The sequence below is a fragment of the Chlorocebus sabaeus genome, chromosome 8, assembly GCF_047675955.1.
Source record: "Chlorocebus sabaeus isolate Y175 chromosome 8, mChlSab1.0.hap1, whole genome shotgun sequence".
Lineage (NCBI taxonomy): Eukaryota > Metazoa > Chordata > Mammalia > Primates > Cercopithecidae > Chlorocebus > Chlorocebus sabaeus.
Window position 1 is genome coordinate 41,011,111 of NC_132911.1, and position 144,179 is coordinate 41,155,289.

Sequence of the window (144,179 nt, forward strand, 5' to 3'; positions counted from 1 at the left end):
TGGAACCAACCCAAGTGTCCATCAATGATAGAATGGATTAAGAAAATGTGGCACATACATACCATGGAATACTACACAGCCATAAAAAAGGATGAGTTCATGTCCTTGCAGGGACGTGGATGAAGCTGGAAACCATCATTCTCAGCAAACTATCACAAGGACAGAAAACCAAACACCACATGTTCTCACTCATAGGTGAGAATTGAACAATGAGATCACTTGAACACAGGATGGGGAACATCACACACCAGGGCATGTTGGGGGTGGGGGGCTGGGGGAGGGATAACATTAGGAGAAATACCTAATATAAATGATGAGTTGATAGGTGCAGCAAGCCAACATGGCACATGTATACCTATGTATCAAACCTGCACGTTGTGCACATGTACCCTAGAACTTGAAGTATAATAAAGAAAAAAAAAAGATATGACAGGCTGGGAGGAAAGGCAGGTGGGGAATTATTGATTAATGGGCACAAAGCTTTTGTGTAGAATCATGACAAGTTTCTGGAAGTAGATAATGGCATGGTTATACAACATTGTGAATGTATTTACTGCAACTGAATTTTACAATTAAAATGGTTAAAATAGTAAAAAAACAAAAAAAGTTTGAAGAAGAGAACTGTTATCACCTAAAATCTCTCTTCTCCCCAAGATAACCATGCTAACATTTTGGTGTATTCTGTGTAGACATATAAAAATAAACTGCATTTTTAAATAAAATTGAGTCACATGGTACAAGTGTTTTACTACTCTGCTTTGTTCTCTTAACATTTTATGATAAATATTTTATTGCCATTAAGAATGCTTCCAAAACACAATATTTAGCTGAACAATATTTTTTGGACATTCGGGCTATTTATAATTTTTCACTTTGATATATGGTGCTGGGATGAACAGCCTTAAACAGAAGTCTTTGATCACATTTCTGATTACTTCCTTTAGAAGATACTTAAAAGTGGAATTACTGGGACAAATGATATAAATATTTTAATGAAAATTTTTATTGCCAAATAATTTCCAGAAATTGACCAGTTTACAGTTCTATCTACATCTGTCAGTGCAGACATATTGCAAAAACAAGTCAGTATTTTTAAATGCTTTTCAAAGTAGCAGGAGGAAATGGTGTTTCATTTTTTTTTTTACTCCTATTTTTTTGATTAATGGTTCTATTGACCAATTCTTTGTTTGTTGACCATTTGGATTTCTTCTTTTAAGAATTGTTTGTTCGTTTCCTTTGCTAATTTTTAAGTTGGTATGTTAGTATTTTTTATTGACTTGATATAATTAGGAGCTGCTTATTTGTCATGCTCGTTGCAAATATTTTTGCTTGTTTTCATTTTACTTTTTACAATTTTTTATTTTTAAAAGTCAGTCAACTTTAGCAGTGGGGGTCATTTTACTTTTAACTTGTATTATACAGGGATTTTGTAAATATAGCTGGTTTGGGGGCTTTTCTTTGTTTTACGTGGTTAAATCTAACAAGTTACCTTTGTGATTCCTTCCATGATCTCATGCTTGTAAAGCTCTCTCCATCCCAATATCAGTTACACATGCTCTTATTTTCTTCCAGATAATTAAGAAAAGATATAAAATCACAACACATTAGTATTGCAAGAGTTGGCAAAGTCCTTCATTTCATAGATGATGAAACTCAGGCTTAAGGGGTAAAGTAACTCAGATCACGCAGCCAGTAAGTGGCAAAGCTAAGATTTTCCTTTTGCTTGAGGTATAATTAGCACACAATAAGATGCACACCATCTCAAGTCATCAATTTGATGGGTTTTGATAATTGCAGACACTCTTGTAATCACCACCCAAATTAAGATACAGAATATTTCCACCACCATCAGCAACCACTATCTGAGATCTTTTGCTATAGGGTATATTGCCTAGATTTGGATTTTATAAAAACGGAATCATGAAGTACTTTTTAGTGAATGTCTTCATTCACTTAGCATAATATGTTTGAGATTCAACCATGCTGTTGTGTCTATCAGCAGCTCATTCGTTTTTTATTCCTGTATAGGATTTGTGTGAATCTACTATACTACGAATGTACTATATATATGAATATAATATAATATGTTTATCCATCCTCCTGTTTAGGAACACTTGGGTTGTTTCCAATTTGGGGCTATTATGAGAAAGGCAGATATGAATAAGTATTTGTTTGGACATGTGATTTCATTTCACTTGGGAGTGAAATTGCTGGGGCCCTGAATGGATGCACGTTTAACTTGATAACAAAGTAGGGCTAAGGTTTACTATCTGACCCTAGAGACCATGCCCTAAGCCACTGGACACACTGTCCCTCACAGACCCAAGCACTGAGAGATCAAGTTTAAATCCCAGCTATTCCCTTTCCTTGCTGTGAAAACTTTGGCAAGTTCCTTAACCTCCCAGTGCCTGGTTTCCTCATCGGCACAACCGCCCCACTCCATCTCCTAGGGGTTGTTGTGAAAATTAAGAGTTAATACAAATAAAGCCCTCAGAATGAGATCTTGCACGTGGTTGATTTATTATTATTGTGTAAGAATGTCTCTACATTTAGTTTGTCAGATACTGGACTCAGAGAATGGTTCTCTTGAAAGTAGACAGGAAAGGCCTCCCTGTGATGGTGGGGCCACCCTTGAAGGCTGCTTGCGGCAGAATGCTGTCCCTTCCCACAAAGTCAGCTGGACCTGCCGTGACTGTCCCAGTGCTCCAGTGTGCTGCCTCAAATGCCCCTCCTGCCTCTGCAGTGCTCATTCTCCAGGTCTTGTACTTGTCCTTGTGGAGTTCAGCACATGCAGCTCTCCTGATCAGAAGGTGGCCCTAGCCAGTCCCTGAGGACTCAATGCTTTTAAATACCCCTTAGCACCTGATCAGGATCCCATACCCTGCTGTACCTCTCCTCCTTGGGGGGCCAACCAAGTTGCACAAGACTCCATTGGCTGTGGCTAATCCCTGATGACCTAGCCTGCAGTCCATCTGGAGGCAGGTCTTCGGAGAGAACGCATTCGCACCCTGGTGTAGTGCTGCTGGGACTGGATGGCAGAACACCTTTTCCAATCCTGAGTGCAGTTGTACCTCAGAATCCTTGGGGGATTGCTTCCAGATGCTCAAGCCTCAAGTTTCAGATATCAAATTGTCTATAACCTAGGCACATCCTCCTGTAAACTATAAAAATACCTAGTACAAAGCCTACACAAATGCGCATGAAATCAATGTAGTTGTCAACACGCAACGTAAATTCAAGTTTTGCTCTTTGCAACTGTGAAATGTTCTTTCCCAAATATTTCAGTCCTCAGTTGGTTGAATCCATGGATGCAAAAGCCATGAATATGGAGGGTTGACAGTACTTCCTAATTCATTCCAAAATATCAGCTACTTCTGCCCTTCCTCCATGCCAATCTTTCCCTCTGGATGAGAAGCTCCATAAGGTCAGAGTCTAAGACAATTTAGTGCATGGGGCCCAGGCACACCATTATTCAGGCATTCAGTAAGCACTGTTGATGGATAAGGCAAAAATACATTTATGTATAAGTATTCAATGCCTATCCTCTCCTCTCACCCTCGAAGGAGATTTCTGCCTTCCCTCATATTTCAGCTTCTGGACTTTTATTGAAAAGATCAGAAGAGGGTTGAAAAGAAGAACAGAGCTCAGAGATGCTTTTTAGATTTCTTTGGAAAATAGAAGCAAACTATTAATCTACCAACAGGAGTACTTATAATTCATAATTATGGCTATGCATATAATAAAGTATATAGTGAAAATGCAAAATCTAGCACACACTTTATCCATGGACTCTATCCATGCACTTATCAACATGCATAAATCATGCAAAGTTCAGTTCTTAAAATTTGGAGAATGATACATGCATACATATATATGTGATACCATTTAAATAAAATTTGAAAAATGCAAAATGTTGCTATTATTACTATGATACCTAGTTATGAATACATACTATGTAGAAATAGTACAAAAACATGTATATAAAATAGCATGAGAGTGATAAACACCAAATTCAGGAGGAAGGTTATCTAAGTTGGGACCAAACTGTGTAGATAAATTATTTGTGAAGAATAACTGAAAGTTTTGGAGCCACAACTGACTTGATCAGAGTTGCAGTTTAGGACGGTAAATCTTACAAGAGAAGTGGAGGAAAAGTTGGTTAATTCAATATTTATCAAGAGTCCATTATCAGCCAGGTGCAGTGACTCACACCTGTAATCCCAATGCTTTGGGAGGCTAAGGCAGGAAGATCAATTGAGCCCAGGAGATTGAGACCAGCCTGGACAACATGGTGAGACTTCAACTCAACAAAAAAAAATTAAAAATTAGCCAGGCATGCTAGCATGCACCTGTCGTCCTAGCCACTCAGGAAGCTGAAAGAAGAGGATTGCTTGAGCCCAAGAGTTCAAGGCTGCAGTGAGCGATGATCATGTCACTGCATACTGCACTCCAGCCTGGGCAACAGAGTGAGGCACTATCTCAAAAAAAAAACCCAGAAAAATCCGTAATGTGTCAAACACTGTTACAGGCACCTGTGAACCGACAGAAACCCCTGCCCTCAGTTGCATTCTTGCTGCTTTCTAACCTTAAGGCAAAAGAGTCTGTTTCACATCTGATCTAGTGAGAGCCTAGAGCCTCAGGATTGGAAATGAGGAGGATGGATTACCCAGGTAGAAGGCACAGCCTGCTCAAATGTGCAAGGCACTGCATCAGGTATGAAAATGAGGTGTGGCATCTCGGTGGCCTGAAGGATGGGTGTCCCTGGGTGAAACCAGGAACATGGAAGTGAGAAAGAATGAGCACTTGTTATGTGCCCAGCCCTGCAGCAGGGCCCAAGCTCTGCCGAGGTGGATGTCATGTTCTCTGCCCCCAAGCAGCTCAAATTACTTCTGACAACCATTCACTCAGCAGTTCATTCAGCAAATACTTTCTGAATAAGTGTGCAGAAATCTGTACTGGGTAACTGTCATCCTAGCAACCTAGCAAGAATGTGATCTACGGCCCCACAGCAGAATGTGGCTGTGGTTTGGGGGGGTCTGGTGCAAAGGTGAGAGGTTCCCTGACTCCAGGCAGGAAGGAGAGTGGGAGAGTTACGATGTGCACTTGTCTCTCACCCCGTTCAAGAACCTGCTCCTCTCCTCCTTAAACACTGTTCATTCCCAGGTCCTGGTCCCTCACGGGCTCAGCCTCCAGACCCACAGGCCACAGCCATAACTCTCCAAACTCAAAACATCCACTCAGGGAAGATAAATCTCTGCTTCTGGAAGGACCCTCTCTGGGAAGGAGGGTTAGAAAGGCCGCCTGAGGCAGCTGACTACTCCTGTGGGCTGAATGTCAGTCTGGCGAAGCAGAAAGCGTCTGTCAGTGAGTCAGAGACCTGGGTTTCAGTCTCAGCTCTGCACTAAAAGCTGGGGGACCTTGTGCAACGCTTCCCTTCTGTGGGCCTCCGCTTCTTCATTGGTGTGAAGGTACACTTAGATCTCTTGGGGCCACTCCTGCTATAACCATTGTGTTTCGTTTTTGAGGGCTGCTGTAACAAAGTACCACGAGCCAGGTCGCGTAGAGCAAGAAATACGTTTTGTATAATCACTCTGGAAGTGAATAGTCTAAGAGCAAGATGACAGCAAGGCTAATTCTTTCTGAGGATTGTGTGGGAGGATCTGTTTCATGTCTCTCTCCTGGCTTCTCCTGGTTTGCTGGCATACTTTGGTGTTTCTTGGCTTAGGGACACATCACCTGGATTTCCGTCTTGATGTTCACATCATGTTCTCCCTGTATGTGTGTGTGCTGTATGTGTGTGGAAGGTGGGGGTGGTGTCTCTAACTTTTTTTTTTTTTGAGACAGTCTTGCTCTGTCACCCAGGCTGGAGTTCAGTAGCATGATCTTGGCTCACTGCAACCTCCACCTCCCAGGTCCAAGCGATTCTCCCACCTCAGCCTCCTGAGTAGCTGGGACCACAGGTGTACACCACAATGCCCAGCTAATTTTTATATGTTTAGTAGAGATGGGGTTTCAACATGTTGCCCAGGCCAGTCCCCGACTCCTAGCCTCGAGTGATTCACCTGCCTTGACCTCCCAAATTGCTGGGATTACAAGAGTGAGCCACCACACCCAGCCTGGCATTCTTCTTATAGGACATCAGTCATATTGGATCAGGGCCCACCCTACCTACTCCAGTATGACCTAATCCTAACTCATTATACCTACACCTATTTCCAAATAAGGTCATATTCTGAGGTATTGTGGGTTAGGAGTTCAACACACAGATTTTGTAGCAAGGACACAATTTAACTCATAATGACCATCCTGATCTTTTAATTCCTCCTCCCAGGGACCTATAGGGTGACTATAACATTTGTCATTCAAACAAGGGATTTTAAGAATGAAAAGGGGAACTATTAACAATTGTGGCAAATGACAGGTGTCACTGGGGACTGGCCCAGGTAAGCGGGGATGCTTGTCCCCTCAGAGGCCTGGAGGATCCACCGGGACCAAACACGAGGCTGCTTGCAGGGCCAGGGGCTGCTTCCACCTCCCACAAGGTCATGGTGTGACCCAGAGGAAAACTACATCATCTCTCAAAACGAGAATGGACGGAGTGAGGGGAGAGACAGGAACGGGATAAACCACTGCCTGGAGACGTGCGGAGGGACAGGAAGAGGCTGGTGCTGGCATGTGGCACCTGGAGTTTAGTTGGAGGAAAGTCACCATTTTCAAGCAGTAGCACTTCCTGATGTGTGAGTATGGCCGCAAGTCGGGTGGGACATGCACAGTGTATGTGGGACTATAGGATGCATGGAGAAGCTCTGCATCTATCTACACCGAGTGTTTAATCCATCCTGGGGGACACTGATTCACGTGAATGATTAGATGGCATCCTTATGCTCAGTGGAGAAGAACTGGGCTCCTTAGTGCAATCAAAGTTCAGAAAAGAAGGCATTCGGCCGGGTGCAGTGGCTCATGCCTGTAATCTCAGCACTTTGGGAGGCCAAGGTGGGTGGATCACACGGTCAGGAGTTTGAGATCAGCCTGGCCAACATGGTGAAACCCCATCTCTACTAAAAATACAAAAATTAGCTGGGTTTGGTGGTGTGCACCTGTAATCCCATCTACTTGGGAGGCTGAGGCAAGAGAATTGCTTGAACCTGGGAGGCAGATGTTGCAGAGAGCCGAGATCACGCCACTGCACTCCAGCCTGGGCGGCAGAGCAAGACTCCGCCCCCCAAAAACAAAGAAAAGAAAAAAGAAAAAGAGGCATTTGAGTGCTGTAAAGTAACTGGGAGATTTGTGCTCACAAAGATCACTTGAGAGCAGAGGAACGAAAGTCCAGTCACATACGGGACAGACTAGAGTAGCCTGAGTAAACATGGCCTCGAAAGATGAACTGAGAAATGCTCTTCCCATCTCCATTTCCTATATTCTCGTGGGATCAGCATAATTTCTTCCTTAAATGTCTGATAGTACTCTTCAGTGAAGCCAACTGGGCCTGCAGTACTCTTTGTGGGAAAGTTTTAGATTATTAATTCAATCTCTTTCACTGATGTGAGTCAATTGCATATTTTTACTTCTTCTTGAGTCAGTTTTGGTAAGCGGATTGCTTTAGTGGACCTGTCTTTTTCATCTAGGGTATCAAATTTATTGGCATAGAATTTTTCAAAATAGTATTTTATTAATGCCTTTGGGATTCTTATGATGTCCTAGATACAGTAAACATATGGCACAGTCATGTACCACATAACATTTTAGCCAACAATGGACTGAATATGCAATGATGATCCCATTAGAGTAAAATGGAGCTGAAGAATTCTGGTCACCTAGTGAAGTCATAACCATCATAACATTGTAATGCAATTACTTTGTTTTTTAATAAATTTAGTGTAGCCTAGGTTTACAGTATTTATAAAATCTATGGAAGTGTACAGTAATGTCCTCAGCCTTCTGAATAGTCCATTCTCACACTGCTATAAAGAAATACCTGAGACTTCATAATTTATAAATAAAAGAGGTAGGATTGGCTCACAGTTCCACAGGCTGCAGAGGAAGGATAGCAGCTTTTGCTTCTGGGGAGTCCTCAGGAAACTTACAATCATGGCGGAAGGGGAAACACCCATCTCACATGGCAGACGCAGGAGGAAAACAGAGGTGGGGGCAGGTGCCACACATTTTTAAACAACCAGGCCTCTTAATAATTCTGTCATGAGAACAGCACCGGGGGATTGTGCTAAACCATTAGAAACCGCCCCCATGATCCAATCACCTCCCACCAGGTCCCACCTCCAGTACTGGCAATTGGACATAAAATTTGTGTGCAGACACAAATCCAAACCATGCCACCTTCACATTCACTCACCACTTACTCGCTGACTCACCAAAACAACTTTCCATTTCACAAGCTCCATTCACAGTAAGTGTCCTGTACAGGTCTACCACTTTTGATCTTTTACACTATAGTTTTACTTTATCCTTTCTATGTTTAGATACACAAAAACTACTGTTTTACAGTAGGCTCTACCATATAGCCTAATTGTGTGGTAGGCTGTACCATCTAGGTTTGTGTATGTGCACTCTGTGATGTTTGCACAGTGATAAAATCACCTAATGACACATCTCTCAGAATGTAACCTGCTGTTAAGTGATGCCTGACCACTGTCATACATGTGATCTGTCACTGACTAAAATGTTATTTGGTATGTGATGATGTTATAAATCTCGCAAAGTATTATTACAAAGGAGTCAACAATCTTTTAAAGAAATTCAGAAAGGAAGGAGAGTATCTTTTATATTTAATCAAATATTTTCTGTTTCTGGCGCTTTTCATTCCTTTGTGTATCTAATGTCTCTCTATCTGGTATCATCTTAATTCTGCATTAAGAACTTCATTTAGCATTTCTAGTAGGGTAGACCTCTTGGATAAAAATTCTCTCAGCTTTTGTTTGTCTAAAAAGTCTTCACTTCACCTTTTCTTAGTTTTGGAAGACAGTTTTGCTTGGAATAGAACTTTTGGTCGACAAGTTTCTTTCCTTCCCTCCCTGCTCTTCAAAGACACCACTTCATTGTGTCTGACTTGTGTAGTTTCCAACACGAAAACAGCCTTAAATTTTATATTTGCTCTCCAATACATAACGTGTCTCTCTTTTTTTGTTGTTGGCTGGGTTGCTTTTTTAAAATTTTCATTTGATCACATTTGCAGCAATTTACTTATGATGTGTCCTCAGGTGCTTTTCTTTGTATTTTCCTACTTGAAGTTCTCAGAGCTTTTTGAATCAGTGCCTTTCCAGTTTTTATAGATTTGAGCATTTTTTAGCCATCATTTCTTCAAATATTTATTCTGCCCCCTTTTCTGGGACTCTAATTACATGTATATTGACCAATTGATACTGTTCAATGTGTCACAAAATTCTGTTCATTTTCTCCTAGCAATTCATCTTTTTTGTTTTGTTTTGTTTTGTTTTGTTTTGTTTTGTTTCGAGACAATGTCTTGCTCTTTTGCCCAGGCTGCAGTGTAGTGGTACAGTCTGAGCTCACTGCAACCCCCACCTCCTGGGTTCAAGTGATTCTCCTGCCTCAGCCTCTCTAGTAGCCGGGATTACAGGCACCCACCACCATGCCCAGCTAATTTTTGTATATTTAGTAGAGAGGGAGTTTCACCATGTTGGTCAGGCTGGTCTCGAACCCCTGACCTCAGGTGATCTGCCCATCTTGGCCTCCAAAAGTGCTGGGATTACAGGCGTGAGCCACCTGTAATGTAATTCACTGCTCCTGGTGAATTTTTTATTTTAATTGAGCATTTCTATGTTTCTATCTTCATTTCTTTATTGGCATATCAGTTATACTTCTCCTACCTTTTTTCAGTCATTGCCCTAGAATTTGCAATATACATTTAAAACTAAGCCAAGCCTACTTTCAAATAACAATATACTGCCTCATGGGTAGTGTGAGTACATTATAATAACAAAATAACCCAAAATCCTCTTATTATTCCTTGTGTCATTGCTGTCATTCATTTCATTTATATGTAAGCATACATAAGTGTGTATATATAAGTATAGTTGTCACAAGCATATATTAATATGTATGTATTCAGTTATAAATCTTATGTATATATCTTATGTACGTAATTGAAGGTACAGGTGCTGTTATTATTTTGAACAAACTGTTATGTGTTAGATCAATTAAGAATAAGAAAAATAGGCCAGGTATGGCGGCTCACACCTGTACTCCTAATACTTTGGGAGGCTGAGACAGGAGAATCGCTTGAGCCCAGGAGTTAGAGACCAGCCTGGGCAACACAGTGAGAACCCACCTCTATTTTCAGAATAATAATAATCTAAAAAAGAAAAAAAATTAAGAAGAAGAAAAATAAACTTTTTTATGTTGATGTTCTTCCTTTCTTTATGTAGATCTAAATTTCTGACCTATACTATTTTCCTTCTCTCTAAAGAACTTCTTTTAACATTTCTTACAAGGCAGATCTACTGGCAAATAAATTCCCTACGTTTTTGTTTGACTGAGAATGCCTTTATTTTTTCTTCACTTTTGAGGATAATTTCACAGGGTACAGCATTCTAGGCTGGCGGGGTTTTTCTCCCAAACCTTTAACTATTTCACTACATTCTCATCTTGCTTGCATGGTTTCTGAGGAGAAGTTGGATGCAATTCTTAGCTTTGCACCTCTCTAGCTAAGCTGGTTTTTCCTTTTGGCTTCTTTCAGGATATTTTTCTTTATGTTTGGTTTTCTGTAGTTTGAAAATGACACGTCTAGGTGTAGTTGTTTTGGCATTTATCCCGCTTAGTGTTCTCTGAGCTTCCCGGACCTGTGGTTTGGTGTTTGACATTAATTTTGGAAAATTATTGGTCATTATTATTTTAAATATTTCTTCTGTTCCCTTTCTCTTTTTATTCTCCTTCCGGTATTCCCATTACATGTATGTTACACCTTTTGTAAGTGTCTCACAGTTCTGTTTCTTTTTTTCAGTCTCTGTTCTCTTTGTTTTTCAGTTTTAGAGGTTTCTATTGATCTATCCACAAGCTCAGAGATTCTTTCCTCAGCTATGTCCAGTCTACTAAGAAATCCATCAAAGGACTTGTCCATTCTTCCTTTCTCTCACAGTATTATTGACCTATGGCATTTCCTTTTGGTTTTTCCCCTTAGGATTTCCATCTCTCTGCTTATATTACCTATCTGTTCCTGCATGCTGTCTACTCTATCCATTATGACCCTTAACATATTAATAGGAGTTGTTTTAAGTCTCCTGTCCTAATTCCAATATCCCTACCACGTCTGGTTCTAATGCTTGCTCTGTCTCTTCAAACAATGTCTTTTGTTCTTTAGTATTCCTTGTAATTTTTTCTTTACAGCTAGACATGATGTAGTGGGTTAAAGGAAATGCAGTAAATAGACCCTTAGTAATGTGGCGGTAAGGTGTATGTGTAGAGGGGGAATAAGCATTCTATATTTCTATGATGAGGTTTCTGTCTCTTAGTGAGTCTGTGCCTCTGGACTGTGAACTCCACAATTTTTCTCCACCTTAGGTTGGACAGGATGACTAGAGTAGCTGAAGTTGTGTTATTTCCCCTCTCCTACATAGAAGGGTAGGACTGGCTGGATTTGGGCATTTCCTCCTTCCCTCCCAGGTCATTAGGCTCTGATAAAATTCCAGCAGGTTAGACTCTAGTTAACTAATTTCTCCCAACAGCAGACCTTGTTAAGACAGTGTTCTGGCATATTTCAAAATGGCTCCTTTCTCTCTCCCATCCTGCTGAAAGCGTGATGAGATTTTTCTCCAGTATTTACTTTGAGAACCTTGTTGATATCCTGAAGACAAAACTCACATAAGTGTGGGGGGTCTCCTAAGACTGGGTCTCCCTAGAGCTTTTAAGTCTCAGATTTGTCCATACCAGACTCCAGCAGCTTGTCAATTACAGTTCTGGTTTTCCCAGGCAGCAGTGGTTCCTGCAGAGGTTGCTGCTCTAATGTACTGTGATTCTCTGTATTTTTTTGTCTGTCTCTTTAATTTAGGTAGGAGTAGTTTGCCCTATGACCTCATTTCTCTTATGCATCTAAGAAGAATGGTTGATTTTTCAGTTTGTTCAGCTCTTATTGTTAGGACAGAGTGGCAACTTCTAATTTCCTTATATGGAGAACAGAAAACCAGGAGTTGCATTTTTCATTTCAGATATTATATTTTTCCACTCTAGAATTTGTTTTTTTTTTATATCTTCTATTTCTCTCTCCATTATCTTCATATTTTCCACTAGATTTTTAAGCATATTTATAATGGGTTTTTTAAAATAAATTTTTATTTTAGAATAATTTTAGATTTGTAGGAAAGTTGTAAAGGTAATATAAAGTTACTGTACACCATTCCCTAGATTCCCTTAATGTTAACATCTTGCATGACTATGGCACATCTGTTAAAAGTACGTGTTTTAGCCGAGCACAGTGGCTCACGCCTGTAATCCCAGCACTTTGGGAGGCCAAGGCCGGCAGATCACTTGAGGTCGGGAGTTCGAGATCAGCCTGGCCAACATCATGAAACCCCATCTTTATTAAAAATACAAAACTTAGCTGGACGTGGTGGCACACATCTATAATTCCAGCAACTTGGGAGGCTGAGGTGGGAGAATTGCTTGAACCCAGGAGGTAGAGGTTGCAGTGACTCGCCACTGCAGTCTAGCCTGGGCGATACAGTGAGACCCTATCTAGAAAAACAAAACAAAACAAAAGTATGTGTTGTGAGTTAAACTGAATTCCCCAAAAAAGATATTGAAGTCCTAACCCCTGGTACCTGTGAATGTGACCTTATTTGCAAATAGGGTTTTTGTAGATGTCATTAGTTAGGTTAAGGTGAGGTCATACATACTAGAGTACAGTGGACCCTAACTCCAGTATGACTGGAATCCTTATAAGAAGAGACACACAACAAGAAGGCTGTGTTATGAAGGAGGCATAGACTGGAGTGATGCATACACAAGCCAAGGAATCCCAGGGTTCGCCAGTGACTACCAGAAGGCAGAGAGAGGCCGGAATGATTTCTCCCTAAAGCCCTTCAGAAAAAGCACCATCCTGCCAACATCTTCCTAACAGACTCAAGGCTCCAGAACTGTGAGAAATACATTTCTATTATTTTAAGCCACTCTGTTTCTAATACTTTGTTACACAGTCCTAGAAAATTAATACAAGGAAGATACTAACATTGGTACATTACTATACAGCAAATTCCAGACTTTGTTCAGTTTTCACCACTTTTCCCCTTAATGTCCTTTTTCTGTTCTAGAATCCAGTCCAGGAGACTGTGTTTGCATTCAGACACTGCATTTATCCTGTCTCCTCTGGACTGGGACACTTTCCAAACTTTGCTTTCCATGATCTTAAAAGTACTGGTCAGCATTTTGTACGTGCTTCTCAGTTAGAGTTTCTTTGATATTTTTCCTCGTGTTAGGCTAGAGATATATGGGGTTGGGTTTTTTTAAAAAAAAATACCAGAGAGGTGAAGTGCCCTCTTATAACATCATATAGGGGATAAATGATATTAACCAGATATATCAGCAGGTATATAAACCTTGATCAACTGGTGAAGATCATATCTGTCAGATCTCTGGCTGTGAAGTTACCATTTTCCCCTTCCATCCTCTATTCCTTGCGAGTCACTAAGTCCAGTCACACTCAAGCAGATGGAAATAGAGAAAATTAAATTTCTTTTCTGCTAATTCCACATGTCTGTCATTTCTAGGTTTCTTTTGACTACTTTTTTCTCTCCTGGCTATGGATCACATTTTTCCTGCTTCTTTGCAAATCTAGTGATTTCGTGAATGTTACATTCTTGAATGTCAGATTTTGTTGCATTTCTTTCAAGAGTGTTGGACTTTATTCTGGCTTTCAGGTAAGTTATTCACACATCAGTTGAATAGTTTGGGCTTTAAAAAAAAGAAAACCTTTTTATCAGGTAGGAGGTCTAGAGAAGTGTTACTCTAGATTAGTTAAGTACCACTCCCAAGATGTATACCTTCTGCGGCTGTTCTAGTATTAAACTAGGCTTCTCCAAGCTACCTGGTGGAATTGAATGAGTCCCAGTCCTATGTAAGCTCTGGAGATCTCTTGGCCAGCAGCCTCTCAGCCATTGTTCTTTCCCTAGTGGTTGTTCTTTGCTCAATCTCAAGGATGCCATCCTGCTCAGCCCCAGACTCAAGAGGACCCCTCTGCACATTTCTGGAGTCACTTTCTGAGTAGTTTATTCACCTCTATTCTCTGCCTCAAAAGTCCCAGCTCCCTCAGCCTCCAGAACTCCAATCTCTGCCTCAACAAGACCACTGGGGATTCACTCTCCCTGCACCCTCATTCAGAAATCCCCCACAAGCAAAGAGTCAGGGAAGTTATAGGGCTTACTTGCTTCATTTTCCTTCTCCCAGCAATGACAGTCTCAGGCTACCCACTAGCCAGTGTCTGACAATTGTCATTGCACATGTCTTTCTTGTCCAGTTTTTCAGCTGTGCATGACAGGGAGACAACTGCAGATGCTGTTACCACTCATGGCAGGGGTGCTTCTAAGTCTTTCTTTCTTTCTTTCTTTCTTTCTTTCTTTCTTTCTTTCTTTCTTTCTTTCTTTCTTTCTCTCTTTCTTTCTTTTTTCTTTTTTTCTTTCTTTCTTTTTTTTTTTTTTTTGGCAGAGTTTCACTCTTGTTGCCCAGGCTGGAGTGTGCAATGGTGCAATCTTGGCTCACTGCAACCTCCGCCTGCTGGGTTCAAGCAATTCTTCTACCTCAGCCTCCCGAGTAACTGAAGTTTTCATAGTTCTCTGCCCTCCAGTCCCTGAGAGGAGTAACCGCTTGCTATAGTCCCTGCCTTGTGATACCTTAGGAGTCGGTTGAGCCTTTTCAGTTTTCCAATACAACTAGAGAGCTGTGTCACTAACAGGGATTTACACTGTGCTCTCTTCACAGTAGTAATGTGTGTTTCCATCTCCCATGAGGACTGCCCACCTTCCTTCAGTGTAAAAGAGAGAGTTGGAGCGGAGGGCTGGTGGCTTGGTAACAGGTAATATGGATGTTCACCTTTTTCTGCCAAAAGCAAAGGGGCCTACAACTAGAGGGGAGGCCCAGGAAGAGTTCCCAGGGGAGCCCACAAGGTGCTCCCTGGAGTTGAGAGGCCCCAGGTCAGGTGTTCAACCTTTACAGGAGAGCCAGATGGCCAAAGCATGGGTTGCTATGTGGAAGGGCCAGCGATGAGAGGGTTGTCCTGGAGTGCCTGCCAGGGACTGGCAGGGTCACAGAGCCAGGTGCTTCCTCTGGGTAAGCCATGCTAGCCAGGCACGGTGGCTCATGCCTGCAATCCCAGCACTTTGGGAGGCCAAGTCAGGAGGAGCAATTGAGGGCAGGAGTTTGAGACCAGCCGGGGCCACATAGCAAGACCCTGTCTCTACAAGATATAAAAATAAATTAGCTGGGCCTAATGGGCTTAATGGTGCCTGCCTGTGGTCCCAGCTACTCAGGAGGCTGAGGCAGAAGGATCACTTGAACCAGGGAGATCAAGGCTGCAGTGAACCATGACCTCAGCACTGCACTCTAGCCTGGGTGACAGAGTGAGACCCTGTTTCAAAAATAAAATAAAATAAAATGAAAAAAAAAGGCCGTGTTCACAAGAGCACCCTCCAGGACCAGATAGCCCCAGCAGACAGGTACAGGCCGGGCCTCCAGGAGCAGGAACTGAGGGAACAGTGTCACATGGAAGATGGGAGGTCCCCAAGGGGAGGGGAGAGAGTGTCCAATAATTCCTAGAAGTCCCCAGAGAGAAAGCATCGCCTTGGGCACCAACCGGCCCAGTTAGAAGGCACCTACTCAGTTCCTATCGCCAGCCAGGGATGACCACTTCACCCCTTTATGGCTCCCCACCTCCCTCTCACTCACCTCCCAACAAGCAGGAGAGCCAGCAGCGGCTGTTGAACTAAGTCTGGTCTGAAATTGCCTCTTTGACTATTTTAAGTTTGGCCTCAAGTTCTTTCCGTGCATAGTGAGCTATAAGCTACCTGGAGGCTAAACAGACTGCAGCCTACTCTTGTGCCAATCACCAAGTTTCTGGTAATTGAAGGCGGCCAACTGTTCAGACTCTGTTCACCTAAGGCAAGTGCCCAGCTGCAATCACCCTGCTGTTTCTGCACCTCACTTCTGTGTTCTGTTCCTCACTTTCCCTTCTTTGTCCATAAACTTCCTTCCACCACATGGCTATGTTGGAGCTTCTCGGAACCTATTCTGCTCCCGGGTCGGCCCAATGTGTGAATCATTCTTTGTTCAATTAAAGTCTGTTAAATTTAATGTTTTTTTAAAAAATTTAATGTTGTTCAAATTTACAAGAAAAAACCAAACAACCCCATCAAAAAGTGGGAAAGGATATGAACAGACATTTCTCAAAAGAAGACATGCATAGAGCCAACAGGCACATGAAAAAATGCTCGTCATCACTGGCCATCAGAGAAATGCAAATCAAAACCATAATGAGATACCATCTCACACCAGTTAGAATGGCAATCATTAAAAAGTCAGGAAACAACAGGTGCTGGAGAGGATGTGGAGAAATAGGAACACTTTTACACTGTTAGTGGGATTGTAAACAAGTTCAACCATTGTGGAAAACAGTATGGCGATTCCTCAAGGATCTAGAAATACCATATGACCCAGCCATCCCATTACTGGGTATATACCCAAAGGATTATAAATCATGCTACTATAAAGACACATGCACACGTATGTTTATTGCGGCACTATTCACAATAGCAAAGACTTGGAATCAACCCAAAAGTCCATCAGTGACCGACTGGATTAAGAAAAAGTGGCACATATACACCATGGAATACTATGCAGTCGTAAAAAAGGATGAGTTTGTGTCCTTTGTAGGGACATGGATGCAGCTGGAAACCATCATTCTCAGCAAACTATCACAAGAATAGAAAACCAAACACCACACGTTCTCATTTATAGGTGGGAATTGAACAATGAGATCACTTGGACTCTGGAAGGGGAACATCACACACCGGGGCCTATTATGGGGAGGGGAGGAAGGGAGATGGATGGCATTGGGAGTTATACCTGATGTAAATGACGAGTTGATTGGTGCTGATGAGTTGATAGGTGCAGCACACCAACATGGCACAAGTATACATATGTAACAAACCTGCACGTTGTGCACATGTACCCTAGAACTTAAAGTATAATAAAAAAAATTTAATGTTGTTTAAGGTTTTTCTTTTATCACGGAGGAGGAAGAGGCATGGAGAGGGAAAAGACATACCCCTTCCTCTACTGTAGGTTTAGGAGGCTGTGGGGCAGGGGGAGTGGAAAGTTTAACTTCAATAAGAACGTTAAGGCCCGGTGCGGTGGCTCGCGCCTGGAATCCTAGCACTTTGGGAGGCTGGGGCGTGCAGATCACTTGAGGCCAGAAGTTGAAGACCAGCCATGACCAACATGGTAAAACTCTGTCTCTACTAAAAATACAAAAATAAACCAGGCATGGTGGTGCACACCTGTGGTCCCAGCTACTCAGGAGGCTGAGGCAGGAGAATCACTTGAAACTGGGAGGAGGAAGTTGCAGTAAGCCAAGATGGCGCCACTGTACTCCAGCCTGGGTAACAGAGTGAGACTCTGTCTCAAACAAAAACTAAAATAAAATAAAATAAAAACATTTAAAAACTCCCTTAGATTAGTCTGGACTATTTGGCACAGGAAGACGAGACAGTGTCTTAGTACCTGCAAAGGACCAGAAAGCAATGGAATCTAAATGAGGCCTCCAGGACAAGGATCCAATGGAGCAGGCGGGAAAGGCAATCAGGTGGAAAATAGAAAACTATTTCATTATTTCAACCCCAGCCTAACTCCTTCAGTAAACCAGTTACAAATATTAGACGCATAAAAATCTTCATAGGAAAAGAGATGGAAGCCCAGAGTCCTGGACAAAGAGCAGGTTGCTGCTCTAACTTCCCTCAGTGCCCCGCCACCCCGTGGCTTCCCCTCCCAGCCACCCTTAGTTCCCCTGCACCCCACCCCATGGCTTCCCCTGCAGGCTGCTCTGTCTTTCCTGAGTCCCCCACCCTGGCCTCACCTGCAGGCTGGTGGCAGTCCTCAGCTCTAGACCTTCCCCATGACCCAAGGGTACTCTCAGGGTGGAGCCAGAAACACAAACCCTAGCTCCCACACATACCTGAAGACCTGTGTCCCTGCCTAACCATGTGGGATCCTAGCACAGGTATGTAGATATGACACGCACCTGCACTCCAGCTGGAGAGAAGAAATAGATCAGGTGTCAGTCAGCAGCCCTCAGCAAAGCATATGAGGCTAGAGCATGCGTCACCCTAGGAAAATTCTCAAACCACCTGTCAGGAAAAACCAGTTGTTTTTTCTGTCCAATCTGTCACACATCTATATTTTGTAAAGTGCAATACAAATGAGTTATTAGGAGAAATTGAATAAAAACAAAGCACACAAAATGCAAGCTGAAAATGTGTATTATTAGATTGGATGGACATAAAATTACTCCATCAAATAACAATTTCTGTACTTATTTCTTCATGGACCAGGCACAGCCAGTTCACGGACCACACTGTGAGCAGCCCCAGCCCAGCCAGGGACTGTTCATGGCAGCCAGCCCTGGCCACTGCACTGCCCAGGAGGCCGGTCATGAAAACTTGCAGGCCATTTGGCAGACCTAGGCCATGCCTTTCGTGTCTCCCTGCTGGCCTCTCCAGCCTCCTTAAAGCCACTTCTGATTAGAGCAGTGCCCCTGGCATCAGCCGTCAGCAGACCGCCCAGCATGGATCCACGTCCTCCTTCTCTGACTGCTGTGCCCTCTTCCTGACCTCGCGTATCCAGTCCTGATCACTCTCAGGCTCCACTTCACTGCCCCACCTCGTGAGTCCTCCCGATACCATCACTCTGAGGATTTTCGGGGGAGTTCATCCACACTTCTCTTATTTCTCATTTCACTTCCTACACAGCACTGGGGTTCTTACACCAACCTCTTACCTTCCCTGTGAGATTGTAAAATCCCTGGAGGTAGAATTCATTTCTGACTTATCTTTGCATCCTTCATAAGAGTTGGTACAGTGGCTACTGTCAAACCACTGACTTTTATTAATGATTGAAAACAGTAAGGCCAGTGGCAGTGGCTCACGCCTGTGATCTCAATACTTCGGGAGGCCAAGGTGGGAGGTCAGGCATTTGAGAACAGCCTGGCCAACACGGTGAAACCCCATCTCTACCAAAAAATACAACAATTAGCCAGATGTGGTGGCGTGCGCCTGTAGTCCCAGCTACTCTGGAGGCTGAGGCAGGAGAATCACTTGAACCCACGAGGCAGAGGCTGCAGTGAGCTGAGATCACACCACTGCACTCCAGCCTGGGTGACAGAGTGAGACCCTGTCTCAAATTTAAAAAAAAAAAATATATATATATATATACACACACACACATATATATATATATATAACTCTCCCTGAGTCTGGATGGAGTCATTTGGACAGAGATAAGCAGCTGTTTGTCTGTTCTTCCTACCTCGAGTGCCAGAAAGGCCCAGACCCTGAAGGCCCCCAGCCCGGGAAGTTCCCTCAGCACTGGGGAAAAGGGTCGGTTGCTAACTGGACACTTTGACTTGCTCTGTGCCTCTCTGAGCCCTTCAGAAAATGAGGACACCAGCTGTCCCCTGTCTCAGTTGAGCAGGACGTCTCCTTTCATTTCTCCTGGGCCTCTTACTCCCTAGCAGGGTGTCAGAGCCCACTGCCAGTTGTCCCAGGATGGGGAAGCGGCCCCGACAGATGGAAGATAGCTCAGTGCTGTGTGAAGGGAAACGGCTTTTGTTTCAGCCCCCGGTGTGTGTGGCAGGCACGAGGCATGATGACAGGGTGATGAGCTGTGGAAGGAATGCACCACAAGGCTGGAACACAATCGTGCTTTGTTTGTGTTCCTGCATCTGAGAATGCCCCTGGACTGATGGCAGCGACCAGGCCCAATGTGCCACATTTCATCCTACAGGCGCCAATCCACACCCCCCGCCCCCACAGCAGAGAGGGGGCTCTTCCTGCAATCCAGCCGTGATGCGCCTGCTGTAAATCAGCGTGGCTCCCCCCAAGTCAAAGGCCGTCTGAACAAGGTGACAGAGAAATGCAAGGAGGACGGACAGCGTCATCTGGCTCTGGCTTGGAGGAGGAGACAGCCTGGCCTCCCACAGCCGGGACAGGTTCCCTGTGTGCAGCGCCGCCTGCGAGAGGGTCCCCAGCGTGAACTCCTGCTGCATCACCCCTCAAAACCGGAGTCCTGTGCCAAGGATGGTATCTTTAGCTATGAAGGGGAGTCAAGAAAGAGAGAAAAATGAGGAGAAAGCAAGAAAAACAGAAAGAATGAGGACAGGGGGATAGAAGGAGGCAGAAGGGGAGAAATGAAGGAAGAAGATTTTTAAAAATTAAAAAAAAAAAGAATGGACACAGCAAACCACCATGGCACATGTATACCTATGTAACAAACCTGCACGTTCTGAACATGTATCCCAGAACTTAAAGTAAAATTAAAAAAAAAAAAAAGAGTGTGCGCAGGGTGCCTCCTCTTTACAAAACCATCAGAAAAAAAAAAAAGGTATGGACAAGAAAGAAAAGACGGGAAAAAGTAAGGACGTTTTTAAAAGGGGAAGAATAGACAGCAAATAAGAAATGATGTTGGCAATAACGGCTTTTGAGAGCCTCACTGATTGATAGAAAATATTTCTTAGATAGGTTTCCCCTCCAGGAGAGGACTCTTGGTCCTAGCTCCCTCCTCTCATGCTGGCCAGGAGCAGGGCTGCAGAGGAAGCTGTGGGTTTCTCAGAGAAACTTCTCCTTCTAGGCAGCCAAAGTCCTAGGAGAACCAAGAAAGCGAATTCCAAGTTCCACTCTATCCCACAGGGAGGCTGCAAAGTGGTGTCATCTCTCAGAGGAAGTCAGCTGAGCTGGCTGGAAACTGTGTGTGTGTGTGTGTGTGTGTGTGTGTGTGTGTGTGTGTGTGTGTGTGTGTATGTATGTGTGTGTGTACGCACGTGCTTGCAGCTTGTCTGCCAGAGTTGGAAACTCAGAGGTCTGATCACTTTTGACTCTGGTGTAGGTGTTTTCCTCTTGTAATCCTCAGGGCAGTGAGCAGAAGGTGGTTGAAAACACACTCCGTGAAGTTTTTTTTCCATTAGGAGGTCACTAAACTGCATAACTCAGAAATAAGGTTCTGCTGCACACATAGCTTTCAACTTACATATTCCTGGACTTTGGACATCTTTTGTCCCAGAAATGAGAGAAGAAACAACATTTTAAAATTATTTTTAATTTTTAATTGTGGTAAAATACATATAACATAAAATTTACCATCTTAACCACTTTAAGTGTACGGTTCTGTGGCATTAAGTACATTCACGTTATTGTGCAACCATCACCACTGTCCCTCCACAAAACTCTTGCAAAACTGACACTCTCTACCCATTAAACAATAACTCCTCATTTCTCCTTCCCCCAGCCCCTGGCAACCTTCAACCTATTTTCTGTCTCTTTGACTTTGACTAACGCAGATACCTCACGTAAGTGTAATTATATAGTATTTGTCTTTTTGAGACTGGCTTATTTCACTTAACATCATGTCCTCAAGGTGCATCCACATTGTAGCATGTCAGAATTTCCTTCATTCTTGGAAAAAGCAAATACTATTGTGTAGCACGTACAGAGCACATTTTGTTTTCCCATTCATCTACCTTTTGGCTATTATGATTAATGCTGCTATGAACATAGATGTACAAATAACTCTTTGAGTCCCTGATTTCAGTTATTTTAGGTATACACTCAGAAGTGGAAACTGTTTTCCACAGTAACTGCAGTGTTTTACATTCCCACCAACAGTGCACAAGGGTTCCAATCCATTTCTCCACATCCTTGCCAACACTTGTTTTTTTCTGTTGTTTATTTTAAGAGATTGGGTCTTGCTATGTTGCCCAGGCTGGCCTCGAATTTCAGGGCTCAAGTGATCCTCCTCCCTTGGCCTCCTTAGTAGCTGGGATTATAGGCACATGCCACCACTCCCAGCTAACTTCTGTTTTTGATAGTAGCCATGTGAATGGGAAGGAAGTAATATCCCATTGTGGTTTTGGTTTGCATTTCTCTACTGATTAGTAATGTTGAACATCTTTTACTTTATCTGCCACTTGTATATCTTCTTTAGAGAATTGTCTATTCAGGTCCTTTGTGAATTGTTTAATCAGGTCATTTGGTTTTTGTTGTTGTAGAGTTGTAGGAGTTCTTTATGTAGTCTGGGTATTAATCCCTTATGAAATGTATGATTTTCAAATATTTTCTCCCATGCTGTGGGTTGCCTTTTCACTCTGTTGATTGTGTCCTTTGATGCAAAGAAGCAGTACTTTAAGTCAACTGCACTTCTCAAGATGCCACTATATGTGAGAAAGAGGCCAGGCGTGGTGGCTCATGCCTGTAATCCCAGCATTTTGGGAGGCCGAGGCAGGTGGATCACAAGGTCAAGAGACCAAGATCATCCTGGCCAACATGGTGAAATCCCATCTCTACTAAAAATACAAAAATTAGCTGGACATGGTGGTGTGTGCCTGTTGTCCCAGCTACTCGGGAGGCTGAGGCGGGAGAATCACTTGAACTCAGGAGGCGGAGGTTGCAGTGAGCCGAGATCGTGCCACTGCACTCCAGCCTGGCAACAGAGTGAGACTCTGTCTCAAACAAACAAACAAACAAACAAATTGAGAAACAACAAGATAAAACCATGCCCTGATGACTGTAAAGTGTGTACACCCCCATCCACCAGTATTTCAGCCTAGCCTCACCAGAGCTCATTGACCAAGTTAGGACAAAATCCACCTCTTCTGTTACCTTCCCTATCAGAGTCTGTATGTGAGGTTCCCAGAAATTCCTCCTTTGCAGATCTATGGCTTTTTTGTTGTTACGTTGTCTGGTTGGGTTTTGTTTTGATGTTGGTGGTGTTTTGGTTTGTATCTCTGCCTTCTGACTATGGTTTTTCAAGTCCTGCAGCAAGGAATCTTGCAGAATTAACTTCACATAAAAGATTCAAATGAACAACTTATTCAGAAGAAAACATCCCAGGTTTGCTGGCCGGCTCAGCTCTCCACACTTTGCACTGGCAGGGATCATTCTAAAAAGTGATCCCAAGGGGAGTGAGCCAGATGCAGACATTTAACTGTTCTGCAAGATAAGGACTTGAAAGCATCTTATAAGTGAGCGCTCAGCATTCAAGGTCCTGGCTCTAAGTTTTATGAGCCCTAATTCTGATCCAGTGTCAGCCGCTGGATTCTCAGCCAAAGAAATACTGGAAAACCAGCTTTTCTTCAATTTCATTGGTATGTCAGCCGCTGATAGACATCGTCTGTGAAGCCAGACCAACCTTTAAAACATCCAAATATACTGGAATGAGTGCATCATTTTCCTTTCGTAATGGAAAAGCAAAGCTAGTTTAATGGAAGACGACGTCAACCCAATAGTGCCAACAGGGGGTGGGGGAGAGGCTCCCAGGCAGGGACAGGAAAGGTCCTGGAGTGCTGCCCAACTCTCCCCACTTTAAAGTCACTTGCCTTTCCCCAGGGAGCCCCACCAGGCCATGCTCTGCCACACTCTGAAGTCCAATTGGTTCAATTCATTCCTCTTCTTTCTTAACCACCCCGTACAAGTTTCTTGAATTTAAGGCAAGTGCAAGGCACTGTACTAAGGTCAATGGCAGTGGGGAGGGAGACACAGAGCTCATATTACACATGGCAGCCGCCCTCATGGTGCTGACAGACAAGTGGAAGCGATGAAGGGACGTTCAAGAAAAAGAGTGATCAATACAAGCCGGGCGGGGGGTGGTTTACATCTGTAATCCCAGCACTTTGGGAGGCCGAGGCAGGCCTCACCTGAGGTCAGGAGTTCGAGATCAGCCTGGGCAACATGGTGAAAACCCTTCTCTACTAAAAATACAAAAAATTAGACGGGTGTGGTGGCGGGCTCCTGTAATCCCAGCTACTCTCAGGAGGTTGAGGCAGGAGAATCGCTTGAACCTGGGAGGCGGAGGTTGCAGTGAGCCGAGATCATGCCACTGCACTCCAGCCTGGGCAACAGAGTGAGACTCCGTCTCAAAAAAAAAAAAAAAAAAAAGGTGATCAATACCAAGCAGACTTGGTATCACAGTTTAACATTCCACTCGACCCCAAGTATGGTAGGGGCTTCCAGCAGAGGGGCCAGTGAGGAGGGGCAGTCCCAGTGGTCTGGCATTGGAGCCACATTATACACACAGACACCAACGTAAACACAAGCACACATCGCAATGCCAGCACCCACACACGTTGACACTGATATGCACCCACACGCATAAACACGCACCCTAAAACAGAGATGTGCTTTTTCACACCAGTGCAGGGATACATTTTTTTTTTAACATTCCTCTCCTAAAAGAAATGATAAATGGGTTGGGCATAGTGGCTCGTAACTGAAATTCCAGTGCTTTGGGAGGCCAAGGCAGGAAGATTGCTTGAGTTGGAGACCAGCCTGGGCAACATAGCAAGATGCCATCTCTACAAAAAATACAAAAATTAGCCAGGCATGGTGATGCACTCCTGTAGCTTCAGCTATTCAGGAGGCTGAGCTGGGAGGACTGCTTGAGCCCAGGAGTTTGAGGCTGCAGTGAGCTATGATCATGCCACTGCACTCCAGCCCGGGGCAACAGGGCAAGACCTGTATCTAAAATAAGTAAATAAATACATAAGAAATGATAAATGGGCAAAAGCCCTGGGCTTCCTAAAGCAGTTTGGAGGCCCAAGAAGACAGCACGGCTGAATTTATAACATATCACTGTCTTTTGCCCCATTCTAGACAGGTTTCATATGCACCTTATAAAAAGTACACCGCAAGTTCCTGGAAGGGGTGGGGTTTTTAAAGGAGTAGATTAATGTTCATGGGAGGTAGCTGCTAGAATTCCAGGTGAGGAAGAGAAGCACCAAGCTCAGAGTGTTTTTTGCAGAATTCCAAGTCCTCTCTGCAGATGTTCATTTATTCTTGTAAATGGATGCTGGGCTTTTGTTTTATGTACCCTGGCTCAATTTCAGCGCAGGTCAAGTTCAAATGCTTCATGCAGCGTGGACAGTGATGAGCCTTGAGGAAGTCCAGGTGGTTCTGATTAGGTCTGGAAGCACATAACTCGTCCAGTAGAGAACCCAATCAATTGCAAAGGTCTGGGTCCCTGTTCCTGCCTGCTGGGTCCAAGTTTCGTTCCTGTTGGAATGTAACTTCCCGATCAAAGACAAAATCTTTGATTCCTTCTTCCCACCTACCCTCCCGACAAAAAGTCACCAAGAAAAAAAAAAAAAAAAAAGCTGGCTTGGAATTGAGGCTCCAGAGGTTTATTTGGACACCACCCACCCTTTGTAAATCAACATTTTAACGAGTTAAGTGCACATGAATCAGAAACACAGGGTCACATTTCCTCTGAAATACTTGGGGGTGGGGGTGCAAAATGCACTCCGAATTTGGCCTCATCCAGAATCAAGAGGCAGGCCAGGCCCTTGTCAAGATTCTCTTATCCCAGCGTTTGGCCCAGCTGCTGGCACCAGTACACCCAGCCGTCCTCAGCTGGGTCAGGACTGAGCAGAATGGTGCTTACATGCCCTGCCAGCCGCACCACTAGGATAATCCATGCCAACCCCACAGAATGGGAGGCAAGCGATACTGAGAACAATGAAGGGGTCTGACATGGAAATTTCAGTAGGAAACAAGCAATTACATGAGAACAAACATTCCCAGTGCCACTTACAACAATTGGAACACAACAGTGATTATAAAAATGAGAGCAACAAATTGAAAGCTGGGGCAGCTTGCACCTTAAAACAAATTGTCCTCCTGGGGCAGAGCTGCGACCCTCTCCCTGGGCAACTGTGTGACTCTATGTGTGTGTGTGTGTGTGTGTGTGTGTGTGTGTGTCTAACACATGAATTTTATTTGCCTTGACTTAGAGACTAGACCTTTTATCCCTGCATTAGAAACCACTTCTCCTGAGCAAACTGGTTTCCATCCACCAGGCAGGGAGGAAACAGTGAGAAAACTAGAGAGGATTTTCTCACTGTGGGAAAACATGCACAGCAGGGGAAAAGGCCTATCTTCTCCAACTCAGGGTAGAGGTAGGTTTTCAATGAAGAGGGCCTAGGAAAGAAATATTTTGCGTGGAGCCAAATGTACCAGGACACATCAGCTTTCCTTGTTTTCTTCATCAAGATCCACAGAACAGTCAAGCTAGTTCCTAGGGTTCAAAAGGTAAATTATTTTCTTCCATCGGTTGAGTGAAAATTGGTGCAAGTCTCTGGGTCCTCGTACACATCTACTCAGTCTCCATTATGGGATGCCTTCCTTATCCAGCTCCAGCCTGTGTTTCTCATTCGCAGCTGTTGGTTCTGGCACTGCAGGGAGGAGGCGTCTGAAAATAAGGCAGCAGCCTGGGATAGTCTGGAGAGAACGCAGGGAGTTTCTGCGTGGCAGTGGCTGGCAAGGGGTGGGCAGAGCTAGCAAGGCTTCACACTGACATACATTACAATTTACAGGCTGGTGCTTATTTTTTTCTCTAGGCAACTACTGGCTGCCTCCTGCTCCTCTTCTTCTGTAGGGCCCTTGGGCCTCCCTCAAGCCTGGCCCAGTTCAGGGCCTGATTTGTACAGCTAGAAATCGTTGAGCAACCTGTCAAGACTAGCAGCCAAGTTTGGATTCCCATGGCCTTAACTGCTGGCCTTGGGAGGGAGCACTGACCCCAGAGGAATCCAGCTAAATCTGTGGAACCCACCCTGGTTGTCCTTGGGCCACACTGTGAAACAGGCACTTGAGTTGTGGGTTGGGTTGTGGCATGTGATCTCTTTATTCCTTCAGATGACGGGCCTACTCATCTAGGTGATGGGACAAGATTACCCAGATTTGCATAAGCCCCCCCAGAGAACTAGGCAGCCAAAATGGAAACTGAGGCCCCTAAACCACCCTTCCACCCTCAATCCATTCCCAGGTGCAAACAATAACAGCAGATGCTAGTGTAAATCATTAAGAGGTGCAATAGATGGCCGAGCACGGTGGCTCATGCCTGTAATCCCAATACTTTGGGAGGTGGAGGCAGGAGGATTGCTTGCATCCAGGATTTCAAGACCAGCCTGAGCAACATAGTGAGACTTGTCTCTACAAAAAATTTTGAAAATTAGCGCGGCTTGGTGGCTTATGCCTGTAGTACCAGTTAATCAGAAGGCTAAAGTGGAAGGATTGTCTGAGCCTGGAAGGTTAAGGCTGCAGTAAGCCAAGATCACACCACTGAACTCCAGCCTGGGCGACAGAGCAAAACCCTGTCTCAAAATAAAAAAATAAAACTAAAATAAAATAAAAAGTGCAATAGAGATGGGGATCATGTGCAAAGCATTTTAGCAGAATCTCCTGTTTTCTTTCTAATTCTCTTCCTTATAACGAAATTTACTGTGCAGTTCTGGGTTTTTTTCTTCTATTTCAATAAATTTAGGGGTACAGATTGTTTTTTGTTACATGGATGAATTTTATAGTGAAGTCTGGGCTTTTAGTGTAACCATCACCTAAACAGTGTACCTGTCCCAATAGGTAATTTCTCATTCCTCACCCCACTCCCACCGTCTGCTGTTCTGTGTCTCCAATATCCATTATACCACTCTGGTGCCCCTGTATACCCACAGCATAGCTTCCACTTATAAGTGAGAATATGCCAATATTTGGTTTTCCATTCCTGAGTAACTTCACTTAGGATAGTGGCCACTAGCTCCATGCAAGTTGCTGCAAAAGACATTATTTCATTTTCTATGGCTGAGTAGTATTCCATGGTGTGTGTATACCATGTTTCCAATATTCACCCATTGGTTGATGGGCACTTAGGTTGATTCCCTATCTTTGCCACTGTGAATTGTGCTGTAACAAACATACAAGTGTAGGTGTTTTTTGATATAATGACTTTTCTTCCTTTAGGTAGATACCCAGCAGTAAGATTGCTAGAGCTAATGGTAGCTCTATTTTTAGTTATTTGAGAAATCTCCATACTGTTTTCCACAGAGGTTATACTAACATTCCCATCAACAGTGTATAAGCATTCCCTTTTCACTGCATCCGTGCCAACAAGCTCTGGGTTCTGATTGCTTTATTTATATTTAAGCCTGACACCCAGGGGTCTCAGAGAAGCTGGATCCCTGGATCCCACCTGACCAGCCAATAGGCAGGCTTCCTGAGGGTTCACAGCTGTAGGACTGTGGACTCAAGCACTCCAGGGAAGCAGGAGATAAGAACTTCTCCTTAGTGCTTACAATTGCCACATCAGAACTTAGCTGAAATCCCAGGGATCGGATCCTGAATCCTTCCTCACCAGCCCCCATCCACCAGTCCCCTTATTCAGGTGATAGGAAGATCATCCTGATGATAACCACGTGGTAGGTTTCAGCTGTGGAAAATTCCTGGCCCCTTTCTCCTTCTTCCCACCTCCTCCTTCTCCCCTTAAGCACACACACATGCAGCTTTCCCTTCCTTTATTTAAGCAAACAACTCTCCATGATTAGGGACAGCCCCTTCTTATCTAAATAGTCTGCAGATATATGAAGACACAGGTGCTTTCTGTTCCTATTCGGAGCTTGTTTTGGTGCCGGTCTTCTCCAAATCTACAAGAGGCCTCCCTTAGACCTTGCTGACAGCAATTCCTACCGCCTGCTCCCCTAATAAGTCAGCCCAGGAGGCAGGCTGTCCTCAATATATCAGGGGTGGGATTTTCCCTCCAAAGACTTCAATTTCCCCCCTCTTTATTGGCTCCTCCCATAACCTGAGGTTGAAACTGCCTAGACATGATCAAATGGAACAAGAAAAGTCCCAATTCTGTTGTCAAATTCCTATATAACTTTAGCTGTCCAGGTAAATACCACCAGTTGGTTAACTCCACCAATCCCTGGTGGGTCTGGGGATGGGGGTTGGGGACTGGGAAGTTTGGTAAAGGGCACAGTCCAGAATACTAATAGGTGGGGGAAATAGGAAGGGACCTGTGAGTTTCCATAATGAGCCGAGTCTGAAGGAAAAGAATTAACCCTTAAGGTCTGAGACAAGAATGAAATCTAATGAGTGGGTTGAGAAGATCAGCCCCAGCTTTGGGTTTATAGGCGTGACTCTCTGGTTTGATTTTCTTCCCATTCCAAAGCGTGGTCAATATTTTGAGTCCCTAGGAGATGGGCTGTGCTGATTATAGAGATGGTGATACTGTAACAGGGGGTGAGGACGCGCCTGAAACCATCAACCTGTTAGAGCTTCCCTACGCAAAGTACACTCTGCACACTGACAGCTTCACAGCTTCAGCCTCACCCGGGTACTCAAGGAAACATGGTACATATACACTATGGAATACTACACAGCCATAGAAAATAACAAAATCATGTCCTTTGCAGTCACATCCGAATGCCACATGTTCTTACTTATAAGAGGGAGCTAAACAATGGGTCCACATGGACATTAGGATAGAGAGAATCAACTCTGGGGACTCCAAAAGGAGGAAGGGCGGGGGTAAGAATTGGGAAATTTCCTGTTGGGTACTATGTCCACTATCTGAGTAATAGAGTCAATAGAAGCCCAAACCTCAGCATCAGGCAATTTACCCTCGTAACAACGCTGCACATGTGCCTCCAAATCCAAAATTTGTATTTAAATTTTTTAAAGATTATTCAAATGTTAATATGGCCAACTAGTAGTTTGCAAAAAAAAAAGAATAATTATATAACATAATCTTTGGATTAAGAAAAATAACCTCTTTTGATATTAAAAGCATTACGAGTCATGTGTGCTTTAGGTACTTATGGATTATTTGACAAAGCTCCATTGGCTAGGCCGTGTATGTCTTTATACAAATAAAACTGGGAAAAAATTAGGAAAAAAAGAAAAGAAAAGAAATGCAGAATTCAAGCCTGCCTCAGACCTACCCTTCAGAATTGGCATTTTAACACTGGTGCTCAAGTGACTCACATACATAATAAAATATGAGAAACACTCCTTGGACAGCCAAATGTACCCAGCTTTAAGGAAAGAGGGCTCATTTCCCCTTGCAATTAACTTGCCTCTAATAGCTGATGCCAGGTAAGATGAACTCACAGAGCTTCAGAAGGGACTGCAGCAATATGAAGTGTGGATGTGGGGAGAGGGAGATGACAAAATAATCTCCTGCCTCTCATCCCCAGGCCACGCAGGTCCTATGAGAATGTTTTGCAAAGATCTCGTGGACTGCTGCCATTAGAGAAACCTAGCACCTTGGTTCTAGAGCCCCTTTGCCAACCTTCCCAAACTTTCCCAATCAGAATGTCTGGGGGTAGGAGCCAAGACCCGCATATTAGCAAGCTCTCCTTGATGATACTCACATAGGCTGAAATTTAAGAACAATTCTCCCTCTGCCCTTCAATTGCTATTGGATGATTAGTACAATGTCCCTCCATCAGGAGCAAAAGTGAATTGCTAGCATTTCTGGACCCAAGGTGAGGAGACAGCTTTTGAAGTTAAGACAAGCCTACTTCTGTGTCCCTTGGTCTTTTATACCTCCTGCCTAGGGGAGTGCCGAAATTGTTCATTAAAGAGGTGCAGCTGCCATGCAGCTTGAGGACAAGCCTGTGGTTCCAAGTGTTGCCAGCATCTCTGAGGCACAAGCCTCAAGCAGTCCTGACCCTTGGGTACCCCAAACTCCACCACAGTGACTCCAGCAGCTGGAGCTGAGATACCTTTGCACACACTTCATCATCCTTTTGCAGATTTAAAAAAAATGGAAATGGTGGGTCATGGTGGTGACCTTCAGGGTGCAGGGGGCGGGGAGGCTGGCAATGACATCTTCACCCAGCCTGAATAAATTTTCTTTCTTATTAACCACAGGGGAACTAAAAGGAAATATGGACATTTTCCATAGCTGGGCTAGTATCTCACTATTTCACCAGTCGGATACATTAGTATGTGAGAGTCTTTCTGGACTAGAGCATGACTTTGATAGAATGTTTACAAGTCCTCATACCACATCTTTAAAAAAGTTGTGTCTCTGTGCTTGGGTGTGGATTTGGGTAACTTGGGAATATTTTATCACTTCTGGGTAAAACTGCCCATTGTCTGCGGTTTGGAGGTGACTTATTGATCAGGGAACTACGTCCATTGAAGTTGCCACTGTAATTGCTTGCAGAATTAGAAGTCACATGGAAGAATTACTTAGTCAAGAAGCACATAACCTAACATGAAACAGCTTGGTCTGGGTGTGGTGCAGCACTCTGAGTCCAAAGGGAAGCTCGGCAGGGAGCGCAGACATCACGCCTACGCAAGTGGGATGCAGGAGCCCTGGGTTATAATTCCAACCAGGCGAGTGACCTCGGAGTCCCAAACTAGTTGGGAAATCCCAGCTATAACCCCGTCTTATGTTAAAAGGGTGCATATGTTCCTCTCCAAGGCCTCCTATGTGTCTAAGACCCCAGATACGAACAAGTTTTCCAATTCTAGTTGGTAATTCTAACATTGAGTTGAGCCGGAGGGGAAACAGCATGTTTCCATGAGAAACATGGAAAAGAAATTCAGGCAGGGCCGAAAGCTACATTCTTGTAGAGCAAGCATTTAACCTTCTCTCTGATCTGAAACACACACAGCCAGGAGAAACACTTCTGGAAGTTATTTCTAGGAGCAGATGGTAAATGGGAGGGGGGGGTCATGGGTAGCCTGTGGTGCCTCCTAAGTTCTCCTTCAGCCCACCCACACCCAGTTACCATTTGCAAGCTGTTGAACTGGGACCAGAAAGCATCACTGAAGAAACTCAAGAGGAGAAAGATACATGTGCTTCACTGGAGAGGGTGAGAAGTGTATGGCTGAGTGGGGAAAAAAAAAAGTCACAGCTCACAGTATCATTGATTAATTGAGTGATTTTAGTCAAGTGAATATTGATACATGGCTGAAAAAGCATGAAAATAAAATGAACACGTACGGGAATTACTATTAACATAAGCGATAACATCAAAACATCTGGTAAAATGCAGTTAAAAAAACAACACAAATGAAATGGAATGTAAAACATTTTCACAGTATTCAAAGCTTTTGTAGAGACTTAGGCTCTAAAAGAGGAGTACTACAGGAAGAAACTAGAGGAAACAGGAATTTCATCCATGTCCCGTGTATCTGCTGGTGACAGGTCAGAACGGCCAGTATGTTATTCCCTGCAGGTTGCCTAGGGTGCTCTCCTGAAACAGATCGCCTGAGCCTCCTGCAGCTATGAAGTTACGACACAGCAACCGGCTACTCGGAGTCTGATGAGAAAAACAGATTTTAGGTTTGGGAAATGGGATTGCTGTAATTCACACATCCAAATGCAAACTGGAGCTCTGATTGAATTCTGCCCTGGGGAGAACTTGGTGCTAACCCACAGGCACCAAGAGCCAAGTGTTACAGAGGATATTTTAAAAATAAAATGTTTTTGGAATCCTCACCCTCCATGCTATCTTCTAAGATAACTACAAATATTCTTCAAAGATTTAACTGAGTTCTGCCAAGGACCTCCCAGGACTCCATCCAGAACGATTATTGTAAAGCTTTACAAATCCCACCTTGGCCCTAGTGATAATTAGCAAATCACATGCAGACCTCCTCTCTCGGAAACCAATGACCGGGCCAATCAGTCTGCACATTGGTTGTGTTAGACACTTTGTGGAGAAAAACAAAGGTTCGTGAGAGTGCAGCTCTGGGCCTACAGATAGCCTCCCTTTGGGTTCTGAAATTGCTGATGTGATAGAGACAAAGCTGCTATGGGTCTAAAATCTTCAATAAAGTGACTAACGACACTCAAGGTCCTGGGACTCTGAGGTGGTGGTAAAACCTGCAGCTGCAATTCACATTTCCCATTCATTTTGAGCTATTTCTGAAGCTGTTGCTTCCTACCTGAGAATTCCCATTTAGAGAGCTGCACAGCACAGTCACCTGCTCTTCTGTATTCTGTGGTAACTGCTAATGTTCCAGGTAAACCCCTCCACTAAGGACTCTGCCGCAGAGAGAGGGCCTGGTTGCATGAGGCACTTTGTCAAAATGAGCAGATACATATGAGCACTGAACTCTTGAGTGAATCAAACAGAACTATCCATGCACTCAGGAACTTGCTCTGAATTTCAGTTTGACAACAGAAAAGTAGAATATTTCTAATTAGCTAATATATATATACACATTGTTTAATCATCCAAAATTTCAGGCAAATCACTTAAGGTCCCCAACACTTTATGACAAAAGGTCAGAGAGAACCCCACAAAAAAAGGTGTTAAAAGAATAGGATCACTAAGTGTGACAGGTTAATTATATCAGGATAACTCTCAGGTAGGTAACTAGGCGGGCATGCTGATTTTCATACTGGAATCTTCAAGAGTTAACAGAATCTACTATCCTTTCCTCTGGGTCAGGCTAGGGCCGCAGGGGGCCACTTTACAGCCTCACTGCAGCATCCTCACTGGGTATAAGCATCGGCCCAGAGGGACAATCATAAAAGTCCTCAAAGTATTGCAGAGAATTGAGAATCCGGCTTTGGGGGAAGAAATTAATATGCATTTTTTAGAACTACTTTCTGTACATTGGACAAGAGAGGTAAGTTGTCTATGTGAACTGGCTTATATACATCACTGATTAAACATAAGGGCTTTGAGAAACATCTCAGGGCACTTGTGAAAAACTGCAGAGATATTTTGCTTTTGAAACCCTCTCATTGGATGGGGACACCCCACCCATGTCAACTTTCTGTCTGCAGAAATGAAAAAAATATATGTAAAAAGTGCAGGGCGACAGACAGGCAGACTGTTCTGAATTTCCTTGATCTATAGGCAATCAAGTTCAAAGGAACTGTTTCTTTACAGGAAAGAAAAGAACGGAAAGCTCTGTGAGTTTTGCTAGGGGGTGTTAGGTTCTAGGGCAACCAAGGACTCTTCAGGAAGGAGAGCCACACGGCTACACTACCAGGGAAATCCACCCCCCTTAGCAAATGCCTGGGGCGAGCTGCTCCTCTGGGAAGCAGCCTCGGACGGATCAGGAGACCTTGTTCTAGCACACCTTCTAAATGCTCAATGTAGACTGTTTTAAACCCTTGAAAAATAAGTGTGTGTTTTTCATTGTTCTTTTAAAAATGCGAAAAGGAAAAAACATGAGATTAGAATCCTAAGCTCTTCACCCAATTTCACAATTCACCCTGACTAGCAATTTGCTGGACTGTTCTAAAAATTTTTTTCATTTGTTTCTTTTTTAACTATGTGTTTTGAAAACTACAGCCTTCTCAGCCCGAAAATCGTCATCTCTCTCAGGCTCACTGTGGTTTCCTTTTTCTGACACGAAGGCAGGTACAGGCTGCCCCTCCACATGTCTTAGGGATAAGATCATACCCTGGGCTCATAGGAACCGAAACTTTGGGGCATCTGAGACTGGCTGATTCAGATCCAAAGACAATCACATGGAAAGACTGTGGGCAAAGCCGGAGATGTCTCTCCCCCGGTCCCTTTGCTGTCACTATTACATAACGGACTTGCACTTTTCCTCCCTGCACTTACCACTTTCTGGGCTTGACTTTAATTGTAAGTGTGGTATGGGTCTGTTTCCATTTAAAGCAGACAGAAAGAAACTACTCAGGACCTGAAAGCAACGTGACTTGCCAATTATTAGAATTTTCTAGTTGAAAGGCATAGATCAGCCAGTAGATCCACACCAACAAGTTGCAAAATGCAGTTTTTGCTGCTGGCTCTCACTTTCTGCCCAATCCCCCTTTTTGTATTTTAGTGACTACATCGCTGGTGGAAATGGTTTGTCACCTCCTCCTGTGCAGTGGCTGCTGCTCCATACTGTGGATCTTAAAAACCTTCCTAATCTAAATGACCCTTGCCTTACCTGGCCATGGCTACCCTGGGGTTTGGAGCGTGGCTATGGAGGGAAGGGAGCGGGAATGCTGCAAGAACAAGCCGACTGGATTACAATGTCCACTACCGACAGGCGCAGTGCATGTGTGTGGCCCACAGGATTCCCGGGGCACTGTCCCCCTGCCCCCACCCCACCCGAGGCTCCCTCCCCGCCCCGCCCCCATGAGAATCACTTAAACACGGACTGAAAGGTGGGGCACTCGTGGTTTTTCATTTTCTTCATGAAGTTTTTGAACTCTTTGTTTTTCTTGTCCCACTTGTGGATGGCTGTCAGCAAGTACTGGCTCTTCACCTTGCGGCCCATGATGAGGAAGTGGTGGCTGAGGTTGTCCAGCTGGTGGCAGGGACAGTCGGCCCCATTCTTCAGGTACAGCACGAGCTTCTTCAGATCCTTCTTCTTGATGGGCCCCAACTTCAGAGGCTTCTTCTTCTTGGGGACAATCTTCTTGTCACCATTTTCTTTTTTCACTTCTTTTATTTTCATCCTCAGTGCTAGAGATGGAGAGGACAGAAGAAAAGAGGGGAAGAGAAAGCATTTAGAACACAGCTTTTCTTTTTTTGATCCTCCAAGTGATTGCATTTTATCATTTTATTTTATTTTTTGCTTATACTTTCTTCTTTCAAATATATATATATTTAATTTTAGATTCAGGGGCACATGCGCAGAGTTGGTTTCATGGGGATATCGCATGATGCTGAGGTTTGGGCTTCTAATAATCCCATCACCCAAGCAGCAATTACAGTGTCAGTCATCCTCCCTCACGTCTTTTGGACTCTCCAGTGTTTACTGTAGAACAAAGCTTTTCATCTAGAACAATAACCCAAGTGTGCAGCTGAGGTGGAGGAGAAAATGAAAGGCAAGAAACAAGTCAAGAAACCGGCAGTTTTATCCATAAAAACCAAGGTCTGTAATCCCAGCACTTTGGGAGGCCAAAGCGGGTGTATCACCTGAGGTCAGGAGTTCAAGACCAGCCTGGCCAGCATGATGAAACCCCATCTCTACTAAACATACAAAAATTAGCCAGGCACGGTGGCAGGTGTCCATAATCCCAGCTACTAAGGAGGCTGAAGCAGTTGAATTGTTTGAACCCGGGGGGCGGAGGTTGCAGTGAGCCAAGATTGCGCCACCGCACTCTAGCCTAAGGGACAAAGCAAAATTCCATCTCAAAAATAAAAATAAAAATAAAGGTCTCAGTTACCCATTCTGCCACCGCCTCCGCCCTGTATTCTGTGATATCCAGTGGTATCTCTCTGTAATGGCCATTGGTACCAGGAGATCCTCAAATAAATTTCAAAACTAAATCACATTGCTCTTTTTAAAAATACAGTGACTCAGAATATCATGCAGTGCTTTAAGAGAAAAAAGGGTCCTATAACCCAATTTAATCCACACGATCTGATGCTATTGATCTCAGCATTCAAAATCAAAAAACCCTGAGTGTTTTTGCTTTTTATTGTTCTCTTTGTGGAGACAGGGTCTCACTCTATTGCCCAGGCTGGAGTGCAGTGTCTCGATCTCAGCTCACTGCAGCCCCAAATTCCCGGGCTCAAGCAATTCTTCCACCTCAGCCTCCCAAGTAGCTGAGATTACAGGCATGCACCATCATGTCTGGCTGATTTTTCTTTTTTTTTTTTGAGACGGGTCTCACTATGTTGCCCAGAACTTCTGGACTCAAGAAATCCTCCCTCTTCAGCCTCCCAAAGTGTTGGGATTACAGGTATGAGCCACCATGCCTGACCAGGAGGGTTTCTTTTTGTTTGGTTTTGTTTTAAAGAGCAAGTTACTGGTTTAGTATTTTAACATTGAAAGACCTATAATTCCTTGAAAATTGAGTCCTATAAAATGACAGGCAGAACTTGCACTCAGCAAGGGAAAGTTAAAGATTGCTTCAAATGGTCATGCTTCCTGCATTAAACATCAACGTCCAACCACAGCATGGGAGAAATCAGTTTCTACTACTGGGTCTCTATGGCGGTAAGATAGCAGGTACTGCTAGTATCAGTCAATCGCTAATCAACCACTAATCCCCACTGACAGGCAGTACTGATCTTCTGCCAACTGAGAAGACCTACACAAAATCCAAATCTACTTTGACCTCCTGGCAGATTAGAGCAAGTCCTGGTGAAGTTCTAATTGATAAATGCAGGTGATGAGCTTTCTTCAAATCCAATATGGTACCAGGGCTGCTTCTGTTCTCAACTCCCAGGAGGATGGGAAACTGGTCCATTCACCAGCTCTGCTTTCTCTTTTCTCTGTCCCAATGGACATTGAATTAACAGTGTTAACCTGTGAGCTACATCCTGTAGCAATGGCTCCACAGGGGCTACTGATGAAGATAAATAAGCGTGGACGCGCTCTATAAACAAAGCAGTGAACACACAGTGTCGCTGGTACAATCAACTCCCCTTTAAGACTGGCCAACCCCAGATATTCCCAAAGGAGTTGGAAATCACTTTCTAGGTGCCAGTCACCAGGTAATTTGCATATCCTCTGAATTCTTTTTAATAGAAAATTTCCAAGGCCCCTCTTTTTAATGACGCAAGGCTTCCACCCACACACCCTGTGGAAAGTCTTGAACCTGAACTAAATCACAATGGCTAACAATTACGAAAGCATGTGACCTGCCAGAACACAAGCTAAGTATTTTCCGTGCATTTCCTCAAGTTAATTCTAACAACTCCAGGAGGAAGGCATAATTATTTTCCCATCTAATAGATGAGAAAACTGAGGCATAGGGGGTTAAGTTGACTTGCCTAAAGTCACTAATCCTAAGTTGAAACCCATGTCTAAATGTGCACTTTTAATCTGGATGTTGTCCATGCTGACTCTATGGTTCCAAAATTCTTTAGAATGAACGGCAAACTTAGAGTACAGATTAAATGGACCAAGAAGATCATGGAGAGGAGTTCAGACCCTCTTCCCAGTTTCACCTACATTTCAAAATGACTTCACTTATGAAATGGCAAAAGAGTGCCTCCTGGTTGAAAGAGACTTCTCTGGCAAAGGAGAAACTGCATTTGTGAAAGCTTTATTATTTAATATTTTAATTTATTTTATTTATTAGAGATGGGAGAAATCAATACACACTCCAGCTGACAAGGCAGGTGCCCTCTTTTCTGCAGAGAAGTGAGCCATCATAATACAGTACCCACCATGTGCTGGGCTCTGAAGATGAGAATGGGATATGTCTATCTATGACTCCTTGTTTAATACTCCCAGCAACCACGTTAAGAAGGCATCAATAGTACTTTATTACAATCAAGGAGAAGGACTCAGGTTAAGTAAAACAGCATGAGGCCACAGTTTGTAAGAGACAGAATCAGGATCAGAAGCCACACCTAACCCCAAAACCACTCTCTCCTGCCATACATACCACAACCTGGTTAGAAATGATATTGCTTCAGTGGAAACTATTTCACTCTTCTGATCGTGTTGCTTTCAATCACACTTCAAATCAAAAATTAATGTTCCTTTGCCATGACCGAGTAAAGGAATGTAGTTTATACAGGTGGGGGAGCAGCAAGGGAGGAGAAATCAGAGTATGGGAATGTGTTACACATTAGACTTTACTTCTTGTCTTGCCACTTGGCTCCTTTCTTTTTTGAGGTGGGGAGAGCAGGGAAGAAGGCACATATGGCCAGAAATTACTAACATCTTTCCATCTTTCAAGGGTTTGTTTTAGGGGTGCAGATTACCAACAATGTTGAAAAGATCATGAGCCGTCCCGGCTGGATTTTTCCTCGTGGGTGTGTGTGCAGACTCCCACCATGCTGCATCCCACGGCTGCTGGGGCGAGGGCAGGTGCTGGCCCAGGAGCAGCCCGGAACTGATCACCACCACCCCATCCCAGGGCCCCAGTGATGTTGCCCATGGGCTGAATTTGCAATGTACATGGTGGTGGTGGACAAACAGAAGCCCAGAAGGTAGCAGCTGGGGCAACCACTGGATATAGTCCCAGGTCCTGGGTTCTTCTTTGAGTCTCAGTTCTCTGTCTGTAAAGTGCAGGGCACCATACGACTGCAGGCTTGGTGGATCAACCATCCGAGGAGCCCCTGCTGGGTACTTCCAGGAAATGGCAAGGCTTATTTCCAGCACTATGCCCACCCTGTGCTCCCTCCATGCTTCCCTCATTGGGCACCCTGCTGTGCCTGGAGGATAGGGCTAAGACTAAACTACCACCTTGGGCCCTGGATCTCAGCTTCCTGTAACAGCTAGACCCTGATCTAAAACCAAACAACAAAATTTAAAAATTATGTGTTTTTTTTCTTAAGCAACAATTTCAACATCCTCCAAGGGTAAGACATGACTCCCACCTAGGCATTGGTGCCAGCAAGAATTCAGAGACCCAGAAACTTTGAAAACTCAAAATTTGAGGCTGCAACCAGGGCCTGTCTGGGTCTTTCTCGGGAAATCTTAAAATAATCCATTACATTTGAGTAGGCCATTATGCTTTCATTCCACCTGCAGTCACCCAAACCATTTTTGCTCACAACTCATACTTCCTTGGTAGGCTCCCCTAAGAAGCCTGGCCCTATTTGGGAAGCTGAAATGAGAATAAGGAAGTCATCACACACCATCCCAAACCCTCACATTCTTCAAAGCCGTCTCTTCCTCCTGACTCCCTGCTTCTACGAATGGTGCCTCCAACCCTCCCAAGCCTGAGACATCCTACCCATGACTTTGAACATAAGGCAACCATTGGCCCAAAGCCAGTCATTTCATAACCAGTCCTGTGGAATGGCTGTAGGAATCCAGGAAGGGTCTGTGGGGAAAGGTGGCATGAGGTTGCGTTAGGAATCAACCTATAACTCATCTGAGTGCAGATGATAGTAGCAATGAAGGGTAAAGTACAGAGAGAAAGAGGGACACCAGGGAGCACCTTCGTCGGGTGAAAGGAAGAAGAGTTACTGTAAATGCCATGAGAGGCCCCGCTGGGAAACCAGGCAGCCCAGTGTCATGAAAACCACAGGGTCCATTTAAATGGAGGAAACATCTGTCAACCCTAAGGGCCAAAGAGCTTAAGAATGAGTCTGAAACTAGACCACTTAACTGGGGCCATGGCAGCCCACAGGAGGCCAGGATCCAGAGTGGTGAGGGCAAATTCCAGAGAGCAAAAATCCAATGGAAAGGGAAAACAGAAGGGAAAAGAAGACAGAAGCCATCCCACCAAGCTTCCAGACTGAGTGTGAAGGAGCATTCCCAGGCACACTAGGATTAGACTGAGCACACGCAATCGTTCCCACTCTTCTTGAACTCAGTTTAAAATTATAGTCAAAAAAACAAGTTACAAACACATGCAAGAAAGTGGTAAAGGAAACATGATCGTATCAACATTTTGTATGATAGGAAGTAAATGGATGGTAGAATCTAGCTTAAAAGGGAGAAGAAAAGCTAAATGCAGACAGGGATGCCAGTAAAGTACAGAGAAAAGAAGAAAAAGAGGGACAGACAGGGACACCAGTAAGAAACAAGCCTATCAGCAGAGCAGGTCCCACAAATGCTCCTGAACTGGGGCCCCCGGACACTCCTGAACTCCATCACAGAGGCTGTCAATGTTGGGATTGGCAGCAAGTTCACATAGGGACACTCGGACCCACTCCCCTGGGCCTTGAGTCCAGGTGGCTGCCCTCACCAACTCCAGCAATAGCCACGGGCTTCATTCCATACAGAAGGCCTGTAGTCCCAGCTACTCGGGAGGCTGAGGTAGGAGAATCGCTTGAACCCAGGAGGTGGAGGTTGCAGTGAGCTGAGATTGCACCACTGCACTCCAGCCTGGGTGACAAAGCAAGACTCCATCTCAAAAAAAAAAAAAAAAAGGAAAGGAAAAAAAAAGAAGGCCTAAACCTGCAGACAGCCTGCGGCTGGGGTATACTAGACACAGAAGAGGACAGGACAGGGTGCTGCTGTGTGAACACCAAAGGGTTACATGAACGTCTGCAAATTGAAGAATGAGACACTCGCATCTTAGAACACTACATTTATATGCCTGTGTCAGAAGATTGGGTGGTTTTTCTCTAAAGAAATTATTAGGCTGTTGCAAAAGTAGTCGTGGTCTTTGCCATTACTTTCAGTTGCAAAAACCATAGTTACTTCTGCATCAACCTAAGAGTAGTTCAAAAGAAAAGACCTATGGGCCCTCCACAAAATTCTCCAGTGAGGCCCAACAAATCACAGGCCCTGCATGTACACAAAGAGCTTCCAACTTCTTGTCTCACTGTTAAATTCAAATGGACAGTCAAGGACTGGCAGGTATTTAAGGAAAGCCTCCAAATGTGAATGGCAAAGACCGAACATTCAAAACAGAAAAGGAAGAAAAGGAATTCAGAGATAACAGAGACAATGCAGGGAGTATTTAAAAAAAAAAAAAAAAAAAAAAATTCGCTTTTTGCCTTGTTGCACTCCTAAAAGCAAGATGGGTCACCAGTGGCTCTCCTGGAGTCACCCAAAAAAATTAGGCCAGGGTTCTCGCTCTTGTCATTACGGCCTCAACATGTGCTGCCAGTGTTTCCATCAGTATGCAGAGAAGGTAGGCTTCATTAAGTTACACTAAATGAGCTTCCTTGAATGGATTATCCAGCACATCCACCAAATGAAAGAAACCATGGTAGCTCTCTGTACATAAAATAAAATTAAAAAAAAAAAAAACTTTAAAAATTGATAATATGGCCAGGCATGGTGGCCCACACCTGTAATCTCAGCACTTAGGGAGGCTGAGGCAAGCAGATCACTTGAACCTAAGAGTTAGAGACCAGCCTGGGCAACATAGTGAGACCCCGTCTCTACCAAAAAAAAAAAAAAAAAAAATTAGCCAGGCACGGTGGTGCATGCCTGTAGTCCCAGCTACTTAGGAAGCCGAGGTGAGAAGATCACCTGAGTCTGGGGAGATTGAGGCTGCAGTGAGCTATAATTGCACCCCTGCACTCCAGCCTAGGTGAGAGAGTGAGACCCTCCCTCAAAAAAATTGTTTTAAATGATAATAAATTAGATAAGACTTTTGTATTCCTAAAACAAGAACAGAAAGCTATTAAAAGGAATGTTCAGAGACTAGGAAAGATTACTTGGAAATTTAAAATATAAGAAGAAATGTATAATTCAAGATAAGTAAAAAGATGTAAAAGAAAGAAAATAAATATGCAGTATACTACATGGCTCAGCTGCAAATAATATTTACACAATTCTAATAAATTAAACATTCAATATTAACCAAAAGTGTGATATAACTATATTGGAAAGATAGTATAAAAGAGATAAATCTTTAACTTCAATAACAGAAAATCAATAAATAATGGTTTTAAGATAAGGTTGAAGAGGCCAGGCATAGTGGCTCACGCCTGTAATCCCAGCACTTTGGGAGGCCAAGGCAGGTCGATCACTTGGAGCCAAGAGTTCAAGACCAGGCCAGCCCAGCCAACATGGCAAAACCCCACCACTACTGAAAATACAAAAATTAGCCTGTGTAGTGGCATGTGCCTAAAATTCCTGCTAATTGGGAGGCTGAGGTAGGAGAATCACTTGAACTCAGGAGGCAGACGTTGCAGTGAGCTGAGATCACACCACTGCACTCCAGGCTAGGTCACAGAGCCCAACTGTCTAAAAAAAATTTTTTTCAAGAATATTTTTTAAACTTTTTTTAAAAGATAAGGTTGAAGAAATTTCCTGAAAAGATGAACAAAATGACAAAGAAATGGGAAATAGAGGAAAGAAAAAGACAGAGAATCAATCCAAGAGTTTCAACATCTGAGAAAAGGGTATTATATAGCAAGAGAGAACCAAGAAAACAAATGGGAGAAAATACCAAAGAAATAATGCAAGAAAACTTTCCAGAAATGAAGAACATGAGTCCTCAGGTTAAACAACACCCAGCTCAAAGAATCATGATATTTAGAAATATGAAGGACAAAAAGAACTCTTGAAATCTTCAAGAGAAAAGAGTAGACATCTAACACAAAGGATCAGTATCCCAGTTGCACTGGATTTATCAATACAGACACTAGAAGCTGGAGGATAATGAATCAATGCCTTTAAAATTTCCAAAGTTTATACTGGGGCAAGCTATCAATCAGCATGCGAGAGTAGAATAAAAACATCTTCAGGCATTAAAAGGTTTTAAAACATCATCTTCCATGTGTCATGTCTTAGGAAACTACTCAATGATGTGCTCTACAAAAACGCAGAATTTTTTAATTTATAAAATATATTATTAACCAGGCACAGTGGCTCACACCTGTAATCCTAGCACTTTGGGAGGCCGAGGCAGGCAGATTGCCTGAGTTCAAAAGTTCGAGACCAGCCTGGGCAACATGGCAAAACTCTGTCTCTACTAAAAATACAAAAACTTAGCCAGGCATGGTGGTGCGCACCTGTAGGCCCATCTACTCGGGAGGCTGAGGCAGAGAATTGCTTAAACTAGGGAGGCAGAGGCTGCAGTGAGCTGAGATCATGCCACTCCAGCCTAGGCAACAGAGTAAGACTCTGTCTCAAAAAAAAAAAAAAAAAAAAAAAAAGCATTATTAATGTTACTTTTGATTGAAAAGCAATAATTGTATACACTTATGGGTTACAATGTGATGTTTTATATATGAGAAGGAATGATTAAATCAAGCTAATTAGCATGTCCATCATCTCACTTACCTATTTTTAAAAATGCAGAATTAAACAAGACACAGGATTCAGGAAACCAAAGGTCTAACCTAAGAAAGGAAAAGGAAGGCTTAGGATGGTTTTTCCAGAACAACTGTGTGGCAGGCTGTGATGTGCTTGGATTGAGGGATGCTGAGAAGGCTGCAGATGTGTGTGTGTCTCAGAGGGTGTTTCAGATGAGACTGACACGTGAGTCAGTGGGCTGGGAGAATAAGATTCAGACCTCAATGTGGGCTGGCACCACCCAATCAGCTGTGAGGGCAGTCAGAAGAAGATGGGTATTCAGCTTGTGGAGTTTCCGCTCTCCCTCCCTTCCCAATAATGGCTGTTTCTCTCCTCCTGCCCTTGCACATCAGACTCCATGTTTTTCGGCTCTGGGACTTTGGAGCTTGCACCAGTGGCCTCCTGGGGGCTCTCAGGCTTTCAGCCTCAGACTGGGGGCTGCATTGTTCTGAGGCTTCTCTGGTTCTCCAGCTTGCAGACAGCCTATCATGAGACTCTTCCGATCCTGTGAACCAATGCCCCTAATTAACTCCCTCTCTCATTTCCTGTTTATTCTGTTTCTCTGAAGAATCCTGTCTAACAAACAGGCATAAAGCTCCATCAGCCCAAACCAATGGCAGGAAAGAGAACTCAGGCCGATTTCCTCATGCATATCTGCCAGAAAGCTTTCACGATGTAAAAGAAAGGAAATAAATATGCAGTACACTACACGGCTCAGCTGCAAATAATATTTACATAATTATAATAAATTAAACACTGAATATTAACCAAAAATGTGATATAACTATACTGGAAAGACAGTGTAAGAGAGATAAATCTTTAACTTCAATAACAGAAAATCAATAAAGAATGTTTAAATATTAAAAATAAGAAATCAAATTATAAACATGTTATTTATTTGCTCCAGTTTGCTGAATATGAAGAAATCACTAAAATCCTTGAAAATTATTACTTCTAGGTCATAGGAACTAGAGGTAGGAAGGGAACTGCAGCTTTTGTTAAAAACCTTTGGTTCCAATTTAACTTTTTAAACTATATTTATTTTGAATCAAAAATTTTAAATTTAAAAAACTTACTGTCTAATAAAGAATGTCAGTATATACAAAATGTAAATGAACCACAAAATGTCAGATCACGAAGGAAATACAGAGATTTTACATCTCCAGACCCTTCACCCTCCATTCAGCTGGAGCAACTTGGCTATAGTTAGGACTTCTTAAGGGTTTTGAGTAAGAATTCTGCTTTCTCAACCAGCTTTTTGTTTCCTTTTTTTTTTCTTTTTTGAGAAGGAGGAGGGAGGCAGTCCACTGATTTAGTCAATCCCCATCATTTTTCACATAACAAAATCAAGGGGTTAGAATGTGAATTATTTACTTAGAACTGGAAGATACATTAAATCTGGTTCAACCGATGCTCAAAAGTGAAGTCATTTGTCAGTATTTGCCTGGAACCTGCTCCCTGCCTCTCTGCCCAGAGCTTTGTGTTTTACACAGCAGTTCCTCCAGTAGGAGAGCAAGAGGGGATGAATGGGGGCCTAGCCATCTGGGACGACGGGGCAAGCAGTTGGATCAATTTTTTCCAAAAGGTGCTGATAATAAAAAATCACCCAGAGGCAGATACCAGACCACACACTCTGATTCCTAAGAGACTTGCTTTTTCCCTAAATTGCTTTCTCTTTCAGAGGGGCCTAAAGTTCCCAAAGAGACAGATGACCTGAGAAGTAGAGGGCAAGCTAGTCACAGTGAGACTGGCAAACTCTTTTTTTTTTTTTTAGACAGAGTTTTGCTCTTTCGCCCAGGCTGGAGTGTGGTGGCGGAATTTCGGCTCACTGCAACCTCCGTCTCCTGGGTTCAAGCAATTCTCCTGCCTCGGCCTCCCGAGGAACTGGGACGACAGGTGCACACTGCCATGCCCGGCTAATTTTTTGTATTTTTAGTAGAGATGGGGTTTCACCATGTTAGCTAGGATGGTCTTGATCTCCTGACCTCGTGATCCAAGATGCAAACTCTTTAAGAGACAGGATCTCGCTCTGTCGCCTAGGCTGGAGTGCAGTGGCGCCATCACAGCTCACTGCCGCCTTAATCTTCTGGGCTCAAGTGATCTTTCAACATCAGCCTCCTGAGTAGCTGTGACTACAAGCATCCAGCACCACACCTGGCTAATTTTTTAATTTTTGTGTAGAAACAGATTCTTGCCATCTTTCCCAGGGTGATCTCGAACTCCTGAGCTCAAATGATCCTCCCACCTCAGCCTCTCAAAGTGCTCTCAAAGATATGAGCTACCATACCATTCTGTAAACTCTACAAAGTGGCTTAGCCCAGCTTGCTTGATTGGGAAAGGCCCATAGACAGGCACCCCAGTGCACCAGTCCCGTGGGACTGCTCCACCCCTCCTACCCCACAGAGCCTCCAGGTGGAAAAGTCTGTTCATATACCAAAGCCTCACTAAACTGTGAAGACAGAGCACCAGTTTCTGCCTCCCAGCCCCAGATCACACACGTCTTGGGTAAGTAACCCTGAGGCCTGAGGCAGAAAGCACCCTCCCCAAGTCCAATTGTGCAAATGAGATTCAGTAACAGCGTTTGGCTGAAAGCAACCACAACCTCCTTCCAACACTCAGCAGAGGTCTGGGCACCATGGCGAGCTGGCTTTGCGGCGCTAGGGCCCAGATAAGTCCTACTGACAATGGCCTTGCAATGGCAGCTTAACAGACCCCTCTGTTCCCAGCAGGAGCCGATGTCTGGCATCATTAATTCGTTTAGCAGAGAAAGGGGCTTGTGCTTTGTCACAATAACTCAGCGTCTTTCCCCTGACCACAAGCCACATGCTGCATACTTAGATGCATTTGCTGACTACAATACATATGTTACACACAAGAAAAGAAAAAAGCTAAACTAAAAGAACAAGATCCAAAGCAGATTTCTTTTTCTCTCATCTCCAACAAACAAACAAACAAACAAAAAATAGCAGATGTGGAAAATGCTCCTGAGTGGCTCATTTGGGACAAATTATTTAATTGAAGTTGCCCTGTTTTCTGGACTCCAGACACCTTGGGAAGATGGCCAGGCAGGAGAGTAGAGATTGCAACTTTGCAGAGCCCTTTCCCCAATACTCACATATGAACACACACACGCAAGCTCGTGTACAGATGCGCACACACACGCCGGCATCATCAATGCATACACACCAGCAGAATCAGTGTCAGCCATCCAGAATCCTGCTGCTAACTGCTTGATTTCCTGGATTGTGTTAAATCCCCACTGAGTTCAGCTAATGGTGCAAAATGAAAACCCCATTCTGAGAGCAAAATGTTGCCTGATGTGGTTTCATCTGGGAAGCCACGCATCTTGGGGAGCAAGGGCTTGGGCCTCAGAGTGGATCAGAGAAGAACTGGGGCCCCTCCCCTTCCCAGTGTGCACCTTAGCCTCTTCCACCCCCAGCCGCCCCCACCCCCCCACCACCGCCACCACCCTGCGCTGGAGGGAGAGAGAAAAGAATAGGAGAATCACTTAAATAAAGTCAATCACTAGGATTGATAGAATCTTGGCTCTGAGTCCAGGCAAACCTGCCAAGGCAAACAGCTTTTCCTACCATGGGGTCACTGGTTTTCATTCCTCTCCAATCTACCCCCTGGTGTTTGCCCAAACTGCAAGTTGAAATGTGGGATGGTCTCCTGGGAGGGAAAAGATAGGGAGTGGGCTTCAGAAAAGCCACAAACTATCCCTCGCTCTGAGAGATGCTGGAGTGAGCATCATCAGAATCACCTGGAGGATTGTTAAAAATGCAGACCGCTGGGCTCCACCCCTGGAGCTCCTGAGTCAGCAGCCATGAGATGGGGCCCAGGAATCTGCATTGCTTTTTGTTTTTAGAGACCAAGTCTCACTCTATCGCCCAGGTCAGAGTACAGTGGTGCGATCACAGCTCACTGCAGCCTTGAGCTCCAGGGCTCAAGGGATCCTCCTGAGTAACTGGGACTACAGGCATGAGCCACCACACCACCTAATTTAAAAAAAAAAAAAAAAACTTTAGTTTTGTACAGATGGTGTCTCACTATGTTTCCAAGGCTGGTCTCAAACTTCTGGCCTCAAGAGATCCACCCACCTTGGCCTCTCAAAGTGCTGGAATCACAGGCATGAGCCACTGTGCCTGGCCAGGAATGTGCATTTCTTATTTTATTTTTTATTTTTTTATTTTTTGAGACGGAGTCTTGCTCTGTGCCCCAGGCTGGAGTGCAGTGGCGCGATCTCGGCTCACTGCAAGCTCCGCCTCCCGGGTTTACGCCATTCTCCTGCCTCAGCCTCCCGAGTAGCTGGGACCACAGGCGCCTGCCACCACGCCCGGCTAATTTTCTTGTATTTTTAGTAGAGACGGGGTTTCACTGTGTTAGCCAGGATGGTCTCGATCTCCTGACCTCGTGATCCGCCCGTCTCGGCCTCCCAAAGTGCTGGGATTACAGGCTTGAGCCACCGTGCCCGGCCGGAATGTGCATTTCTAACAAGTCCCTAAGTGATGTTAATGCTGCTGGTCTGGGGATCACACTTGAGAACCACTGGTTTAAAGAGTCTAAGGGTTGGGACAGGGTGGGTTGTTTGATTTGTCACTTTGGTTATTCACAGTGGTACCTTTTAAGGACTCTTTCTTGGATGATATCTAAATATCCTAGAGGCCCAGGACAGCCCCCCAAACCCACTGGAGCTCAGGTGGAAGCCAGCAAAATTGGCACAGGCCTGTCCAAGACACAGCGGAGCTAGGGCAAGGTGGTCAGCACTACTTACAGAATTGCTGAGGTCTATTCCAGAGCTGTGGTTGCTTGCAAAGTCAAGAAAACAAGAGCTTGGATAGCAAGAAGCAGGACATTTAGAGGAAAGGACCCCAAGTGGAGAGTCAGCAGACCCCAGCTGACCAACCCCACCACCCACGTTTTAGTGGATTAGACTCCACCATTAACCTTTAGCATAAACTTGGGTAAAATCATTTTTCTTCTCTGGCTCCCAGCGTAGCCATTTGCAAAATGAATATGTTCATTCATTGAGATGGACCCATTCATCTCAGTCTCCCTGCCTGCAATGGCGAGCTACAGCTGCATCTTCCTATTTCCTTTCCCTGTCTTTGAAATCCAGTAGAGAATCCCAGACCACACAATGGGAACATCCCACATCTCAGATGGTAACAATGCCCAAGCCACTCCACCCCCAGAGGCCTTGCTTGTATGTGCCCGAGGCCAGCCCTGCAGGGCAGATAGCAGCACAAGAGCACCATCTTGGTCACAAAGTTCTCTAAACTCAAAGACAGCTCCCAAAAAACACCTGACACACTCCACACAAAATAATCAGCAGGTCTTGGTGCCATCCCATGTGACAGATGGGGAGCAGAGGCCTAGGGGGCTGCTGACCCCTTCACTGACAGACCCCTGACAAAGTTAGTCCAATGCCTCTGCAAAATGGCAGCAGGTGCACCTCACTCTTCTCCCTTTATCATGTTATCGGTTTGTTCCCTCTGAAGCAAGGGGGTGCAGGTCACCTGTGCTTCAGGCTAAGCTACAGACCATCTTCTCCCTGATGCCTCCCCAGCCCAGTCTAGCCTTGGCCTTCCTGGGTCTCCTTTCCTCAACATTGATGCAGCAGAGCTCTGCAGGAGAACGACCCAGGAATGTTCCCACCTCTCCTCCTCCCCTCTGCGACCTCATGTAGGACATGGCCCACAACTCATCCACTCTCTGTTCAATGACTAGTGCAATGCCCGATGCATCAGGCGGCTCAGCTAAACACTCAAGGGGCACACAAATGAACAGAGAAATGGAAAGAGCTCAGCCACTGCCTGGATGTTCACAGACTCACTCGTGAGACTGGAACTCTCTGCACAGACCTCCACTTCAGCACTAACAACAGCAGCAAGAGCCAGTGGTCACTGAGTGCTCGCCCAGGCCGGGGTCTGGTCTATGCACCTATCAGTAGACGCACTCCAGGACACCTCTAACCTCCTAGAAGGCAGATAGTCCAATAATGACATCCAGTTTCTAGATGAAGACACCGGGACAAAAAGGTTCAAGTCCCACAACTAGTCCATGGCAGAGCTGGACTTTGATCCCAGAAGCCTGGCTCACAACACACCCTGGCTGAGCACGATCAGTAACCTGAGGAGCTGCGTGCTGTGTGCAGGGGAAACCCCCACAGCCTACGGGGTGATGAATTTCATATACATGGCCAACTGGGAAAGGCACAGTCTCAAAATCTAGGATCCCCTTCCATCCTTGCTGACCGCTCTCTGGTGTTCTCACCTACCCTGACCATGATTTGCCCAGAGCACCTCTGGCAAATGCGTATGTCGTGCCTCATGGTCAACAAATAAACAGCTTCCAAAGGGTCCTCATTTGTATGTAGAGCTTGAAATTAGCTGCAAAGACAATTCACAAGACTGCTGGAGACCTTCAGAGCATTCAGGGCCAGGGACGCAAGAGGTGGCCCCTCCATTCCTCTCATCACCCTATAGGACTGGGTTGCTAAGGGCCTTTTGGGTAGCTGGTTGGTTGCCTCCCACATCTGCCTCTCACTGTCCCTGGTTTGCCTGCATGGCAAAGGGACTGTCACCCAAAGTGTTCAGATGTGTGCACCCTGTAACTCTGTGTTTTGTAATGTTAAAAATTAGGTTTTGGCCACGCAGGGACTCAGGCCTATAATCCCAACACTCTGGGAGGCCAAGGTAGGGGGATGGCTTGAGCCCAGGCGTTTGAGACCAGCCTGGGCAACATAGCAAGACTCAGTCTCTATATATTTTTTTTAACTAGTCAGGTTTGGTCGTGTGGGTCTGTAGTCCCAGCTACTCAGAAGGCTGGGAGGTGGGAGGACTGCTTGAGCCCAGGGGGTCAGGCTATGATTGTGCCACTGCACTCCAATCTGGGAGGGAGAGCAAGACCCTGCCTCCAAAAACACAAAAGAAAAAAAATGCTTGTTTGGAAATCTGAAATAGAAATAAATTAATAAATTTTAAAATAAAATAAAAATAAACTCAAGCATGGGAAAGCATTTTGAACATGGCAACATGTTCCTCTTACTTTTAATTCTGCATTATTTGGACATTTTTTATTTTATACAATGTGAATACATTGCCTTTTTGAAACTAAATATTCAAAAATAAATTATATACACAAATATATGTACAGAGTTATATACATGTTTATCTATACTTTATTCATCCATTCATTTATTATTTTCCTGGCTTTCTGTCCAATTTTAAAGTACTGCCCTGCTTTCAGGAAAAGCCAGAGACATGCAAATAAAGGTTTTTTACACTGATCGGGCCAAAATAACTCCAGCTTTAAAAATTTTGATTCATTTCCCTATGTTCTTTCAAGAAGCTCTCTGTGGCGATCTACAATCTCATTCTTCTTCATTCCACTCCAAAAGAATGAAGATTTCAACGTATCTCACAGATAAGAGCATTGCTGAATTTAGATTCTTGCTTTTATTACATGACCTTGGATGACATGACTCTCCATCCTGTTTCTTCCTTTCTTTCTAGATGTAGATTTCAATATCTTTCTTTATGAAGTTTCAAGTCAGTCATGTCTTTGTTTTTCCTTCCCTTTGCTACAGTAAAAAGTACTTTTCCCTGACAAGTGTCAGAATTAGACCACCAGGTAGGTGTCACATCTATCTCCGCCTCCGAGTCCCTTCAGAGTGTGTGTGCCTCCCACAGAATGGGAGTAGGGTGATCTTCAGGCCTTGTCCCGCGGATAGGTCACGCTCTCTGCATTAGACAGACCTGGTGGCCAGATAAGAAACCCCATAAGACCATCTAGACAGAAAACGTGCAGGCCCCTGATTGCTGTTTCAGCCATGCTCAAGATTTACTTAAAGACAATCCAATGAAGTGATCAGAAGATCAGGCCAAAGTCAGCAGCTAAACTTGTAAAAATCATTCAGATCAACGCTATTTTTACAGAAACTAAAAAGAAAAAAACTTAAACTCCTCCAACTTTCTTTTCTTTTTTTTTTTTTTTTCTGAGACAGAGTTTCACTCTGTCACCCAGGCTGGAGTGCAGTCGCACAAAATCGGCTCACTGTAACCTCTGCCTCCCGGGTTCAAGTGATTCTCCTGCCTCAGCCTCCTGAGAGTAGCTGGGATTACAGGTACCCACCACCACATCTGCCTAATTTTTGTATTTTTAGTAGAGACAGGGTTTCGCCATGTTGGTCAGGCTGGTCTCTAACTCCTGACCTCAGGTGATCCACCTGCCTCGGCCTCCCTAAGTGCTGGGATTACAGGTGTGAGCCACCATGCCTGGCCAAACTCCTCCAATTTTCTTGTATCTATTGATGAGTTGGGCTAACACAAAGAGTTCATTAGAGCTTGTTACTTTGCTCAGTCTGACTGTTCCATCCAACCTACTGCTGTACACAAGGTGTCCTAGCTGGGTCAGGGGACCCTCTGGGGGACTGCCTACAGCCCCACCAGCATTACCTGTTTGCCATGGCAAACTTAAAGACTGTCAGCAAGTAGGATCCAAACCTAGGCAGGCACATCTAGAGTGGCTGACCGGAGCCTCATCACTGAGTGAGGATGGGAAGCTAGATAATCCAAGAATAGTAAGAAAGAATCTGGTTCATTAGCCCAGACTCAAATAGAAGAGGAGGAGGAGAACAGCAGCTCCAGGTGCAGCACAGTGGCTATTATGGAAACCAGCCACAACTGTGGGAAGAAAGTGCTGGGTAAACACACTGAAGAGCTCTTTCACTAGAGGCTGGGACACACCAGGGCCCGGAGAACATTGCCGGAGGGCCCCTCCCACAGCGAACCCCACTCATGCGCTGGGCACAGTGCTCTGGCGGCACTGTGATGGCTGAAAGCGCCACAGGGACCCTCAGGCTGGCAATGGAGCTACCACTCAGGAGATGCTGGGCTGCAAATACCCAGGGACCTCCAGCATGGCTGACAGCAGCCAGGACAGCTGCTCAGGGCAGCAGCAAATGAAGTGACCTGCAGGGACTGCACCTGCTCACTCCACAGAGCCCAGCCTGCAGGACCACACCTGCTCAGTCTACAGAGCCCAGGGAGGGTGGCATAGGGGGAGGGGTCTCCCTTGCCTCCTCTGAAGAGCATTCTGGGGTGAGGCAGAGGCAAAGCCTCTGGGAGCAGCTAGAAAGTGCAGGCAAGCGCAGGCCGGCAGGCTGACATGGCCTGCCATCATGCGTACCCCCAGGCTGTGAGGCCAGGGCCAATGCTCCAGTTCAGGGAGAAAGTACAGATTCAGTGTCTCATTGAGTTCACTCTGCCCTTCTTCCCTGAGGTCAGACACTCACTCTTCCCTGTGTCCCACAGATGCACCCCAAGAGTAAGTGTAGGCCAAGCCAGCCTGACACTTAGTCCCCTCTGCTTCCAACCTGGTGGCCTATGCTGCCTGGTTTTCCACAATGGAGTTCCAGGTGAGATTTCCTCTGAAGAAAAATTGTGCTTTGTGGCACATGAGTGTTTAAGGAACACGAACTTCACATATAACTGCACAGAATATTAAAGCACAATGGGATTTAAGAGACCACCTAACCAAAGTCTCATTTTACCGATCAGAAAACTAAGGCCCAGAGAGAAAATGAGGTCCCCAGTCCCTCAGCCGTCACCATCTGAGCTTGCACCAGAACCAGGACTCCCGACTACCTGGAGCCACTGCTGTCCCCTGCCCCTCGTTCCCCACACACTATTCCCTTCAGGCACACATTTCCGGAAGGGTGACGTCCCAGCCCCTCAGGTTCCAGCCCCACAGGCTCAATCAGCCTCCCTCCTTTCTTCCACAAATGCAAGCAAGTCGCTCCCCACTTCCCTGCCAGAACAAAATGCCAAAAACCAGAGAACTAAGCCCCACTATAGGCTGAAGAAGTGCAGCCCCAGCTTACTATTAGATAAGTCATTTCCTGACAGAAATGTAGCTGCAGTGAGGCAGGAAAGCCGGGAGCCAGGGACCCTGAGGTCAGCCCGCCTGGCCGCACTCATCCCAGGACCATAGTCAGATACAACAGCCGGGCTGTGGCCCAGCCCTCCAGCCCTTCCAAATCAGGAAGCACTGAACCCCTGCGAGTGCCAGGGAGTGCCCCTGCCCTGCCTCCTCTGAAGAGCATACTGGGGTGAGGCAGGGACCTAGGACAGACAGGCATGCTCAGTTAGCTCAAGCAGAATGGAGGCTCCACCGGATGGGATGGCCAGGTCCAGGCTGGGGTCAGGAGTGCCAATGATCCCTCCCAGCTGCCTTGGAAGTGGCCACCCTTTGGTGTTCTGTGTGGAGTTTTGGGGTGTGAGTCCCCAGAAACTCTCAGGCTGAGGGCTCCAGAGGAGGCACAGGCAACGTTTCCACTCCAACTCAGGGTCCTCATTCTATGGAACCAGGCAGGGGGAGGGCGTGGGTGGGTAAGGCAGAAGCGCAGAGTTTCCAGCTGGCCCAGACCTGATTCCTGGCACCACCCCACTCCCAAACAGCATCGGGAATGGGGGGACAGGGATGGGGACGATGAACCCAAGAGAGAGAAACACTCTGTGTTCCTCCCTGGGCTTGCCTGTTCCCGACTTCGAGTAATCATCCAAAACAAGGAAACCTGCCAGGAGATACATTAAGTCTGTAAGCGAAGAAGGCTCCGGGCAAAGAGCTGTCAGTCACAGGGGAAACCCAACACAATACATGGATTCTACTCCTGTTCCGAGGCAGGGGCGGTTCCCACTCAACCTTCCCACCGCCTCCCCCGCTGCACACACACGCGGACACAACTGTGAAGGCAAAAAAGGATTTGTTTTCCAAAGTCACCAGGAAAATCGACACCAAAGGAGGCAGAGGGAGTATGGGGCCGGTGGCTCCTCCTTGGACAAAAGAAGCAGGGGCAGGGGGATGGGTTCAGCCCCAGGCCTGGACTTCATTCCACGTCCACGGGGCCTCCTTGCTGGCAACGGGAGGTCCGTTCCCAAAGAGTCACGGCCACTAGAATGCTCCAGGCCATCTGGCCTTCCTCTCCAAGACACGCAACATGGAATGACTCCAGGATTCCGTCTTTACATACCCGGGCGTCATCCCTTTCTTCGCTGAAGAGTGGGTCCACACACGAGGTCAGGGGCAGCTAGGAACTAATTTCAAGGGTGGGATTCGTACACTGCTGGTGACCTAAAGAGATGAGGTCCCTTCACCTTCCTGAGTTGGCTCCTCCACCCTCCTCAGGAAGATCATCTTACACTCCACCAGAAGAAAGGTTCACCCACCAACACAGCCAACTTCTGGGGAGAAGTCACAAGCCAGAAAGCACACAGTGAGTGCCCTAAGCGTGGCATCTGAGGGGCTGAAAAAGAGTCCTGTGGGTCATGCCTCTGGCTTCCTGTCCAGTGCAGGCCTCCAGGTATCACAGCTAAAAGGCCGCCAGGTCTCTGAATAACTTCCACAGTGGGACCCTACCACGGAACAAGGCAGTCCGCCCCTCTACTGAACAAAGTTTCATTTCCTCAAGCCCAGTTCTGCCGGTGCCACACAGGAGTGTTCCCTTTGCTGGACTGCACAACCTTGGCCCTCACATCTGTTTTCCTCCTGACACCTGCAGTCCTAGGAGGTGGACATCCTGAAACACATGGGCTTGTCCATCTGAAGGGGGAATATGGGGAAGAGAATGGCCAGGCCCCGAGAAAGTGGGAAATGTCTAGGAATGACAGGCGTGCCAGCTCGTTTTCTCTCAGCTCACAGTTCCTCTTACACAAAATCTCTGCCATCGGCCGCCATGGCCGAAGCGATGCTGAGTGCTCATTCTAAATGCTGGTATCGGCTCAGAGGAACAGCATGGAGGGTGGGTTAGAGCACCAGGTCACGTGCCACTGCAGGCTGGTGGCCCCGATGCATCCATCCCACCTGTACCAGGGCCTGCTGTGGGCTCTGTTCCCTCTTTGGGGGTGAGCCTGACTCTACATCTCAAGCCTGGATTTTTCAAGCATCCTCTCTGATTTAATGCTTTCAATCTCAGGGTCTTCAGCTAATATTTGCTCTCCCTGTGAGTCCACAGAGAAGGTGAGCGGATAGATCGGTGTGTATTATTATAACCTCTGAAGTTCTTTTTAAACTTCTCTGAGAAATACATTACCTTTACTATCCTGGCTTCAATTTGGTATATCTATGAAATGCATTCACCTGCTATGGTTTAAGGAGACTGCAGCATGTGTCACAAATGCTTTAAGGGAAGGGACCACAGGGCGTCCTGACAGCCTTCACATAAACAGGAAGCCCTTCCAGGGATGCCACACGGAGCTGTGAGAGGGCAGCTGGGACTGGCCGCCACGGGGTGAATGACGAGTTAGAGGAGAACCGCACTTTGTACACTGGACATGATAGCTCATGCCTATAGGCAGGAGGATAACTTGAGGCCAGGAGTTCAAGACCAGCCTAGGCAACATAACGAGACCCCGTTTCGATTTTTAAAAAATTAAAAATTTGGCAGGGCACAGAGGCTCATGCCTGTAATCTCAGCACTTTGGGAGGCTGAGGCAGGTGGATCACCTGCGGTCAGGAGTTCAAGACCAGCCTGGTCAACATGGTGAAATCCTGTCTCTACGAAAAATACAAAAATTAGCCAGGTGTGGTGGTGGGCGCCTGTAATCCCAGCTACTCAGGAGGCTGAGGCAGGAGAATCACTTGAACCCGGGAGGCAGAGGTTGTAGTGAGCTGAGATCACACCATCACACTCCAGCCTGGATGATAGAGTGAGACTCTGTCTCCAAAAAAAATAAAATAAAAATAAAAATTAGCCACGTGTTGTGGTATGCACCTGTAGTCCCTGTACTTGGGAGGCAGAGGCAGAAAGATCGCTTGAGCCCAGGAGTTCGAGGCTGCACTGAGCTATGATTGTGCCACTGCAGTCCAGCCTGGGCAACAGAGACCCTGTCCAATAAATAAAAACTACATTGCACTTTGTAGTTTCCAAGACTCTTCCATGGGGTCTACACTTATGGGGTCTACACACCAGCTCTGTGGGGGATGCATGATGGCCATCATTTGGCAAATGAGAAAACTGTGGTTCCAAGCACTGCCTTTGGCCAAAGCCATGTGACTAGTAAATTATGGGCAGGAATGAAAACTCAGTTCTGAGTTTTAGAAAGTAACTGCTTCCAAACTGCTTCCCCAAAGGAGGCTCTCTCCTACCCTATGCAGTGGAAGGGGCTCCTACGACGTCCGTCGCTGGGTTTCTGAGAACACAGGAAGCAGCAGCAGCACAGAGACACATTCAGGAGAGAGGCTGCAAATGCGGGGACCAGCCCAAGAAGATGGCGCTGGGACCACGATGTCCAGCAGCTCCCAGCCCTGGTCAGAGACCACTGATCCACAGTTTATACAATGCACTACCCTTTGCAGTGGTCCTACGCCCTCCACTGCACCCCCAACTCTACCCTTCAATGAATGCGTCCAACTCAGTTTCCATCTGCTCCACCCTCTCAGGCACATAGAGGCTCCTCTTCCCCATGCACTCAAGGTGAAGGCCAGTGTTCCCAGGGGCCTTGCCTGGGGAGCAGGAGGTGCCAACCAAGATTTTACACCTAGAGAGCAAGTCACAGAGTTTTTGCCACAGAACAAAACCACCCAACTGCAGAGCTGGAGGAGATCACAGATCACCTATGGTGACCCCTTCAACGCGCCTAAGGAAACAGGCTCGGAGAGTTGAGCTGACTGGCCAAAGTTACAAACAGTTCAGTAGCAGTGCAGAAACTAGGTGCCAGGACTCCAGAACTTGTGTTATTTTTTTTCTTACTCCATATTTTATCTTCTAACGCAAGTCTTTGTTTTTGTTTTTTAACAAGTGGGTAAACTGAGCCACCGAGTGCTTTGGTGACTTGCGGGCACTGACACAGTAGGTGGTAGAACCAGGCACTGGGCTCACACCTGTACAGCTCCTAAGGCTACAAGTGTTCTTTCCAATGCACTCTTTAAATCCTAGGCATTACAGCACAGCCTTTATGCTAATCCCTGCTAACCGCTGGAATCAGCTAAGGAAGTGACTCCTGCCCAGAGAACCAGCAGTTCTAAATGGACTTGCTGCAAACACAGAAACTTAAACAAAAAAAGGTCTATTTGGCACTCAAAGTAATAAACAAAATACCAAGACCGTAGGAGTGTTCCCCAAACTTACAAAGATGGCACTCAGTTTGTATAATGGCATCACTGCAGAGAAATCCCTCCTGGGCTTCTCAGAAACTCTTCTGGAGGATGGTGGATTAGCAGCATGTTCTAGACAGTGTCTCTCTCAAGTGCTGGGGGACGAAGTGAGCCTTGGGCCGCACCAGTGGAGACCAAGTCCCTGGGAAGGTCAGATCAGCTGGAAAAGGCAGCTGCCTGGCACAGCCAGGCTCACCAGGCAGATGTGCTATGCACACACAGACAGACGCGCAGGAGGGCACATGTACACAGCCCATCACACCACACACTACCCACATCTGTCTACACCCACACTTCACAGACTGACCCATACACACGCAAAGACAGACACAAACACACATGTGTGCACAGCAGGTGATCCCTTGTGTCCCCCGGCTATACACAGGCATCAACAGACACCCACATCTCGCAGACATAGCCCCATGTGCACAGAGGCATAAACACACACATACCACACACGCACCTCCCCTTGTCCCTTATTGTCGCTGCAGCCTCTCCTGCCTCCCTCTTTCAGGGAAGCTCCAGACACCTGGGCTAACCCAGCCCCACAGGCCCTCATGAATGCCATTTCCAGTGCAATGCTTTAGGGCTGGCTCTGGAGGCACTGTGCCTCCTGCTCCTGATCAATAACAAGGTCTGGAAAGAAAAGTCAGGGCCATTTATGGGTCCTAATGACAACTGCTCTTGGTAATGGCCAGTTCTGCAGTGACCCAAGTCTGAGTTGATTACAGGTTCTGGCTCCCACGCTGCACACGCAGAACGCAGGTGTCCCGGGGCACTGACCGCTGCAGATGGCCCCTTCCCTGACGGCCAGGGCAGCTGTGCTGACCTCATCAGCCACCTCCCGAGGGCTCCTTCAAGTGGGTGGCCCTGAGCAGGCCCAGACCCAACAGGCACCACCCTGAGCCCTCTCCTCAGGGACATGGCTCCAGGGCTCCTCTCTCCCTCCCACCCTCACTCAGAGGCTCCCTGTCCAAAATGTCTCACCACTGGTGTCTGCAGTTCTGCCATTAGGACTTCATTATTTGATTAATGAGGTCCTCCTCTTCCTCCTCCTTTTCTCTTTTTTTTTTTTTTTTTTTTTTTTTTGAGGTCTTTTTTAAAGATATAAGATAGTCATGTTTTAAAATAGGTTCCCAGTGTCTCTGTGTTGCCAACAAGGCCAAATCTCCATTCTGTAAGAAAGCAGTCAGATAGCTGCACAAGCTGTCTTTTGCCTGTTTTGTCATCATTTCTAGACACTCGCCACCACAGCCTGATAAGCTAACCACAAAGAGATTCACCACTCCCCAGTGCAGCGTCGCAGCACCTAGTCTGATCTCCGCTGGGATTATCTTCCTAGGCCCACCTTTGCTGCCTGATAAATGCCTACCAGGTCCATGGAGGACAAATGCCTACCAGGTCCATGGAGGACAAATGCCTACCAGGTCCATGGAGGACAAATGCCTACCAGGTCCATGGAGGACAGCACAGGGTCTCTCATCTCTGCAGCTCCCTTTTCTCATTTCCCTTGAAGATCAGCTCCCTGCTCTATGCTCCTGTGGCTCCCAGCTCTTCTCTATCACAGGCATCTCTGCATCTCCTGATCTCCTCTAGATGGTAAGTCCTGGCAGAGCAGAACTACTTCCCAGTCACACCCCATGGCCATTTTCTGGACATTCACCAGCGTGGAGCCCAGCACGCATACCATGCAATTAGCCTTGACTGGGTCTGTGACACTAACATGAGATTAGGTTAATCCAGGCGTTTCCTCCCTGAGGCAGGAAACACCATGAGGAGCAGCACAAAGGCACTGTGAGCCAGGGCTGGAGCATGGACAGAGGCACCTTGGCGAAGCCTGTGACAAACCCAAAGCTTCTGCCTCAAACAGGCCCCAGGAGTGCGGACAGCAAGGTACCCCAGTGTGGCCAGGGGCCCCTAAATACAGACACCCTCAACCTCTCCTCCAAAACTCACTAGCCCCTGTCTGGCCAGCCCGCGGCTCACTGCAGGGCTTCACACTCATAACACACTTCAAAGGCAACACACCCCAGGCAGAATTACACCATTAAAAACCTCCGCTCCTGGACTCAGGTGTGGGCTTAACTTGGGTTCAGAGCACTTGGAGGGAGGAGACGGCTGCAGAATTCTTTGCAGCAAGGACCCCATAGCAGCCCCTTTTGGCTTTGATTATTGATATGGTTAGGATTTGTGTCCCCACCCAAATCTCTTCTTGAACTATAATCCCCAGGTGTTGAGGGAGAGACTTGGTGGGAGGTGACTGGATCACAGGGACAGTTTCCCCCATGCTGTTCTCATGATAGTGAGTGAGTTCTCACAAGAGCTGATGGTTTTATAAGGGGTTCTTCCCCCTTCACTTCCTTCACACACTCTCACCTGCCGCCATGTAGAACGTGCCTGCTCCCCCTTATGCCATGGCTGTAAGTTTCCTGAGGTCTCCCCAGCCATGTGGACCTGTGAGTCAATTAAGCCTCTTTTCTTTATAAAGTATCCAGAATGGTGTAGTATCTTTATAGCCGTGTGAGAACAAACTAATACAATTATGGAGACTTCCCTCTTCCCAAGCCCTGGGAAGAAATGATATCAACACTTCTGTCTACACAGCTAAAATCTTTTTGGATGTGGATTCTAGTCAACAGATGTGGTATAGACTAAGCAGGACTCAGTAAAAGCCCAACGATTGTTGAATTATCTCTGCAAGAGTGCACACCTTCTGCAGGTGGTTAAATTTTCAAAAGAAAACACATGCACAAACACACATCATGAGCCTGTTTTTAAATGAATGTGTGTTAAGAGTAAAGACCCTGTGACCGGAGAGTTTGGGTGCCAGCTGGCATTTGGCACTGTGCGGACATCTTGGCTTTAGTGCCTCTACATCTCAGAACAAAGGTCGGGACTCTTTCCAGCCAGCCCTGCATCCTGTAAGTGGAAGCAGTGGCTGCGGGTTACGTGGAGATGAGAGGCCGCTCTCAAGGCTCAAATCTTGCCTGTGCACTTCTCAGCACCTTGCCCAGGGCTGACAACAAGTACTTACCTGACTGAACTCCTTCCCCTTGCAGCTATGCACTCCCTGGGTGTCATCTCTGACTTGGGCCCATGGCCACAACCACGAGGGAACCCTGAAACACATGGGCCATTCATTCCAACTGCTGCACCACAGGAGCAGGTGCAGCCTTGCCGGGACCTCGTCACCCTTTGAGCTGGGTACACAGACAGCTGCAAATCGGAAGAAGCAACTCCCCCTCCCATACCTTGATCCAGCCTTTGAGTCCCCACGCTGTGGGCCAGGGCTAACCAGAACACAGAATGGGGAGTGAGTTGTTATAACTGACAAATGACAAACCAACATTCTCCTCTGTATTTATTTACTAGCTTAGGTTTCATCAATTGAAGAATTACTACTTGCTTTGAGTCTTAACTCCCTTTCCCTGTCCTCGTCTCCTGACACCAGGAATGCCCTCCTTTACTTTCTCCATTAATCTTCAGCCTGACAGTTAGATCCTCATCTCCTCCAAGAAACTTCCCTGAATTTCTCCAGGCCCCACCGAACACCCCTCCCTCCTTCAGGCCTGAGAGCTAGAACTATACACAAAGGCATCTGAAGATACCAAAGAACAGAGACAAACAAGCATGGCAAAGGCCTGCCTCACCCACCAGATTCTTGGGGGTTTTGTGGGGGGGTATGTTTTTGTTTCTGTTTTGAGACAAGGTCTCGCCCTGTTTCAGACCCAGGCTGGAGTGCAGTGTCCTGAACACAGCTCACTGCAACTTTGACCTTGCAGGCTCAAACGCACATCCCACCAAGTAGCTGGGACCACAATGTGCCACCACATCTGGCTATTTTTTTTAATTTTTGTAGAGACAGGGTCTTGAACTCCTGGGCTCAATCTTCCTGCCTCAGCCTCCCAAAGCACTGGGATTACGGGCGTGAGCCACCACACTTGGCCTCCAGATTCTTAAATATGTCGAGGGCAAGAACAGGGTCCTCCATATGGTGCTGAGACCAAAGGAAAAGTGGAGGGTGCCCAGGCTGTCTATGAGCCTGAGAGGCAAGCACAGCGGGCTGGCACGGCCACCCTATGGAGTACTGCAGGAGGGAATGCGCTCTCCAGGCAGCAGCTGTTCTCAGGGTTTAAAGTGCTTATCCAGGCTTGTTTCTAGCTCTGGTGCCACCGACATACAGTTGGGGATTTCCTTCAGCCGTAAGCCATTCCCCAAAGCTGAATGCATCCGTTGCGGAAGACACCAGTGTGAAATAATTTTCAAAGAGCTCACAAAGAGAAGAGAACACATCTGAGGTAGTCCCAAAAGGAAATGTCCTGCGGAGAAAGCTGATGGAAGGGCTAGAGAAAACAAGAGAGAGAAAATCCCCCTCATAATCCTGCCTGAATGAGAAAGAACATCATTTAGGGAAGCTGGTTTCTCGTTTTCTCCCCACTGCCAAAGTACTATTTTGGCATCTCTTTACAACTCACAGACATCCTTTCAGAATTTGCAAATGATTTCCCTTAATTCCTGCCCTACAGAAAATACCTCTTTTATGCCTTCAAATATATGCAAGTCAGTAAGCATCTATTACCTGCACATCAGTCCCTAAGAACTGTCAAATAACCTCAGCTCTCAGGCTCACAGCCCCCCAAACCCAACAGACCAACACCTTTTACATTCAAGACTCAAACATCTATATGGAAGCTCTGCACATGCACCGAGATCCTAACCCCAAAAGCCCAAACAGACACAAATGTCACCTTCTCTCAGGAGTCCCCAGTTCTTGCTCCTGCCCCTCCCTTTGAGGAGTTGAGATGAGAAGGACCCAGGGTGCAGCATGAGTTATGGGAGCTACCCACAACCATCTTAAACTCAGCCCTGCAGGAAGAACCCCAAGGCTAGTGGGACACAGAAACTCCAGCATCTGGGGCTGGCTGGGACTGTAAGAACAAGCAGTTTATAATCCAGCAGTCTCCCTGAAAAAACCACTATCATTCACTACAGGCCAGTGCAGTGGCTCACGCCTGGAATCCCAGCACTTTGGGAGGCCAAGGTGGGCGGATCATGAGGTCAGGAGTTCGAGACCAGCCTGGCCAACATGGTGAAACCCTGTCTCTACTAAAAATACAAAAATTAGCCAGGCATGGTGGCACACGCCTGTAATCCCAGCTACTCAGGAGGCTGAGGCAGGAGAATTGCTTGAACGCAGGAGGCAGAGGTTTCAGTGAGCTGAGATCATGACACTGCATTCCAGCCTAGACAAGAAAGAGAGACTCCATCTCAAAAAAAAAAAAAAGAAAAAAAAAGAAAAAAAATTAGCCGAGCGTAGTGGTGGGTGCCTGTAATCCCAGCTACTTGGGAGGCTGAGGCAGAAGAAATGCTTGAACCTAGGAGGCAGAGGTTGCAATGAGCCAAGATCACACCACTGCACACCAGCCTGGGCGACAAGAACAAGAAGCTGTCAAAAAAAAAAAAAAAAAAAAAAAAAAATCACTACAGTACCTTCCCTGGAAAGACCTGGAAGACTTCATTTCATCTCTTCCCCATCATCATTCATATGTCCATCCACCCCCTCACTTAAATATGTGCTGCGGCACTCACAGAACTCGACTTACCTAATTCCCAAATGGGTCTCCCACAGCCACCCACTAGCAAAGCCAGAGACACTGGGGGAGCATCTGCAGCAAAATTTTTTTTTTTGCCACTGTCATTAACACTGAGCAGAATCCAGAAGATGACTTCACCCCCTACCACCACGCCCTGGTCCCGGCTCCCAAATCAGTCAACATGTCCAGCCCCTGCCAAGGTGGGTCTATTTTCAAAGAAACCTAAGCTGGCTGCTTCTGGTTCACTGTCCTCATAACTCATCACCAACTATTTGTGGGATGCGAAGGGGAACCATCCTGAGCCTGCCCCCTCTGAATTAGGAAGTCCCCAGGTGCCAGCAGTAAGAGGCACTCAAACCCAGGGAGGCTCACGCTACAGGGGCAGCTCCTGCACACACTGACGATGGGGCAAGTCCCTCTTCTTGGTCGCCCAGACAGACAGACTGCGGTGCCAGGTCCTCTGAGCACGGTGGGAGTGACAAGCACGAGCGGCAGGCCAGACCCCATACACAGCAAAGCTATAGTTCAAATATGTATTGTATGTGTCTGGTTTTCACACGGAGTTTGCAACCTGCCAGTTAGTAGTGTTTACCATGGTAAAAATTCACGGGAAATCTTAGTCTGAACAGGCCCAGAGTTTATTTTACTGCCAGATAAACAACTTTCTTTGATAAATCATCCATGTGACAGTGTTCCTGAAAGACTAAACAAAGATTTCAAGCACAATCTATAGGCCTTTGAGAAGCCTTCCAAAGCGAACGCATGTTTAATTGGCTGCCCTAAGGTCGAGGCAGGGCAATGGTCTGACATTTCCTTGGCCATTTGTTCTTCTTAAACACACACACACACGCACATGCGCGCGCGCGCACACACACACACACAGACTGGGGCTTCCAGCACATTTCTGCAAAACTGGATGAAACTTACCAATATTTAAATGCTCATTGGCCTTATAATGCATAGTCTATTTTTTGGTTAAAGGAAGTGAATATCACAAGGCAGGTATTGGGGTCGGGGAAGGGGAAACTGCCCCAGAGATACTGCTGGAAAAAAAAGGGGACAGAGGGAAGTAAAACAGCACAAAGGGGCTCTGAAGTCCCTCATACATAAGTCCTGCTAAATTAGAAGGAGAACATGTCAGGTACAGGGTTTCTAAAAAACACACAAATGAAACTTCAGTGGGCCTATCCTGGAACACCAGGCAGTCACAGCTCCCACATACAGCCCTCATCACTGTCTGGAGGCTTCCAGGTTTACCTTGACATAAGGATGTCATCTCACTAAAACCCAGATCTCCTAACTTCTAGTTAGGGTTTGGCTTTCCGAGGGGGAGTTGTTTGTTATTGTTATTGTTAACTACAGCACCTTGAAGCTGCATAAAGCAGTTTTTTTGTGGGGTTTTTTTTTTTTTCTTTTGAGAAAGAGTTTCGCACTGTTGTCCAGACTGGAGTGCAGCAGCGCAATCTCAACTCACTGCAACCTTGGTCTCTAGGTTCAAGCGATTCTTCTGCCTCAGCCTCCTGAGTAGCTGGGATTACAGGCACCTGCCACCACCCCCAGCTAATTTTTGTATTTTTAGTAGAGATGGGGTTTTGCCATTTTGGCCAGGCTGGTCTTGAACTTCTGACCTCAGGTGATCCACCCACCTTGGCCTCCCAAAGTGCTGGGATTACAGGCATGAGCCACCGCGCCCGGCAGCCTAAAGCTATTAAAGGTCTTCCAAATGGGTTTTTAAAAACACTTCTTCAGTTAAATCCTCTGTTAACCAGAGAATTAACTAGCATATTCCATTCTTCTTCCTAAAAAACTTCTCCCCCATCAAGCTGATTTCATTAGTGCTAGAATTTTCCTTCCTGGGCTAAATTTCATCCTAAAACAATTCTTTCCAATAAGAAGATTTAATAATTATTACAGATTGAACAGCCACCGTATTCCAGGAACTGTCCACACTTGATTAAATCCAATTCTCCCAACACAGTCATGTAGGAATTCTCATCCATAGTTGGCTGATGAGGAGCCAGGCTGAGGGAGGTTAAGAGACTTTCTGGTGGTCGCTTAGCTTAATGGGTTGGGATTTAATCCAAGTCTGTTTGGCCCAGAGCCCGTGTTCTTTCCATTCTGCTACACTGCCAGCTTTCCCACCAATAAGGGAGCCACTGATTGCTGAGCTCCTTCTGTGTGCTGGGCACAGACATCAGTCCATTTAAATTCTACAAACCCTGAGGGTAAAGGAGCACCTGATGCCCCTGCCCAGGAAGCTCCTCAACTACTGTCCACCGTGATGGGTGTGAGAGGATGGGAAGGAGCAAGGGTGTGCAATCTGGCCTGGCTGCCAGGGAAGTGCTGGTGGGCAGTAACAGGGTTCCAGGTACAGTGCTCCTGGGTCATTGAATGCCTAACTCCTTTACTTTTTTTGTCTTATTGCCTTCAGTCAGTAAGGTGAGGGCATGGACTGGCTGATCTCTGATGTCCTATCCAACTCAACACTGCTTTACAATGGCAAAGTGGTACAGGGGCTCACTTCAGTAGCACACATGGTAAAACTGGAACAATACAGAGAAGATTCACATGGCCACCGTGCAAGAAAAACATGTGAGTTCGTGAAGTGTTCTGTATTTTCAAAGGATAAGATGTAGGATACAGTCTTCAGTAGCACAGCTAGGCAACTATAGTTAATGATCATTTACTGTATATTTCAAATTACCTAGAAGAGTAGATTTGGAACATTTCCAACACAAAGATCAGGATTTCAGGTAGTAGATATCCCAATTACTCAATTTTTTTTTTTTTTTTTTTTTTTTTTTTTTTTTTTTTTTTGAGACAGAGTCCTGCTTTGTTGCCCAGGCTGGAGTACAGTGGTGTGATCATGGCTCACTGTAGCCTCAAATTCCTGGGTTCAAGCAATCCTCCCACCTCAGCCTCCCAAGTAGCTGGGACTACAGGTGTGTGCCACCATACCCAGTTAATATTTAATTTGTAATGGGGATGGGGTTTCAGTATGTTTCCTGTGGTGTTGAGGCTAGTCTGGAACTCCTGACCTCAAGCAGTCCTTCTGCCTCACCCTCCCAAAGCACTGAGATTACAGATGTGAGACAGCATGCCCAGCCCCAGTTACCCAGGTTTGATCATTACACATTGGATGCTTTTATCAAAATATCAAACATACTCCATAAATATGTGCAACTATTTTATATCCATTAAAAAAAAATTAAGTGGTACAGGTGAGCAACACAGCACCCAAAGAAACGGGCAGTTCGCATGAGCTGTGAACAGCCCCCTCATCCCATTCGTCCCTTGTCCCTTCTTCTTTACCCACCTCCAGAAAAGCTTCAGAAAATAAAGGTGAACTTGAGGGCAAATCCTTCTCTCCACTCCCCTTCTTACGAGAGTTTGTAGTCATATCCAAAGATGAGGACATGATGCATAGTAAAATAAGCCAGATGCAAAAAGACAAACACTGGCTCAGCCTCCATCTCTTCACTGCCCGCCCACCCCCACCCCCCACCTCCCATGCACAAGAAGGCTGCTCAGAAAGAGACACAGGCTCTCAGCTGGGAGTCACACCTCTAGTGCACTGAGCAATTGACCAATCTCAGGTTTTTACGCACCTAAAACATCCTAACTGCTCCATTTCGTACAGATCTGTGGATAGGATATGTATCTTCAGTAACAATAAAACTCAGTTGTTTTCCACCTACGAATTCCACCCCCAGGGTAACAATTCCTTCCATATCTAATTTTATTTGACCGAATGAGATTCTGGATGCTTATATGCTCAGTCACCCAAAACAGGGCATGTAGTTTTTCCTGAACTTAATACACAAGTTGCCGATACCCACCTTGAAAAGAGCCTTCTCCTTTAAAAAAAAAAAAAAAAAAAAAAAAAAAAAAAAGTCCATCATGCCTGTAATCCCAGCATTTTGGGAGGCCAAGGTGGGGGGATCACTTGGGGTCAAGAGTTCAAGACCAGCCTGGCCAACATGGTGAAACCCCATCTCTACTAAAAATACAAAAATTAGCCAGGTGTGGTGGCGGGCGCCTGTAGTCCCAGCTACTTGGGAGACTGAGGCAGGAGAATTGCTTGAGCCCGGGGGGGCAGAGATTGCAGTGAGCTGAGATCACGCCACTGCACTCCAGCCAGGGTAGAGCAAGACTCAGTCTCAAAAAAAAAAAAAAAAAAAAATTCCAACATCCACATCCACATCCCCTGTCATTCATACACTCAGCTGACAAACTTTCATTTTATGTCTACCATGTATAAGACACTGTGCCGGGGACTATTTGAGTGCAAATGGGCCTTACTTTGTTCATTCTAAGACACAGGTTTTCTGCGCATTTCTGCAAGAAGTAATTTTTTTGTTTTTCTGTTTTTTCTGTCAGTAGTGCAAACTGAATAGTGTGTCTCACAATACCTTCTCCCACCAGGTAAAACATGGCACCAGATACAGAGCCTGCTCTCAGGCAGCCTGCAGGTGCTGCGGTGACTGTGCTAGCAGCCAGCGTGCTTCATCTTTGGGAGGAAACTCAAGGTTTACTTTGGAAAGGCTGAGCCTACTTTCTGCAAGAGCTCAAACTTCCCGTCAGACTAAAATGCCGTCCCCCAAACAGCAGCACAGCCAAGACACCTTGAAAGAAGTTGGAGGCAGAGTGAGAACAGATTAGTGGAGGTACGGAGGTGCGGGAACTCTGAAAACATTTCTGCTAGGAAATACTCGCTAATGCTAACTGTGAAAGCTGATGTTCTTTTCCTTCCTATTTGACTAACCTTAATGTTGCATAGTACAGCTTTTCTCTTTATGAGGAAATATATATATGGAAAAAAGAATCCTTCCAGATGGCAAGGAAAGTTTCTAGGGGCAAAGAAATCCTTTTCCTTAAGGAGAAAATACTGGGCTGAAGAAATTGCCACCTGAACTCTCAAGCACAAAACACTGAAGAAAGCAGTACAAGTGGAAGCTCTGAACTCTCCTAGCAGAAGTATATCACCATGCAGATTTCCCCCACAAAAAGCTTACGGGTGTTTACAGATACTGCAGAAGAAGCCAGAGAAAGTGGCCAGAGGCAGGAATTAACCTCACTGCAATTATAAATAAATCAGATCCTCATATCCCTGGAATAAACCAACCCAAAGGGAAGACGGCTGTGGGTGCTGAGCTGTTAACAGCAAGATGATTAGTGTGGCGGCTCGCAAATACTATATTGGGCTATTTAAGAGGCAAGAGTGGCACCCTGTTGTCACAGAGCAGGAAAAGCAGAGAAAGAACAAAAAACAGAGCCCTGCGAGCTGACGGAAGCCAGCAGACAGGCCGGTCACCGTGTTCAATGCGGTGACTTTGCCCAGTCTAAGTCTTGGCTCCCACATCTGGTGCTTGATCCAGGTTGATCAGCTGCACTTCTGAGCATCAGCACCCAGGCTTTTCTGCTCATGTTTTTTTCCTGTTGGGGAAAAAACGTGCCCTGAACTGAGGGGGCACAGGGCTGGAGACACGAGTGACTAAGCAGATCTGCCAAGGGGTTAAAGCGCATTGCATGGGGAGAAGGTCAGGGGTCAGATATGCTCTCCACAGAGCCTCCACAGAGGCTGCCAGGGACCAGAGATGCAGTGGCAGGTGGACGAGGGTGCTGCTCACCCAGGGAAATGCACCCCCTTATTCCCGGAGCTCACAGAGAGCCTTCCAGCACCCTGATGTCTTCCCACTGAGGATGTCAGGGCCACTTAATGCAAAGTTTGATCCCTGGAGGAGGGAGTCAAGCATTCTCTTTCTTCTCTGCTGTGTGTCAGCTTGCATTGTTCAGTTTCTTTGTTTCCTAACTGAATCCCATCAGTGTGGCTGACTGCCTCACTTACTTGAAGTGAGCTGAGCTAGGAAACACGTTTCTCGACAAGGGTGCATTCTCTGAGGTGCTAAGAAGGGCAGAGCTAAGCTCAGCCCCTGCAGAGAGAGAAAGAAAAAAAATTCCTATATATTGTTTTATGAGAACATTACAGACAAAAAACCAAAAAGGTTTCTCCTGCAACCAGCTCAAAAAAGCCTGCCATACACCATACGCACACTAAGGAGGTCAGCGCCTCCGTGGCGAAGCTCAGAGGCTGTGCATCGACTCTTAAGTGACAAGGCCAGGTGGCAGAGTGTAAAAGGACTCCAGTTGGGAAAGTCAAATTCCTTCTTTATCAAATAAGAGGACTGGATAAGATCTAGGTCTAGAAGGAACCCAAAAGTTCTGTGAACCCAAGAAGAAAATATTGTCAGGGCTAAAGGAACCCAATCCCAAACAGCTAATCACTCAGATTCCACAAACCCTGATTGGTTATCGACATGAGATCCTCCATCCTCTTCTGTTTACCGGACGCTGGCTGATTTGACAGGTGTCTGCTGCCATGGGAAGAAGATGTCCGTTCCAGGTGAGTTACCTGAGTGCCCTCTAGACCCCTGCCCTACACCTTAAGGTCAACCTTGCCAGATTCAAATTCTTTCCCAAGGCTTGCCTCTTCAGCGTATGTGGCAAAGGGTCTGAATCCTCCAATTTCTGTCTTTTTAAAAAAATAATACTCATGTGTTACATTTACTTAGAGGAAGAGTTTCACCCTCGATCCGTATCTATAGAACTCAAAAAGCACTCGGTATACAAGGAATCCTCACTGACAAATTTGAGTTAATGCAGAAACAGGCAAGTAACTCACACTGCTGCATCATAGAGAACACATCAATCTTCCCCATGTGTGGAAATAAGATACACGGTCTCCAGTTCAGCTCTGGTGGCCATCTACATCCAGCTTCCATCTTCATCCACAATTGCAATACCCTGAGAATGACCGTCATGAGGCATGATTCCCTCCGACTTGCGTGTGTCCTCCCACGTGTGTGCAGCTTACTTTGACAGGGCTCTTTGTAGGAACATGTACTTTATCAGGTTTGATTAATGAAAACATGGCCTGGGATGCCTCCGAATGGACTCCCATCACCTATCTTTACACTTTTCCAGATAAGAATTCTGCAAGAAAGCCGATCTCAGGGACACAAGGCAGGAATTATGAGAAACACATTGTTCAGCATCACACTGATCCTTCTGAAAGTGTGGCTTGGCCAGAGCCACTTTTCTGCATCCATGTCAGATAGACGCGAGAAAGAGGGAGCTGGCCCTCCAAAGGGATGCTGTTTACATTTACTTGGCTCAGAGGAGAGACTCTCGGGGTGTGGTGAATTCGGGTCTTCTGTAGGTCAGACTATAACAGACCATCCCTGAAAGGCCCCAAGACCCCTGGCAGCTCCCCCACCTCCCCCTGATCCCCACCAGCTCCTCCTCCTCCTGGAGCTGAGAGTGCTGGTTCAGAATTCTCTTTCGATGGAGAGTGACGGGAAGAAGAGAGAAAAACCACACTACTGTGGGAATGTCCATTTTCTTCGCCTTGCAGAACCTGATAAGGACCCTCCTGTGAATCCCCTAAGCATTGAAATCTCCCCTCCCTGGGAAGGCACCCAGAGGGCAGCCGTTTAAATCCTGGACAGAGTCATGCTGACACCTAGGGGTAGATGTTAAAAAAAAAAAAAAAAAAAAAAAAGAGCCAGTCTGGAAAAAGCTGGGCCCAACCAGATGCAGGAACAGGTGGCAACTTGTACCTCCTGCAGCTTCCGAGAAGGAGCTGCTGTCCTTCCCTGCTCCTCTCAACCTGTCCCCAATTCAGCCTCCCTGCATGCCTAGAGAAGATCCCCAAAAATCTGTCCAGCGATCCCCCACAAAGGAGGGCAAAGTATGGCCTTCATAAAAACTGGCTGGGTCTGGACCCTGTCTAGTCTCCCATCTGCCTGAGAAAAGCAGCTATTTGGAGAGGAATGAGGTAGAGAATGTAGAAAGCTGCAAGGAGATACACCAGCAGGGCCTCCATCCGGCAGGGACACAGACCAGGAGGTTCCAAACCTTCCAGAGGCAGCTAGAAATGCTTTCTTACCAAACTCGCTGGCGCAGAGATGTTCAATGATGGCTTCGGATTTCAACTCGTTGTCACAGGGAGGACACACCGTTGTGCCTGGGAAAGGAAGTAGGGAGAAACAGAACTGTAAGTTACAGAGCAGGAAGGGAGCAGCCCCTGGGGAAGAGATCGGCCCTGGGTCCAGGCTGAAAGTGACTAAAGGTCTTCTGGAACTTATGAAGGGGACCTGAGAATTGAAAAGAAGAAGGCTTGAGCCCAGGGTCTACAATCAGAGCAGGCGCAGGTTTCTTGAAACATTTTGGCCCAGAGCTGCTAAATGTGACACAGTTATTTAAGCCAGCATGACCTGAGGCTGGGTGGGGGCAGGTCACGTGAATGATGACTTGCGGGACGCTGTGAGTGCCGGGAAAAGCTGGCTTATGAACTCACAGAAATCTCTTCCTGGCGTGTTTCCCATCCTCTCCCTTCTCTTTTCAATACCTCCCTCCGATTCCTGCCCCCTTCCCATTTCCACACTCCCAGCTAGCCTGCTGATCCCTCTGACCAGATCTCCAGGAGCCAAGAGAGAAAGAAACTCAACCAGACTCACAAACTCCAGCCCTCAGCCCCTGAGCACTTCCTCTCCAAAAGGGCCACCGCAGCAGGAGGCCAGGGCAGGCGGGCGGGGTGGGGCACTAGCAGGCACTGCCAAATGGGAGGACAGGGCTGGATAGGAAGGGGCCCGTCGGAGGCTCTTTCCTGGGCAACTGTGAAGTGCTTTGAAGAGGAGGTGTGTGGGGGCAGATGTGCATAACGCTGGGAGGCAGCTCCACTGCCTGGGAGGAGATATCTGAGGCCAGGGCAGAGGCCTCCTCCAAGCCAATATACTTCTGAAGTCGGAAGAGGTAAAGGACCCCTGCTTCCCAGGACAGAGGGAGAGCCGGACAGCGCTTTCCTCCAAGAGCTGAAGTGGCTTATCATCATTGTCATCATCCTCACCTATCAAGCAGCCTGGAGCTTACCGACTGTCTAGGAAATATCATGAGCACATTCTAGGGGCACCCCAACCCCAGGCACAGCACAGGAGGCCAAGCCAGGCTGGAGCTGAAGAGCACACGAAAGTCACACCTGACACTGCACTCAGGGAGAGCAGGTGGGGCTTGGTGTGCTTGGAACCCACTGTTCATCCTCCTCCTCCACCGTGGCTTCTGTGGCAGCATCTCCCTCCCCATCAGCTCCCGCTATGGCTCAGACATTGAAATAGGCAAAGGCTCCACAAGTGGAAGAGAAGAGTGGACCTGCAGAGCACCCCCAGCTCAAGGCTGCCCTCAGGACACAGGTGCCCACAGACCACTCCCCACTTCCAAGCAGGGTCCCTGCAGGGCCCAGCAGAGACCCCATCCTTAGTTTTTATTGACACATTCTTCTCCCACCTTTATTCTGCACCCGGGAGCAAACACCTTCCAGATTCTCAGTGCGGTTAAGAACCACGCTCCAAGCAGACGATGGCATGACTGTCCTTAGCCCAGATGCTGGAAATCTGCTTTGCACCCAGAACTTGAGATTGGGTTCTAGAGGTGGTCATTTTCACAAAGGAGACAAGAATTTTGCATTATGGTTTTTGCTTCCGCTTGGGGAAGAGGAAGTGTGACAACATGGAAAAGACCAGGTTGCTTGCACAAGGAGAGTGAACTGTGCTTTTGGGTTTTCCTTGTTTAGGTTATTTTGAAAAAAGAAAAGTGGGATTTACACAAACACACATTGCAAGGTTCTGTGAATACAATCTTGACCAAATAGCAAAGTCACAGTGATCCGAATATAAAGGGCACATCTTGCCCACTCCACACACTCATTGCATCTCCTCTGGACGCTTGAAGTTCACCTGACCCAACCAGCCAAGGATGGCTCTGCATTTCTCAGGGACATTTTCCTCAGTCCCGTCAAATAGGTTTTGACTTCAGTGCCTCTCAGAATGGCAGGAGCTCATTGGGGTGGGCTCTGTGTGTTTTTATCATGGCTTTCCCCTATCTCAGCTTTTCTAACGGCTGACTCTGGAGCAGCCTGATCCAGAGAGAGAAAGAGAAATGTGTGATGCGGTATTAATCTGCACCTCACTGGTACGTCTTAGGGCCGTACAGGCTGCGTCTGCAGGAGAAATCCACCCAGTCATCCTTCTGAAAGCTGGAACTAAACAGCTGTTTTCAGGTGTATTTCAAATAATGTTTAAAGTAAATGAACAACAACAACAAAAAAAAAGTTTTGTGTTTATTAATATTTAAGGGGGTGTGGAGGAGACAGCCCAACAACTGAATCAGGATTAAGTGATTTTTTTAATATATCAATCCACACACACAAGTGCGCGCACGCTCTCTCTCTCTCTCTCTCTCTCTTTTCTCTTTCCCTCTCTCACATACAACCCCCACAATCTCCCCTGGCCAGTTCCTGGGGGTCCAAAAAGGAGCCCTAAGGAAGGCTTTCTGGGGAACTGAGGGCTCTGTGGCCTCTGCCAGGCTGATTAAATGCACGACATGCCCAAACAACAACAAAATCAAACCCAGTGCGCTGGCTCATACAACTTCAACCAGTAAAACCAGGCAAAGAGGGAAACAACAATGCATCAGCCTGGGAGTTCACAGTTCTAGTGGAAGTGCCAAATTTAGGAATAACTTCCCTAGAAAAAGAACAATTGCCTCTTCCATAACAGAAGCTGCTATGGCTTGGGTATCAGCCTTTGTGGGGGGAAAAATGTCAAGTCATTTCTCATTATCAGGTTTCTCCTTAGTAACACATGACCACGGAGAGCTGGCCAATACCCCAAAACTGAATATGCCCGAGTGTGTGAAAAGAAACTAGTATGCAAAGATACAACACTGCTTTGAAAATGTATTTTAATTTTAAAGAATAAAAGCATAAAGAATAAACGAATAAAAGAGTAGTGCATGCGTACTTATTCTCATTGGAAAGCACCAGTTATTACTCCACAGCCACAAGCCATAAGGTTATGAGGATCAGTAGTCAGGTTTGTCCTGACCTGCCCTCTACACACCTACACACACACACACACACACGCCCCACCCTCCCCTCCACAGGGACCTCGGAGGAAATCATGTGGGGCTCCCTTACACCAGGGATTGCAGTCCTGGGGAGGATGGTGTGCCCTCTCAGGGCAGAGCCCCCCACCAAAACCACTGAGGGGAAAACCAGTCCCAAGCTCCACTCCCGACCGGCCCTCTCCCCGCTCTTCTCTTTGTTCCTCAAAGACCTGTCTTGAGAGGGTGACTACCTGAGCACTGCTGGGAGGAGAGTGAGGACGGTTCCAAGACAGGCTGAGAAGGGCGCCGACTGGTGGAACTGCAGCCAAGGGGCAAAAGGTGTCTGGAAGGCAGCGATTATGGGGTTTCCCCACCCCATTACAGCCTTTTGGGGGCTGGGGTGAGGATTCTTTCCTCTCTTCTGCAGGCAACCCGTCCAATCCCCCCATGTTCCCTGTGGACTGCAGCACCTTTTCCGCAGCCGATCCCCCTAAGGTGTCCACTCATGTCTGCAGCCAGTCCCAGAAAGAGACCATCGGTGGCCATTGGGAATGGACTCCAGCTCAGGGCTGGGCACGGCCTCTCAGGGCAGAGCCGGGCTAATCCCCACTGACTGAGGAAGGGGAGAAGGAAATTCCCGCAGGCTTCAGGGGATGGGTGCACGCCAACAGAACACAAGGCGCTTTGTTTGCTCCAGGTAACTGCTCAGTTCTCGCTCGCAAAGTGCAGATGTATCCGCTACCCACACTCCACTCCCACCACGAGCTGACCCTGAGAGCAGCGGTGCCCAGACCTGGCCACTGCGGACAATCAGTGCCGTTTCCACCCAGCCATCTAACGTCAGTCACTGTGGACCCATCTCCTCCCTCCTTAGAATAAGCAAAAGCATCCAAAATTTGGGGTGTCCCTTTTCCCAACCTGCCCAAATCCTCACTCTGAGGAGCCAGGTGACTGTACGCCCCTCTTTTAGCATCAAAAACAGAGGTTAAAGACACTTTAGGTGAGCTAAGTGTAGGCAACACCCTAAAGGCCCTCCTCAAAAAGCCCTCAGGAAGCCTGTGTGTTGCTAAGCGCAGCTGGGGTACAGCTCCCCCACCCCGACCCTCTCCACACCTCAGAGCCTAAACTTCGCTTCCAACGAATTCTGGCTTCAATTTACTGCTATCGAAGTCAGGCCTGTGATGTGCATATTTTATATTTATATTTATTTCATTTTGACTTCCCAGAATTTTTTTCTTCCCCCTCAAGAATAAGGGGGTTCTGAGAGGAACCTCGGGCCGGTCCCTCAGGCTATTAGGAAAGTCTCCAATTTGCAGGGCTGCTCTCCCCGGGAGGAGATGAACAATGAGCTAATTACATTTTTATCTTTCTAATGAGCTGAGGATTTGTGTAAATGAGAGAAGCAGGGGGTACGCGAGAGGGAGGGAGAAAAGACTTTCCACCCCCAGCCCTGCGAGGGCAGAGCTGGTACCTGGAAGGGGTGGAGAAACAGAAGTCTCCATGGTTCCTAAACTTTCTCAGCCAGTTCTGCAGCAATCCCGAAGCTACTTGACTGAATGACCAGGGAAGGAAAGGGCTTGGTTTTATTTTTTAAATCTTTGTCGAACCTATGAAAATAAACAAAAGCTGCGTCAAACATTCTCTCGGCCTTTCTGAACTTTCTACATTTTGGGTTTTGGTTTTCTCCTTCCGTCCAGGAGGTTAAAAACTTCGATAGGGTCTCGGAGTTCTCCCCGAGGAGAGAGAAGTTTCCCTGTTACTTAAAGCGCAAAGCTTTGTTTCAGGTATGGAAAAGGCGAAGCTGGATCCCAGGAAGAGTGGCTCCGGAGACCACAGCGAGTCCCTGCGAGGCCGAGGCACAGATCCACCGCTCCTGGGCCAGCCCCGCCGTGCACCTGGGTCGCGAGGGGCGCTGAGCGATACCTGGGACAGACAAGATGCGCTTAGGAATCACGTGCACAGCATGCGAGCAACCTCGGGCGTCAGTCCCCAGCGCCTGGACCCAGCGGCGGGCAGGCGTAGGGTGGCGCGGGTTCTCCTGCAGCCCCGGCCGGGGGGGTGGGGGGGAGGCCGGGGCGGCTTGCGCACGTGGGAGGGGGCAGCCTTACCTTGGGGCTTGGAGGCTTCGGTGGCATTGGGCGGCGTCATGGCGATGCAGACGTCCCCCTCGGGGAACTTGTCACACTTGAGCATCTCGGGCCAGTAGAAGCCGAAGAACTGCATGACCGGCTCGCACGAGTCACGCACGGCCTCGCAGAGCCAGCGGCACGGGTAGATGGGCCGATCCAGGCAGACGGGCGCGAACAGCGAGCAGAGGAAGACCTGGGTGCCGGCGTGGCAGTTCTTGTTGAGCAGGGGCACCCAGCTGCTGGCCTGCTGCTTCACCTCCGCCATGGTCTCGTGCTCCAGCAGGTTGGGCAGCACCATCTTCTTGTAGCCTACGTTGTGGCACAGCCGCAGATCCGCGGGGATGTCCACGCACTGCGGCGGCTTGGTGTAGAAGCGCCCGCTCTGGTACGGGCCGATGTCCGACTGGAAGCTCACGTAGTCGTACTCGCTGGCCAAGCCCACTGCCAGGAGCGCGGCGCCCAGCGCCAGCAGCACTTCCAGGGCTGCCCCCCGGCAGCCCCCCGCGCTGCGCCCGCTGCCCATGCCGGCTCTGCTCCCTGTCCCCCGCGACGTCGGGGCTGCCTCCGCCGCCTCCCCGTGCGCGTCCCGCCGCAAACTTCCAGGGACCTCCTGGGACAAAAGGCGCCGTCCCCAGCGCTGTCCGGCTGTGCGGCCGCAAGCTGCTGCCCGGTCCCCCCAGCCGGTGGCGGCCCTTGGCTTGCGGTCGGAGGCGGCGCGGGCGGGGAGGCGGCCCTGCGGCTGGGTGCGCCCCGGCTCCGGGAGGCACAGCAAGCAGGAAGGCGCGGGGCGGCGGGCGCGCAGCACCGACTCGCGAGGCTGCAATGCTGGAGTGCGCGGGGCTCCTACGGCCGAGCCCTCGGAGCCGCCCCGCGCAGCCAATCAGCTCCCGGCGGGGCGAGCCGCACTCGTTACCACGTCAGTCACCGGCGCGGGAGCCAATCGCCTCCCTCGCGAGCGGGTTCGGTTTACTAGAACCAGACACAGCTCAACATCCCTTAAAAAACAAAACCAAAAATACATAAATGAAAGGGGGAGGAGGAAAGAGACAAGGGGGAGAAAAGAGGGGGAATGGATCGCGGCGTGGGGTGGAGAGAGACCAGGCCAGACCCTGTAATTAACTCGCACTGGCTTGCAGAGAAGCGAGGAGCCTGGATCATACTTGAAAACCCATGACATTATGAAGGCTTTTTTTTTTTTATTTATTTGAGACGGAGTTTCGCTGTTGTTGCCCAAGTTGGAGTGCAGTGACACGATCTCGGCTCATTGCAACCTCCGCCTCCCGGGTTCAAGAGATTCTCCTGCCTCAGCCTCCCGAGTAGCTGGGATTACAGCCGCGCGCCACCATGCCGGCTAATTTTTTGTATTTTTAGTAGAGACGGGGTTTCACCATGTTAGTCAGGCTGCTCTCAAAACTCCTGACCTCAGGTGATCCGCCTGCCCTCGGCCTCCCAAACTTTTTTTCTTTTTTCTTTTAACACTGTTTCCTAATTTCAACCAACAGTCCTTTAGACTAGAGGCTCCTCTCCTCGGTTCTCTAGCTGCGGTGCAGACAGGTCGTTTCCCAACTAACTGGGGGTCAGGAACGCTGAAGCAAGGGAGGTCTGCTTGTAAATCCCCAGCGGGCCTGGCTGGGCTCCCTGGAAGGCGAGGTGAGGGCGCAGTTGGAGTTGTTTGCTGTGAGCAGCGCCTCTCCAGGTGAGGCCGCCCATGGTGGCCCCTCAACACTGGAGCAGTGGGTGGACTTTGCCCGGTGTGGCGGGAAGTCCTGCTAGCAACGGTATTAGCTTTGGGAGGACACTTTTTTAAACACACACAGATAGATAGATAGATAGATAGATAGATAGATAGATAGATAGATAGATTTAAATAGAAAAACTCTACTCAAGTCCTAGCCCAGGCGACAGCACATCTGTGTGTTTGTGGTGTGGAAAGCCAAAACATTAAAAACACATGTGCACTTATCAGCGTGGCTGGTGTGAATACCAAGTCCATCACTCAGACACACATGCTAAGGTCAGACCGAGTCCAGGAACGTCAAGTCAGAACCAAGGGTCCCCACTAGGGCAGACGCCAAGAGGACAGCATCAGCACAAACAGCTGGGCCCCCAGGAACAGAAGTCTCTCTGCTACCCTCTACCTCGAATTCCTGAGAATTCTTCGTAGATTTCAAACATTCCCCTGAGAGGGAGGGTTAAGCTCCGGAGAGCTGGGAGTGAGACCCGGACTATCCCGGGACAGAAGACCACAGCAAACAGTTCATGAAGTTCCTGGAGTCTCCACACCTTCTGTTCCTAAGTGCGGGTGGAGAGAGGCCGATGTGTTCATAACCGAATCTGAGCGCACACCCCATGTGGCAAAGGGGCCACAGATCTTAGCGCTCCACAGAGACACCGTAGGAGGCGCTGCCTTGCCGGCCAGCTTGTTTGTAAAGCTCTAGGGAGCTTGCTTTGGACTCTGCAGACCTAATTTCTTGATGGACAGATTCCAAGTGAAATGACTAGAGTTTATGAAGAAGCAGGGCTGTTTTCTTAAAGCAATGGTGCCCATACAGACACGGTGATTACACGATGCACACAGGAGGCTTCTGCTGAGGGATGACTTCTCTGTCACTTCATGACCAATGGAAGATGCCTTGACACCCAAGAGGTGACACAGGGACTGGGAGGAAGACACAGAGAAGAGAAAGCAAGATTTGGATGGTCAAGGGTTAATCCCAAGACAATTGGTGAGGCCAGCCTGTGGAGCTGAGGAAGACATTCCTCACAGAGAATAGACTGCAGGAGACCCGGCAACTGTGTCTCAATTCAAGGGGCATTTAGAGAAAAATGCTGTTTGGTAGGGGGTCTTTTTGTCTCCTAGGGCCAGGTCCTCTGCCTCAAGCCAAATGTGTCTCTTTGCTCACTGAAAAGATGGGTGTTTGCAGATAACATCCTCTCACTTCTGAACCCAGGCTTAGCTGACTGCTCAGTCACGTTTCAGTTTTCTCCAATGGCAGGAGAGCTTGTGTCTGTCCACCGTTAAATGCTGGAAATTCATCCAGGTGACTGCCCTGGAAGTCCCAAGTCAAGAGTAAATCTCACAAATCCATTCAGGGGAAGACCTCGCCTGTGTCTGTTCACTCCGCGTAGACTTTGATCACCTCCAGTTGCCACCTCCCCCACCCACCCCTAGTGGTCCTACTGCTTTACTGACCCCTGCTGGGAACACAATTGTCTCTGTGGAAAAGGGAGTGATGGGAGAAGACCCCAGAATCCTATATCCAGTGCACTCCTGACTCCTCCCAGACCCAGCTGGAAAGGAAAGACCCTAGACCTCAGTCCCACCAACAGACTTTAATCCATTCCTGGGATGTGGGAGATGGACCGCCCGCCCCCCACCCTTCCAGGCAATTCACATGCTGCATAACAGCGCCAGGCAGAGCAACCTGAGGACTTTGTATTGCAGAGGTACATACAGTACTTTTGTCCTTTTACTTATTGTCAAATGTTTGCACTTCAAAATCCAGTCCCCCGTTTCCTAATGGCAAGTGTGTGTGTGTTTGTGTGTGCATGCACTCCTGTGTGTACAGGAGAAGATTCTGGAACACAGGTCCTTTAAACATGCAACTGACATGACAGAGCTCCCAGATATGAGGGTTCCTGAGTATGAGAACTGTGGGCCAGGAGACATATCCTCCCTTCTTCTTGAATGGCTTAAATAAACAGAGGCAAAATGCAGCTTTAACTTATGTTTCTCATTTCCCAAAAGTTCTGATTTTCCCACACTGCTAGATGCCCATGCATGAAGCCTGGAAGTACGTCCTCTGTTGCTTCAAAACACCAGCTTGAGGAGGCATTCGCAGTTCTTCAGCCTCCACAGAGGGTCACAGAGGGCCCCCCCAGGTGCCTCCCGGTGGCCTCTTCCCACACACAGAGCTTTTTCCTGGCTTCTCCTGGAAAAACTGGGAGGGGAGCCTTCCCAGCCATAGCTTCCATTGTGTTCCACTATCATATCATCAGTGATTTCTGCCATCCTCTCCAAAGATACACTCACCTCACTCTCCCTCAGCCAACAGCACTGGGGAGGGAGCTCCGCCTGAAGCTGGGTGTCCGTGGGTCAGGGGCAATGCCAAGGAAAGCATGCTGGCCCACAGTCAGGGGACACAGGCTACAGCCTCAGCTCTGCTCCTAACTGGCTGGATTGACTCATGGGAATCGCACTTCCTCTTTCTGGCCTTAGTGTTCTCATCTGTGAAATGGAGCTATTAATGCCTGCCCAGCTGCCCTGCTAGCTCACAAGTGTGAATTCTCAGCATGTAGGGTCACTCGAGGCACATCCTTAGACTTTCAAGCAAGTCTGAAAGGGCCAAAATGGTATTCGATGTCAGATGCCGTGAAACCTGGTCATGCTCTTACTTGGACAAGCTTCTTCTGCATTCTGCCTCTGTAGATGTGCAATCCTGAGCCTTTTTAACTCTTTCAAGAACTGGCCTGACCTGCTACCTGAACTCTGGGAATGTCTGGGAAGCATCTTAAAAATTCGGAGTTGAAGGCAAATTCCAGCCCCATCTCTTCTTAGAGTAAGCGCCCCTCCCTCTTCATCTTTTTTTTTTTTTTTCAATACAGGGTCTCACTCTGTTCCCCAGGCTGGAGTGCAGTGGCAGGACCTTGGCTCACTGCAGCCTTGACCTCCTGGGCTCAGGCAATCCTCCCACCTCAGCCTCCCAAGTAGCTGGGACTACAGACGCAGGCCACTACACCCAGCTATTTTTTTATTTTTATTTTTATTTATTATTTTTTTTTGGAGTGATGGGATTTTGCTATGTTATTCAGGCTGGTTTTGAACTCCTAGCCCCAAACAATCCTCCTGCCTCAGCCTCCCAGAGTGCTGGGATTACAGGCATGAGCCACCGCACCTAGTCCTCTGCACCATTCTTGACAGAAGCTAATGGAGCATCCCTTTTACTTGTTTGGGATATAGTCACCAAGTTCAAACAGTCCACTAGAATGTTCTTCCTTCCTTGAAGGGAAACTCTGCTCCCTACAATTTCTTACTAGGCCATCGTAGGATGAGTTCCTATCATAAGCAGCCAGGAAGACACCCTCAGCCAGCCCCAAACTGGGAGGCCAAGGTCACCATGCCTGCCCCTCTGTTCAGATGGTGACAACTGCCCACTCTTCAGGTGAGGCTCTGTCAAACTGGGCTTGACAATTTTTGTTCATTTATTACTACATTAATTAATTTATAATTTATATTATAAATATATTTATGGCTATAATTTGTATATAAATAAATGAAGATTTGCATACCACCTCCTAGAAGAGAACTAAAACTAAAAGGCATATTTTAAGATGACTTTTTAAATAGAAACAAAAATATCAAATGGACTATTTCTCTGATTAAAATTCTCACACACTCTTTGTCCACAGGAAAAAGCCCAAGCTCCAGGATAATATCAGGACCCAGCCCTGACCCCCATGACCTCTCCAGCATCACCTCCCCAGCACTCCGCGCCAGCCTAGTTTCCAGTCTCCAGAAATACTTGTACTTTCCCACCCAACGGCTTCTCGCTTGCCTCTCATCCTGGGCTCATGCTGTGTGCACATGCTGTTTTCTCTATCTGTAATGCCCTTCACTACTTTTGTACAAACTACTACTCATAGGGTTTCCAGATTTACAAATAAAAATACAGGACACCCATGACCAGGCACAGTGGCTCCTACCTGTAATCCCAGAACTTTGGGAAAGTAAGGCAGGAGGATCTCTTGAGGCCGGAGTTTGAGACCAGTCTGGGCAACATAGCAAGGCCCTGTTTCTACAAATAATAATAATTTTTAAGAATTAGCTGATTAGGCACAATTTTAAGAATTTTAAGAATTAGCTGATTAAGAATTAGCTACAGGCACAGTGGTGCATGCCTGTAGTCCCTGCTTCTTAGGAGGCTGAGGCAGGAGGATCACTTGAGCCCAGGAGTTCGAGGCTGCAGTGAGCTATGATCACACCACTGGACTCCAGCTTGGGTGACAGAATGGTACCCTGTCTTTAAAAATAAAAATTAAATGTAAATATTAAAAAATAGAACATCCAGTAAAATTTAAATTCCAGATCAACAAGAAAAAACTTATTAAGTCTGTCTCAAATATTACATGAGGCATATATATACAATAAATTTTTCATTGTTGAACTGAAATTCAGTTTACTGGGCATCCTATATTTTATCTGGCAAATCCACCCGCTTATCCTAATAGTGTTGCCTCCTCCAGGAAGCCAGGCCTGACCTCCTCCATTCCTAGTCATATTCACCCACTCTGTGTCTGCAGACACTCCCATCTACATTTATAACTGGTCCCTTCCAGGTAGCTCGTACAGTGCAGTGAGCTCTTAGAGGCCAGGACCTTGTCTTATTTTGTCTCACCCATTCCACATCTCCAGCATCTAGTACAATGCCATGCATATACGGAATGCTCAGTAATTACCCCCACCCCAACAAACAAAGGGGAGGCAGATGTGTGAAATACCCAGGTTCTTAGGGGTGCTACCCTTGCACATTGATTTTGTGCCATGTTTTCTGAGAACAAAGGCCATACGCCGGCATGAATAGCTCCCATAGTTCTCTTTGTCTTTGGAAAAGGAAAATCTTTTCTAGATCTGAATCCCAAGGGAATTGATCATCAGTTCCTTATACAAGGACAGCACACAGAGTGTGGGACTTCTCTATTGGATCTCTTCCCATCCCAGAGCTGACCCTGTGGACAAATGCCACATCCGATTCACTCTTCTCTGCCCAGGGCCTGCACCGAGCGGGTCGCTCCATGGAGGGTGGGAGGCGACTGAGTTGGTCGACGCAGTGGCCCACTCCCACAAATCCCCACGCAATGCTGTATAAGAACATGGGCTGGCATCTGGGAGGCTGGAGTTTCTGGAAGCCTTGTATGCCAAGTGGGGGTGGGGACTGGGGAGCAAGAGAAGGTAGAAGGGGGCTCCACAGTGTGACACCTGGGGTCGGATCCTGACGAAGGGGCTCAAGGCTTGTCTGGGACATCACAGAGCACCAGACGCAGGTCTTTAGGAAACCCCTACCCCTCTGGAAATCCCAGGGAAGTGAAAGTGAAGTGGCACATGCTTCAGTGACCTGAAGCCCATAAATCTGCCGGGATGGCTGTGGGGAGGGCAGTGGCCTATGCCGGGACACATTCCCCAAGGAGCCATGTGCTTATTTACCTAACCCTTCACGGCAGTGGAGCCAGACGGTGCATTGCCTTCCTCAGGGGGTTGAGCCAGGAACAAGCTGGATATAAATGAGGTGCTGGCGAGAGGAACAGGGGAGCACCCATCATCTCACTTCTTCCTGGCAGGAAAGCCTTCCCTGCTCCCAAGATCAGGTGACCTCAGCTGGGGAAGCCTCGCCTCCAAATCTCCATCCAGGGAAGCCTCCTCCCCACAGTCTCTCTGAGCCTGAATAACGCATCTGCCATCTGCCATTTAAGGGGCATTACTCACCTGGGCAAAGGCAGAATCCCCTGTCGCCTAGTAAGATGCCTTGCTGTAGTCTTTTCCGAATTGCTCTCTATGTGCATTATTCCATTTGGGCCTTACCAAAAGCCTCTGAGCTGGCTGAGAAGTTCATTACTTTCATTTGACAGAAGAAGATACAGAAGCTCAGAGTAGTGGGACCCTGGCTAGCAGTCCAGCCACCAAAGCACTGTGGTGGGGACCAGCCGCAGGTCAGGAAGCACCGATCTTTGGACTCCAAATCCTGCTGGCTTTGCACTAGACCTGGCTTTGCTGAAGGCCAGTCCCTGGGGAGAGAAATCTGGAGAGGCTTTGCAGTCAGCAACATCTGATTGTCCATTCATCTACCAGGCTCTCTGCCTGGACCTCCACCAGAGTCCGTGCACAAAAACATGAGCCATGCATGTCAGACCCGTGACCACTACAAGAATGTGGCCTGAGACCTGGCCCAGGAATTGAAGAAAGATACTTCCAGTTTTCAGAGAGAGAGATCCTTTTCTATGAGAAAATGGCCCAGGAAGGCTGGATGGCCACTGAGCCTACTGAGAGAGGGCTGCAGGTGCTCCAGAAAGAAAATGATCACAACAGGCAGAAGCCAACTGACTCCAAGGCCATTTCAGCCTTTCCTGAGTGGCCCTTTGGCCCCTAGGGCTCCACCCACAGCCCACAGGGGCCTGGAAGTGCCAGGGGGACTGTGGGCGTTCAGGGATCCCAGGAGAGAGGCAGGTCACAATGCCAGGGTTTGGGTCCAGAGCACCTGCCAGTTTGATTCTGTTCTCCCGTAGCCAGGTCCTGAATGCCCAGAGACTTGGCACAACATCAGCTGGTGCTCCTCCCTTTAAAGCACTTTTGATGGATCCCCTGTTAGTTTAGCTACTGTTCATTAGTTCCTGCTGAAATTGCTGTCATTGATGTTTGATAGCCAGCATTAGGACTGTAAGGTACTATTTTCCAAATAAAGATTGTTTAATATAAAATATATATGTATTTTATATTATATATGTTTTATAATATATTATATATTATATACAATATATATTATATATCTTTATATTTTATATTATATATATTTAATATAAAATATATATGTGTATATAGAAAACCCAATATGGCATGGTACCTACCAATCAGATTGCATGCAGACAAAACAACCTCCTTTGCAACCTGACAGGTGCATGCCAGTGGGGTCCCAGCATGGGGGAATTCTTAGCCTCCAGCCTCTGTGCAGAGCTAATGCTGCCCCCACAAGCTGGGCCGTCTTCCCAGCACACATCCCAGGTTCAGCTAACGGGCTTCATCTGCCTGGTCTCTCTCCGGTTTCCCTGTACATCATGGCTGTCAGAGCACCACTCTTCAAACACTCTTTTGCTTGTTTGCATGTCAGGAGTTCTAGAAGCTTCTTGAACACAGAATCTGTATCTCTTTGTATTTGTATCTCCAGTGCCTGCCACATGGTAGGTGTGCAGTAGACATGTGATTGCTGAGCAAACCACTGTCTCAAGATTCATCTTTTTCATATGATTGTCTCAATACTCTGTACTTAGGGCATCTGAGGAACCACTCTGTGACTCTGTCTCCTCTTCCTAAAAGTAGGAGTTCTGCCGGGTGTGGTGGCCCACGCCTGTAATCCCAACACTTTGGGAGGCTGAGGCAGGTGGATCACCGGAGGTCAGGAGTTCGAGACCAGCCTGGGCAACATGGCAAAACCCCGTCTCTACTAAAAATACAAAAATTATCCAGGCATGCCTGTAATCCCAATTCAGGAGGCTGAAGCAGGAGAATCACTTGAACCTGGGACGCATAGGTTGCAATGAGCCGAGATCGCACTATTGCACTCCAGCCTGGGCAACAGAGCAAGACTCCCTCTAAAACAAAAATTAAATAAATAAAAATAAATAGAAAAAGTGGGGGTTCATAGGACCCTTCCAGTGGTAAGCTAAACAGAGGGATGCAGAGAAATGTGGGTGCATGGGTGAGACAAATTGGGGCCTCCTGGAGAAAGGGTGTCTGCAGCCATAGGAACTGGAACAGGAGGAAGGTGTCAAACTTCCTGGTATGTGGAAGAGTTGCTCAAGATGGGTTTCCTCAGTCTTAAATAGGCATGAGATTCACCTAGGAATCTTGTTAAAATGCAAATTATGATTGAGTAGGTCCGATGGGGGCTACTAAAAATTAGAACCTCCATGACAGATGATTCTAATTTTTCCTGTCTCCTACAACTTTGCTACTCCAAGTGTGGTCCACAGACCAGCAGCACCAGTATCTTCTGGGAACTTGTTAGAAATGCAAATCTCAAGTCAGCTCTGGCCAGTGAGAAGGAGGTAGAAGTTGGTAAGTGGGGCACCCTGGAGCCCATCATAAGACCTTATTCGCCTCTTCCCTCTGCTTCCCGCCTGGAATTTAGCTGTGATGCCTGAGGTACAGCAGCTCTCTGGCAACCATGAGGATGAATGCCAGCAGACCAGGATGGTGGAGCAGAAGGAAAGAGCCTGGGTCTCAGGGAATCCCTGCACCAGCCCTGTACTGCCCACCTTGGGATTCTCACTGGGGAGACCTACAATCTATCTCCCACACTCGCTTAAATCCAAAGTCATTTGGTTTTTCTCTTTCATGCAGCTAAAACCAAACCTCACTGGCACAGGTATGTAATTCTCACAGGAAGTTCAAAGACTGCAGGTTCTAATTTTTACTGTCTCCTAAGACTTGCTTCTCAAAAGTGTGGTCCCCAGACCAGGAGCATCAGCATCTTCTAGGACCTTGACAGAAATGCAGACACTCAGCCCTCCCCGCGCCCACCCCAGGCATAACAATCAGTGTTTGCATTTTACAAGACTCCTAGGTGAATCTGATGCCTGTTTAAGACTGAGAAACCCCATCTTCAGAAACTCCTCCATGAGCCTGGAAGTTTGCACATCTTCCTCCTGTTCCAATTCCTATGGCTGCGGAGCACCCTTTTTTCAGTTGTCCTGATTTGTGTTCTGTCTCACCCATGCACCTGCATTGCTCTGTAGCCCTCTGTTTAGCCTCCCACTGGAAGGGTCCTATGAGCCCCCACTTTTCAGAAGAAGAGACCGAGTCACAGAGAGGTTCCTCAGATGCCCCAAGGACAGAGCATTGAGACAATCTAATGAAATCAAGTTCTCAGGCAGAAAGAGTGGACAAAGCAACTCTCTTAAGGACACAGGCGCCATGAGGGTGGGGGCAGGTCACAAAGTAAAAGTGCAGGCAGTGAGGAAGCGCTGCCCCCTGGCCCCTCAGAGGCTGACGACAGCAGCAGAACAGACTCTGCTTTCTTCCCCACACGTGGTGGCACCAGCAGCTGTATATCTGGAGGCTTCTGTAATCTTCCAGCAGTTTCTCACTCGATCATATTTAATATGATCCCTATAAAACATCGTCTTTTATCAAATTCTTCTAACACAGCATTACAAGACAGCCATGGCTCCCCCACCCAGAAAAGCACAATTTGCCCATCGAACCCGTTTGTTCTTTATTTTTTAACAGCCGTCTAGGCCACCGAAATCCTTAATACATGGTAGGACAGTCCATATATAACAGCTTCCCATGGCGATCCACTCAGCCTCGGAGTGCTTTCCAAGTTCTGCATTAAGTCCTCAGGTGTGAAGGGTTTTCCAGCCATTTAGGTCCATAAATATATATAACCGGCTGCTTCCTAAATTGCTGCATAATCCTTACCACCATCACTTATGTTTTCTTTTATTGCCATTATCATTGGCCTCTTGACAGGAGAATAAAATATTCATTCTGGAAGATGAAATGCTCTACATCCTGCACATTTTAACTCATCCGGATTCTTTTTGGTTTTATTTCTGTCCCCACCCCAAGGAAATCAACTCCTCACAATTAATGGGGATTTCAGATTGGAGTTTAATTGCATCCTCTCTCTGCTGCTGACACAGCCTTGGCCGGTGGCAGGCACTGTCTGAGCTATGTTCTCCCAATTCCAGAAGCCAATGAATCAACAGGGGTCTATCAATCAATTGCTGTCTGCAGGTTGTGTGCTGGGTCACGTGAGGAAGAGAGGACATCAAAGGTAGATTCCCAACCCCACAAAGCACAAAGGTGGGAAGGAAAGAGAACATAAAGGATAGCAGGGAAGATAACAGAGCCCATGGCTGGGGAGAGTGGAGGTAGGAAGAGTTTGGACTAAGGGAATGTCACAGCCAGTCAGGACAGCGTGCTTCTTCTTAGTAGATCTATCTGCCCACCCTCTGTCTGGCAACCCAGAGAAACCAACAGACATGTTAGGGACATGGCCCCAGAACCAGCCCACCAGGACCCCAACTCAACCCCTCTGTGGAGTATGATGCCCATACTCCATAGGACAGAGTGGGTGATAGCACTCACTCTCTCTCCCTCTTCCTTTCTCTCCCTCCCACTCTCTTCCCCCACCTCTCTCTCCCTCTTTCTCTTCCTCTCCCTCCTTGTTCTTCTCTCTCTCCCTTTCTACTCCCCTGTCTCCTTCTCTCCCTCACACTTTCCCTCCTTCTCTCCCCTACCTCCCTCTCTTCCTCTCTCCCCACCTCCCTGTCTTCTTCTCTCTCTCCCTCTCTCCGCTCATCTCCTTCTTGCCCCACTCCTTCTTACCTCCTCTCTCTTCCTCTCTCTCTCCCTCCCTCTCTTCCTCTCTCCTTTTGTCTCTCCTCCCCCACCTCTATCATTTTGTTCATGTCCCACAAACTATTCTGAACAAGCAGTCTTTGAGCCTTCTGATATTTCTCCCCAAGTCTGGGTGGGGGTTGCTAATGAGAAGAAGCACACTTGTAATCAATGAGCGGTGGAGCCAGGCAGCCCTAACACCCAAGAAAGGAGAGAGCACTCTGAAGAATGAGCTCACGCAGTCCTGGGACCAGGACAGTCATGCTTGCAAATCTCTGTCTTGTTAGAAAAGACACCTGGGCCAGGACAGCTGCACCCTGCCTTCCCTCGTTCCTCCCGGTCAGCCTCTCTAAGGTGAAGGGCAGTCTTGGATGGAGATCGCGCTTTGCAAAACACAGGAACCGGAAGTAGGGACCCAGAGACTCGCAAACCCCTGCTCCCTACTTAAAAGGGCACTGATGATGAATGCCTGCACGCAGCCTCTCTGTCTGCAAGCCCCTCTCCCACTTGTCTTTCACACATCATATTTCTCAAGGTTCGGGCGTCACTGACCCCAGAATGAGAGATCTGCAGACTGCTCAAAACAAGTCCTATGACCCCACGTCCTCTGGAAGAGACTATTCCTGCCGGGAAGGGGTTGCAGAGTAGAAGGAGCGGCAGACACAGGTGGGACAATCAATGCAGGCGGCAGGGGTAGCAGTCCCTGTCACAGAGAAGTCGCAGACCACCTCTGGCCTTCCCCTAGCCTCCAGGCTGCCCCTCGTCGCCATGGTCCTCATGCCCTGTTTCCACTGCTGGCCCTCTCTGGGGACTCTTGGTCACCCTCAACTCCTCTCCCACCCACACCAGGTGCCAGATGGGGTGCCTTCCATGGCTGGCTTCAGGAACACTTCTCCCCTCTGAGGTGGGACCGGCAGGGCTGGAGAGCAGAGGGCTTGGTGGGGCGGCGGGGACGGGGCGGGGGGGCACGGTGGTTTATGGAATGCAGACCTCTGCCCACACTCAGGGGCCAGCCCAAGGGGCATAATAGAATACATTAGTTCCCAGGCCCATTCAACCCTGCCTCTTTAAGAACAATGGTGGCAACTGAGCTAATTTTTGCCAAATGACTGGCTACCGTCCATTGGGAGCAGAGTGGAGCCCACCAGACAAAGTCCATATTCAGGTTTCAAGAGGAGCTGGCTAGTCGGCACTGGGGCACCGGGCTACTTCCCAGGACCAGCAACCAGAGCATCCCAGTGCCCAGGAACGGGCCTGAAGCTGGCACCAGCCACTCAGGCCGTCTGTCCCGGGGCATGCGGGTGAAGCTGCCACTGAAAACGGAAGCACAGCCTTCGTTTTCAAGACAAGAGAGCCTTGGTGCAGTGGTTGACTACAGAACAATCTTTATTATTTGGAGTTTCACTTAGGAAAAACTAACCTGGCTGCTGGAAGGGAACGATGCTCACATCAACCTATGTGAGGCACCTGCGATCAAAGAGCACTGGGCTAGGAGTCTGGTTTTCCCGCCTCAGTGACCTTCCACAATCTCCTCCCCTCTCTGAGTCACAGGTCCTAAACATGTAAGGGATTGGGCTAGATAGGTCCTTTGTAACTTTGATATTTTATGTAAAAAGAAAAGTCAGACCATGCTTCCTCTGCTGTCTCATAGTACATTGCTAAGCACTCAATAAATAAAGGCCTCTGGAAGGAAGGAAGGAAGGAAGGAAGGAAGGAAGGAAGGAAGGAAGGAAGGAAGGAAGGAAGGGAGGGAGGGAGGGAGGGAGGGAGGGAGGGAGGGAGGGAGGGAGGGAGGGAGGGAGGGGAGAGGGAGGGGAGGGGAAGAGGGAATGTTTATGGAGAATATGGGGTAGAAATATATAGTATGAATCCAATTTTGCAGGAAGAACAGAAGGATAAGAAAGACAAAGTAGGGAGGAAAGGAAGGAAGGAAAGAAGAAAAAAAGTTAAAAATCCTGGAAATAGGTACACTGAAATGTTAGCTACCTCTGGGTGTTAAGATTATAGGTGCTTTACACTGTCTTCTTTATACTTTTCTTCATTTTCAAAAATTTCCACAATGACCATATATCACCTTTGCAAAGAAATAAAGATTATTAATTTTAAAGAAAAGGAGATAGATACATAGAACAGCATCAGTCTTCTTTTGGGTGGATGAAACAATGTGCATCTCTGGTGTTAACCTCTGTGACGTAGGTTCTTAAAAATCCTACTTCATCTGACATGTCAGGTAATGATTGCAAAAGATTCGGGGCGGGGGATGCAGGCTCACATTTTCTGGATAATTGCCCCCATTGTCCAGCTTGTGATGCATGTAGAGTCGTATTCTCTATCTTTCTTCCAGACCACACAGACACCAACGAGGGAGTGAGAACTTTCAGGCCAACAATCAATCAGCAAATATTTAATGAGCTCCTACTATGTGCAAGGTTCTGTGCTCAGAGCGTGTCCTCTCGTGCTCTCCCTTGCTCTCACCAGCTGGCTCATACACACGCCCTCCTCTATGCTCCGTCTTCCTCTCGCCATCGCAGTCAGCTTTCCCTGGACCTCCTGCACACATACCCTGATCATCTATTCATTGAACCACGTGCCCGACCAAAGAGAAGAGAATCAGAGCCTTTTCCAGCTGCCCTACTTCTGGACAGGGATGCAGAGGAGGGTTGAAACTGGCATAGAGAAGTTGAATAGCCCACCCCAGGTCTCACAGTAAGTCACAGGTGGACACCAGTCCTCCAGACCTCCTCCCAGCTGGCTCTCTGGGCTCCTCCACCCTCCTGGCCCTCCTCAGCATAGAACAAGCACTGCCTGAGGCAGCCGGGCCGGGAGGAGAGCTTGGAAGGTCATATACCTGTCATTCTGGGAGAGCGCTTGGCAGTTGCTCCTTCCGGGCTGCAGGAATTCATCCTGCAATAACTTGCCACACAAAACACATCGTTCCCATTTGGACTGGACGCTGTCCCAGGACAGGAGGGAGGTGGAAGGCTGCCTTGGGTGCTGCAGAGAGCACCTGAGCTCCTCCCTGCAGATGCCTAGAGGTGTTTGTTCTCAGGAAATGCTGGTCAAGCTGTGTGTCACCCGATAAGAGAGGAGAGACAGAGAACTGGGTGGTTCAGACATAGGGGAGTGTGTGGGGAAATGAGGCAGGATCCAGCAGGGCTGGATTTCTTGCAAAGTTAACAGGGCTCAGGGCAGAAGTGCAGCAACCATGAGAAGTCCTGGCTCCAAGTCGGATGCAGCCTCAGCTCACCAGGAGGGCATCAGCATGCAAGTGCTGAGCCTAGTTCCACAGAGACTTCTCTGTCCCATCCCAGGCCCTGTGGTTCTGCTTCCAGCTCCTCTTCCTTCCTCTTCCCCTGTGTCAAAATCCTTTTTGATGTCCCCATCAGCACCATCCCCAGGAAATGTCAGCCTAAGCAGAGATGGCCAGACAAGACCAGTGTCTCTCCTTCTTTGCAGCTCCACCTGTGTGCTTCAGGTCTTTGCACAATGAATCTCTGTGCAGCCCATCTCTTGGGGTTCTGATGAGGAACCCTCCAACCATGCATGGTGCTTCCCATCTCTCTCCCTCCACACTTCCCAGGCAGCAGGAGAAGATTAACCAGAAATACAGTAGCATGGCCCCAAGCTCTCAGGTGAGCCCAGAAGCAGGGGAACCTACCGTTGGGGGGAGGGGGCAACATTCCCCAAAAGGAAGCACAATGCCCCACCTCCCAGAGATGGCCAACCCTCACAGAACATGCTGTCTTAACAAAATTATTACCGTTCCAGCCTTTTAGTCATTCATTCAGATCCTAGGTGCTGGGCCCCAGGGAATCAAAGCAGACAGAGATAGATCCATTCTCAAGATAGCCCCTGCTCCTGGAGGAGACTTCACTGGGCTGTCCTCGAGTGGAAGCAAGATCTAATTCTGATTATTAAGGCTTGCTGAATGCCTGCTTTGTGTCAGATGCCCTGATCACGGTTTATACACACACTGGCACAGTGTCATCTTCTCAGCAAGTCTGTCAGGGAAGTCAGTTATAAAGAAATTGAAGGTGAGACGTTAAGCAATTTACCCAAAGGCTAAGAAATAGAAGAACCGAGCGCCAGGACTCAGAAGGCCTTTGATGGGACATAGTAGCAGTGGTGGGTGGGTGGAGGAGGGGAGATGCTGCGTCAAAAGGATGACAGGGCTTTTTGAGCCCCATGTAACGTACCAGGTCCTGCGTCACTAGGCGGGAGCTCTTCACAGTCCCATTGGGCCACCCCACACCCAGGAAACAAAGGCTCTTGTTAGGGTGGGTGCCGCTCAACCGCTCTTTGCCAGGAAAGTCGCCCCACCCCACCCCATCCCATACCCTGGCCCAGCAAAGGACTACGGTGACCTCTGCATTTTTCAAACAGCTGTAGCCACACAGCAGGCTAACTGTTTGCATGAGGGGCACAGAGGCGGACGTTTGGGAACTGCCTTCCACTCTCCAAGTCTCCTCCCTTTCTGTCTGTCTTTCATTCCCCCTTTTTAAAAAGAAAGCAAGGTCTCTATTGTAGCCTATTGTGTATGCGATGCCTGGCCACTGGTTTTTTCCGCCCTGTCTCATTAAGATGGATGGGGTTGCTGCCTTATTAATAATTGGGAAGGTTCCCCTTTGTTCCTCTTTCCTCTCCTCACTAACGATCCTGCCCCAGGGGCTCCATAGAGAGCCCAGCAGCCCCCAAGCTAAGCAGAGCACCTCCATGCTGCTCAGGCACTGCTGCCAAGCCAGGTCCGGCCCAGCCAGAGCATCGCGCCCAGGGAGAGAGTCTCAGCGCTCTCACCTGCAGATCTGGTGAGCCACAGAAGGAAAGACTAGAAGTGACCAGAGATTGTGTCATCCAACCAGAAGGAGACTGATGCACCTGCCTAAGGTCACCCAGAGGGTGGAGTCAAGAAACCCAAGTCCTGGTCCTGGGTCCACCCACAGCCCCTTTCTCCAGTGCTCCATCCTTTGCCCTCCTCACTGTCCTCCTCCAAACACAGCCTAAAGGCCGCACAACTAAAGCATTTTCCTGTGGCTATTTCGCCTGCCCATTCACTCATGTGCATTGGTTTTCATGCTAGGGCAAAAGAGGCTTCATTCATTCATTTGCCTTATTCAACACATATTTTTGAGGATCTACCATGTGGCAGGTGCCGTTTCAGGCACTGGGACAGCAGCAAAGAGCAAGGTGGGCAAGTGTGCTCTCTCTCGGTGTTCACTTTCCAATAGAGTCAGATGAGAAAAAACACAAAAACACACAAACATGGAAACAAGAATTTCTAAGAAAGCGGGAAAGAAGTCAAACAGCATGATTACGCCTAGAGGGCTTAGATCAGGGACAGCCTCCCTGCCATTTAGCTTGAGACCTGAAGGAGGAGTCTAAGACAATTCCAGCTCCCCAAGGAGAGCCTAAAGTCCTTGAGAGCTGGAATATCTTGAGTGGAACAATTGGGGAAAGAGTAGGCATTAAGTTGTGTGGGTCTGATACGTAGCTGCACTTGGCTGGAAGTTTCAGAAAAAGGCAGAATCTAAGATGGGTTACATCTGGCTCATCAAAGAAAAGGTTGCTTGGTGTTTCCTATGGGGCAATGGCTGCAGCCAGGGCAAGGGTCCCAGCACAGTATGTAATAACTGCTTGCCTCTTTTTCTCTTTCTTTTTTTTTTTAGAGACAAGATCTCCTCTGTTGCCCAGGCTGGATTGCAGTGGACCGATCATAGCTCACTGCAGCGTTGACCTCCTGGGACTCCTGGGCTCAAGCGATTCTCCCGCCTCAGCCTCCTGAGTAGCTAGGACTCCAGGTGCACACCACCATGCCCAGCTAATTTTTAAGTTTTTTGTAGGGATGAGGTCTCACCATGTTGCCCAGGCTGGTGTCCAACTCTGGGACTCAAATGTTGCTCCCACCTTGGCCCCCCAAAGCACTGAGATTACAGGTTTGAGCCACCATACCCAGCAACTGTTTGCCTGTTTGTCCTAAGTCCCTAACTGATGTGTCTGGGCACTATAGTAACTCTTCTCACCCCAATCCTACAGTTCTCATTCCAGACAAATGGGACCTAATCTGGGGGTGCAGGGGGGAGTCAGAGAAGAGTTCTCAAATGAGGGTACCCTGCGGGTCTATCTGGCCTCTGGATCCTGGCTTTTCTCAATCAACCCCAACCTATAACCACAGAGCCCAGGTTAACAGAGAGGAGTTACATAGGTAGGAATATCAGACAAAGGAGGACTTCCTAAGAGAGGGGTGGAGGCCCCACCAGCTTGCCAGTAGTTTGTGAAAGATTTTGGCTGTATAAATTATGTTCTGTTTGCAAGTTTAGACTTCTCCAGGCCTGCCCTCTCTCCAGCATGGGCTCCCACACCCTCCCACTCTGCCACCTCCTGCAGAGAAGATGGGTGCCTGTTCCCAGAATACACTCCCAAGTTCTTCTACGGACACAGAGTCCCATCTGCCTCTGCCTGCCCTGCTTCCCCAAAAATGAACATAATGAAAAGAGAGAGATGCTTTCTATAATGCTACTTGATCTTCTTGAAGCCAACCTGACTTTATGCCCTGGTTTGTAAACTAAAGCTTATTCACACAGCCAGAGGACACAAGGACCTCTCTGCTCATGGGATGCTCCCATTTGAGGGATTTCCACCCCAAATCCCCCTCCCCCACTGCCGCCATGTCAAGAAGATTAATGCCTTGCTCCAACCTGTGAAGGGGAAGCTGGGCTGCCACCAACCTTGCAAGGAAAGCCAGTTCTGTTTGCATGGGCGTGGGAGAGCTTGGCTGACCCCAAGTGTTCATGTGCGCACACACACATGCACACACAGACACACACACGCACACAGACACACGTACACACATACATACACACACATGCACACACACATACACACATACACATACACACATGCACATATATACACACATCACACACATATACACACGCACACACATACACACATGCACATGCATGCACACAGACACACACATACATGCACACATGCAACATGCATGCTTGCGTGCACACACACACACCCTCCCAGGACCCACCAGGGGGAGGCTTGTATTCTCAACTCAGTTTTAGGGTCACAGCAACATTTACCATGGCACCCAAGTGGAAAAATTAGATGGATCTTCTGTTATACCTGGGAGGGGGGCAGGTCTCATCTTGAGGGGACCTGGGCACAATATGAATGAGTGAACCCTACAAAGGTAGTTGCCCTCCACAGCACTTCTTTTGGTTCTAGTCCCTAAATTTACTGATGAGAAAGAAGAATGAATTTGACAGCCCTGTACAGTGTACCTGACTTGCACCAAGCACCATGCTGGGCATGGGTGCAGCAGTGGCTGGGGCACTATTTTTATAGCCAGCTGCCCTGCCCTGGCCTGGGCTCACAGCCTTTCCTGGCGCTGCTCCACTTTGCTCTCCCGCCTCCGTGTCTGATTGGCTTTTTTCACTCCAATCCCACCACTAGGGTAGCATTTTAAATGGTATTTCTGGCCATGTGCAGTGGCTCACACCTATAATCCCAGCATTTTGGGAGGCCAAGGCAGGCAGGGCACCTGAGGCCAGGAGTTTGAGACCAGCCTGGCCAACATGACAAAACCCCATCTCTACTAAAAATACAAAAATTAGCCAGGCGTGGTGGCACACACCTATAGTCCCAGCTACTTGAGAGACTGAGGCAGGAGAATCACTTTAACCCAGGAGGCACAGGTTGCAGTGAGCCAAGATCACACCACTGCATTCCACTCTGGGTGACAGAACAAGACTCGGTCTCAAAAAAAGAAATTAATTAGTTAAAAATAAGTAAATAAATGTCATTTCCACCTCGTAACCTTGTCATAATCAAAACAGGGAAGGTGAAGGCTGGCTGAGTCCACACTCAACCCCTCTCCAATTCCTGCCCATCTCCCTAAATCCTCCTTCATTTGATTCTTAATACTGTTTACATATGTTTCAGAGCATATTTCCACAGCCTAAAATGGCGATAATCCTAGTAACATATAAGTAGGTTTTAATGCATTTAAATAAGATTACGCACTGAAAAACGTAACAATGCCTGACAACAATACCCCTCACCTGCAAAATGGTAGCTGTGCTTGTTCTTGCTGGATTGCCAAACGCTTCTTGCTGGATTGCAGTAACTGACGTGTGTTTACCTTTATTCCTGCAGCCCCAGCCCCAGCTTGGACCTTTGCACACAGATGCTTGATAATTGTTTGTTCAAAGTCCTCCATATCCATTCAGTTCTGGGTGCTAATCTCTCAAAAACTGGCAGCATAAGGATTTGCTAACCTAAGGAATTCATTTGCACTGAGACACTGTGGTCTCAACAGCTCCCAGTGTCGATACATTTGCATGTTGGGGCTTTGTAATCTAAACCAAAAGAATGTTTCGTAGTGACCATTTAAGGCATTGGAGTGGTGGGAGTGGGGGAGAATAATTATTGTGGAAAAAATACCTATTGATACTCATGAAAGTACCCTTAGAAGTAAGCTAGCCCGGGGTCCCCATGACAGCCATGACCAGGACATTTACGTTTGCCACACTGTGCCACTCAGTGTCACTGGCAAAGTTTAATTATCTCCAGCTTTGCCTCCCAGAGGCTCTGGACCTTGCTCTGGTCAATGCTTTTCTTGCTTAAAATCCAATGTCCCTGAGTCACCTGGCCACACTGGGTGCTGCAAGCATTGGATTCACACCTTGATGTGTGTGGTGCTGGGAGGCCACACTGTCAAAGCGCATGGCAGGAAGGGGACGGTGTCACTGGGAAGGTGAGTGAGAGGCTGGCCCTGCCTGGCCAGCAAAGACCCCAGCTTCCTGGGTCAGGGGCAAGAGTGGGTGTGCATTCCCCATGGGGCGTCTGATAAGGCCATGAAGGTCCCATGCTGCGGAATCTGCCAGCATAGCCATCCCAAAGTTCAGCTCTGGGCGTGCCACATGCTTACCCAGAAGCCTCAAGTGGGTCCTGATGCCTCCTGCACCACGTCCTGACTTCTGGGCACTCTGTGGCTTGGCTCCCATGGTGCCTCCAGCTTCCCTTCCCACTCATTCCTGCTCCATGGCCAAATCAAACAACTCACCTTGCCCTAAACAGCCACAAGACTCCCCCACTTTCCCACCTTTCCCCTTGCTGTTTCTCTTTCTTGGAAGGCAAACCCTGTCACCTCCGTCATTTGAAATTCCCTCACTAGTCCCTCCGGTTCAAGTCAATGGCCCCCTCTGCCTGATCTATATTGGCAGGACTCCTTCTCTATACCCATAACTGTGGGCTCTGTTGTGTGGCCTGCTGGTTTTCTACTTTGCTTTATACATGCATTTGTCTTCTTTCCCTCCCTGGATTGGAAACTGTGAAAGAGCAAGGAGCTGGTCTTGTATATTTTCCCCCACAGCACTTGCACAATGTGCTGGTTGGTTGGAAAGATGGATGGATGGAAGGAAGGAAGGAAGGAAGGATGGATGGATGGATGGATGGATGGATGGATGGATGGGTGGGTGGTTGGGTGGATGGGTGGGTGGGTGGTTGGGTGGATGGGTGGGTGGGCGGATGGATGGATGGATGGATGGATGGATGGATGGATGGATGGGTGGGTGGTTGGGTGGATGGATGGGTGGGCGGATGGATGGATGGATGGATGGATGGATGGATGGGTGGGCGGATGGATGGATGGATGGATGGATGGATGGGTGGGTGGGTGGATGGGTGGGTGGGTGGATGGATGGATGGATGGATGGATGGATGGATGGATGGGTGGGTGGTTGGCTGGCTGGGTGGGTGGGTGGATGGGTGGATGGATGGATGGATGGATGGATGGATGGATGGATGGATGGGTGGGTGGGTGGTTGGCTGGCTGGGTGGGTGGGTGGATGGGTGGATGGATGGATGGATGGATGGATGGATGGATGGATGGGTGGGTGGTTGGGTGGATGGGTGGGTGGGTGGGTGGGCGGATGGATGGATGGATGGATGGATGGATGGATGGATGGATGGGTGGGTGGGTGGTTGGCTGGCTGGGTGGGTGGGTGGATGGGTGGATGGATGGATGGATGGATGGATGGATGGATGGATGGATGGGTGGGTGGTTGGGTGGATGGGTGGGTGGGTGGGTGGGCAGATGGATGGATGGATGGATGGATGGGTGGATGGATGGGTGGGTGGGTGGGTGGTTGGCTGGCTGGGTGGGTGGGTGGATGGGTGGATGGATGGATGGATGGATGGATGGATGGATGGATGGATGGGTGGGTGGTTGGGTGGATGGGTGGGTGGCTGGCTGGGTGGGCGGATGGATGGATGGATGGATGGGTGGGTGGGTGGGTGGGTGGGCGGGCGGATGGGCGGATGGAAGGGTGGGTGGGTGGATGGATGGATGGATGGATGGATGGAGAGTTGGACGGATGGACAGAAGGATGGATGGAAGAAGGGAGAAAAGGAAACAAAGAGGGAGGAATGAAGGAATAAACAAAGAATGAAGGAATAAACAAAGAATAAACGAATAAACAGAAGGCCCCTGATTGTGGGGCTCTGCCAGCTCCTGCTGAATAGCCAAAGAGGCCTGGCTCCCTGGAGACGAGGTAGTAAAAGTGCACACCATCTCTGAATGGCTTCCTCCTCCCCTGCTCCCCTCCTTGGGGCCTGCCTTCAGCAGCATTCGTCACACAGGCCTGTGCTCATTGAGGAAAAAACATGCAAAGGCAGAGCAGGGGTGGCCCTGCCCCGTGAAATCCTCTTGTTCAAGGGCCACTGCCCCCACAGGAAATCAGTGAGGAAAGGATGAACCTGCTGGGCCCCTTTATTCCCGGCCCCGACACCCCGGAAGCTAACTGTGACCACACACAGCAGGAGACGCACACAATCCCCTCTGCCAGGGAGTCTCTGGTTAGCACCGGCGGTGACCAATCCTCCACACTGCACAGACTCACAAATGCCCAGCTGCAAGCCGATGCCAGAAACAAGAAGAAAAGTCACATTCAACAAGGAGGCTTCAGTTAACCAGAACTCTGGCTGATGGAATCTTCACTCCATCGAGGTTTTTGTTTGTGTTTTTGTTTGTTCTGCTTTCCATCTCAGTGCCCTCTCTGGAAGAAAAAGAGAAACCATCCAAGAAAACAAGCTGACATTAAAATGCAGTCAAAAGAGTTCCAGGAAAAAAACAAAAACAAAAACAAAACTGGGGGAGTCTTTAGCATCTGGAGTTTCAGTAACAATTTTAGCAAAAGCAGCACAAGTAATTCCCTCCCAAATTAGCAAACACAGCTATTCGCATGTCCAGGCTACCCTAAGCCTGTGTCTACAAGTTGGAGGTTGCCTGTATTTGCAGATTGATTGACTTAGTTCCCTAACCCCACACCAGACGATCCCATGTGGTCTCTCTTCTGTTGCTTACTTTCCTTTCCCCGGTAACTGAAAAATGCAGAGAGCGTCATGCCTAAAGCCACTGCCGGTCATCACTTGTCTGCTGCAGCACACTGAGCATGAGCTCTGGCGTCCAGCAGACAGACATTTCCTCTCCTGGGACCTTGGCAAGTCCCTGAACGACACAGCCTCAGGGTCCCCTCTGTGAAGTGGAGAGGATGATACCACACCCCTGTCAGGTTGCTTGAGGACTCACGGAGGGCACTTTACCCCAGCGCCCTGTCAGGGGCCCACCGTTGGTTATGTTCTTTCTTTCATTTATTTACTTTTTCGAAGATAGGGTCTGTCGCCCAGGCTGGAGTGCAGTGGTGTGATCATACCTCACTGTAGCTTCAAACTTCTGGTCTCAAGCGATCCTCTTGCCTCAGCCTCCCAAATAGCTGAGACCACAGGCGTGCGCCACCATGCCCAGCTAATTTTAAAATTTTTATAGAGATGAAGTCTCTAAAAAAGTGCCTGGAGCAGGCTGCAGGATGCAGTTGGAGTTACACAAACATGGAGTTGCCTCTCCTTCCTTCCACTCTTGCCCACTCCAGGTCCTTGGCAGTCACTCCTGGAGCCTCCTCTTGGAAGCCCTCCAGGCCGCAGGAGGTTGCTCTGGCTCCTGAGATGAGCTGTTTGGAATCATCAGACCCTGAGACATCCCCAGATGTTGCCCTCAGGAGCTGAAGCAGATCCAGGCAAGCTCCTGCCCTCACTGAGCCACTCAGTCTTCACATGCACGCTCCTTTTGTGCTTTTGCTGAGAGCAGCAGCTCAGCAATAACTTAGGAAGGTCACGCTGCCCAAGGGAGTCAACACTCAGGCAGTGACGTCCTCACCCCCACCCGCTAATGCCTGTTCACTCTGACCACCTTTTACCTGGGCACAGTGCCAGTTCCATCACATACCTGAACTATCTCATTTAATCCTCATAACAACTCTCTGATGTAGGAACTATTACTGTCCCAGACAGATAAGGAAACTGGGGCCCAGGAAAGTAACTCTCAAGGTCACACATCTAATAAGGAGCAGAACCAGCATTTGAGCCCATGAGGCTTGACTCTGGAGCCACGGCCTGCGCCCCTAAATCTTGGGATATCTGTGTCTCTACACCTGGAGGCTTCAAGCAAGAGGAGTCAGGGACCCACAGTGGCTATGTTCTTCCTTTCATTCATTTATTTTTTCAGAGATAGGGGCTGGAGTGCAGTGGTAGGATCATAGCTCACTGCAGCCTCAAACTCCTCATCTCAAGAGACCATCCTGCCTCAGCCTCCCAAGTAGCTGGGGCCACAGGTGCGAGTCACCATGCCCAACCCATTATATTATTTCTAATCCTCACAGTGAGCCTGCATAATGGGTATAATTTTCCCATTTTTGCAGATCAGAGCTACCAAGGTCCCAAGGCATTAAGTAAAACTGTTACATCACCATGTTTATAAGAGGCAAATTCAGATTCATCTGATCCTGAAGCCTGAGACTTTTCCATTTTCCACTGCCCAGTTGGAATGCTTGGCTCCTAGAGGTTGGCGTCAGGCATACCTAGGAGGGTGGCACAGCCACCTTTGTGACAGTTTTGAGAGGTGATGAACCACCATCTGTCCAAGCACTACTCCATGACTCCCAAGGCACCAACCAAATTCCAGCCTGACAGTTACTGTCTAGGGACCTTCTTCAAGAGCCCTGCAAAGTATCTGTGGTAATGAGTTATGTTATCTGTCACAGGAACACATGAGCTAACAGACAGATTAGCTGCCTTTATCTGGGCTTAACTGTCTGTTGCAAAGAACAGAGCCCAAATGGATTATGACAGAGGATGGGGACACTTTGACTGGGGGGTGGGGGAGTGGATGTTCAGGAAGCTGTCAGGGTAAAAGGGTGAGGGAAGCCTGGAGGATGGAGGTGGGAGAGCAAAGAGAGAGGGCAGCCGAATGTGCATGTTACACTTACCCAGGTTTGAATGTCTCGAGCTCTGTCACTCATGCTGCAGAGCTGTTAGTGCCCTGTTCTAGCTACAACACTTAGGGCTGTTGCCCATGCAGGACACTCGTGATGCCCTGCTCCTCAAGAAGGCAAGCCCCAGGAGCAAGTAACATGAGCAGAAACATATGTGAAGTGTTTACCATGCAGTGACTGCGAAACAGCTGGCACTCAATAAACAAGAGCTGCTATTAGCATTGTATTATGATAATTATTTGTTATCAATTGATTGATTGATTGATCAGCATCACTCATTTATCTTCTCTGCGCTCTCCATGGTACCCAGTGCAATTTGGTACCTCCCTACCCCTCCAGGTAGGAAGCGGGACTCAACTCTGCAGGCAGGGCTTGGACACTGGACCAAATTGAGGACTAGCTAAAACAGGGATGGGGTGAAAGCACCTTTCCATAAGACACACCCACCAGTGTCCCATGTCAGTTTATTGCTGCCATGGCAACACCTGGCAACACTCATGCCCCTTTCCATGACAACAATCTGGCATCCCAGAAGTTACAACCCCTTCTAGAAATTTTGGCATAATTCGCCCTTTACTTTGCATGTAATAAAAAGTGAGTATAAATCTAACTGCAGCACTGCCCTGAGCTGCTACTCTCAGCACACACCTGTGGGGCAGCCCTGTTCTGCAGGAACTGGCACAGTGCTGCAACACTGCCGCCTCCATAAAGCCATTTTCTTCTACCACCAGCTCACCCTTGAATTTTCCCCTGGGCAAAGCCAGGAACCCTCTCAGGCTGAGCCCCAGTTTGGGCTCATATGCCCTGCATCACTCTAACTCTCTCCTCACTAAGGCAGCAACCACTGAGTCACAGTGAACACTGCAGACTCCAGCCTGGTGGCATACACAGAGCACAGCCTCCTGGGATGAACCTTCCTTCCCTGGAATCTGAGACCCTACCCTTACTAGGGGGATCCCTGGAGGGCAAACAGAGATGTCACTCCTTGGGGACCTGCAGCAGGAGAACCACCTCTGGCCCATGAGGACAGGTGATCCTCCAGGGTTGCAGATGACTAGAGAGCCCTGAGCTGGCCAGCACAGGTGACTGCATCCTCACTCCTGTGCTCCCTGAGTGTGCATGTGTGGTGGGGGGTGCTTCTGGAAGTGCTGACCTCAGATACTCACTTATGCCTCTAGTGTTTCTGCCTGACCCGCTCCTATGCTCCTATCAGACCTGGAAACCTGGTGACTGCCCACACCCTACAGACAATCTTATCTGCAACTGGGAATCCAACAAGTATTTATTGCTGATTTAATGCCCAGAGACTGTAAGAGAACATATGGCTCCCAGGAAAGTGTGTACATGATATATAGGATCTGCAACTGGTCCCTGCAGAAGTATTTTTGGGCTTTAACTAAGGTGCATCATGGTGCAAGGGAGATTTTTTGTTGGAAAGACATTAAAGTCTCACTTATCATAGCCTCTCAAGAACAATGAGGAGTATTGTGTCAGTCAGCTACTGCCATAAAACAAACAACTCTAAAACTTAATGGCTTTACTAACATGTCTGTGAGTGGCAAGTTGTTGGCTAGGATGACAGAGGCCACTCATCACCAGAAGCAGTCCAGGCTGCTGCAGGCAGTGGCAGTCACAGGGTTCCCAAAACAGTAACAGCAGACAGGCCCCACAGCACAGGTGCTTGTCAGCCTCTGCCTGTTTCACAGCAGCCTAAGCAAGTCTCCTGACAGGGCCCCATCTCGAAGTCTGAGAGCAGTCAAAGTCACAGCAAGAGGATGTGAAGCTGAGGAGGGACAAATTGTGGCCACCTTTGAGGTCTATCCCAAGGTTGAATGAACCAGCATGTAGGCTGACATTTACTCATGCACTCCTCTTACCAGAACATCAAGACCAGCTCTTCTCCACTGTGCCTGACTTATCAAAATAGATCTCAATAGATACTTGAATGGCTGCATAAATGAATAAACACACAATGCATGAAAGACAGGAATGAGTGAATTAACAAGAGGCCAGTAACAGAGTGAGTGAGTGCTGTTCTAACACTCAAGGTGTCTTTTTTTAGGTCCTCAGGCCTGGGGGAAGATTCCAGAATTTGGAGAAGAAACGTAGAAACACACAACTCTTTAAGATATAGAAGCATTAAAGACGATGTCTGGGGAGAACAGGCTGTGGGCACAATCAGAAAAAAACTGAACTAAGAATCAAAAGCCCTGGCCAGGCGCGGTGGCTCACACCTGTAATTCCAGCACTTTGGGGGGCTGAAGCAGGCAGATCACTTGAGGTCAGGAGTTCGAGACCAGCCTGGCCAACATGGCAAAAAACCATCTCTACTAAAACTACAAAAACTAGCTGGGTGTGGTGGTGCATGTCTGTAGTCCCAGCTACTTGGGAAGCTAAGGCAGGAGAATCGCTTGAACCCAGGAGGCAGAGGTTGCAATAAGCCAAGGTCGTGCCACTGCAGTTCAGCCTGGGTAACAGAGCGAGACTCCATCTAAAAATAAATTAAGAATAAAAAGCCCTAAGTCCTCAAACTTTGTTCTTTCTGTAATGCTAACATGATTCATTAATTTCCTCATTTTTCCATTTCAATAAGTATTTACTGAGTGTCTACACTATGCCAGGCACTGGCCCCTAAATCCATGACATTACCAGTCAGAAGTTGTTCTAAATGAATGGGTCCCAGGCCTCTTTGGAGGCACGCTTCTCACCTGCATTGGTGAGGAGGAGAGGCCCACTCACATTGCCACTGCTGCATCCCCTCACTAAACCTCAAGGGACTCTCAGGCTGGGAATGATGGAAGACTGGGGCCAGAGCTGGTTCTCTGGATTGACAGGATAGGGCGTCCCAGGCCAATAGGACCTCTCAGATCCCTTTTAGCTCTAATGCTCTAGGTTAAGAACTGGAACCATGACAAGCCCCTGAGAGATGCCTTCCATCACAATCAGTAATCCTGAGCTGTGGGGAAAGCAGACATCTACCGACAGCCCACACAGGAAAGCCCCTAAGAACAACAGAACAGCAAGATAGGATCCTCAGAGCATCCCCCAAACTAAGCTCCCTGACCATGCACAAACCTGGCTTCCCTGATCTGTTATCCAGCCAACCTCCCATCACAAAGTCTAGCTTCCCAAGTAAAGGCAAACAACTCAGTCACCTAACTCACAGCTCCCTACTTCAGGAAGCAAATGGCCGGTACAGCCCCCAGCGGAGCCATTGGGCCCTCATTGTGGAATAAAAACACATCCAAAACATCAGGCACCTCCCGAGATCTCACCGTGCCCCTTGCAGCCCACTGACTTCATCAGGATGAGGATAGGTGCTCTCTCAACTTCCCTCTCTCCCTCCTAAATTTTTCTGGGCACCTGCTTACCCTTACCTCCTTCCTTCCTTCCTCCCACAGGCTTGGATATCGCCTTTTACTACACTTCACCCAAGTGGGTTGTCTTCTTACCTTATCTTTAGTCTGTCTCCCTGCTGGCCTACAAACATTCCAGCACCCTCCCTTGTCCCCATTTGTCAACAGCATGGGATGCTGTTGAGTCTCCTTCCTCATACTCTCTCCCAAGCAGGCACTTCTTCTTAACTTCCCTGCTCTTCCCTGACTCCCAGTCATGCAGGCTCAGACTTTGAGATTCATCTTTAATAGCATCACATGCCATGATAGGACATGCTTTTAGCATTATTGCTTGAGGATTCCTTGGTCTCTCTTCCCCATCCCCCAACACAATCGGGTGCCAGCTGCTGCTGCTGCTGCTGCTTCTGCTTCTGCTGCTTCTGCTGCTGCTTCTTCCTCCTCCTCCTCCTCCTCCTCCTCCTCCTCCTCCTTTCTTCTTCTTCTTCTTCTTCTTCTTCTTCTTCTTCTTCTTCTTCTTCTTCTTCTTCTTCTTCTTCTTCTTCTTCTTCTTCTTCTTCTTCTTCTTCTTCAGATATTGGGTGTTGCTCTGTTGTCCAGGCTGGAGTGCAATGGCCATACCTGCATCATCACTGCAGCCTTGACCTCCTGGGCTCAAGCAATCCTCCTACCTCAGCCTGCCAAGTACCTGGGCCACAGGCATGTGCCACTACTTTTATTTTTAGAGATATTTATTTTTAGGCTATTTTTATTTTTAGAGATGGAATCTCAGGTCTCATTATGTTGCCCAGATTGATCTCAAACTCCTGGGTTCAAGCAATCCTCCTGCCTCAGCCTCCCAAAGTGCTGGGATTACAGGTGTGAGCCACTGTGCTGGCCTCATACGCCAGCCTCTATCCATCATCTTCCATGGTAGCTTGGGAACCATTCCTTCTCTTCATGCCCATGAACACCTTTCCTTTCACCTTCTCAGGACTACAGTCAGAGTTTTTGGGCCTTAGTTTCTCCACCATTTCCTCTCCCTTTTTAAATAAATAGCCTATTTGGGGCCAAGACTTGCATATCTCTATATTTGATCCTTCCACCCTCCCTTCAGCCTAGAAGGATTCACCCCTGCCCTGCCACAGCCGACCCAGCCTCCAAGGTTCCGCTCAGTGCAGCCCCTCAAGGAATCCTCTCTCATCTCCTACCTTACCCCTTCCCAGCAACCTTCTCCCAGGAGCTGGACGTCATCTCACTGTCCTCTGCATTCCTATATCTCTGTCTCTGTACTGTCCTAAGCTGTGTGTCCCTTTCTACATCCTGTCCTAGGAATCCATGTGTTTTCCTGTCTCCCTGCTGATAAAGACTCCTTGAGAGATGTAGCTACATCCTTTATAGTATTACACCTTCCACAGAACTAGGACGAAGTCTTTGGATGGATTTGTTGAATGAATGAATGAATGAATGCATGAATGAGTGAATGAATGCATGAGTGAGTGAGTGAATGAATGAAGCCCCCAGCTTTCACAGAAGGCAGTCACAGAGCATGTGTAGCTCTCTGGGCAGGCACCCTAGGACGCTTGCCCAGAAGCAATCTGGTGTAAAAGTATCACATGAATTATTTACCAGAGCTATGTCTCTTGACAGCAATCTACAGCCACCTCTTTGTAGAAGCAATGAAATTAAAATCTGTTGCATTAAACCTAACTCCTTGAACAGCCCCATTTTCACCCCATCCCCCAGCCCCCTCCAGATACATGAGGATGGAGCACAGCAGCTTCTCCCCTATTCTCAGCTTCTCCCTTATTCCTGCCTGAAACTGAGCAGTATCCCCCAACCTTGGCCACCCCGCCCCCACCCTGGCTCAGCCACTGAGTTCACATCTTTTAGCCTAATTCATTTTCTAGATAGATGGAGCAAATACCTAGCAAATATTATTTATGGCTTTGTGATAAATAAGCCTTTTACAGAAGTTTTTCAAGGAGTTCTGGGGAATTTCAAGGATAACTTTCAGCAAGTTTCAAAGGTCAGGTCAGGCTGGGATACTGAGCCCATAGTATTTGCCGGGCCGTTCATCTGTTTTGAATTATTGGACTTACCCAGCTTCCGTGGGCTCTCAATGGAGGGGCTGTGCTGTAGCTCTCGGGCTGTATTTTATTTCCATTGTGGGTAAGGGTCTTTAATGATTTCTTGTGCTGGACTGACAGTGGGGAGGAAGAAAAAAAGGGTCTTCATGAAATTCAGGCTCCTGCAGATGTGCTAGGAAAGATGGTCCTACCTGCCTGGCCACTCCTGCCCATATGCCCCCAACCCTGCACACAGGGCAGTGGCATCCCCCTGCGTGAAGCCAAGAGAACCTGGCAGCACAGAGTGGAGGTCAGAAAGGGCAGGGCTTTCCCAGGGGGCTGGGAAGCATGGGCCCTTTTCTGATGTATGAACAAACACACATCTGATTCTGTGCAGACTTGCAAATGTAGATTCTTGGGAGCAGAGACCACGCTTTGCTCAACTCCACAGCCTCAGAACCTAACACTCTATCTGTACATAGTAGGTGCTCAGTAAATATTGATTGGATTGGATTGGATTGGATTAGATTGGATTGGATTGGTTTGAATCAAGTTGAATTGGTCTCCTGCTCCCTCCCCTCTAACTGTGGTTTCCTTCCACAGAGCCTTTGTGGGTTTTAAAAAAAAAATTTCTTCTCTTTCCTTTTGCTTTTGTTGTTGTTGGGTTTTTGTTGTTGGTTTTTTTGGGTTTTTTTTTTTTTTTTTTCTCGTTAGTTTGTTTATTTTGGTTGTTTGGATTTGATTTTGACTAACTCTCAGAACGGATTTGCTTGAGGCAGAAGTCTGGCCTAGAATGTAAAGGTCTTTCCAGATCTAGACATTTCTCCCAAGATGATTTGGCAAAATTTTCCATTCCTGAGACCTAAGACTATCTGCCCACTACTCTAGAAGTGACGCAAAGCAAAGAATGAAAGATGCCTTTGAAAGATGCTCTCTCATTGTACATTCTTTTATATTGGTATCACTCTTACAGCTTTGAAAATGGATTTTCCATAGCCTTTTCTACTAATCTGAGACCTTTATTGGCAGTTCCACTAGGCACACATGGGTTCTTTAAAAAGACGGTGAAGTGAATTGAATGCAGAAAGTCTGGATTTGTTCATCTCTTTTGCTGTTTGTTTTTAACATGAGAAGTTAGAAAAATGTCTCCTCCTGTGAGAAATCGATCAAGGGCTCTCTTTGTCTTTAGACTAAGGCGCGTTCTGCTAGATCCCCTTCTTATAAACATCTGTCCCTCTCACTTTACATGATAAATATGACCTGAGGAAGTGCTACTTTTGCTATTTTTTAAAAATGAAATTGTATTTAAATGTACTCGTGGACATTTAAAGAAACATCTTCTCAATAAGAATAACTCACTAATTTACCTACCTGTCCAATCTGAGCCTTTCACATTGGGTTTGCTCAAGGAAACTTTTCTCTTTTTGTTCTTCTTTTGGAAAAGACAATTACCAGTGGGTGAGTTGTATGGAATCTTCTTCCTCAGACATAGAAGCCAGCACTGAGGCCCCAGGAGGGCAGGCCTGTTAGCCAGAATTGTATCTGGGCCCAAACAGAAGACCAGCTCCAAAAAAAGAGGTTTAGTAAATGAGAAAAAGCTGAGATCACTAGTACCCAAAGAGGTCATTAAATCATGAGGGAGGACCCAGGCCGGAGGATGTGATGGGATGGAGTGGCAGGAAAAGAAAACAGAAAAATAATAAGCCCATTGGGCCAGAGAAATTAAAACCCCATGACAAGGGCCTTTGATGTTGGCTTTCACTTGCTCTCACATCCAGCTCTCTGCCAGGCCAGGTACAAAAGCCCAAGGACAGAGTCAGCCAGGTTCCTGGTTTGTCTTCCTGGTGACGTTGGATTTCTACCAGCCCTTCCAGCTTCTGGAGGTGAACCTTCCAGCTGAGTCCTCTGTTCACTAAGACATCCTCAGCCTCCGGTGTCCTCACCTTCAAATCTGTTAATACTCAACTCCACCAATGATGGAGGGATGACGGGTGCCTGCCATGGTGAATGCTTCAGATCTATTTCATAAGGAAAAGTACCCTTTAGTAAAAAAGAATAGAAAAAGGAAGTGTTGTCCCTAGTACTTCAAAGCACATGGGGCCCAGTGGCACTTCCTGCACCAGGGCTTTCTGCACCATCTTCTCCTGGGTCTCTGCTTTGTCTGCTGTAAGTGGATTGTGTGCAAATTTCTCTTTCCTCTCCTGGAGAACCCCTTTTCTCTTCAGCACCATCCCAGGGACAGGGCTCTAGGGACAAAGTCCTCGTGGTTTGCTCTAGTTAACTATTGCTGTGTATCAAACCACTCCAAAACTTAAGTTGTTTAAGACAACAATATATTATGTTTCTCGTATCTGTTGACTGAGTGAGCCGGGCAGTTTTCGTTTAGGGTTATAATCAGATAAATGGAGCCTGGGCATGGATCACCTAGAGTCTGGACAAGACTGGATCTTCAAGATGAATCATGTACATGACTGATGGTTGACATTGACTGTCAGCATCTCAGCTGTGCTGTTATCCAAGGCACCTCCATGTGGCTTCTCCAGATGGCCTGGACTTCCCAAATGATGGTGGCCAAATCCCAAGAGAGGATGGCTCATGTCTGTAATCCCAGCACTTTGGGAGGCCAAGGCAGACAGATTACCTGAGGTCAGGAGTTCGAGAGTAGCCTGGCCAACATGGTGAAATCCCGTCTTTACTAAAAAAAAAAAAAAAAAAAGAAGAAGAAGAAAAAGAAAAAAATATTAACCAGGCATGGTGGTGGGCACCTGTAATCCCAGCTAGTAGGTAGGCTGAGGTAAACGAATTCCTTGAGTCCGGGAGGGGGAGGTTGCAGTGAGCCAAGATCACACCACTGCACTCCAGTCTGGGTGACAAAAGCAAGACTCTGTCTCAAAAAACAAACAAACAACAACAACAACAAAACCAGAAAGTCCATGGAACTCAGCTGTGTCACATACTCAGATGTCCAGGTGCTCCCCACCATGTGCTTTATTTATTTTTATTTTTTTTTAAGATAACAGAATTGGAAACCAAACATCAGACTGCTTCCTGGGGGTCTTCTCCGGACTTATAATTAAGAATAAAAGGTAACCAAAATAAAGGAGAAAAAAGCAGGGAGGGAAAAGTGAAAACGCAACTTTAAAAAAAAAATGAACTTTGAGAGTTTGAATAATTCCAAAACCTTTTCTGTTTGAAAGCAAAGTAAATCTTCCAGAGCATCAAAGCCCTGTAGAGAGCAAACGGGGTTTATACTGAAGATCCTCAACCCCCAGTTGGAAGACCGCCCCTCCCCCGCTGGTGCTAAGAGCAGAGGCACCAAGCCATTCACTTGTCCCCTGCAGGAGTAAGTAGGTTTTCCTCCAGCCTGTCTGGGGCTCCTTCCTGAACCATCCAGGAAGGTCTCTGCTCTGAGGGTCTCTCTCTCCCCCAAAGAATCCCTGTCCACCTCTCTAGCGGGCATCTGGGAAAAGCGTGGAGGACACAGCAGGGCGGCTACTGGCCCCTTCCTTGCTGTGTGGCGCAGGGAAATTCGCCCTCACCCTTTGCCCAGGCCCGATCACGTATAAGGATAAAGACGGTGTGTGTGAAGCTGCTTCCACTTTCTTATAGGATTATGCAGCTGTAAAGAGGGCCAGGAAGAGAGAAGGCGATATTGTGATTTGTATTTTACACATGTGATCTTAAAAAATTTGTATCCCAGAAGGTTTGGGGAAAAGAGCCCTGGATGGGGAGTTTCACAAGCTGGGGTCTGACCTATTTCACCACTCACTAACTGTGGGTCTTCCCTGGCCATCTCAGCTGGGAAATAAGATGGTTCTACTACTTAATCATCTTTAGGGTATCTTCTGGCCCCAGATTTTCCCACCTCACCAGGCCACACAGAGAAGCAGCTCTGCTACCCTCCCTCTGAGGGGTGTGGGGACACCCTCACCCCTCAACCCTTTGAAGCCACTCATTTGTCCCCAGCTGCCTCCTTTCAGGCCACTGTGGGGAGCTGATAAGAAGAGTTTGCAAACGGGCTACCATGGAGAAAATTCACAAGTTGTTTTCCTAAAAAGCGAGGAACTGGAGTGGGGGCGGGCAGGGTGGGGGCAGGGCCCATTCCCTCGGCTCTGGAGGTGTCTATATTCTTTAGCTCTTAATCATTAGATCAGAAAAGGGGGGGCAGGCAATGGAGGCAGAGGGGGAGGGAAAGGGGAAGAAAAAAAACTGAACAACAACAAAAAGCCAGCCTCACACTCAGGTCCTCGGGGACCCAGAACTCCATTCAGAGTTTTCAGAAAATAGGGTCAGGCATGTCTTGTGACCTGAGACCCCAGAGCTCCTCTGTTCCCCATAATTATCTAATACAGCACTCTCTCTGCCAAATACAATGAAACAATTTGTCACTTCAATTATCTGTCAGTCAACACTGAGGCCTTTTCAGCAGGCCAGCACATGTGTTTGGAGAGCTTGTCAGTGAGGGCTGTCTAGCCAGACCCATAACCATGGAAAATGGAACCTTTGTTAATTCTGGTTCTTAGAAAAGTAAATCCATTCAATTTCTCTCCTCTCACTCTCTCTTCTTTTCTAAATGCCTTCAGCTTGGAATTCGCACAAGGAACTGAATTGGTCCTGCTCTGAACCTCGGATGACTGGCCGAAGGATTTGCATGAGGAAGCAGAAATTAATTATTCTTTTTGGGGCTTTTCCCCCCTCGTTTTCTGTAATTCTGTGTTAGAAGCGAGATTACACCCTGCGTTACCAGCGGATGGGGGTGGTGAGGGATGGAGAAGTGGGGGCCGGGCTTGCACCAGGCAAGCAGTTCCCGAGTTCAGCCCCGCCAGCGGCCTGCCTTCCTTTTCCTTCCCTGCCCTCATGTGGGAAGAAGGCAGCTCCATGCCCACCGCCAAGGGGAAGGCGGGACATGTGGCACCCTCCGGAGGAGCGCCCCCCTTTGGGGTACTGAGGATTCTCCACTTGGAGAAATAAAGGAAAAGGAAATGGGTCATCCCTTGGGCAGACCCTGACTTCCACTCCTAGACACAGACCTAAGGCTATTTCCTGCCAGGACACAGAGGCCTCCTCCCTGTCGGAGAACAGGGACCTCCACGCTGTCAGGGAAAAAGGACCTCCTCCCGGTGAGGGCAAAGCTGATCCATGGCTGAATCACTGAGGCCTGCCTGGCAAGTCTGTACATCAGTGATATTTTCCAGAATAGTCTAACTTTAAATACTCCAGCCCACCATCAGACTGTGTACGAAGCTGCACGTCTCCATTTGGGGTTGAGAATTTGAAGCTTCTATAAGACTGGGTGCCAGCACGGAAGCCAGAGAACCCCTCCTGGCTCACAGGGGTCCTTGCACAGAGAGGGGCTGGTGTGCTTTGAAGGTGGGAGCTGGGGGTAGGCACTGGTTTGGCATTTCATAGCTCAATTGTTTCCACAGTAATTGGTTTTTTTTTAGAGACAGGGTCTTGCTCTGTCCCCCAGGCTGGAGTGCATTGGCGCCACTCTAGCTCACTACAGCCTCAAACTCCTGGGCTGAATCCTCCCACATCAGCCTCCCAAGTAGCTGGGACTACAGGTGTGCACCACCACACCCAGGTCAATTTTTTTTAATTCTTAATTTATTTATGTATTCATTTATTTTGTACAGACAGGGTCTCCGCAAATGTTATGTTTGTAACATGTTGCCCAGACTGGTCTTGAACTCCTGACTTCAAGCAATCCTCCCACCTCAGCCTCCCAGAGTGCTGGCACTATGAGTGTGAGCCACGACACCCAGATGCCATACTGATATTCTTAATATATTGACCTATAACAAATAAAATTATAATGTGTTAAAATTTACATCCATGACTTCATATATGCTAAATGCTTTATCCCACTTTAGACATTTACAAATCCTCTCTACGAGGGCCTGTTTCCTCCCCATCCAACACAAGCCCAAAGGTGGAATCCAGTACTGCCTGCTTCTGGGAGGGTTTCCCTTCCCTCCTTCCAGTCCCAGGACCCAGAACCACCAAAGAACACACATTGGTGTTTTCCAAGGCATTAAAATTGTGTCCCCAGGACGTCTGAGAAAATAGGTCCCTGAAAATGTTCAAATCAAAAATCTCTCTCAGCCACAGATGCACTGGAGAGTGTACATCCTACAGCCTGGCCTCTGAGTCACCAGAATCATTCTTGCCTCTGCCCTTTCTGCCTTCTCCCCTGCCTGACTTTCTTCCTCTCTTCTTCTCCTTTCTTTCCCTCTTTTTCCATCTGCTTCCTTTCCTGCCTTTTCCCTGCCAGACTTCTCTATATTGTTTCTTCTTTTATCCTTCCTTAGGATTTTGACCTCTTCCTGTCTTTTTCCTTTTTGAGTCCAAAGAATTTCACAGCCATCTCTATAGTGTTGGATTATACAAAGAGAGAAACCACCCTCTTTTTTCCTTTTTTTTTTTTTTTTTTTTTTGGAGACAGAGTTTCCCTCTTGTCGTCCAGGCTGGAGTGCAATGGCGCAATCTTGGCTCACTGAAATCTCTGCCTCCCAGGTTCAAGCAATTCTCCTGCCTCACCCTCCCAAGTAGCTGGGATTACGGGTGCGTGCCACCACATCTGGCTAATTTTTTTATTTTTAGTAGAGATGGGGTTTCACCATGTTGGCCAGGCTGGTCTCAAACTCCTAACCTCAGGTTATCCACCCGCTTCAGTTTCTCGAAGTGCTGGGATTACAGGCTTGAGCCACCATGCCTAGTCTCTTTTTTCCTATTTTGTAGGTAAGAGAATATAAGCTAGAGTGTGAACTCTTAAATTCAGTCATTGCTCAATAAATAAAGAACCACCAGGTAGACTCAGTCTCAGCCAGGCCCATAATGGGTGTCCCTGCCCATCTCACCTCAGAACAGAGTACACTTTTCCCCACTTGACTTAGGTGGCAGAATTCCTCTAACACGCCATCCCAGCAGCCAACATGAACGTGGTCCAAGAGGGAACTGGATCTTTTGCTCCTGAGCTGTGAGTGGAGCCTCTTTTCAGCTCTCAAAGAAGAGTCCACCTTGGGGGGGGGTGTGGCAATAGGGGAAGAAAATCACTTTTCTTTCTAAATGATCTTAAAGTTAACCTGGCCCTACAAAATGACCACTCACTTTGAGAAGTCATGTGCTTATTTGAAATGTTTTTGGAAATTAAAACATATAGAAGAGCAGCACAAAATCATCAGACAATTACTTTCTAAGAACTCCATGTTTTCAAGAGGGGGTTCACATTTCATGAGCTCCAGCGTCATTCTCTGCCTTTTTTTCAGATTTTATTCTGATTGACTTGGGGATTTTTCCAAAAATCAAGCCTACCCTTAGTGTAGGAAAATCAGTACAGAAAAAAATATATATATAGCATGTCCTTAGTTTAGGAAACTTAGCAACTATTAGGGCAGCATGAAAAGCAACACTGCAATACTGAAAACAATTCCAAAGGCACAATGTGCCCAGCAGAGCCAGCGTCTAGCAGGACCAGGATAGCTGAAGCATCTTCTGGGAAGGTAGCTGTAGCATTGACACAGAGGCCAAACGTCACAGCTGAGAGAAGCAAAAGACCTGATCAAAATCAATACACAAATATCGGGGCTAAAGTTGGGGAGGGGGTCAGTCTGTTTTCTCTCAACTCTGGGACAGGCACACTACGGCTTTTACCCCACCCACCTTTCCCCAACCTCCATGCTGACCCACTCCCTCTCCCCCCGAAATTCCCTTCATTTAGTTGACATCAGTGTTTAACCTTTCACCTCCAGCGACCTCTACTGTTTGCTCCTTGGGAAACACAGTGACACAGTTGCCCTGTCTCCTGGTCACTCCCCAGAGAAAAGGGGCAGAAAGAGAACTGGACTGAATGAGCAACACAGGCTGGGAGCTGTGTCTAATCCCATCTCCAGCCCTGCACAATTTAGAAGCCTTTCCCAAGGAGCCCTTGAGACCACAGCTGATTCTTCCTCTCTCACAAACGCTGTCTTTCCAGCAGACGTTTTGATTTTCTCATCCTACCCTTAGATAGTTGACTTTCCTCTGCATAGCCGATCTCCCTCTAAGCCTAGGAAAGAAGAAAATATACACCGGGGGCATGGTGTCTCACGCCTGTAATCCAGCACTTTGGGAGGCCAAGGGAGGCGGATCACAAGGTCAAGAGTTTGAGACCAGCCTGGCCAACATAGTGAAACCCCATCTCTACTAAAAATACAAAAAATTAGCTGGGTGTGGTGGGGGGTGCCTGTAATCCCAGCTACTCAGGAGGCTGAGGCAGGAGAACCTCTTGAACCCAGGAGGCAGAGGTTACAGCAAGTTGAGATCGCACCACTGCATACCAGCCTGGGTGATAGTGCAAGACTCTGTCGAGAAAGAAAGGAAAGAAAGAAAGAGAGAAAGAGAGAGAGAAAGAAAGAGAGAGAGAGAGAGAGAAAGAAAGAAAGAAAGAAAGAAAGAAAGAAAGAAAGAAAGAAAGAAAGAAAGAGAGAGAGAGAGAGAGAAAGAAAGAGAGAGAGAGAGAAAGAAAGAAAGAAAGAAAGAAAGAAAGAAAGAAAGAAAGAAAGAAAGAAAGAAAGAGAGAGAGAGAGAGAAAGAAAGAAAGAGAGGGAGGGAGGGAGGGAAAGAAAGAGAGAAAGAAAAGAAAGAAAGAAATAGAGAGAAAGAAAAGAAAGAAAGAAAGGAAGAAACAAAGAAAAAGAAAAAGAAAGAGAAAGAAAGAAAGAAAGAGGAAAGAGAGAGAGAAAGAAAGAAAGAAAGAAAGAAAGAAAGAAAGAAAGAAAGAAAGAAAGAAAGAAAGAAAGAAAGAAAGAAAGAGAGGAAGGAAGGAAGGAAAGAAGGAAGGAAGGAAGAGAGAGAGAAAGAAAGAGAAAGAAAGAAAATGAAATTGGGGAGAGTGCTAACAGCCTACTGTGGTGAATTCAAGGAACACAGCCAGACTGTCAAGAAAATTCTTCCAGGAAAAGAAGAGGTGAACCCAGAGGAATAAAGGTCAAGCTCTGAGCAAGTGTCCGATGGCTCCTCTGGTCATCCTGGTGTCTGAGACACCCAGAGACTTGGGGACCAGTCTGAAATCCCTTTGTGCTACATTCATTTGAGTAATAGAGGTTTTAATTCTTTCCTTAGACTCCATTCCACTTAGCTTTCTCTGGCTTTAATCACAAAATGTCCAAAAATTGGAATATGTGCCATTTCTCTTGGGTGACTCCACAGAATAAATATTTTTATACAATTTATCCAGAAACCCAGAGTTGTTGGCTGAAACCAGCCCAAATGCAATTTTGCCACCACCCTCCTGAGAAACAGTGAAGAAAGCTCCTTGGGTTGTGAAGCAAAATTGCTTGACAGGCAACAATGTGAAATTTTTAAATATGTGCTTTATTGAACTCAGACAGTATAAACCATTTCAAACTATTTTTACATCTAGGGTAGTAAGCATGGTAAAATAAAAAATTATCCAGTGACTCTTGTTAAAGCAAAGTGAGACACTTTATTCAGGACCACCACCATAGGTACACGGACCACTGCAGTGAGGTCTTGCAGTGAGGGAGGGAGATGGGGTTCAACTCCTGATAGAACATGGGCAAGTGGCAATTGATAGCCAAGGAGCAGTGTGGGCCTCAGGGAATGAAAAAGTACTAAGAGGAAACTCAGATGTAAGAGGGACCCTGGTACACTGACCTAACAGGATTCTTGCTGAAGACAGGCTGGCATGCTCAGGCGTCACGTGGGGATGGTGGAGGATGAGAAATCTGATCATATATTGAGGGTGGGGGTTTGGGCTAAACTAACTTGGCAGGGTTCTTCTGCTAACACTGGATTTTATAAGGAAGTGCACTTATAGGCCTAGGAGGAGGTTCAGAAGCTGGACTAAAGTTTGGCCAAGCAAAATAAACTTTGTCAGTCCCCACTCTTGTTCAAGGAAAAAAGAAACATTCTTCTTTTCATTGAATAATATCAAAGCAGCCTCATTGTCTGGAATAACACCTGAAGTTTGTTGTCTCACAGCCACAGAGAACAAGGATGCAGACACACAAAGAGTGAGGTTGAGAGTGGAAGTTTAATAGGGGAAAGAAAGAGAATATCCCTCTGCTATAGAGTGGGGTCCCAGAAAAATGGGTTGCTGGATCTGCAGTGAAATGCAGTGGGTTGGGGGGATTATGGTGTCTGATTTACATAGGTTATGAAAAACCGGTTGGCCCTGGTGTTCCATTTGCATGGATGTGAATCTCTGGCTGCCCCCATCCCAATCTTTTATTATGCAGGTGAGTTCTCTGCCTGAGCTTTGCCATGTTGCCCATTTCTTTATTACTGTACACCTGGTAATTAAAAAAAGGGAAGATAGAGCCTCCATGGTGGACATGCCTGGCCCCCAAGTATCCCTTTTCTACTGGCACAGCTGCTGGCATTCCTCCGAGCAAGCTTCCAGCTTGCTTATCTATGTCTGCAGCTCAATTTTTCAGGCTGCTCTTTTTTAGAAAAGAAATACTTTTGGGGGATGCTTTTTGCTAGAGAGAAGAAGCTCTGTCAGGAGTCTTTTGCCCTCACTATCTGCCTAAATAACTTCTTTCTACCTCCTCTATCAATATAAGGCTATTTTCCTGCTTAGTTGCCTTTTGTTCATGAAGGAACAGCTGGCTCATTTGCTGGGATCTGGTAGTGAGGAAGATCTCCTGGATGGTGTTAACCTTTAACCAGGGGAACCTAATTTCTATGAAAATAAAAGAAAAACAAAGATTACTACCTGGAACAAACTATAAACTCAGGTTTATACAAGCTCAGAGAGCAGCCAGTCAAGAAAATTTCTAGATGCTGGGCTTCAAGCATCTGCAGTTGGAGTAAGGTGGAGGCAGGAAGTGGCAAATGACAGATTTTCCTGATTTACAGTTTCGAGTGTCACAAAGGTTGTCCGTACATACACAGATGTGGTCTTGATATAAACTTGAAAAAGTTTATATCAAGACCTCCAGCTTCAGTTTGCAGGGCTACAAAAAAGAGCAGTTTTACTTTCAGTTATTTCAAGTCAGAAGGGTGGGAGAAAATTAGAAATATTAATTTGGAGAATTGTAGCCAGATACTGGTGGAAACTAGAAGAATTTAGGATGTAGTCCAGATTACAGGTAGATAATAAAACTTCAGAGAAAACAAAGAGGGCTAGACTCTAATGTTGGGTACACTATAGTTTTCTTCTGAAAGATAATTTTTCTTTCAACAGTTACCCCATTTCTAACAAAGATGATCAAAATAAGACTGATTTGTTTGCAAAATAAGTTTGGTCTCATTAAACTTGATTATTTACATAAGTGCATCACTATTCTTACATATATACATAAGTGTAAGAATTGTGATTGACTATATCGGCTTCTGTTAATTTTGATGGAACTTTTGATGAGGAATCTCAGATTGGACTTGTAAAAGCCTCTCAAGGACAGGAAGCCAAACCAAGGACTTGCCATAAGGCTATGTCTGTAACACCTATAGTTTTGAATGAATTCCTCTCTTCTCAAGATCCCCAAAATATCCTGTTTCTTATGCCAGCCAGGAGGTGACATTCCTGACTCACCTGTAAGACCAGGAACCCTCAGGCCAGTTTTTCAAAAAAAGAGCTTTATTGGCTCCATAAAGTCAGGCTTAGTTTCTTAAAGCTCTTTGGTCATAGCTGACATATGACATTCCAGTCAAAGCCTTGGTAATATAACCAGTGTTTCCAATTGTGTCCTGTTACAAAAAGAATTGATTCTTATTGAAATGATGCAAATTACTACCTGGCCATAAAAATAAAAATACAAATAGTTTCCTAATTCTAAAGGGATTGGGTATGGAGAAAAAATAAATGTTTCAACTTTTGTTCACAAAAGTATACTTTACCAAATTGCTGTAAGCTATCAATAGCTTTTAAAAGCTTCCTTAAATCTGAAAAACAAAACTTTTGAAGAATCAACAATATTTCAAACAAAAAGTCACTTAAAAGTTATCCTCATCAGTTCATTCAATCCCATGTAATTAATTCCTGTTCTGCTTGATCTTGGGATAGCAGTTTCATGAACCCATTGGTTTCATTAGAGTTCTGGAAATTCTTACCCAGTTCAATGGTATGATCTTAAAGTTATCAGAAACCTATATTTGTCAGAGATTTTTTTATAAATCTCCTTGAAGATACAACACTTTAGGATTGTAGATGTTTACAAATAAAAAAATTTTCAGAATAAAGCACTTAACTGTGGACAAGACTTCAAATGGCCATGATTAAAGTTCTAATGTGAGTTCATTGTAATAATGGTACAACTCACAATGAAATTTGATTATTTCTGTTGCATATAACATTTAAGAACCAGAATTATGACTGATAACATACTAGATTTCTAGGAATCTCATGCAATTTTTAGAACACTCACATCTATAACATATCCATAAATGTAACTTAAAGAACATTTAGCATCACTTATTATTTGACAATGCTTCCCATATAATTTAACGTATCAAATAAGCCTAATTAGTTTAATGGCTCTATTTTCCAAAGTGAAAGATACATCCTTCAAGGCTTTCCTGAGGCCCAACTGGAAAATCCCAAAGTTAATTTGATGTCAGAAAGACTTAGAGTTTGATTTACAACAAAAAGATTTAGAACTTGATTTAGGTTTGTCCAGAATATCAAAGGTTTAAAACACTTGATTAGGCCAGGTGTGGTGGCTCATGCCTGTAATCCCAGCACTTTGGGAAGCCAATGCAGGTGGATCACCTGAGGTCAGGAGTTCCAGACCAGCCTGGCCAACATGGTGAAACCCTGTCTCCACTAAAAATACAAAAATTAGCCAGGCATGGTGGTGGGTGCCTATAATCCCAGCTACTGGGGAGGCTGAGGCAGGGGAATCACTTGAACCAGGAAGGTGGAGGTTGCAGTGAGCCGAGATGGTAGCACTGCACTCTAGGCTGGGCAATAGACCAAGACTCAGTCTCAAAAAATATATAAATAAATAAATAAAACACTTGATTAAATATTAGTTATCTATTTAATTGAACTGACAATGAAAGATTTTAAATGCAAATATAGAAGGCTACATACTTATGAACAAAAATTTAGCTCTTTTAATACTGAGAAGACCCAATTTTCTTAAGTAATCAAAGAACTAATAAAATACAACTTTAAGCACAAGAAACTATCTTGATAAAACACATAATCTTTGTTTTCTAGGCCAGTTACATAAAATGTAAGGAAAAACCCTTCACATTCTCAGACCAATATTCCAAAAAACTTTGTCATTTTAATAGAGAAGACCAAAGTTTATTTTGCATCAGTATACTACTAAAACAAATTTTTAATGAAACTTTATAAATGAATCTATCTGGCAGTTTTGACTGCACAAGATTTTCACAGCTCTTTAACAACCTCTTTTTTTTTAACTTTTGCAACTAACATGCATCAGACAACTCATTTGTACTGTGCATTCTGTGTTTAAAGTGTCTATGATTTTAAACATTTAAGCAGAGACAACATAAACCTGTCTGACCAGCATGAGCATGCAAGAATGTCTGTATTATATTTAATGCTGATAATTCTAAAAACATTCTTATTTTAATTAATTATTTAATTAATTTTTTAGAGATGGGAGTTTCTATAGTAGGCCCAGGCTGGAGTGCAGTGGCTAATCACAGGCGTGACCATGGCTCACTACAGCCTTGAACTTCTGGGCTCAAGCAATCCTCCTGCCTTAGCTTCCCAAGTAACTGGACCACTGTACCAGGTTTCCTATTTTTATTTTACTAATAATTTTAAAACTAGCTTTTATTTACCAAAGATTATCTCAGATCACATGAACTTTAAAAATTGGGTTCACTTTCCATTTTTCTGAGACTTTTATGAATACTTAATTTATTTGAGCAACATTTATACCTAAATCAACTTGGCATTTTAGTTGGTAATTAGTTGGCATTTAGTTGGTGGTAGAAAAATGCCATGTATACATAACATAGAAACATCAACACATACATGTACACAAACATAAGCACATAGACATATGCAACCAAATCCTATGGCTTTTCATTTTAAAATTCTTATCATGAAGCAGTAAAACAGAGTAATATAAACTCACTGGTTTATCTCCACTTATATTTTTATCCAAATTGTGTTTGTAATGAAAACAGGACAAGTTGAGGTTACCTACTCAATTAAGGGCTAAAGCTTTTAGCCAATACTTGTAGAAAGGCTCTTTAGATTCTTCATTTGCCTAATTTCCTAGTTCCCTTTTTTTCTTTTTATCCTCAGGTGTTTGCTTTGGGGGCCTCTGTGTCCCTTGAGAGACTCCAGTGAAGGGTAGAGGGGCCTGAAGTTCAAGTGACTGAGGGGCTGGAGTGGGGTGGGAAAGGGTCTGGCAGGGTGTGGACAGAGTTGGCAGAGCATACAGGCAGCAGGGGTTCAAGAAGAGGGTTTTCAGGTGGCAGAGAAGCTTCCATGGGAGAAGCAGGAAACAACAGAGAGAACAGAGACAATAGAGAGGCCTCACAGAGAGTCAGGAAGAACTTCCAGCCCAGGGAGTCAGGGAATAATCCCTCCTCAGAACAAGAAGCTAGGAAGATAACCTTCCAGCCCAGGAGTTAGCTGTCAAAAGTAGCCTGGGGGCCTGGTGCAGTGGCTCATGCTTGGAATCCCAACACCTTAGGAGGCCAAGGCGGGAAAATCATTTGAGACCAAAAGTGTGAGAACGGCCTAGGCAACATAGTGAGACTCCATCTCTACAAATAATATAAAAATTAGCCAGGCATGGTGGTGCACGCCTGTACTCCCAGCTACGTGGGAGGCTGAAGCAGGAGGATCTCCTGAGCCCAGGAGTCTGAGATTACAGTGAACTATGATTACAACGTTTCACTCCAGCCTGTGCAACATAGTGAGACCCTGACTCAAAAAGAAAAGCAGCAGCCTGGGACTCTAACTCAGCTTCAGAGAGTACACTCATACCTTCAGAACTGAAAGCTGTCCTTACCTGGTCCAACAGATGTTTGTCTGAAGCAGTAGTTCAGGAGTTGGCCTCTTCAATCAGTCAGTCAGGAGTGAAGACAAAGGTTTCGTAGGCACACACTTAGGGTCCTGAGTGAGAGGTCCAAGCATCCAATGATGAATCTAATCTTATCTAAGTTATGACACCACAGCTATTAAGAAAGAAATTATTCAATGGCGCTTATTAAAGTACAGTAATCTACACTTTATTCCAGACCATGGTGATAGATGTAGGGACCAATGAAATAGGAGGGGACAGAGATGGAGCTCAATTCCCAATACAGCATGGGCAAGTGGGAACTGATAGACAAGGAGCAGTGTGGGGGGTCAGTGGATGGAAAATTACTAAGAGAAAAAACACAAGGAGAAAGCAGATTCTGGGTAACCAACCTAGCAGGATTCTTGCTGAAGATAGGCCAGGGTGATCAGATATCACCAGGGGGATGGTGGGGGATCAGGAACCTCATCCGAAATTGCATTTTAAAACTCATTTTATAATTAATTATCTGCTTTTTATTATCAGTATTCCTGCTAAATAAAAATGATCTATGACCATATAAAGTGAGTGTAGCTTTGGCGGAGGTTGTTACCCAGCCGGGAGCAGAGAGAAAAGGACAGCCAGGTACAAAAGCTAGAGGTCACAAAGCCTGGCTTCTCGTCCTAGGTCTGCTTCCAAGTAGTTAAGTGTCTTTAGGCAAGTTAGTAATGATAACAAGTTATTAAAGACAACACCTTTTTTTGAGACGGAGTCTTGTTCTGTTACCCAGGCTGGAGCGCAGTGTTGTGATCTCAGCTCACAGCAACCTCCGTCTCCTAGGTTGAAGTGATTCTCCTGCTTCAGCCTCCCCAGTAGCTGGGATTACAGGTACACACCACCATACCTGGCTAATTTTTATAGTTTCAGTAGAGACGGGGTTTCACCATGTTGGCCAGGCTGGTCTCGAACTCCTGACCTCAAGTGATCTACCCATGTTGGTCTCCCACAGTGCTGGGATTATAGGCATGAGCCACCGCACCTGACCCAAAGATAATAATTAAATCATAGAACATGGAAATAAAAGTGGATTGCCTTACTCACAGGTCTGATATGAATGTCTAATGTATGTATGTAATAGCACTTTCTAGATTTACAAGTGAGTGGGCTTCTGGTCTTCACCCCAGTACAGGTATTTGGTTTGTTTGTTTGTTTGTTTGTTTGTTTGGAGACAAGGTCTTGCTCTGTTTCCTAGGCTTGAGTGCAGTGGCGCGATCATAGTTCACTGCAGTCTTGAAATCCTGGGCTCAAGCGATCCTTCCACCTCAGCCTCCCAAGTAGCTGGGACTACTGGTGCATACCACCATGCCCAGCTAATTTTTTTTACTATTTATAGGGACAAGGTCTTGCTATATTGTTCAGGTTGAATCAAACTCCTGGGCTCAAGTGACCCTGCCATCTCAGCCTCCCAAAATACTGGGATTACAAACATGAGCTACTGTGCCCGGCCCCAGTACAGATTTTAAGGAATCAAACAAATGAAAGATATTACTATTATTATTATTTAGTCTTCAAAACGTATAAGTAATCTTGAACGTGGATGTAATCAAACATATTTGGGATAAATGTAGGTGTCATATATAAACTCACACAAATGTATCTACTCAGACGTGTCCTGGTCCAACTCTTTTGGAAATGGACTCTTCAGACCTGTCACAATATGGAGGAAATATCTGAAGTCGATTTTAATCCATTCCCCTGGCTATGGTCATTTTCTTAATCGTCGAATCTGAAATGTTGATCTCAAAATACTATCAGTGTAATCACTTTTTGTTTACGCAGACTTTATCTTCAGAGCAATTTTAAATTGAGAGAGAGAATTACGTATTTTTCATTCTCTCCTCTATGGCGATCCAGTCTCCAGCCTGGAGGGAGTGGAAAGAAGCAATAAGGAAGATTGCATGGCGTGAACATAAAACTTGAGGTGGCTTCTAATGACTTAAAAGCAGATTCAAGTATTTCCCCACATTTAGCCATCTCAGCAAGAAGGGAGGGCAAAACTCCTAGAAGTAGAAAGAGAGGGATTTAGTGTGCCTTGAAAACTAACAGGTATTTCAAGGACACTGAAGCAGCAAGTGAGAAGGAAGCTGGGAGCTCTGATTTGGGGTGGTTCTGCAGAACAATGCCGCTATTGGAGAGCACTTGTGGGGGCCCCTGGGCTGTGAAAGACCACTGATAGACATGCAAATGGAAGGGGCCTGAATAGACGCTGCAAAGCTGGGTTTCCGCGGCTGGGCGGAGAAAGCTTTGGGGAGATAGTGGAAAGCTATGCCCCGAGCCAAAAATAACACTTGCGCTTGCGCTGTGAGGACATTTAGGTCGAGCTGAAATGAGCCATTGAACGCTTTTTTTTTTTTAAGTGCCTTTGGATCTGAAAGGGCAGTAATAATGCAAATCCGAAGTTGGCTTAGTTAATTGGGTAGAGGACCCATCAATTAATCAGAGAGGCAGAAAACTATTATTAACACTTTTTAAAAACAGTCCTACTGATAAAATGCATTTCAAAAAAAATTCTACAGCTCCGTCTGAATCTGACAAGAAAAAGAGTAAGAAGACCTTTATGTAACTTCTTGAATTCACCTGGGCTGAGATAAACAGCCAGATCGGTAGTTAGAGGTTGCTAAACTCTCAGGAATGGGTTAGCGAGCCCTCCAGTGCCTGGAAAGGCCTTTTCTTGGCCGGATCTCCTAGAGGACTGCCCCAGGGGATGGCAGAGAGTGGCCGGTGTCCCACGCCCCTCCATAGGCTGAACCCCCAGAAACTTCACCAGGAGCTGGCTCACCGAAGGCCCCTGGGACAAGCTGAAGGAGTCGCTGCTAACCTCAAGTGCAGGGGGAACAGAATGAGGAAAATAATCCTCCAGTCAGCTTCTGGATATCTGGTGTTAGTCTATCCAGAACTTTGGCTTCCTGCCCGGTAAAATGGAAATTTACAAACTGCAAATGTCTTTTATTATTAATAACATTTTTATTGATTAAAAAAGTACACCTGGTATATTTCTTCTTGACTTTTGAGTTAACATTTGTTAAAAATTGTTTTAGTCCGTTCCTGTCTCAAAAGAAGGTGTAAAAAGAAATTTCACTAGAAAGAATAATGTGTAAATGAGGGAAGTGGAATGTGAGTTAGAGCTGCGTGAAGTGAAAATTTTCAACATTTTTTCCATGAAGTTCCCATTCAGTGAAGTAATTATTTCTATAAAAAATAAATTACTGGTTGAAATGTTTAAATACATATTTTGATCAAAAATGTATTTCTTACACACATAGCTAATGACCTATATTTTTGAGAACTGTGACCACCCTACCCTAGATTTTGCCTTATAAAATAAAGACCTCCTGAGTAAAACTTAAACAAAACCTCCATATCAACCTACATTGTTTTCCTCCTGATTCAGTAACACCCAGGAAATGTCATTCCTCTAACTTCCAAGTGCAGTTTATTATGATTAGTATTATTGCTGTTATTATTATTAAAATTATTTTTGTTTTTGAAAGGACCCTGTTTTCATCAGCCCCAACCCTCTTTCCCAAACTTTCTAGATCCATTCAAAGGGCATCCAGGAAGTGTGTATTCAGGGTGACTTGCAGCTATGCTGGAAAGGGAGCGAGGGGGTAGGGAAGATGGGTTTCAAGGCCCAGGAAGTCAACAGCCTGGAAACCTGGGAGTGGGTTAGAGAGCTCTGTTGCATCTTGGGAAGTATAATTCCTGTAAGTAATTTCTTGTAGGCATGGGACAAAACAGGAGATGCCCTGCTGAAAAGCTGTGCAGGAGACTGTGTTTTTTTCCCCCACCTTTCCCATTGGTCCAGTCTACTTAACAACCAGAAAATGAGATAGTAGACAGACTTCAGTAGAGCAAAACCACCCCATGGGAAAACGTGCTAAATTATGAGGTCCTATTATTTAGGATCTTTGGTTATTGCTATGGTAGGGTTGACCAGAAATCCCTTTTCTTATCTGTCCTATACTCAAGGAAATCCCTTTCCTTTAAAAAAATATGTGATTTGTAGATAGCACCATACCTCTAGATAATGAAAGAAAAGAGCCTTTACAGGTAGCAATGTGGCTACTGTAATATAATCCTGGCTCAAAAAACTACCACTCCTTGCTTTAACAAAAATGTATGTTTACCTGTTTTCAAATAGGACCTTAGAAAACTCTAAACACTTTTTGCAATTAATGAACTATCCTTCACAATAATGAAGCACCTTTAATTCTTAATCTGTGCCACAAACCTTACCACTTGGCTTACTGAGCTCCTGGCCTCCCTCAAAAGAAATCACAACCACATGGCAAAAGTCAGCCTTGCCCAAACAATGCTGCCTTCTCCACATCGTGTCTAAGCCTGTGCACGTGCACAGGGTCCCTGCTGTGGAAGCAGCTATGAACCATGAATACACATTATCAAGATGCCTGGTTAAACATGAAGGACTGGACACATATATATTATTCTCTTCTTCCCCAATAAGACCAAGGGATCTGGAGAGAAACAGAATGATGATAAAATGTCAGAAGCTGGAAAGCAGATGGCTTGGTGGTCCACAAAAAGCTGAATAGTAAAAGTGGAGAAATACAAGCAGCAACTCGGATTACACACAGAACATTCAATAATTAGCACCAGTGGGAGTAAAGGTGGGGCTAAAAATAGGAGGAAATGCTAAGAGATTCTGAGACCTCATTGAGCAAGGGCTCCTTCCCTGACCCTGGCAGAAAATCAGAGATTTGTTCCCTGAAGGGGATAGAACTTAGGGTCTCAAGACCACAGAACCCCAATGCACGGTGGCGGTGGGGGAAGTACTGAACCTAGAAGGCTAAAGGGAAAACTTAGATTCTCAGTGTTGAGACCCGTATGCTGCTTCTCCTTCTTGTCGTCCAAATCACTGACAAGCAGGCAATGAATATGCCACTGGTAAACTGAACTCTCTCACTACTTTGTATCAGTCACAAAAAAAGAACGTCCTATTGGAAAAGGCATTCAGGTTTTATTCACTGACCAGGAATGGAGAAGAGGAGGTTCTCACTCTCGACGTCCCTTGCCTCCAAACAATAGAAAGCATGAGGTTTTGAAGGACTGGGTTTGGGGAGGGAAAGGAAGGTTAGCAAGGGCAGATCAGGACTCCAGATGTGCAGGTGCAATTCATACATATATGTCTTCATACATCCCATGTACACAAAATGGCAGAGATTTTCTTTTGAGGGAGGGAATTTTACCATTATAATGATATGCTAATAATCTGAAGGCAACTACAGGTCACCTGTTCCAGTGCGCCCTGAAGTTACAGGGTCTTATCTCCCGCTGGTATCTGGGCAGGGGTCCAGAAGCTTTGGTGCCATCTTGGGCTGTCTGGTTTCTTTAAGCAGCTGTGCCTAGAGGCAGAGGAACTAAAGAAAAACAGCAAGAAAAGGAACTTTCCTACTTATTTCATCAGGGTTGCCCTGGAAATAGATATCTCTCCAGGAGGAAGGTTAAGAAAGTCGTTTTTGGGGAATGTGCTGTAGTTTGAATACAAATATGTATTCAAACAAATACAAATATAGTATGTCCCATCAAATCTCATGTTGAAATTTGATTCCCAGTGTGGTGGTGGTGTGACACGGGGCCTGGAATCATGAATAGATGAAGGCCGTCCCTGAGGAGGGGGAGTGAGTTCTTGCTCTAATGGTTCCCATGGGCACCTCCTCCCTCCAGCCCCCTTGCTTCCTCTCCTGCCCTGAGATCTCTGCACATCAACTCCTCTTCCCCTTCCGCCATGACAGCAAGCAACCTGACGCCCCACCCAGATACAGACATTGGTGCCATACTTCCTACAGAGCCAAATAAACCTCTTCTTCTCCTTGTAAATTACCCAGCCTCGTGTATTTCATTATAACAACACAAAATGGACTAAGGCAGAATCCAATTAGAGGAAGAGACAAGATCTAAAGATACTGACTCTGGGGGCTCCCTAAGTTGCAGCAGAACCAAAACACCTTAGAGGGAAACCCACAGCAGACAAACCCTCTCCCTCCACCATCCAACCGCCTTTCCAGGGCCCACTCTCAGGTATGAGGGCACGGCCAAGTGTCAGGAGAGAGTGGAGGAAGATCAGTAACATCAAAGATAGGGGCAAAAACAGATGAAAGCAACGCGGCGAGTTGGCAGGGAGAAAACTTCAAAAGAAATATTTCAAAACATTCAATATATTCAATATTCAAGAGAAAAATTTCATCCATGAAACAAGAACAGGTAATCCTAAAAAGCAACATTTAAAGAACAAAAAAGCAGGTTTTGAAAATTTAAAATATGACACCAGAAATGAAAAAATTCAATATAAGAATCGAAATATAAATTTGGGGACTTTTTGTAGAAAGTAGCCCCCAAAAATGAAGAGACCTGTGCATAAGAATTCCAAATGCAGATGCTCTGCCATCAAGGAGGTGGGACACAATCCCCCCTCCTTAAATGTGGGTACACACAGTAGCCTCCTTCCAAGAGTACAGAATGGAAAAGAGGGAATACGGAGTGAATTTGCAGTGGAGATAGTTCACAAACGCTACCTCACCAGGTGGTCAAAGTTGAAATCAACAGTAATCATGTTGACAGTATGGACCCTTGAGGCAGTATGATGGGAGGAACATTTTACCTCTGTGGTCTTTCCCCAAAAAACATACAACCCCAGCCTAATTATGAGAAAAACACAAATTTCAATTGAGAGACATTCAAAACTGCCAGAGTCATAAAAACAAAAAAAACCTGAGAGACCATCACAGTCAAGAGGAACATACAGAGATATGACAACTGACAGCAGTATGGTGTCCTAGATGGGATCCTGAAACACAAAAACGACACTGAGTTAAAAACTAGGCAATCTGATAAACATTCTGATTAATATGTTTAAGAAATATTAATATTAGCAATTAATACTTATTAATTAATATTAATATTCATTAATATTGATGGGTAATACTATTGCTATTAAGAAATATTACTATAAATATTCAGTTAATAATAATGCATCAATTGTCAAAGTCAAATAAAATACAGAGAAGAATTTTTACATTTAAGACATTTTATTTGGGAATCAAGAATTGCAATTTGGAGGCTAAGGATGGTGGCTCAAGCCTGTAATCCCAGCACTTTGGGAGGTCAAGGCAGGTGGATCACTTGAGGTCAGGAGTTTCAGACCAGCCTGGCCAACATGATGAAACCCCATCACTACTAAAAATACAAAAATTAGCTGGGCGTAGTGGCGGGTGCCTGTAATCCCAGCTACTCACGAGGCTGACACAGAATAAAAGGGGAAAAGAAGTAGATGAAAAATTAAGAGACTGGACACGGTGGTTCACACCTGCAATACCAGTGCTTTGGGAGGCCAAAGTGGGAGGATTGCTTGAGGCCAGGAGTTTGAGACCAGCCTGGGCAGCATGGTGAGACATTGTCTCTACAAAAAGTTTTAAAATTATCTGGGTGTGGTGGCATACAATTGTAGTCCCAGCTACTCTGGAGGCTGAGGTAAGAGGATCACTTGAGCCCAGGAGTTGAAGGCTGCAGTGAGCTATGATAGTGCCAGTGCACTCCAGCCTGGGCAACAGAGCAAGACCCTGTCTCAAAAAAGAATAGAATAGAATACAAAGAAAAGAAAAGAGAAAAGAAGGAAAGGGAAGGAAAGGAAAGGAAAGGAAGGAAGGGAAGAAAAGAGAGAAAGAGGAGAGGAGGGGAGCAAAGCGAGAGAGAGAGAGAGAGAATAGAAACCTGAAGAATTAGTCTAGGAGATCCAAAATCTGATAGGACAGAAAAAAAAAAAAATAGGAAAAGCAAAACAAGCCTCAAAAGAATAATTCAAGAAAGTTGTTTCCATGTTGAAAGGTCCTACAAATTGCTCAGAAAGTTGGTTGAAAGTAGACTCACATTAAGACACATCATCATGACATTTCAGAACACCGAGGATAAAAGATGCTAAAAACGTCACAGAGAAAAAGCAGTTTTTGTATAAAAGGCTAAAATAACATTGACATCAGACTTCTCAACAGAAATCCTAGAAGATAATGGAGCAATTCCTCAAAATTCTGAGACATTATCACAGAAATAATGCTGCTCCCTTCTAGATATGTCATGTAAGTACAACTATGGTGACTTGTCCCAGTGCTGGTCATGTTAACCTTGATGACCTGGTCAAATTGGTATCTGCCAGGTTTCTCCACTATGAAAATCACCATTTCCCTTTTGTATTTGATTGGTGTTTTGTTGGGAGATATTCTGATGCTACACCAAGATTCTGTCCCTCTTCATCAAACTCCTATCCACCAGCCTTGGGATCCACTGACAAGTCCCACCTAGATAAACTATCTTTATGACGTTTGCCAAATGATGTCACTATTAGCCGACATTCTGCTGGCTAGAAGAGCTTTCTTTCTCCTCCATTTGTATATGGATTCATTCATTTATTTACTTACTTATTTTCTTATACCAGTATTGATTGGGGGTTTATATTTTATTCAATAAGTTGTAACCCAATACTCTCATTGTTCATTTTAGTGCTCATATTGTCCCAAATTTGGCTAGTGGGAGCCCTTTCAAGCTGGCCCTGTGTCCTTTTTGTCAAAAGGCCCCTTAATTTTTTGAGCACTACCTTACTTTCTAACACAGTAAGATATTCCAGACTCATCCTATACTTCTCTTGCCCCAGCCTGAATTCAGCCATTTCTCCAAGAAGATCCGTACATACACATCTATAATCATCCATATATTTTGGTTGGAGATTATCTATACACCCATGAGTTCATGTTGTTACTTCCAATTCCAATCCAACACCCCAGAGTTCTTTTAGCTTCCCCCTTTCCATACTTACAAATCCCTGCTCATCTTTTTTTTCCTATGTTTCTGCTTTACTCATCTCTTTTTCTCTCTCTCTGGGTCAGCCTTCTCTAATCTACACGATAGAAAACATAGCTGCCAACACTTCCTACATTTTATGCTACAGCTTCAGCTAACCAGAGAGAAACAGAGCTCTTCTTCTCTTTCTAACTTAAAAATTCCTAGGAAAGAGGAAATGTCCTGGTCTCTGTCAGGTGCCCTAAAAGTGGCCTGGAGTTTGGGCCATGTGGTCCTGGCCCTATGGATGGAAGAGGAGAGAGTCAGCCCCCAGAAGAAGGGTGGCAACTCCTAAAAGATGTGGGGTAGGGATTGGTGCTGAGAAGGGAAAAGCATAGGTGTCTACCACAGCTGGAGAATGGAGTATGTCAACAGGAGGCCTGAAGAGGGGACTCGGTGAATGCCAGGAGCAATTCTCAAGCTGTTAGAAAGCTCTGTGTCAACACACTTCTTACTCAGAGATTCTCAAGTAAAGAAAACAAACCCACATGAGGTCCAGAAAAAAATACAGCAGAATGAGAGGAAAGGAAACAATTCCAAAATCCAGGAACAGAACAGACTTATGACAACGATCTAATGCAATATTCAAAAAACTAATTTCATAAAACTTCTTGGTATTTTCAAAAGAACACAAAAATAGAGGCAACCTGTCTTTTAAAAAAAAGATGAAGGGATAACAAGACAAGGTGAAAAGAAATATGGATGAGATAAGGAAATTAGACAGAAGCTGAAAGTAGGCAGGATGCAGTGACTCATGCCTGTAATCTCAACACTTCGGGAGGCTAAGGTGGGAGGATCACATGAAGCCAGCAACCTGAGACCAGCCTGGGCAACAGAGCAAGACCTCATCTCTAGGAAAAATATGAAAATTAGCTGGGCATCGTGGCATATGCCTGTAGTTCCAGCTACTTGGGAGGCTGAGGTGGGAGGATCACTTGAGCCCAGGAGGTTGAGGCTGCAGTGAGCCACGGTCATGCCACTACACTCCAGCTGAAAGTATATATGGGCAAATCGAATTAGTATATAGAGAAAAAAATCTAAGAGGAGAAGAAATTTATGAGAGAAACTGCAAATTATGTACGTGTACAAGAACCTGTTGAAAACTAAGCCCTCAAATATGTGTAATGAATAATCAAGACTAAAGGATTAGAATAAATTTTCATAAAAAATGAAAATGAGAAACAGGTGTGTGTGTGTATGTGTGTGTGTGTGTCTGTGTGTGTTGTGTAACATATATTAAAAAGCCAAAAAGATGTGGGAATACACATTAAAAGAGTAGATCCCATCCTAATGAAAATCAATGAGCAGAAACCCAAGTTGAAGCGTATCTTAGAATGTTAAAATATCAGATCCAGATAAAAATTGTCTAAAGTTCTAGGAATAATGTATTTAAAAAAACAGATTATCTTCAAAGGAATAAACATTAGACTGCTTTAGAATTCTATGCTGCAGTACTAACTGACAGAAGAAAAGTTTACATGGTATTGAGAGTCGGTGGCCCAGGATTTAGTCCCAGGAAAATTCCCTTTCATGTATAAAGGAAAGATGTGATCATATCAGCAAGGGGTATGATAGTTCCTTAAAGAGCCATAAATATTTAAATAGAGTTCCAGGACAGAGGACTGATGGTTCAAAATGATGACTGAGTAATTACACCAGACACACAAAGGGTTAAGTACGAATAACTGTTGTGCTGGTTAAATAACTAATTGCAAATGTTAAAAATTACTTCTGAAACAGAAGATACATAATGTAAAAATAACAATTTAGAAACAATAATCTGATGGTTTCATAGACGAATTATTTCAAACTTTCAAGGAACAGATAATTCCTATGCTGTTTAAACTTTCTCAGAGCATATGAAAAGATGGAAAACCTCTCAGTTAATTTTACAAAGTCAAACCAAAACTTAAGGAAACACAAAAAGAAAAACTACAAGTTAATATCATTTATTACTTTAATCTAAATTCTAACAAAAATATTAGCAATGAAATCCAGCAGCATAGTGAAAGAATAATACTCCATAACCACATAAGGTTTATTCTAGGAATGGAGGATGACTCAATATTATTAAATCGATAAATCAATATACATGAACACAACAACAAGTCAAAACATATGACTGTCTTTAGGGAAACTAAAAAGTATTTAAAAGAAATTAACAGTCATCCTGATTTGTTTTAAAGACAGTAAACTGAAAATAAAAGAATGCTTCCCTCAGCCAGGCACAGTGGCTCATGCCTGTAATCCCAGCACTGTGGGAGGCCGAGGCAGGAGGATTGTTTGAGGCCAGGAGTTCAAGATCATCCTCACCATAGTGAGACCCTGTCACTAAAAAAGAAAAAGAAAAAAACCTCTCTTAACTTAATCAAGAATACTTCTTTTGGATCAAGGTTCACTATTCTACTTGGTGATTAGACATTATATAAATCATCTTTCAAGTCGGGGACAAGACACAGCTATTAACTATCGCCACTGTTAACTAGTGTAAAGTTCTAACCCATGCAATAAAATTAGAAAAGGAAACTCTACAAATCATGTCCAAATAAAGGAAGATAAAATTAATTTTCTGTAAATTATTTTACCTGCTACCTATAATATCAACTTTTAAAATGAACAGAATTAATTAGAAAGGAAAGCATGTAATTACAAATATATGTACAAATATCAGTACCTTTCCTGTATACCAGGAATGCAAGGATAGAAATTATCAAAGAAAAGATACTACAGATGCAGCAAAACAATCAATAAAATATTTAAGTTTCACTTTAATGAAGTTGTTGATCTCTGGACAAGATGGTTCCATCAGTTTATGCTTTGACACACCCTTGTTATGACAGGTAAAATGTAAAATAAGATACTAGAAAGCTATAGCTAGGTCAAAAATAATGTAAGCATCACCATAGATCAGAAACTGCAGAGAAATACAAAGCAATGAGTAAGGCTAAAGCTATGGACCCTCTGGGCTTCCATCCAGAAGTAGGCCGATGATTCCAGAATTCAGTCATTTAAAGATAAAATGCACTAAACATGCCCTATACCAGACAGAGGATGGGAGCCAGGTTCATTGCTCAAAGGCAAGAGATAATGGAGTAATATGTTTAAAGCCCTCAGGGAAAATTCTTGTCAACATAGGATTATAACCAGCTAAACTGTATTCAAGAATGAGGCCAAATTAGAACATTTCAGATCTACAAAGATTTGACAATTTATATCTAACAATCCCTCACTAAAAGAACTACAAGTATATGTGCTTCAGCAGAAGAGAAGAGCAAGATTATAAGGAAAGGCATGGGATTTAAAAAACAATAGTGAGCATAAAAATGAATATATTTGTTGGTAAATTTAATCATATATATGATACTTAGTATTTATTAGGAATTTTTGTGTTTATAATGGGTAAAAATGAAAACTTTAGACCTGATATGACCAAAATGGCAACCACTAACTATATGTAGCTACTGAGAATTGGAATGTGGTTCGTCTGAATTGAGGTATGATGAAGTGTAAAATACACACAGGATTTCAAAAACTGTGTGTAAAAAAATAAAGTAAAATATCTCATTAACAATTTTTTAGGGCTGGGTGCAGTGGCTCATTCCTGTAATCCCAACATGTTGGGAGGCCAAGGCAAGAGGATCATTTGAGCTCAGGCGTTTGAGACCAGCCTGGGCAACATAGCAAGAACTTGTCTCTACAAAAAATAAAAGTATTAGCTGGGTGTGGTGTCCTGTGCCTGTAGTTCCAGCTACTCAGAAGGCTGAGGGAGGAGGATTGTTTTGAGGCCAGGAGTTCGAGGCTGCAGTGAACTATGATGGCACCATTGCACTCCAGCCTGAGTGACAGAGCAAGACTCTGTCAAAAAAAAATTATATTGAAATGACAATATTTTAGATATTAATTTTTAAATATATTATTTAATTTTTTTACTATTTCCTCTAACTTTTAAAAAGTTACTACTATGAAATTTAAAATTACATGTGCAGCTCTCAATAATGGTGCTCTAGGTAACAATTTTAAGATGATAGAAGAAAGGCAGGAGAGAGAGGGTTGTTGAACTGGTTGTCAGTATGTAAGTTATCTGCCATGTTTGGGAGAGGCTAAACACACTGAAGAACTATAGGTCATGTTGCAAAATACCTTATACTTAAGTACGAATGTTTCCAAAAGTAGAAATGTCACCCAGAGCTTCCAAATCATCTGAGGAATAAAATGGGGGGGAGTATGGAAAACTTTATCAATAAATACATGATAGGAAGGAAATATGGTAAGCAAAAAAAGCAAAGACAATTAAATGAAAAAAATAACGTGGAAGAAATAAGTCCTAATTTTCAGTAATCACAAAAATTGTAATCTCAAATATTAAATTCAACTTTCTTTGAAATACATTATACATATAAGAGAGAATTTTCTACCCAAAAATGGCAAACATAATTTTGAATGACACACATAATTTTTTCAAAACTTAAACATACCTTAGGTTTTAAAGAAAGTTTCAAATAATTTCAAAGAATTAATAACACGCAAACCGTGTTCTCTAATATTGGTATAATGAAATTAGAAGACAAAAATAACAGGACAGTTTTTAAAAATCATAGAAATTTTAAGATGAACTCCAAAATAACTTATGGATAAAGATGAAATCAAAATGGAAATGTTAAATATTAGAGCTGAATGACAGTACAAGTGGTATATATGAAAACTAGAGGGATATAGTTACATTGATATTAGAGTTTAAATTCGAGCCTTAAAGTCACTCAGCAAAAAAATTTTAAAAGATGTTAAAAAAAATTAATTCTCATCTCACAAAGCAAGACAGACTCATCATAAATCCAAAAAAAAATGGAAGCAGGAAAATAATAAAGAGCCAAAATTAATTAAATACAACACAAAAAATTATAATGTATATCAATAATACTAAAAGATGGGCTTTATAAACATAATAGGATAAACCAACTTGCAGTAAGACTGATCAAGAATAAAAGGCACAAATTAACAATATTTAAAACAAAAAGAGAGACATGATCTCCAAAGAGTAGAGTTTTAAAAAATGTTTAGATAAGAATATGAATTAAATGCTAGCAGATGTGAAAACGCAGATAAATTAGATAAATCATGAATTACCAAAACTGGGCTTAAGAAGAAATAGAAAGCCTTGATAAACAAACAAACAAAAAGGCTAAAGAAATTCAATTCCTGGCCGGGCGCGGTGGCTCAAGCCTGTAATCCCAGCACTTTGGGAGGCCGAGACGGGTGGATCACGAGGTCAGGAGATCGAGACCATCCTGGCTAACACGGTGAAACCCCGTCTCTACTAAGAAATACAAAAAACTAGCCGGGCGAGGTGGCGGCGCCTGTAGTCCCAGCTACTCGGGAGGCTGAGGCAGGAGAATGGCGTGAACCCGGGAGGCGGAGCTTGCAGTGAGCTGAGATCCGGCCACTGCACTCCAGCCTGGGCTACAGAGTGAGACTCCGTCTCAAAAAAAAAAAAAAAAAAAGAAAAGAAATTCAATTCCTAATCAAAGCGTTTCCCTCCCAAAGGCACAAGACCAGAATGCTTTAAGGGTGAGTTTTCCAAAACATTCAAGGCATTCTTGATCATTTCAATGGATGCTGAAAAGACATTTGATAAAAGTCAACATCTATTCACATTAAAAAAAAAATCCGAGACGGGCGGATCACGAGGTCAGGAAATCAAGACCACCCTGGCTAACCCGGTGAAACCCCGTCTCTACTAAAAAATACAAAAATCTAGCCGGGCGAGGTGGCGGGCGCCTGTAGTCCCAGCTACTCGGGAGGCTGAGGCAGGAGAATGGCGTGAACCCGGGAGGCGGAGCTTGCAGTGAGCTGAGATCCGGCCACTGCACTCCAGCCTGGGCGACAGAGCGAAACTCCGCCTCAAAAAAAAAAAAAAAAAAAAAAAAAAAAAATTAGGGCCAGGCTAAGTGGCTCACACCTATAATTCTAGTCCTTTGGGAGGCTGAGTTGGAAGCCTTACTTGAGGTCAGAAGTTTGAGACCAGCCTGGACAACATAGAGAGACCCATCTCTACAAAAATAATTTTTTTTTAATTAGCCAGGCATGGTGGCCTGGTGTCCTCGCTACTTCAGAGGCCAAGGCAGAAGGATCCCTTGAGTCCAGAAGCTGAGGCTAGAGTGAACACCATTGTGCTCCAGCCTGGGCAACAGAGCAAGACCTTATCCCTAAAAAAAAAAATGAATAAATAAATAAATAAATAAATAAATAAAATAAAAATTTTTTAAAGTTTGGGAAATTGGGAATAGGAGATTACACCCTTAATCTTATAACCTATATTATTAAACATGATACAAAAATATATCAAACATCATAATTAACAGTATAATTTGAGAATCATTAACAATAAAGTCAGAAATGAAATAAAGACACCTACCATCACTGCTTATATTCAACATTAAACAGTGCGTTCTGGCTGATACCATAAGATAGAAGAATAAAACAAATAATAATAGAAAAAGACCTAAAACTGTCCTTATCCCAGGTAGTATGATTTTCTACATAGAGAACAAACCTATGCATTCTACAAACTATTATAACTCATAAGCGATATTAGCAACATTTAAAAATTAATAATTTACATCTCCACTGGCAATTACCAATTAGAGATTATGATAGAATATGATAGAAAAATAATTCCATTTACAATAGCAAGGAAAACTATAAAAATCTATGTACAAATGTAACAAAAATGTTTAAGACACATTTATTCGAAAAATTACAAAGTATTAATAATAGACATAATGAATAAAATACATTAATAAAGAAATAAGTACAAAGTCCATGCATAAAAAGACTCAATATTATTAAGACACTAATTCAACCCAAATAAAATCGTATAAATTCAATACAATTCCAATCAAAATGTTAACATAATTTTTTTATAAATTTGATAAGTAGATCTAGAATTCATATGAAGAGCTAAGAATCACAAATAGGCTGGGCGCGGTGGCTCACACCTGTAATCCCAACTTTAGGAGGCTTAAGCGGATGGATAACCTGAGGTCAGGAGTTTGCTAGCCTGGCCAAATAGTGAAACCCCATCTTTACTAAAAATATAACAATTAGCTGGGCTTGGTGCTGGATGTCACCTGGGCATGAGGCAGGAGAATGGCTTGAATCCTGTAGGCGCAGGTTGCAGTAAGCCTAGACTGTGCCACCACTGCATTCCAGCCTGGGCGACAGGAGCAAAACTCTGTCTCAAAAAAAAAAAAAAAAAAAAAAAAAGAACCACTAATAAATCAATTTAAAGCCATGATTTAAATAAAGTAATTTTGCGCTAGGAATTACACACAGACACACAACTACACACACACACATACACACACACAACACATACACATTCTGTCTAGTGAGTCTGAAAACAGACCCATACATACATGAAAACTTGATATATGACAGAGGTGGAATTGTACGTGCGTGGAAAACATAATCATTTAACAAAGGGTGACACCAATTTGGAAAAGAGAAACCACTTTATTCCCTACCAAAAAAAAAAAAAAAAATCACTTCCAAGTAAATTAAGGCCCAAATGTGAAAGGTAACACTTTCAGACGGCAATACAGAAAATCTCTATGACTTCATAGAAAACAAATCATAAGGAAAAGATAGATATATTTGACCTCAGTAGAAGTTAAAATTTAATATCTTTGATGCATAAACCTACAAAGTGTTAAAATTAGCATTTATACATGACTTTCAGTCAATTTAAGGATAAAATGACAGTAGAGAAATGGCTAAAACACATGAGCAGGCAATATATAGAAGAAGAAAGAGAAATGATCGATAGACAGAAAAGAAATGCTCAATCTCACCAGTAACCCTAGAATTCTAAACTACAAGAGGGAGAAATGATCTCTTGTTCCTCATATTGCAAAAGTTTGAAAACAAGTGTTGGTAAGAATGAGGGGGCGATCGGAACTCTCATTTACCACGAGAAAGCAATTTGGAAATAGGGTAAAAATGTAGGTCTTCAACCCAGAATTTCTACTGTTAAATATACATTCTCAGAAAACTCTCACACACATGTTGTACACAGAAACATGTACAAAAATGTTAATTGCAACAATGTTTATCACAGCAAAACATTGGGGAAAAATTCCATCCACCAAATGAGTGGAAAAATAAATTGTGACATATTTATTGAATTAATTTCTATTATACAGCAGTCAAATTAACTGGAGCTACATGTATCAACATTAGTAATTCTCAAAAACATGCTGGCTATAAAGAAAGGAAGTGGCAAAATAACCACAAGATGATATGTACAGAAAATTTGAGAACATGAAAAACAATACATTTTATTGGCACATTTGTGTGTTATGATAGAATTAAAAGACTCTTGGAAATTATGAACACAAAATTCAGTGTTCATCTGGGAAAGGAGAAAATGAAATCACAGAAGAATACACTGGAGGCTTCAACTGTAACAGAAGTGGTTTTAATGCTTTTTAAAACCTGAAGTAAACATAACAAAATGTTATGATCTGATGAAGCTGGGTGTTGGATAAACGGATGTTTGTATAATCTGTATTTTCACGAGAATCACTTCAGTCTGGGTATCATTAAGCTGCTATCAAACTGTGGCAGGACATACAGAAAGATCTGCCAATAATTCAGAATGGAATAAAGCAGGAAACAGATTTAAACACACTGTGAAGTAAACTGGGCGGGAGGCTACAGACTTCATATCAGGCCAGAGGGTTAAGTAATGGTATATTTTAAACTCAGAAAAGATAAATCCTTTCCAAAGGATAAGGACTTGGGATCCCTGTTTTTAATGACTATTAAAAACTAAGTCAATGTTTCGCTGAGTGGCTCCGGAAGGATCAGATCTAGTGTAGGACCCAAAATCTCTGGCCCATAATTTGTTTTCTGAAATCTCTTCCCCAATTTGATTGGGGTAATAACTCTTATTGGCTTGGGATAGTAAAACTGTTTTCTTCATGGGTGTCTTTTAACCCTAGGATATTTTTGAATTAGATATAAAGACAAAGAAATAAATCAAACTACATATATAGTAATACTTCTGTGTTACATTCAGGAATCTGTTTGGATAATCATTGGAACAATGTGTGTGTATTTGGTATCTAAAGTGACTGTAAGGAGGGGTGGGCACGGTGGCTCAGGCCCATAAACCCAGCACCTCGGGAGGCTGAGGAGGCCGGATAGCTTAAGCCTAGGAGTTTGAGACCAATCTGGGCAACATAGGGAGACACCTCCTGCCATCGCAATAAAAAAATACAAAAATTAGCTGGGTATGGTGGTGTACACCTGTGGCCCCAGGTACTCAGCAGGCTGACTCAGGAAGTTCGCTTGAGCCTGGGCTGCGAAAGTTGCAGTGAGCCAAGATCGCAGCACTGCACCCCAGCGTGGGCAATAGAGCCTGGCCTTGTCTCAAGAAAAGAAAGAAAAGGGAAAGAAGAGAAGAGAAGAGAAGAGAAGAGAAGAGAAGAGAAGAGAAGAGAAGAGAAGAGAAGAGAAGAGAAGAGAAGAGAAAAGGAGGAAGGAGAAGAAAGAAAGAGACTGTAGGGATTTTGGGGGGACATAAGATAATCATGAAGATTATAGCTGTGATTCCATTGTACAACATGCAATTGAGTAACTGATTTTATCATTGTAAGTTGAAAGGCATGAGACTTTAGCTAATTTTTTAAACTACACTGAAATTTTTTTAAGATTTGCCATATTTATCAATTTGGTTTTATCACACTTAATAGAACTGTTCAAGTACTTGGGAAGGCTATGCTTGTTAGGGGCATTTGAAGTGCTGAAAAGAAAAGCAATTATGCTACACTTATAAATACAGTTTTAATGATTGAAGGAATTTAATTAACTGAGTTGTAAACAGAACTGATTGTTTAAGGGAATATGTTCTATTCACTTTGTGTTAATTCAACTTTAATCAAAGGAAAATTTAAAATTTTTGCGTGTATTTTACCAATTTTATGAATAGGTTTGTAACTTGAAATTAAAAGATTAAGAAAAATCTAGTTTTTTCATTTATAATTTTAATAAGTCAAGTACTATTGTTAACATCCTGAAACTAATCTTCTATGCACAAATGACTCCCTTTAGGAACACTCAAAAGCTCTAGTTATATTCTGTAATTGTGCTCATAACAAAAAAAACAAATCCCTCTCAATTCTTTTTTTAAATCAAAGGAACATTCAGGTTATCTGTAAATAAAACTATAAAATTTATTGGATACATTTTAAAATCTTGAATATCAAGAGAAATATAGCATCCTAGATGAAAAATTCAGTATAAAACCCACTGAGTTTTTTGGGTTTTTTTTTTGTTTTTTTTTTTTTTTTTTTGAGATGGAGTCTCACTCTGTCGCACAGGCTGGAGTGCAGTGGTGTGATCTTGGCTCACTGCAACCTCTGCCTCCCGGGTTCAACCAATTCTCCTGCCTCAGCCTCCTGAGTAGCTGGGACTACAGGCACACACCACCACATCCAGCTAATTTTTGTATTTTTAGTAGAGACAGGGTTTCACCCTGTTGGCCAGGTTGGTCTCAAACTCCTGACCTCAAGTGATCCACCTGTGTCGGCCTCCCAAACTGCTGGGATTACAGGCGTAAGCCACCACGCCCAGCCAAGATTTATTTTTAATAGCAAAATTATCCTAAGGTACATCTCACAAATAAAGAATCACTAATTACTAAAAATGTTTGAAAAAGAAAATTAGTAAGAAGTGACTTGCTCTGCCAAATATTAACAAGTATCATAAATCTCTGTTACTCTAAAAGGATGGTCAAAATAAAAAATAAATAAAATAAAAGGATGGTACTGGAACCACACTAGACAAGCAAACCAAAGAACCTAAAAGAATGCTCGGAAATAAATCTATGTGTATCTGTTACTGAAAGCACCTCTATTTGTAAATATTGAATAAAACAAAGGTATATTTTGGGATGCTTCCTTCCTACTCATAATATTCCCTTCCAGGTGGAGGAGGCTGCACTGCAGCCACCTCTCCAGTCTCTTCTCACCACTTACTCACTCCTCTCTGGAGAGAGCAAGTGACATGGACCTAAAAGTTCTGGGTGAAGATCCAATGTGCTCATCCTAACTCGGCTCTTCCCTTACTTGGGAGGGAGCTGCACACAGGGAGCAGGCACTGTTCCCATTCCAGGGGCAGGCTCCCTTTGCGCACCAGGAGGGCTGCCTGGTCTCATTTTCCACTCATGGAGTGGGTTTATCTACCAGACGCAGCGTCCATCAGCAGAAGTTTTGGGCATTCTCTAATTTAACCTTTATCAGTAATAAAAGACTGGACTTCATCATCTCAATTTCGTTAGGACCCATGTGAAGAAGAAAACTGCCTTCCAGAAACCCTCATGGTAGGTGCATGGGCCAAAAACATTTAGGAAAGAAATCTTGTTCCCTTTCGACACTTTGAATCCAACCAGAAACACAACCAAAACTAAGTATGCTTGATTGTTTTTCCCCAACTTACTAAATAGAAACGTCACTCAACCTCTTCAGGAGTGGAGTGAGGAAGTGGATGGAGAGAAATCAGAAGTACCACACCAATGGCGTTCCTTCACCTGGGAGGAAATATCCAGAATAGACAATAGCAATCTCTATCATGCAATATTCCATCTTAATGGGAAGAGGATTTTCTTTTTTTTTTTTTTTTTTTTGAGACGGAGTCTGGCTTTGTCGCCCAGGCTGGGGTGCAGTGGCACGATCTCGGCTCACTACAACCTCCGTCTCCCAGGTTCAAGTGATTCTACTGTCTTAGCCTCCTGAGTAGCTGGGACTACAGGTACCTGCCACCGCGCCCAGCTAAATTTTGTATTGTTATTAGAGATGGTATTTCACCATGTTGGCCAGGCTGGTCTCAAACTCCTGACCTCTGATGATCCACCCACCTCGGTCTCCCAAAGTGTTGGGATAACAGGCATGAGCCATCGCACCCAGCCTAGAGGATGTTTTAATCAATAAAACAGTGCCAGGGAAATTGGTTAACTAATTGATAAAAACAACAAAGTTTAACTCCTACTTCACGTCATACATTCAAGTAAATTATGTATGGATTAAAGTATTAAATGGGAGGGAACTGTGCCACAAATTGATAAAGATATAAGTAAATATTTACCAAATCCAGGGTTAGAAAAGGAATTTCTAAGCATTAAGGCAAAAGAAAGACAAATTAAAAGACTAAGAATTATTATATCAAAATGTAAAACTTTTGTAGGTAAAGAAATAACTTTTATCAAATGAAAAATCAAGTTACTGGGTTCCATGAGGACCCGGCAGAGACTGAAGGAAAGAGTAGAGGATCAGAAGGAGCTCTCAGGTAGTAGGATCTGGGGAGGATGTTAATGCCACTTCTGAAGTCATGGAGAACACAGGACAACTATCACAAAACCTGTAGTACTACTGTTCAAATCTGCTTCCAGTAGCAGTGGAGTGAAGTCATTGGTAAATCCTTTCCTAGACAATAACGAAACGCAGACAAATTCTTTTTTTTTCTTTTGTTTTGAGACAGAGTCGTGCTCCTTATCACCCAGGCTGGAGTGCAGTGGCGTGATCTTGACTCACTGCAACCTCCACCTCCCAGGTTCAAGCAATTCTTCTGCCTCAGCCTCTCGAGTAGCTGGGATTACAGGCACCCACCACTATGCCCTACTAATTTTTGTATTTTTAGTAGAGATGGGATTTCACCATGTTGGCCAGGCTGGTCTCAAACTCCTGACCTCAAGTGATCCACCGGTCTCAGCCTCCCAAAGTGCTGGGATTACAGGTGTGAGCCACCACAACCCGGCCAACAAATTCTTTTTTTAATAACCAACTATTTGAAGAAATTAGTAGACAGAAGTCAGAGAACAGCCTGCCCTTAAATAACTGTAACTATTTCCAGTAAGAATTGCAAGTTTATGGTTGTTGATTTTGTGGGGTGAGGAATTGTTTGCTTGTTTTCTGCCTCAGAACACTCCCCAACCCTCACAGCTATAGCAGAAGAAATAAATCAACCATACCAACTCAAGATGGCAGAGGAAGGAGTGTAAG

General features: G+C 45.6%; 1 protein-coding gene and 1 non-coding gene across 2 annotated transcripts; one reads left to right on the forward strand and one right to left on the reverse strand.

The window, feature by feature from the left end:
* Positions 1 to 31,927: 31,927 nt before the first annotated feature.
* On the reverse strand, positions 31,928 to 77,292 carry SFRP1 (secreted frizzled related protein 1). The gene is made up of 3 exons (XM_007962277.3): positions 76,399 to 77,292; positions 71,298 to 71,375; positions 31,928 to 35,446 (listed from the first exon to the last, which is right to left on the reverse strand). Exons 1-3 carry the CDS (start codon positions 76,940 to 76,942, stop codon positions 35,124 to 35,126), a joined length of 945 nt encoding a protein of 314 aa, XP_007960468.1. The 5' UTR covers positions 76,943 to 77,292; the 3' UTR covers positions 31,928 to 35,123.
* LOC119618953 (U6 spliceosomal RNA) lies at positions 65,863 to 65,969 on the forward strand. Its single transcript, XR_005235297.1, has one exon. It is a non-coding gene; the product is annotated as a U6 spliceosomal RNA (small nuclear RNA).
* Positions 77,293 to 144,179: the final 66,887 nt, after the last annotated feature.

Excerpts from the sequence above, each read along its gene's own strand:
- SFRP1 (XM_007962277.3), bottom strand. The coding sequence starts at position 76,942 with ATGGGCAGCGGGCGCAGCGCGGGGGGCTGCCGGGGGGCAGCCCTGGAA. Across the intron at positions 71,376-76,398 it reads CGAAGCCTCCAAGCCCCAAG|GCACAACGGTGTGTCCTCCC; the intron begins GTAAGGCTGCCC and ends TTCCTTTCCCAG. Across the intron at positions 35,447-71,297 it reads TCTCTGCGCCAGCGAGTTTG|CACTGAGGATGAAAATAAAA; the intron begins GTAAGAAAGCAT and ends CTCCATCTCTAG.